The 139,575-nt window shown below is 46.2% G+C and overlaps 7 protein-coding genes and 1 non-coding gene across 14 annotated transcripts in view; 4 read left to right on the top strand and 4 right to left on the bottom strand.

Moving 5' to 3' along the window:
* The window catches only part of LOC112604480, a 32,085-nt gene extending 20,858 nt beyond the window's left edge, over nucleotides 1-11,227 (bottom strand). The window contains exon 1 of the mRNA XM_025353514.1: nucleotides 11,041-11,227. Coding sequence (XP_025209299.1) covers nucleotides 11,041-11,184 — 144 coding nt within the window. The 5' untranslated portion in view covers nucleotides 11,185-11,227. The remainder of the gene's footprint in view (nucleotides 1-11,040) is intronic.
* Nucleotides 11,228-18,807: 7,580 nt separating this feature from the next.
* GCKR (glucokinase regulator) lies at nucleotides 18,808-41,437 on the bottom strand. 2 transcript variants are annotated; one of them, XM_025354351.1, is made up of 19 exons: nucleotides 41,318-41,437; nucleotides 40,883-41,038; nucleotides 40,652-40,720; nucleotides 39,963-40,031; nucleotides 39,492-39,565; nucleotides 39,079-39,145; nucleotides 38,843-38,896; nucleotides 37,111-37,205; nucleotides 34,723-34,828; nucleotides 32,178-32,296; nucleotides 31,439-31,537; nucleotides 31,146-31,243; nucleotides 30,720-30,796; nucleotides 30,253-30,349; nucleotides 29,961-30,058; nucleotides 29,784-29,867; nucleotides 23,981-24,130; nucleotides 20,005-20,139; nucleotides 18,808-19,221 (listed from the first exon to the last, which is right to left on the bottom strand). In XM_025354351.1, the coding sequence occupies exons 1-19, from the start codon at nucleotides 41,375-41,377 to the stop codon at nucleotides 19,051-19,053; spliced, it is 1,878 nt and encodes a 625-aa protein (XP_025210136.1). In that variant the 5' UTR covers nucleotides 41,378-41,437; the 3' UTR covers nucleotides 18,808-19,050. The 2 variants fall into 2 exon arrangements, with proteins under 2 accessions (XP_025210136.1, XP_025210137.1); XM_025354352.1 differs by having other exon boundaries at nucleotides 31,152-31,243.
* Nucleotides 41,438-42,808: 1,371 nt separating this feature from the next.
* FNDC4 (fibronectin type III domain containing 4) lies at nucleotides 42,809-46,433 on the top strand. The gene is made up of 7 exons (XM_025354016.1): nucleotides 42,809-43,431; nucleotides 43,611-43,757; nucleotides 43,837-43,952; nucleotides 44,168-44,372; nucleotides 44,824-44,913; nucleotides 45,525-45,649; nucleotides 45,829-46,433. The coding sequence occupies exons 2-7, from the start codon at nucleotides 43,673-43,675 to the stop codon at nucleotides 45,862-45,864; spliced, it is 657 nt and encodes a 218-aa protein (XP_025209801.1). The 5' UTR covers nucleotides 42,809-43,431; nucleotides 43,611-43,672; the 3' UTR covers nucleotides 45,865-46,433.
* A 2,085-nt stretch (nucleotides 46,434-48,518) lies between these two features.
* IFT172 (intraflagellar transport 172) lies at nucleotides 48,519-93,578 on the top strand. Its single transcript, XM_025353539.1, has 48 exons — nucleotides 48,519-48,709; nucleotides 52,777-52,920; nucleotides 53,154-53,266; nucleotides 53,706-53,745; nucleotides 54,036-54,101; nucleotides 54,313-54,392; nucleotides 54,596-54,683; nucleotides 56,751-56,965; nucleotides 57,867-57,990; nucleotides 58,412-58,507; nucleotides 60,493-60,654; nucleotides 61,023-61,076; nucleotides 61,310-61,413; nucleotides 62,222-62,307; nucleotides 67,347-67,459; nucleotides 68,607-68,774; nucleotides 73,564-73,700; nucleotides 73,928-74,035; nucleotides 76,248-76,332; nucleotides 76,636-76,728; nucleotides 77,598-77,675; nucleotides 77,917-78,165; nucleotides 78,342-78,420; nucleotides 78,633-78,753; nucleotides 78,940-79,084; nucleotides 79,616-79,705; nucleotides 80,275-80,372; nucleotides 80,523-80,658; nucleotides 80,744-80,860; nucleotides 82,160-82,302; nucleotides 83,844-83,937; nucleotides 84,086-84,150; nucleotides 84,342-84,522; nucleotides 84,766-84,875; nucleotides 84,994-85,123; nucleotides 88,456-88,554; nucleotides 88,752-88,861; nucleotides 88,990-89,053; nucleotides 89,172-89,258; nucleotides 89,521-89,637; nucleotides 90,291-90,401; nucleotides 90,594-90,713; nucleotides 91,606-91,701; nucleotides 91,973-92,032; nucleotides 92,118-92,216; nucleotides 92,506-92,659; nucleotides 92,850-92,941; nucleotides 93,430-93,578. Exons 1-48 carry the CDS (start codon nucleotides 48,671-48,673, stop codon nucleotides 93,517-93,519), a joined length of 5,250 nt encoding a protein of 1,749 aa, XP_025209324.1. The 5' UTR covers nucleotides 48,519-48,670; the 3' UTR covers nucleotides 93,520-93,578.
* Nucleotides 63,318-63,419, top strand: LOC112605427. The gene has a single exon (XR_003115421.1). It is a non-coding gene; the product is annotated as a U6 spliceosomal RNA (small nuclear RNA).
* Nucleotides 91,486-95,579, bottom strand: KRTCAP3 (keratinocyte associated protein 3). 4 transcript variants are annotated; one of them, XM_025353546.1, is made up of 7 exons: nucleotides 95,505-95,579; nucleotides 95,182-95,366; nucleotides 95,044-95,103; nucleotides 94,670-94,876; nucleotides 94,421-94,555; nucleotides 93,892-94,004; nucleotides 91,486-91,660 (listed from the first exon to the last, which is right to left on the bottom strand). In XM_025353546.1, the coding sequence occupies exons 1-6, from the start codon at nucleotides 95,530-95,532 to the stop codon at nucleotides 93,897-93,899; spliced, it is 723 nt and encodes a 240-aa protein (XP_025209331.1). In that variant the 5' UTR covers nucleotides 95,533-95,579; the 3' UTR covers nucleotides 91,486-91,660; nucleotides 93,892-93,896. The 4 variants fall into 4 exon arrangements, with proteins under 4 accessions (XP_025209331.1, XP_025209329.1, XP_025209330.1 ...); XM_025353544.1 differs by lacking the exon at nucleotides 91,486-91,660 and adding an exon at nucleotides 93,654-93,766; XM_025353545.1 differs by lacking the exon at nucleotides 91,486-91,660 and adding an exon at nucleotides 93,654-93,763.
* Nucleotides 95,580-95,684: 105 nt separating this feature from the next.
* On the bottom strand, nucleotides 95,685-109,657 carry NRBP1 (nuclear receptor binding protein 1). 3 transcript variants are annotated; one of them, XM_025353540.1, is made up of 19 exons: nucleotides 109,520-109,657; nucleotides 104,177-104,406; nucleotides 103,867-103,989; nucleotides 103,571-103,672; nucleotides 103,098-103,187; nucleotides 102,567-102,607; nucleotides 102,102-102,196; nucleotides 101,586-101,609; nucleotides 100,494-100,577; nucleotides 100,226-100,284; nucleotides 99,972-100,070; nucleotides 98,024-98,156; nucleotides 97,432-97,537; nucleotides 97,238-97,288; nucleotides 96,999-97,134; nucleotides 96,759-96,812; nucleotides 96,609-96,672; nucleotides 96,321-96,376; nucleotides 95,685-96,235 (listed from the first exon to the last, which is right to left on the bottom strand). In XM_025353540.1, the coding sequence occupies exons 2-19, from the start codon at nucleotides 104,384-104,386 to the stop codon at nucleotides 96,131-96,133; spliced, it is 1,632 nt and encodes a 543-aa protein (XP_025209325.1). In that variant the 5' UTR covers nucleotides 104,387-104,406; nucleotides 109,520-109,657; the 3' UTR covers nucleotides 95,685-96,130. The 3 variants fall into 3 exon arrangements, with proteins under 3 accessions (XP_025209325.1, XP_025209326.1, XP_025209328.1); XM_025353541.1 differs by lacking the exon at nucleotides 101,586-101,609; XM_025353543.1 differs by lacking the exon at nucleotides 101,586-101,609 and having other exon boundaries at nucleotides 100,226-100,281.
* A 19,379-nt stretch (nucleotides 109,658-129,036) lies between these two features.
* The window catches only part of PPM1G (protein phosphatase, Mg2+/Mn2+ dependent 1G), a 26,632-nt gene continuing 16,093 nt past the window's right edge, over nucleotides 129,037-139,575 (top strand). Inside the window, exon 1 of the mRNA XM_025405703.1 lies at nucleotides 129,037-129,438. Within this exon, the coding sequence (XP_025261488.1) occupies nucleotides 129,319-129,438 (120 nt within the window). The 5' untranslated portion in view covers nucleotides 129,037-129,318. The remainder of the gene's footprint in view (nucleotides 129,439-139,575) is intronic.

Genomic DNA, 139,575 nt, shown 5'->3' with positions numbered 1-139,575 from the left:
AAAAAAATTAACACCCATTCATACTAAAACTATTTGCAGACTGGAAATAAAAGGGAACTTCCTGAATTTGTTAGAGTATTTGCAAAAACCATATAGCAAACATTATACATAAATGATGAATTATTGCAAACTATCCTCTACATAAAAAAAAAAGAATCCCCACTATACCATCTCCATTGAACATTGTAGAGGAAGTCCTAATCAATGCAATAAAACAAGAAAAAGAAAAGGTGTAAGAATCAGAAAGAAATAAATAAAATTATTATTTGCAGACAATATAGCTGTGTAGAATATCCAAAACATCTATAGATAAATAATTAGAATTGATAAGCAAATTTAGCAAAGTCTCTAGGTAGAAAGTCAATATATAAAAATCTATTGTGTTTTCAAGTATCAGGATCATTTAGAAAATGATATTTAAGGCTGGGTATGGTTGCTCACACCTGTAATCCCAGCACTTTGGGAGACCAAGATGAGAGGATTGCTTGAAGCCAGGAATTAAAGACCAGCCTGGGCAATATAGTGAGACCCCATCTCCACAAAAAAAAATTTTTTTATTTTTATTTTTATTTTTTGAGGCGGAGTCTTGCTCTGTCACCCAGGTTGGAGTGCAGTGGCGCGATCTTAGCTCACTGCAACCTCCACCTCCCAAGCTCAAGTGATTCTCCTACCTCAGTCTCCCAAGTAGCTGAGACTACAGGCACACTATCATGCCAGACTAATTTTTTGTACTTTTAGTAGAGATGGGGTTTCACCATGTTGGCTAGGCTGGTCTTAAACTCCTGACCTCAGGTGATCCCACCTGGCTAAGTTTCCCAAAGTGCTGGGATTACAGGTGTGAGCCACCGCGCCTGGCCTCCACAGAGGAAATTTTAAAAATTAGCCAGGTGTGGTGGCACATTCCTTTAGTCGTAACTACTCAGGAGGCTGAGGTGGTAGGATCACTTAAGCCCAAAAGTTCAAGGCTGCAGTGACTATGATTGTGCCACTGCACTTCAGCCTGGGCAACACAAAGAGATCCTATCTCTTAAAAAAAAAAAAAGTAAGTAAAAGAAAATGACATTTAAAATACCACACCAAACCAGACATTATGTGCCTCTTGATGATTATCATCACCTATGAAATATCTTCTTCCCCTCCTCAAAAGATATTAATTCTGATAAGTCTTAGATCCAACTTCCCCATTTACAAAACATACAGGAGATAAGGGAACATGTTAAATGAAAATATGGACATTTAATAAGCAAAATGTTAACTGCAAAATCTAGAGGACAAATAACTTATTTCTTTTCTTTTCTTTTTTATTCCTTTTTTTTTTTTTTTGAGACAGAGTCTCACTCTGTCGCTCAGGCTGGAGTGCAGTGGCACGATCTCAGCTCACTGCAACCTCTGCCTCCTGGGTTCAAGCAATTCTCCTGCCTCAGCCTCCCCAGTAGCTGGGATTACAGGCACACGCCACCATGCCTGGTGAATTTTTTGTATTTTTAGTAGAGGTGGAGTTTCACCACGTTGGCCAGGCTGGTCTTGAACTCCTGACCTCAAGTGATCCACCTGCCTCGGCCTCCCAAAGTGCTGGAATTACATGCGTGAGCCACCGCACCCGGCCCCATTTCTTCAAAACATAAATGGATAGAATAAAAGAGAGAAATGAAGATGGAGAATTTACAGATTAGAAGACACTTAAGAGACACACAAATCCATTTCAATCAGTGAACTTGAATCAAATAAACAGACTATAAATAATAATTTATATTACTTAGGAGACAATTGGAATTTTGCTTTGTGTTTTGTTTTTGTTTTTGTTTTTGTTTTTTTGTTTTTTTGTTTTTGAAGCAGGGCCTGGCTCCATCACCCAAGGTGGAGTACTGTGGAGCAATCTTGGCTCACTGCAACCTCCTCCCCCAAGGCTCAAGTGATCCTCCCACCTCAGCCTCCTGAGTAGCTGGGACCACAGGCGCATACCACCACACCAGCTAATTTTTATATTGTTAGTAGAGACAGGGTTTCACTATGTTGCCCAGGCTGATCTCCAACTCCTGAGCTCAAGCAGTCCTCCTGCCTCAGTCTCCCAAAGTGCTGGAATTACAGACGTGAGCCACCCCACCCAGCCCATAATTGGAATTTGAATGCTGAAGGGTATTTGATGGTATTAAGAAATTATTGTCAAATTTTTTGGCATGATAATCGTATTGTGTTTAACTATTTTTAAAGAGTTCTTATGTTTTAGATATCTATACTAAAATATTTACAAATGAAATTCTATCATCTGAGATTTGCTTCAAAATAATGAGGTAAGAGAGTTGAAGCTGGGTGATGGATCCATGAAGATTCATGACACATTTCCATATATTTTCAATTTGTTTAAAATTTCCTTAATAAAAATGAAAAAGTATTACTATAGCTTCAAACAACCCCTCTATATTGAAAACTAAATATTATTGAGATAAATTAAGAAGGTCTAAATAAACAAGACAGGAACACATTCATGGATCAGAAGACTTATTATTTTGAGGATGTCAGTTATCTCCAATCTCAACTATAAATCCAATACTTTCTCAATCAAAACCCTGCGTGTTTTTTGTGACAATTAACAAGATGATTCACAGATATATATGGAAATGTCAATGACCTAGAATAGTGTAAGACAACTTCAAAGGTCAAAGTTGGGACCAGGCCTGGTGGCTCACACCCGCAATCCCAGCACATTGGGAGGCCAAGGTGAGCAGATCATCTGAGGTCAAGAGTTCAAGACCAGTCTAGCCAACATAGTGAAACCCTATCTCTACTAAAAAATACAAAAATTAAGGCCGGGCGCAGTGGCTCAAGCCTGTAATCCCAGCACTTTGGGAGGCCGAGATGGGCGGATCACGAGGTCAGGAGATCAAGACTGTCCTGGCTAACCCGGTGAAACCCTGTCTCTACTAAAAAATACAAAAAATTAGCCGGGCGAGGTGGCGGGCGCCTGTAGTTCCAGCTACTCGGGAGGCTGAGGCAGGGGAATGGCGTGAACCCGGGAGGCGGAGCTTGCAGTGAGCTGAGATCCGGCCACTGCACTCCAGCCTGGGCGGCAGAGCAAGACTCCATCTCAAAAAAAAAAAAAAATTAGCTGGGCATGGTGGTGTGCACCTGTAATCCCAGCTACTCGGGAGGCTGAGGCAGGAGAATCACTTGAACCTGGGAGGCAGAGGTTGCAGTGAGCCGAGACCACCTCAGTGCCCTCTATCCTGGGTGACAGAGTGAGACTCCGTCTCAAAAAAAAAAAATCAAAGTTGGAAGACTTACACTACCAAATTTTACAACACTACAAAGTTACATTATTGAAGATAGCAAGATATTGGTGTGAGGATAGGCAGACCAATGTAACAAAACACAGAGTCCTGAAATAGACCCACACATATACATTTACCTGATTTATGACAGGGTCACCAATAAAATTCATTGATAATAGGATGGTCTTTTCAATAAATGGTGCTGGAGGAAAGGACAGGGATTACAGTGAAGTGGTGAGAAAGAGTCGTGAAAGTGTAGGATCAGATTTTAAATTCTGATATTTTGTTCATCATGGAATTTTTGCATTAATTTTTATTTTTTAATAACATTGCATTAGGCCAGGCATGGTGGCTTATGCCTGTAATCCTACACATTGGGAGGCCAAGGCAGGCAAATTACTTGAACTCAGGAGTTCAAGACCAGACTGGGCAACATGGCAAAACCCCATCTCCACAAAAAAAACACAAAAATTAGCCAGGTTTGGTGAAGCACGTCTCTGGTCCCAGCTACTTGGGAGGTCGAGGTGGGAGTATCACTTGAGCCCAAGAGGTTGAGGCTGCAGTAAGCTGTAATCACACGACTGTACTTCAGCCTGGGCAACAGAACAAAACCTAGTCTCAGTAAGAAAAAGAGTAAGAATGTTTCATTAAATATCTCGATTATTAAGTTTTTTGGTGCTCCTTACATTTTGTGTTCAAGGTGAGTACCTCACTCATTTTTACCCTAGTTCCTGCCCTACTGGAAGAATTAGATATCTATATGGGGAGGAGGGGAGTGTTGACCTCTATCTCACACCATACACAAAAAGTAATTTGAGATGGATCATAGAGCTAAATGTGAAAGAAAAAAAAATAAGGCTTCTAGAAGAAATATAGAAGGGTAACTTCACGGCCTAGTGGTAAGCAACGGTTTCTTGCACTGGGGGTAGGGGTAGGGAGGGGAATACTAATCTTAAGAACATAACTTCATAAATTGGATTTCATTAAAATTTAGAACTTTTGGTCATTAAGACACCATTGTAAATGAAAAAGTGAGTCACAGAGTGGTAGAATTTATTTTAAATACCTGTATGTGACAAAGGACTCATGTCCATAGTATTCAAAGAATTCCTACAAATCAGTTAAGTAAAAGAAACACTGGTAACCCAATTATTAAAAACACACAAAAGATTCAAACAGACAGTTCACAAAAGAGAATTTCCAAATGGCCAATAAACATGAGAAGTTGTACATTATCTTTAGCCATTAGGGAAGTGCACATTAAAACCACAATACAATACCACACAGACTTACCAGGTGACTAAAATGAGAAAGATGGACTGGGCACAATGGCTCACACCTGTAATCTCAGTACTTTGGGAGGCCGAGGGGGGCAGATCACCTGAGGTCAGGAGTTCAAGACCAGCCTGGCCAACACGGTGAAACACCATCTAAAAAATCAGCCAGGTGGCCGGGCGCGGTGGCTCAAGCCTGTAATCCCAGCACTTTGGGAGGCCGAGGCGGGTGGATCACGAGGTCAGGAGATCGAGACTATCCTGGCTAACATGGTGAAACCCCGTCTCTACTAAAAATACAAAAAACTAGCCGGGCGTGGTGGCGGGCGCCTGTAGTCCCAGCTACTTGGGAGGCTGAGGCGGGAGAATGGCATGAACCCGGGAGGCGGAGCTTGCAGTGAACCGAGATCACGCCACTGCACTCCAGCCTGGGAGACACAGCGAGACTCCGTCTCAAAAAAAAAAAAAAAAAAAAAAAAAAAAAAAAATCAGCCAGGCATGGTGGTGCAGGAGAATCACTTGATCTCCATGAGGCAAGAGAATCACTTGATCTCAGGAGGCAGAGGTTACAGTGAACCAAGACAGCACCACTGCATTTTAGGCTGGGCGACAGAGCAAGACTCTGTCTCAAAAAAAAAAAAAAAAAAAAAAAGAAAGAGAAAAAGAAAGAAAAAAGAAAAAGATGGACAATGCCAAGTGTTGGCAAGAAGGTGGAGCAACTAGAATTCTCAGATGCTATTCTTGGTATAATCACTTTAGAAAACTGGTATCATCTACTAAAGTTAAACATATATACCACATGACCAAGCAATTCCTCTCCTATTGGAGGTAAGAAACCCACCAACAATGCGTTATGTGTAATTAAAATCCTGAAACCTTTTTTTTATCATATAGACATAACTTTTTTAACTACAAAAAATAAACAGGCCAGGTGCAGTGACTCACGCCTGTAATCCCAGCACTTTGGGAGGCCAAGGCAGGCAGATCACCTGAGGTCAGGAGTTCAAAACTAGTCTGGCCAACATGGCAAAATCCCATCTCTACTAAAACTACAAAAATTAACCAGGCATGGTGGTGCATGCCTGTAGTCCCAGCTACTTGGGAGGCTGAGACAGCAGAATCACTTGAACCCAGGAGATGGAGGGTGCAGTGAGCTGAGATCGAGCTACTGCACTCCAACCTGGGCAACAGAGTAAGATTCTGTCTCGAAAAAAAAATTGACTTTGAAATGCAATGTGCAAGAATTCCAAATATAGGATCACAGAGCCTTTTCTTGGCTATTTTTAATGCCATAATAGGTCGTTAAATTTCATTCTACATTTCAATATACCCTGGGTCCCCAAATTAACAAGCACAATATGGTATAATGTCACTTTGAAATTTGTTGTTGTCGACCGGACAAGACGGCTCACGCCTGTAATCCCAGCACTTTGGGTGGCCGAGGCGGGCAGATGACGAGGTCAGGAGATCAAGACCATCCTGGCGAACACGGTGAAACCCCGTCTCTACTAAAAATACAAAAAAATTAGCCAGGCGTGGTCGCAGGCACCTGTAGTCCCAGCTACTTGGGAGGCTGAGGTAGGAGAATGGCGTGAACCCAGGAGGCGACGGAGCTTGCAGTGAGCCGAGATCATGCCACTGCACTCCGGCCTGAGAGACAGAGCGAGACTCCGTCTCAAAAAAAAAAAAAAAAAAAAAAAATACAGAAGTTAGCCGGGCATGGTGGCACACACCTGTAATCCCAGCTACTTGGCAGGCTGAGCCAGGAGAATCGCTTGAATCTGGGAAGCAGAGGCTGCAGCGAACCAGGATTGCACCACCGTACTCCAGCCTGGGTGACAGAGCAAGACTCCGTCTCAGACAAAAAAAAAAATTGTTGCCAACAACATGAATCTCAAACACATAATGCTTAGCAAAAGAAGTCAGATACACAAGAATATATACTGTATGATTCTATTTTTTGCAAGGTTCAAGAATAGGCAAAACTAATCCATGACAATAGAAATCAGAATAGAGGTTGTGTCTGAGCAGAGAGGAGGGCAGAGACTACAAACTAACATGAGGGAACTATTCAGGGTTTATGGCTATGCCTTATCTTTATTAGGGCTTTAGATACATAGATATATAAATTTCTCAAAACTCATCACCCTATACATTTGATATCTGTGCATTTTATGGTATTCAATTGTACCTTAATAAAAATGTATTTGTTAACATAAAAGCTCTTTATTACATAAATATGTAGTAAGAAATTGTATTGGTTGTTTTATGAAGCAGAGTGACTTCCTGAGTAATTTACACTGTATTTTTATTGCTGCGTCTTTCTGAGAAAGGAAGTAGATTCATGTTTTCCCATACCAAAGAAGGTAGCCAGGCCTTTGTTCACAGGGTTTTAGAACTCCTAATGCACAGCAGGGACTTAGTTTTTCAGGACTTAAAAAATTGTCAGGAACCTAAAACACAACCGTCAAATAAGTCTAGATCTGCGAAAATTTTAAATTGAAATGTGCCAGAGGGTTGAGACAGGAGGAAAGCTGGCCTCTTGAAATGGAAACAATGCTGAAGCCGCAGGTGCAGTAGACAGGAAGACCCTCAGTAGGGGGTCCCGGAGCCCTTCTGGTGTTAAGAGCCCAGGTGCAGCAGTTTAGGGACCTTAACAAAGACCCCTGAGACTGGCAGAGAGGGGTTGAGACACAGTTTTTTGACTTCAGATGGCTAAGAAGAAAAGCAAGAGCTATCCCTGTGGCTTAAGGCCCTGACTCACTTCTACTCTGGATAAACTGCAGACACTCTGGAGTTCTTACACAACACAAAGGTTGGAGAGGAAAAATGATACTGGACTTTTTTTTTTTTTTTTTTTGCCAACCTAGTTAAAGCGAGACTTAAGCCAGATTATATTTGATATAGACAAAAAAAAAAAAAAAGAAAGAAAAAAGCCCTTGCCATTTCTCATACCCAATTGTTGTGAAAATTCTCATACCTAATATAAAATCAATTAAATGTCATGCATCACTGGTTACAGAAGAAAAAGTAGACATACATCTTTTACTCTTAAAGATGATGTTAAAAATAACTTTGCAATTATAAAAAGATATTGTTTTAAAATAAAATTTATTTAAATAACTCATGAAAAATGGACAAAATGCTTTTTAAGTTCCTAAGGAGGTTAACAAAATTATGAGAATGAAAGAAGTTTGAGAGTCAAAAAAGTTTTGGAAATGCTGCTGCAGGCAATAGAGTACACAGAAATTTTGTGTGCTTAGTTACCTTTAGCAGAGCGACACAATTAGCTTTGGGGGTTTTGTGTGTGTTGTCTTTGTTTGTTTGTTTGTTTGTTTTGAGACAGTGTCTTGCTCCGTCATCCAGGCTGGAGTGCAGTGCAGTGGGACGATCTTGGCTCACTGCAATCTCCGCCTCCCAGGTTCAAACCATTGAACCTGGGAGCCTCTGGAGTAGCTGGGACTCCCTAGTAGCGGGGACTACAGGTGCACGCCACCATACCCAGCTGTATTTTCAGTAGAGACAGGGTGGTCTCGAACTCCTGACCTCAGGTGATCCGCCTACCTCAGCCTCCCAAAGTGCTGGGATTACAGGGACGAGCCACCATGCCCAACCTGTGTGTTGTCTTTTTGTTTTGTAGAGGCAAGGTCTGTGCTCCAGGCTGGAAAAGTAGGAGACCAGTTGCAAGACTGTAAATACTTCAAGAGATGAAGTTTTAGTTAAGACGATCTAGATCTCGATTGCTGAATTTGAGAGATGTTTCTGATAAAATAAATGGAAAGGACCTTGTGACCCCCACATAACTATAGCCACATCTGTCTTCAAGATCTAGGTCTAGGTTGGCACTACCCAATAGAATTTTCTATGATGATGGAAATATTCTACATCTGTCCTATCCAATATGAGAGCCTCTAGTTACATGTGAGCACTTGAAATATAGCTACTGCAATAGAGGAACTGAATTTTATTTATTTTTATTTTTATTTTTTGGAGACAGAGTCTTGCTCTGTTGCCCAGGCTGGAGTGCAGTGGTGCAGTATCGACTCACAGCAACTTCTGCCTCCCAGGTTCAAGCGGTTCTCCTGCCTCAGCCTCCTGAGTAGCTGGGACTACAGGCATGCGCTACCACGCCCGGCTAATTTTTGTATTTTTAGTAGAGATGGGTTTCACCATGTTTGCCAGGCTGGTCTCAAACTCCTGACCTCAAGTGATCCACCTGCCTCGGCCTCCCAAAGTGCCGGAATTATAGGCATGAGCCACCATGCCCAGCCAGAAACTGAATTTTAAATTTTATTTAATTTTAATTAACTTAAGGTCGGGTATGGTGACTCATGCCTGTAGTCCCAGCACTTTGGAAGGCTGAGGTGTGTGGATCGCTTGAGCCCAGGAGTTTAAGATCAGCTGGGCACCATGGCGATACCCTCTCTCTACCAAAAAATACAAAAATTAGCTAGGCATGGTGGCATGGGCCGGTAGTCTCAGCTAATCGGAAGACTGTGGTAGGAGAATCACTTCAGCTTGGGAGGTTGAGGTTGCAGTGAGCCGTGAGTTGCACTCCAGCCTGGGTGACAGAGTGAGACCTTGTCTCAAAAATAAATAATTTAAATGGTCACATATGACTAGCGGATACCATATTGAACATCACAAGTCTCGGCCATTAATTTGAGCTGCTTGATGAGTATCTCCACATAAATTTTACAAGCACTTCCAACACGATAGTTCATATTCTGCCTCCCACCACATTCACAGCATTTCCTGTCTAATGTTGCCTATGTCGTTTAAAGCACCATCATCCTGTGAGTCATTCAGGGTTAAAACCGAGAAGTCGTTCGTTCATTTCACAAACAACTACGGAGTACTTACTATATGCCAGCCAGTATATAAGGCACTGGAAATACCATGATGAATATAGTCCTCATAGAAAATGATGATAATGTTTATAATTAACTCTGCATCAGGAAAAATAGACTCAGCCTCTTATCCCTCCTTTGCAAGGGAGTCTTGCAACACCTTCCACATCCAAACATTCACCCCAATACCTTCTCCACTTTCACATCCCTGATAGCAGATGTTTTTGTCTCTTCCACTTACTGCTGTATCAATAGTGCACAGAGGAGTTGAAATGGGGGTAGGAGTGGGTGATAAATACTTGGGGAATTAATTTATGTTCTCTTTTCCTTTTTTTTTTTTTTTTGAGACAGAGTATTGCTCTGTCACCCAGGCTGGAGTGCAATGGTGTGGTCTCAGCTCATTGCCACCTCCACCTCCCGGGTTCAAGCGTTTCTCCTGCCTCAGCCTCCCCGGTAGCTAAGACTACAGGTACATGCCACCACACCCAGCTAATTTAGTATTTTTAGTAGACACGGGGTTCCACCATGCTGGCCAGGCTGGTCTCGAACTCCTGACCTCAAGTGATCTGCCCACCTCTGCCTCCCAAAGTGCTGGGATTACAGGCATGAGCCACTGTACCCAGCTATGTTCTCTTTTTAACCGTACCGCTCTGATTTTTTTGTTTCCTCCCTTCTTCCCACTAAACCATGAAAATAGCCTAGCTATGCCAGAGAACTATCATATAAGCTTACTGGAAGTATTTAAAACCTCACTCTTAGTGTGTGGTCCTCAGTCCAAGGGCAGCAGCATCATCTGGGAGCTTGTTAGAACTGTAGAAACTCAGTCCTGACCCCAGACTTACTACATCAGAATCTGCTTTTTAACAAGACCCGCCAGGTGATTCATATGCATGTTAAAGTTTGAGAAGCACTTCTCAAAGCACAGATCTAAGCACATTTTTATCGGGCTTTAAAATCTTTGATGTCTTTCAAACTGCACAGAGTCATATTTATGCAAAGTATTCAGCCTGGCGTTCAAAGCTCTACAATGTGACCTCTGTCAACTTGTCAACTTTTTATCTGAGTCCCTACAGTCCTATGCTCCATCCAGACTGCTGACATCTCTCCTCAAACACATCCAATACTCTTCCCATTCCCACACCTTTTTTCCAATGTATTCCCTCTTTTTTGAAATGTTTCCACTGCCTTCCTCTATTCACCCCAACCACCTTCAAAATCCCACTCTTCCTCTGAAGCACACTCAAACCTGAGCTCTCCCAGGTGGCATTTTATAGATCCCCTAGTTCAAAATAATGTCTACCTCCCATGTCTTTAGCAACATTTATACCTCTATTAACTCTTATCACATTCTCTTTTCAGTTATGTGTATATCCGTCTCCCCCACTTCATCTCGAGCTCCTAGAGAGTGGGGATAGTCTTTTATTCTCCCTCAATGTCTACTACACTGCCATATATAACAGGTGCCCAAGGTCTGTTGAAATGAATTGAAGGAAAAAGGATTTATAGTGACCTATAGGAAGACATCCATGGGCACTGTCTCAGCTCCCCTCTCCCTGCATCCAGTTCCTCCCATGGCCCAAAGTATGGCAGTTTCTATGGCCTCAGGAGTGGGACCAGTTCGTTTCAAGGGAGGGCTACATCACATACCTCTGAGTTTATCTTGGCTGCCACCTGCTTCCGGCTCCGATTCCCAGAAAACAGCATCCAAAGCCCCCAAATAAAAAAAACAAATAGTAATAGAAGGCTGATATATGATGGCAGTGGGATGTCCATCCCCCAAATTGGTGCCATTTCTCAACCCCATGCTCTTCTCAGCCAAAGAGTTTTCTGCCTCAAGGCTGTGACTCCATATGACATCACAATGGGCATCCCAAGGTAAATCTGATGGCATCCAGCCAATGTGCATGCTACTTAGGTCTCTTCTCTGAGCCATACCCAGAGTACCATCTGCTGCCCCTTCCTGCAGTTGTCCACAGACTCTGCTCTGACAGCCAAATCTCAGGGAAGAACTCCTTTATGACTCTTCTAGCATTGGGCTAGACAGCTTGTCGTTAAGTAGGGAGTATGGAGGCAAGGTTTTAAAGAAGCAGGCCTCCCAAGTGGCCCGTTCTGCCCTACAAGCATTTTCTCTGGAGCCAGTCACTCCCCGGAAGTCCAGGTATGGTGTTAAATGTCCCAAACCACAAACTAGAATATAAGGTCAAGTAATTTTTTTTTCTTTTTTTTTTTTGAGCTGGAGTCTCACTCTGTCTCCAGGCTGGAGTGCAGTGGCACAATCTCAGCTCACTGCAACCTCTGCCTCCCGGGTTCAAGCCATTCTCCTGCCTCAGCCTCCCAAGTAGCTGGTATTACAGGCGCCCGCCACCACACCTAGCTAATTTTTGTATTTTTAGTAGAGAAGGGGTTTTGCCATGTTGACCAGGCCGGTCTTGAACTTCTAACCTCAAGTGATCCACCTGCCTTGGCCTCCCAAAGTGCTGGGATTACAGGCGAGCCACCACGCCCAGCCTGTTTTGATTTTTAGATCCCACAAGTAAGTGAGAACACGCAACAATTGTTTTTCTGTACCTGGCTTATTTCACCTAACATAATAAGTGAAATAAGTTCTATCCATGTTGTTGCAAATGACAGAATCTTATTTTTTTATGGATGAATAGTACTCCATTGTGTATATGTACCACATTTTCTTTACCTGTTCATCTGTTGATGGACACTTAGGTTGCTTCCAAATTTTGGCTATTGTGAACAGTGCTGCAACAAACATGGGAGTGCAGACATCTCTTCAATATACTGATTTCCTTTCTTTTGTCTTTATATCCAGCAGTAGTATTGCTCTCCATAGCGGCTATACTAATTTACATTCCCAACAGTATACGAGGGTTCCCTTTTCTACACATTCTCTCCAGCATTTGTTACTGCCTGTCTTTTGTATAAAAGCCATTTTAATTGGAGTGAGATAATATCTCATTGTAGTTTTGATTTGCATTTCTCTGATGATCAGTGATGTTGAGCACTTTTTCATATAATTGTTTGCCGTTTGTATGTCTTCTTTTGAGAAATGTCTATTCAAATCTTTTTTTTTTTTTTTTTTTTTTTTTTGAGATAGAGTCTTGCTCTGTAGCCCAGGCTGGAGTGCAATGGTACAGTCTCGGCTCACTACAACCTCCACCTCCTGGGTCCTGGTTCAAGCAATTCTCCTGCCTTAACCTCCCTAGTAGCTGGGATTACAGGCACGTGCCACCATGCCCAGCTAATTTTTGTATTTTTAGTAGAGACGGGGTTTCACCATGTTGGCAAGGCTGTTCTTGAACTCCTGACCTCGTGATTCGCCCACCTCAGCCTCCCAAAGTACTGGGATTACAGGCATGAGCCATTGCACCCAGCCGTCTATTCGACTCTTTTGCCAATTTTTAAATTGGATTATTAGATTTATTCCTATAGAGTTGAGCTCCATATATACATATATATAGTTATTATCCCTTGTCATATGGGTAGTTTCTATACATTTTCTCCCATTCTGTGGATTGTCTCTTCACTTTGTTGATTATTTCCTTTGCTGTGCAAAAGCTTTTTAACTTAATGTGATCCCATTTGTCCATTTTTGCTTTGGTTTCCTGTGCTTATAGAAAATTACTCAAGAAACTTTTGCCCAAGGTACTGTCCTAGAGAGTTTCCCCCGATGTTTTCTGACAGTAGTTTCATAATTTGAGATTTAAGTCTCTAATCCATTTTGATTTGATTTTTGTATGTGGCAAGAGATAGGGGTCTAGTTTCATTCTTCTGCATATGGATACACTACCTGAGAGTGAGTAATTTATGAAGAAAGGAGGTTTAATTGACTCACAGTTTCACAGGCTTAACAGGAAATATGACTGGGAGGCCTTAGGAAACTTACAATCATGGTGGAAGGCGAAGCAGAAGCCAACACCTTCTTCACACAGCAGCAGGAAAGAGAGAAAGCACGAAGAGGAGAGTGCCACACACTTTTAAACCATAAGATCTTGTGATAACTCATTCACTATCATGAAAACAGAATGGGGGAACTCTACTCCCATTATCCAATCGCCTCCCAGCAGGTCCCTCCTGCAACATTGAGAATTATAATTCAACATGAGATTTGGGTGGCAACACAGAACCAAACCATATGAGAGATCCACTTTTCCCAGAATCATTTATTAAAGAAACTGTCTTTTCCCCAATGTATGTTCTTGGCACCTTTGTCAAAAATGAGTTCACTGTAGGTATATGAATTTGTTTTTGAGTTATCTATTCTGTTACGTTGGTCTATGTATCTGTTTTTATGCCAGTACCATGCTGCTTTGGTTACTATAACTCTGTAATGTAATTTGAAGTTAGGTAATGGATTTCTCTAGTTTTGTTCTTTTTGCTCAGGATAGCTGTGGTTATTCTAGGTCTTTTGTGGTTCCATATAAATTTTAGGACATTTTTTTCTATTTCTGTGAAGAATGTCATTGATATTTTGATAGGGATTGCATTGAAGCTGTAGATTGCTTTGGGTACTACGGACATTTTAACATTGATTCTTCCAATCCATGATTATGGAATATCTTTCCATTTTTCTGTGCCATCTTCAATTTCTCTCATCAGTGTTTTATAGTTTTCATTGTAGAGATTTTGCCGGGTGCAGTGGCTCACACCTGTAATCCCAACACTTTGGGAGGCTGAGGCAGGTGTATCACAAGGTCAGGAGTTCGAGACCAGCCTGGCCAACATGGTGAAACCCCGTCTCTACTAAAAAAATATATAAAAAATTAGCCAGGCATGGTGGCACGCACCTATAATCTCAGCTACTCAGGAGGCCGAGGCAGGAGAATCGACTGGACCCGGGAGGCGGAGGTTGCAGTGAGCCGAGATTGTGCCACTGCACCTCAGCCTGGGCGACAGAGCGAGACTGTGTCTCAAAAACAATAATAATAATTATTAAATAAATAAATAAATAATCACATCATCTTCAAATAAGGATAACTTGACTTCTTCCTTTCCAATTTGGATATCCTTTATTTCTTTCTCTTGTCTGATTGCTCTAGCTAGGACTTCCAGTACTACGTTGAATAACAGTAGTGAAAGTGGGGATCTTTGTCATGTTCCAGATCTAAGAGGAAAGGTTTTCAGTTTATTTTTTGAATAAACTTTTTTGTTTTCGAAAAATTTCAGGTTTACAGAAAAGTTACAAAGATAGTATATCCCATATATTCTTCACCTAGTTTCACCTAACATTAACATCTTATATAACTTTGGTACATTTGTCAAAACTATGAGATTAACATTGGTATATTTACTATTAACTAAACTCCAGATTTCATGTGATTTCACCAGTTTTGCCACTAAAGTCCTTTATCTTTCCAGGATCCAACCGAGGGTAGCACCCTGTACATGAGTCATGCCTCCTAAGCCTCTTCTGGTCTATGACAGTTTCTCAGTCTTTCCTTGTTTTCCACGACTGAAAATTTTCAGGTATTTTGTAATATGAACAGGTATTTTGTAATATGTCCCTAAAGCTGGGTTACTGTGATGTTTTCTTTATGCTTAGACTGAGGTTATGTGTTTGGGGGAAGAATACCACAGAGGTGACATGCCCTTCTCGTATATCATATCAGGAGGTACGTGATACCAGCTGGTGATGCTCATTTTGATTACTTGATTAGGGTAGTGCTTGCCTGGTTTTTCCACTGTAAAATCCATTCCCTTTCCCATACTCTGTTTTTTTGTAAGAGAGCCCCTAGGCCGGGCGCGGTGGCTCAAGCCTGTAATCCCAGCACTTTGGGAGGCCGAGACTGGCGGATCACGAGGTCAGGAAATCGAGACCATCCTGGCTAACAACAGTGAAACCGTGTCTCTACTAAAAAATACAAAAAAACTAGCCGGGCGAGGTGGCGGGCGCCTGTAGTCCCGGCTACTCGGGAGGCTGAGGCAGGAGAATGGCATGAACCCGGGAGGCGGAGCTTGCAGTGAGCTGAGATCCAGCCACTGCACTCCAGCCTGGGCGATAGAGCTAGACTCCGTCTCAAAAAAAAAAAAAAAAAAAAAAAAAAGAGAGCCCCTAAATCTAACCCACATTGGAGGAGAGGTGGTGTGGGGTGATTAAGCTCCATTTCCTAAAGGAGTGTGTGTGTGTGTGCGCGCGTGTGTGTTTATTATTTAGAATTCTTTAGGAAAAATTGGTACTTTCCCACACTTTATTTATTCAATCATTTGCTTATAATGATATGAATTCACGTGTATTTATGTATTTTTTAAACCAAGTGTTATTTTATTTTATTTATTTATTTGAGACAGGGTCTCACTCTGTCGCCCAGGCTGGAGTGCAGTGCATGATCACAGCTCATTGCAGACTCGACCTCCTGGGCTTACGCAATCGATCCTCCCACCTCACTTCCCAAGTAGCTGGGACTACTGTCATCTACCACCATGCCCAGCTTGTGTATTTATTTTGTTGCTCAAATTGTTCCCACTTTAGGCACTAGCAGCTCTTTCACAATGGCTCCTGTATCCCTTTGACATATTCTCATCCATGTGGAGGTTTTGAGCAATTCTTTACTTTCTGTGACTACAAGATGCTCCAGGGATCCTCTTCTTGTCTTTTTCCTTATCTTTTTCACAGCACCCCAGTCACTAGCTTAAAAATGACCCACTTCTGTCTCCCAGGATGGGAGCATTTTGCATCACCTAGATACAGTACCTGTCCTCTCAACCCTAGGATTTGACCCACCTGTCCAATTGGGTCCAACCCTAAGTTTCCACTGGATCTTAGGCATTTTTGCTGTATTTGTAGAGCCCATCCCTGAAACCAAATGGAGGCCCCTCTGTCTCCTACCTGGTCCCAACATCCTCTTTCAATGTTACAGCCTATCTAATATTCAAGAGCTGGCTCCAGGCTGTGTAACATTCTGAACAATCTGAATGTTAGACCAGATGAATGTTGGCCAGGTGTGGCGATTTGCACATATGATCCCAGCACTTTGGGTGGCTAAAGCAGTAAGATCACTGGAGGCCAGGAATCAAGACCAGCCTGAGCAACGTAGCAAGGCCCTATCTCTACAAAAAAAAAAAAAAAATTTGAGCCGAATGTGGTGGTGCACATTTGCAGTCCTAGCTACTCAGGAGGCTGAGGCAGGAAGATTGCTTGAGCCAAGGAGTTCGAGGCTGCAGTGAGCTATGACCGCACCACTGCACTGCAGTCTGGACAACATAGTGAGACCCTTTCCTTAAAAAAAAAAAAAGGAGAGACAGACAGTCTAAATTATGAAAAGAATAGGTAGCTGATTTTGGAGGCGAGTTCATGAGTTCAGTTATATATATAAAAAATATCAGGCTTAGAGTATATGCAATATCCAAATATCTTTTGCCCCACCCCCTCTTGTTTTTTTTTTTCTTTTTTAGAGCCAGGGTCTTGTTATGTTGCCCAGCCTGGCCTTGAACTCCTGGACTCAAGTGATCTTCCCATCTCAGCCTCTCAAGTAGCTAGGATGGCACACCTGGCCTCCTTTTGCTTTTGATCCAGCAAATACATACGCTGGGAAATTGTTTTCTTCATCTTCCACAATCTAATCCAGTCTTCAGGCCCAGGCCCTTTAGTACTTTCTACATAATTACTGCCTTGTATTAATAATGGATTACTCTCTTGCTGTTTTTGCCCTCAGATGTTTACTTTCTCCAAATAACCGCAAAAGTTGTCACCCTATCATTTGTCTCTGAATAGTTCCAAAAAAATCTTTGAACTTGTTTAGCTCTGCCTAGAGCACAAATCCCATTGACAATGACCGGATTCTCTGCTATTAGATCCATATCCCACTGTGAGTCTTCAAACCTTCTTGGGTTTTCTTTGGCTGTTCCTTTACCCCACCCCAGCCTCCTTTCTTCCAAAACTTTCCTTGACTCTTGGCCTACCCTGTAATTTCAACAGCTCTCTGTACTTACCCTGCTGTTTAATCCACTTCAACTCTGTCTTGTATTCCAATTGCTATGTGCTTGTGAGTTTCTAAGGGGTAGGGATCAGATCTTAGTCATCTTGTCTCTGCCACAATGCCAGAGTGTGTCTAGCTTCTAATGTCCCCCAAGGCTGAACAGTCCTCCACCTTGTCCATAATACCTGAATATTGTGTCCAACTATGTAAGAATTGAATTCACTTGATGTCTTCATGCCATCCATGTACTTGGCAACTAAAAGAACTCAGGGCTTCTAGAGTTCTTCTGCATCCAGCCTTGAAGAAATCTAACCCTGTGCCCTAGCCCCTCCAAATATGGGAGGGGAGCTACTGTACAGGTTGGTATTATCAACAGGATCAAGGGGTGCTCTGACTTTTGGGGTCCCAGAATGCTAGGTATCTTCTCAGACTTGACAATGTTCATGACACCATGCTCAGAGATGAACTGACCCCATGAAAGAATGTGGTAGGGAGTTGTGGGTAAAGAGAAGCAGAGGGCCTTTGCAGGAGCCTTTCCTAACTTTAGCTATCTTGAATTTGGGAGAGGTGTTTGTGGAGGATGAAAGGGGTGGTACTCAGAAAGCACCGTGAGAGTAGTGGCTGGGGAAAGGGGGATTACTGATGATCCAAGGCATCAGTGTGAAGATGTGGAACAGGAAAACAGAGCTCAGATAGAGGCTGCAGGCCCGCAGATGCACAGAGGGGCCCATGGCCACCTTAAAAAGGTTGATTACCCTATCCCCATAAAACCAAAATCTGGCTCCTTTGCAGTCACCCTCCTGCCTAAAAGTTCCGGGGACCTTTCCAGCAAGTTTCATCCCCAGAGGAATGTTCCTGAGTGTCTATTACCTGGATATTTCTCAGGCACAAGGAGGAATCAGCTCTCTACTGTCAGGGCCATATATCACAGGCCCTAAGGAGCTGCCATGAATCTAGGATGAACAAGGGTCCTTTAATTTGTGAAAACATGGGGCAGCTGATGTCTAAAATGTACAGCCTGGGGTTTCTAGTGTTTGTTGGGTCCCACCACCAAGGGCTTTCAGCACCCCCAGAGTTCCTTATGTTCCTCTTACAAACACGGGCAGGGGATGTGACCCTCATTTCATGGTCTAATGCGTGGATGTAGCATTCATTCTAGATCTTGTCATGTCTGATGAAGACTGCCCTTTTTCTGGATTTCCTGTTAGGTACACAACTTCTTCCCTCTTCCCCTGGAATTATCTAAAAGTTCCCACCTCTCATTGTGTGTCTGTGTGGGATTGGAGTGTGTGTGCACGTATGTATACCTGGCTGCATGTTGGTAATGAAAATATAGGGATGTTAGTATAAGGCTTGTATTAGGGACCAATGAAATTGAGTTGGGGGCAGAATTAAAGAAACAAATCTGCTGTTAAGACCAACCCATGCCACCCATCCTGTCCCACCTCTAATCTACTATTTGATTTACTGACTTTGAAAGGTTAACTTTCCAAAATAAGACATTTCATTTTATTTCTCAAATCGGAATAAGTCGCTGAGAGTAGAAACCACTAGGTCAAGAGCAAGAACTCTCCCCCAAAATGGAGAGAATCTTTCTTCCTACCCTGGGCTGCTGGTGCCCCTGGAAACGGGACTTCTTCCTCCCACATATGCTGCTAGCACAAGTCCCCTTGGGCCGGCTGGGCTGAAGTGGGCAGGGTTGGGCCCCTTTCACCCACCCAGAAACACGGGTTCACTGACCGTCAGGCTCTAGGATCTCCAGGGGGTCCGCGGTGCGCTTCTGACCTGGCCCAGCAAGAGCACTCCTGACAGCCTCACAGACAGAAGGAGCTGCAGCCAGGTGTGCCTGAGCCTCAGTAATCGAGCACCGGAATAGGAGGCTCAGCAAGGCGATGGGGATCACCTGTGGGGAAGAGGCAGCGGACACTGAAGCCTGAGGGAATTAGGTCATTTGAGAAAGAACCCCGGGGGAAGGTCGGGCACAGTGGCTCACACCTGTAATCCCAGCACTTTGGGAGGCCGAGGCAGGCAGATCACTTAAGTTCAGGAGTTTGAGACAAGCCTGGCCAATATGGCAATACCCCATCTCTACTAAAAATACAAAAATTAGCCAGGCATTGGTGGCTGGCACCTGTAATCCCAGTTATTTGGGAGGATGAAGCAAGAGAATCTCTTGAACCCGGGAGCGCAGAGGTTGCAGTGAGCCGAGATCGCGCCACTGCACTCCAGCAGCCCAGGTGACAGAGCAAGACTCCCTCTCAAAAAAAAACAGAACCCTGCAGGAGTTAAAGCATTTGATATAGGAATCAGGAGCCACCAGGTTAGATGGAAATTGGATGTTATGAAGACTAGAAGGTGGTAACAAGGTGGATTCAGAGCAGAGAGAAACCTTCATTTTGACCAGGAAAACTCCTATTTGTCCTTCAAAACCCAGTCCAAATACCCTTTCTGCCTCTTTTTCCTGACTCCCTTCCTAGGCAGAATAGAAGATCCCTTTTCTGTGCCCCTGTAGTACCTTTTTCACACCTCCATGACCACTTATCACAGTCATGTCTCCCCCATGAATGTGGAAGTCCTTGTGAGCAGAATGCCACTGAGCTTTGTAAACCCAGTGCCAAACAAACTTCTTGGCACATTGAAAGTACTCAAGAAGTATTTGTTGAATGACCAGCAGTGGGCAGGATACCTGTTCCTTCTCATGTGCAACCTGGACATGGCAGGAGATGGGAGCAGCCCGAATATCATCTGACAGTGGCTGGGGAAAGTGGATCGCTCGGAGGAGGCTCTCGATGCATCGAGCCTTGGACTGTCCAGAGAACCGCTAAGGAAAAAGTGGTAAGATCAGCGTCAGGCTAAAGGCCAGAGGAACTAAGAATGGAGTCACGGGAGACAAAGCTGTGAGAGTGGGAGGCTGGGATCCCAAAGCCTGGCTGTAGAGGCTGTAGATGATTTGTCCATGTTGGCAATCCTAAACTCATAATTTCCAGGTGTAAAGAAAAACTAGGTTAGCCGGGCGTGGTGGCTCAAGCCTGTAATCCCAGCACTTTGGGAGGCTGAGACGGGCGGATCACGAGGTCAGGAGATCAAAACCATCCTGGTTAATATGGTGAAACCCCGTCTCTACTAAAAAATACAAAAAAAAAAAACTAGCCGGGCGAGGTGGCGGGCACCTGTAGTCCCAGCTACTTGGGAGGCTGAGGCAGGAGAATGGCGTAAACCCGGGAGGCGGAGCTTGCAGTGAGCTGAGATCCAGCCACTGCACTCCAGCCCGGGCGACAGAGCAAGACTCCGTCTCAGAAAAAAAAAAAAAGAAAAGAAAAACTAGGTTAAGGGGGTTGGTGGTGGGCTGGATTGGCTGGGTTAAACTGGAGAATTAATGGCAAATTGGTCAAATTTGCATGCATGTCACACCAATCCTGTAGGTTGGTAATCTGGACTCCCTCTCTCTAGTTTCCTCTATAACCACATCCATCTTGCACACTAATGTAAGACTGTTCATCTGCAAACACTGCTTCCATTTTGTCACTACCCTCCTCTCTGTCTAGCTCAGCATTGTCCGGTAGAAATATAATGCAAGGCTGGGCATGGTGGCTCACACCTGTAATCCCAGCACTTTGGGAGGTCAAAACAGGAGGATCACTGGAGCCCAGGAGTTCAAGACCAGCCTAGGGAACATAGCAAGACCCCATCTCTACAAAAAATAAAATAAATTAGCTGGGTGTGGTGGCACCTGCCTATCGTCCCAGCTACTCAGGAGGCTGAGGTGGGAGGATTGCCTGAGCTCAGGAGTTTGAGCTGTAGGGAGCCATGATGGTGCCACTGCACTGCACTCCAGCTTGGGTAACAGCGTGAGACCCTGTCTCTAAAAAAATAAAAATAAAGAAAAAAAAATAATGCAAACCACACATGTGTTTTTAGTAGATGTATTAAAAAAAGAAATAGGTGAAATTGGCCGGGCACGGCGGCTCACGCCTGTAATCCCAGCACTTTGAGAGGCCAAGGCAGGCAGATCACAAGGTCAGGAGTTGGAGACCAGCCTGGCCAATATGGTGAAACCTCATCTCTACTAAAAATACAAAAAAAAAAAAATTAGCTGGGCGTGGTGGTGCATGCCTGTAATCCCAGCTACTCAGGAGGCTGAGGCAGGAGAATCATTTGAACCCAGGAGGCAGAGGTTGCAGTGAGCCAAGATCGTGCCACTGCACTCCAGCCTGGGTGACAGAGCAAGAATACATCTCAAAAAAAAAAAAAAAAAAATTGATTTCACCTATTTCTCCTGACCTTGTGATCTGCCCACCTTGTCCTCCCAAAGTGCTGGGATTATAGGCATGAGCCACCACGCCTGGCCTGAAATCAATTTTAATAATATATTTCATTTAACCCAGTATATAACCCAATGTAAACAACATTAAACATTATTAGTGAGATATTTTGCAATATTTTTCTATATTCATATTTTGTATTTTGAAATCCAGTGTGTATTTTACAACTAGAGCACACCTCAATTTGGTTTTTTGTGACACTTTTTGATTTTTTTTTTTTTTGAGAAAGAGTCTCATTCTGTCACCTAGGCTGGAGTGGAGTGGCACTATCTTGGCTCACTGAAACCTCCACCTCCCAGATTCAAGCAATTCTCCTGCCTCAGCCTCCCTAATAGATAGGACTATAGGCCTGTGCCAACATGCCCGGAATTTTTTTTTTTTTTTTTTTTTTTTTTTTAGTAGAGACAGGATTTCACCATGTTGGCCAGGCTGGTCTCGAACTCCTGACCTCAAGTGATCTACCCGCTTTGGCTTCCCAGAATGCTGGGATTACAGCATGAGCCACCATGCCCAGCCAGCCCACCTCAATTTGGGTGCTAGATTTGCAAAGCTAAAAAGCGAAATGTAGTCCTACCAAAACATTAAAGTTACATTTAATTTAAAAATTATACAGCTTTGGTTTTTACATAAAATTAAAAATTCAGTTCCTTAGTCACACTAGCCACATTTCAAGTGCTCAGTAGCCACATGCGACTAGTGGCCAGTGTTTTGGACAGCACAGGTCTAGCTGCATTTGGCAAGTCCAAATTCCTGCCTGACTTTAACCTTCCACATCCTCCCCTTCCTACTTCTTCACAATCTCTCACTGTGCTCTAAAGTGACTCGCCACCCTGGTCAGACCTGTGTCCCTCACATATCATGCCCAGTCCCCCTTCTGGGACTTGGTGAATGACCTAACAGGAATGCCCTTCTGTCCATCTGTCCAAGCCATAACCACCAGGCCTAGCTCAAACACCACCTCTTCCATGAGGCCTTCTTTTTGCTATAATGCATACTGACCCCCACCTTCTTTGTACCTCCACTGGACTTCAGTAAGAACCATAGTTTATTTTGGGGACCTGGTGGGTGCTCACTAAATGTTCATTGATTGATTCCTTTCACATAGGGTTGCCAGATTTTGTGAACAAAAATACAGGACATCCAAATATATAATGAAAAAAATTTTAAAATCTCAAATATTACATAGAGCATACTTAATGAAAAAATTATTCCATATTTATCTGAAATTCAAATTTAACTGGGCGTCCTGTATTTTTATTTGCTGAATCTGGCGACCCCATTTTCATGACCATCTGTTGTGCCGTCTGCTCAGCATCCACTCCTCCTTCTGGTATCAGCACCTTGGTTTTCCTCTGAGGATCTATCGCTCCCCCATGCTCAGGTAATGAGGTTGGATTGAGGCTCACCTCTCAGCCCTTTTTCCACCACCATCCTGAAGGGAGAGCACATGAACCAGACTGGGCAGAGCACCCCTTGCCCTGGAAAACAGTGATTGCTTCAGGGACATGCATGTGTCCCAAGCAAGAGCCTCCGACCAGGCATTTGCAAGAACCACAGGACAGGCAAGTTCTTTGCCCACTAGTATTGCCAACTAAGTTGTCAGGCTGGCACTACTGGTGGCCAGTTTGCCACCTAATGGAGAAAACTTGCCTAAGAATGAGAACAAAGACTGGGCGCAGTGACTTACGCCTGTAATCCCAGCACTTAGGGAGGCTGAGGCGGGTGGATCACCTGAGGTCAGGAGTTCCAGACCAGCCTGGCCAACATGGCGAAACCCTGTCTCTGCTAAAAAATACAAAATTAGCTGGGCATGGTGGTGGGTGCCTGTAATCCCAGATACTCAGGAGACTGAGGCAGGAGAATCACTGGAACCTCAGAGGCGGAGGTTGCACTGAGCTGAAATAGCGCTGCTATACTCCAGCCTGGGTGATAGCGCAAGACCTCATCTCAAAAAAAAAAAAAAAAAAAAAAGAATGAGAGCAACACAGAGGAAAGCAGAGTTAAGGGTGGAAAGTTCTGGAACACATTAGATTTAGCTGCCCTAAGATTGTTCAGTTATATCAGTTGTCATTTTCTTTGTTTAGCTTAAACCAGTATAAACTCGTTTTCCGTCACATTTGTAACTGAAACAGTCTTGCCTAATAATTACAATTTCACAAACACACCCAAGTATGCTCACACACTCCTTAAGGAGAAGATGCACCTAATCGGAGGAGCAGAAGCACATAGAAAAGGCAGCCTGTACTCTTACACATTTCCATACCTCTGCAAAATGCCCTTCTCTGACAGCCTAAGCATTGAGGCCAGGCCCCACCCAGCCCTGCCCCATCATATCCCTACCTGCAGCATGGCCAGTGCCCGCCAGAAGAGCTTGGAGTTGCTAATTCGAAGGTCCAACATGTGGTTTTGTAGGATCTTCCCAAGAAGCACATGAGCACCTGTACTCACTGTATTCAGCACCCATTTGGTGCTTAGCTCACGCTGGAACTTCTGAAAAGGGCAGACACACGGGGGTGTCAAAAATTAGAGGACAGAAGAGCAGCAGAGTGAACAGGGCCCTATTATCAGACGGGAAACCAACTGTCAAGAACCAGGGACCAAAATGCAGACAGGATTTGTTTGAGCAGCCCAGGGATTAAATGTCAGGGCAGTAGATGTAAACCAGAACTGTCTCAGGCAAACCTGGTAGCTTCACCCATTTGTGTTTTTGACCCCTAGGTAGACAGACATGTTCTCTGAGTCCTTCCACATTAGGATTTTGATCCTGCTGAATCGTTCCTTTTTCTCCCCGGGTATCTGACAGCAGGAGTGGGATTCATTCCACTAAACCACAGGCTTCTTGAGAGGGCAGAGATGGTGACTTACTCTGCTCCAGGGCCCCAGTTTTTTAGACCATGACTGACATGTTTGCTGATCAATACATTTGTTAAGGCCAGGCACAGTGGCTCACTCCTGTAATCCCACCACTTTGGGAGGCCAAGGTGGGCAGATCACCTGAAGTCAGGAGTTCTTGACAAACCTAGCCAACACGATGAAACACTGTCTCTACTAAAAATACAAACATTAGCCAGGAGTGCTGGCATACACCTGTAATCCCAGCTACGCGGGGAGCTGAGGCACAAGAATCACTTGAATCCGGGAGGTGGAGGTTGCAGTGAGCCTAGATTGTGCCACTGCACTCCAGCCTGGGCAACAGAGTCAGACTATGTCTCAGGGGAAAAAAAATGTTTGTTGAAAAATGAATTCTATTTAATTTTCATAACAACCCTACACAATAAGTTTATCTATCCTCATTTTTACATATAGGGCAACTAGAGGTCAGAAGTAAATTAACTTGGAGCAGCTCATATGATAACGAGACGCAGAATGAGGACCTAAATCCAGGTCTTCTGATTCAATGATGAGGGCATTTCCTACTTTGCCGCAAATATTTCCTGGATGAATGAGAGAACCTATGTGAAGGCATGTCAAAAACTAAAAAGTTGTACAAATGTGGTATCGCGAGTATAAAACTGCCACTTGTTTTTGGCCCTTATATTTTGTCCACTTTGGGGCACTTATAACACCTATTGGCACATTAGCAGGGAAACTGGGGCCCAGTAAAGGTGTTGAGGGGATTAATTAATTGGTGATATGGTTAGGCGGCTTTGTGTCCTCACCCAAATCTCATCTTGAATTGTAATCCCCACAGTCCCCATGTGTCAAGGGAGAGACCAGGGGGAGGTAATTGAATCATAGTGGCGGGGGGGTTCCCCCATGCTATTCTTGGGATAGTGAGTGAGTTCTCATGAGATCTGATGGTTTTATAAGGGGCTCTTCCCCCTTCACTTGGCACTTCTTTCTGCCACCTTGGGAAGAAGATACCTTGCTTTCCCTTTACCTTCCACCGTGATTGTAAGTTTCCTGAGGCCTCCCCAGCCATACTGAACTGTGGATCAATTAAACCTCTTTCCTTTATAAATCACCTAGTCTCAGGCAGTTCTTTAGAGCAGTATGAAAATGTACTGGCCAAGGTGGGCGGATCATGAGGTCAGGAGACTGAGACCATCCTGGCTAACATGGTGAAATCCCATCTCTACTAAAAATACAAAAATTAGCCAGGTATGGTAGCAAGCACCTGTAAGTCAGAGCTACTCAGGAGGCTGAGGCAGGAGAATTGCTTCAACCCAGGAGGCAGAGGTTGTAGTGAGCTGAGATCGCACCACTGCACTCCAGCCTGATGACAGAATGAGACTCTATATCATCAAAAAAAAAAAAAGTACTAATATACGTGGTCCTAGCCAGGCTGAGGAAACAGGCTACTGCTACTTTTACTTCTTTATTCTGGAATTCTAGAAATAGCTGTTCACACAAAACCCTGGAAGAGGGTATATTGAAAACATTTTAACAAATGAATGACCAGGACACTAAGTATAAGAACAGATATCTGACCAATTTCAGCATGAAACTGGCCAGTAAGTATGCAGTACTGATGCTATAGGGTGTATGTCAGACTGCACTTTGGGAGAAAGGTCAGTTAAATTTGGGTTATAACACTAACCATTTATACCACTAACATGAACACCATTAACACAAAAATATTTTAAATTTTATATAATTTGGAGTAAGACACGTTCATTTTAAAGTACACATGGAAAAATCGGCCTGGTTATAGCCAGGAAAATCCTTAAAAAGAAGAATAGGCTGGGTGCAGTGGCTCACGCCTATAATCCCAGCACTTTGGGAGGCTGAGGTGAGCAGATCACTTGAGGTCAGCCTGGCCAACAGGGTGAAACCTGATCTCTACTAAAAACACAAAAGAAAATTTGCCTGGCGTGCTGGCACCTGCCTGTAATCCCAGCTACTTGGGAGACTGAGGCAAGATAATCACTTGAACCTGGGGAGTGGAGGTTGCAGTGAGCCGAGATCATGCCATTGAACTCCAATTTGGGCAACAGAATGAGACTCCATCTCCAAAAAAAAAAAAAAAAAGAAGAAGAAGAATGAAGAACAAACCCTATTGGCACTAAACATACCATAACGCCTCTATAATTAAAACATATGGTACCAGCACATCAATAGACAAACCAGTGGAACAGAATAGAAAGTCCTTAAATAGACCAATGCACATAGAAACTGAGTATGTGACACAGGTAGCATCCTAAATCATTCAGGGAAAGATGAACTTAAAAAAATGATATTGGAGCCAGGCATGGTGGCTCACCCCTGTAATCCCAGCTCTTTGGGTGGTCAGGGCAGGAGGATTGCTTGAGGCCAGGGATTTGAGACCAGCCTGTACAACACAGCAAAATCCTGTCTCTACAAAAAAAAAAAAAATTAATTAGCCAGGCATGGTGGTGTGTGCCTGTAGTCCCAGCTACTTGGGAGGCTGAGGTGACATGATTGCTTCAGCCCAGGAGTTTGAGGTTGCTGTGAAATCTGATCACATCACTGCACTCCAGCCTGGGTGGCAGAGTGAGATTCTGTCTCAAAAAAATAAAAAATATATACATATATATGGACAATTCGATAATCACTTAGAAAAATATATAATTGGATTCATGCCTTACCCCATACACAAGAATAAACTCCCAATAAATTAAAGATCTAAGTGTTTAAAAAAGAAAAAAAGAAACCATCTTTACCAGCAGAAAACATGGATGAAATTCCTTTACAATTTAGGTGTTAGAAAAAGCTTTCTGGACCACGCCTACAATCCCAGTGCTTTGGGAAGCAGAGGTGGGTGGATCACTTGAGGTCAGGAGTTCAAGACCAGCCTGGCCAACATGGTGAAACCCCTGGCCAACATGGTGAAACAAAATTAGCACAACACTGAAATGCCCTTTTGTTGCTTTGCTAATTAGCAAAGATTTTTTTATAAGGATGCTATCCAGTATTTATAAGGGTGTAAGGGAACAAGCAACTTCACACTTTATTTATAAACCTCTTTGGAGGGCAATTTGACTATATGTATCAAAAAGCTTCAAAATTTTACATCCCCTTTGACCCAATGATTTCGCTTTTGAGGTTTATCCTGGTGAAATAGTCAAATTCCCAAAAAATGTGTGTATAAGGATGTTCAGTGCAGCACTTTAATAAAAACCCTAATATTGAAGCTGTCTCTGTGTCTAATAGTTGGAGTTAGAGTAAACAATTTATGGTACATCCATACAGCGGATACAATATTACATTGACATTAAAAATGATAGCAGTGATCTATCAGATGAGAACATGTCCTGGCATGATAAAAACATAATAATAATAACAATTTTTGACAATGATAGTGATCTGTTAGTACAGAAAGATGTTCGTAATTTTAAATGAAAAAAAGCAACTTTAAAACAGCATATCAAGTATGGTCTTACTTTTGTACAAATATATTTATATATGCATATAATAGAAATTTAGAAGGACATTCTCCAAAATCTATCAGAGTCTCTTTTTTTTTTTTTTTTTTTTTTTTTGAAGATGGTGGATTTGGAGTGATTTTTTCCTTTTTGCATTTCTGTAATTTGTAATGTTTTTACTACAAAAAAATGTATTGCTATTAAAAGGAACATTTTTCTTTAAAAATACAGTGTTTTAGCTAGGCGTGGTGGCTCATGCCTGTAATCCCAGCACTTTGGGAGGCCAAGGTGGGTGGATCACTTGAGTCTACGAGTTGGCAACCAGCCTGGGCAACATGGAGAAATCTCGTCTCTACAAAAAATACAAAAATTAGCCAGTCATGGTGGTGAGTGCCTGTGGTCCTACTTACTTCAGAAGCTGAGGTGGGAGGATCAGTTGAGCAGGGGAGGCGGAGGTTGCAGTGAGCTGAGATGGCACCACTGCACTCTAGCCTGGGCCAAAGAGTGAAACCTTGTCAAAAAAAGAAAAAAGAAAAGAGAAAAGAAAAGAAAAGAAAAGAGGGAGGGAAGGAGGGAAGGAAGGAATGAAGGAAAGAAGGAAGGAAGGAAGGAAGGAAGGAAGGAAGGAAGGAAGGAAGGAAGGAAGGAAGGAAGGAAGGAAGGAAGGAAGGAAGGAAGGAGAGAGAAAGAGAGAGAGAAAGAAAAGAAAAGAAAATGAAACGAAATGAAATGAAACTGGAAGGAGGTGGATTCCCTGTTCAGGGGCAGAGAAACTTCCTCTTCTTGTTATAAGAGCTCTAAGTCCAGGTAAGTCAGTGTTTCAGCTGTGTCTGGTCAAACCAGGAAACTTCCTGACAGACGTGGTTTGAATAACGAATAAGAGACCACACCTCTCCAGAGCAACCCTTCAGGGCCCTGATTCTGCCCGTGGAGGGTGGGCCGGTGGTGTACGAGAAAACGGAGAACCACAGATGCAAAATTGCTTGCTTTCTTAGGCCACAGAGCAGAGCTAGACTGGCATCCAGAGTTCCCAAAGGCCACACAAAGCTCTAAATTGCAAAGAGTACACACACTGATTATTATTTCTGTAATTATTATCAGTACTTGTGCTGGATTATAATTCATTGGCAAGCAGGGACTATATGCATGTAAAGTTATCTGCAATGAATTCAGCATAGTAAATTTGCAAAAAATAAAAGGTGCTGTAAAAGCTTTTGAATAATGATGATGACTTTGGTATCAAGAATTAACATGTCCCAGCCAGGCACAATGGCTCATACCTGTAATCCCAGCACTTTGGGAGGTCGAGGCAGGCAGATCACTTGAGGTCAGGAGTTTGAGACCAGCCTGGCCAACATGAGGAAACCCTATCCCTTCTAAAAATACAAAAGTTAGCTGGGCATGGTGGCACGCACCTGTAGTGCCAGCTACTTGAGGCACGAGAATCACTTGAACCCAAGAGGCGGAAGTTGCAGTGAGCCGAGATCGCGCCACTGCACTCCAACCTGGGCAACAGAGTGAGACTCCGTCTCAAATTAAAAAGAATTAACCTGCCCAAAGGACAAATGAACATCTGTCAGGTGACTGGTGGCTTATCCCGCACTTTTTGCATATTCCTAGAGACAGCTGAGCCCAGTAAATCATTGCCTTGGGAATTCTGACTAGTGGCCTGGTAACCCATGACCTTGCCCAGCTGGCTTTGTGAAGATCAGAGAGGTCTCCAAGCTTTCTACCCTTCAGCCTCGGGTTTTTTGATTCCTGGAATCCCTCTCCCTCTGAGCCCCTTACTGCAGATAGGACCTTCTCATTCCCCATACCTGGACGAAGTTTCCTTCATATTCAAAGAAAAGCAGTGGCCATGTGATGCTGATGATGGAGGGAAAGAGCTTCTTCAGAGGGATCTGGAGAGAGAGAAAGAGGAGCAGGAGAGCCATCTCCAGGAAGGCCTGGCCACAACTGCCACCTGGGTCCCCTCGTCACAGCTGGACTCTCACCGGCAAGGTCTGCCCCACGGTGCTGTGTGTCAGGGCCTGGATGTGGCTGGTTTTCTCTTTCACCTGCTCCACTATAGTCTGCACCTCCGTGAGGTTGTCTAGGAGAAGGGGAGGATATTAGAGTCGAAAGGCTGGCTATGCAGCTGTTCCTCCTGCTCCCCTGGCTGGGTCAGGATATTCACCCATTCCCTCCCTCTAAGCAGGTACCCTAAGACTGAGAAAAATGACAGCTCCTCTAAGTCATTCTACTTCCCCACTCCCCAGCCCTCACCGCTCCCATCTTCCCTCTCACCATCCAGGGTGAAAATGAAGACCACAGTGTCAATTTCCGTGAGGGAGGGCAGGATGGAAGTCAAGAAGTCCTCCTGGGAGAAGGTGAACTGGGGACCCTGGGGCAGAAGAAGATGGGAGGGTCCCTCCCATGCAAACACTCTAAAACACAGACTTGAGGACTAAAGCGGGCCGTGGAGGAGATCTAACACTTTTGTCTACAGGTGAGAGAGCTGAGGTTCAAAAAGGTACAGTGTTTTGCCCAAGACGATGTAACAAGTCAGTGGACTAGCGCCAGGTTTGGGGACTGGATCTAGAGCCTTCCACACTGCCCATGCTGTGCCAGAGCCTCATGACTTGTGACCCATATTCTCTTCTCTGGACCACCTATTCCAATGAACTCCTCAACTAGCTTCACCTTCCCCTTTTCTTCCACCCTCAGCACACCAGTGTTCTCCCCAACTTCCCCAAGTCCTGTTCTTCTCCGACCTGGTTGGTGAGCTCAGCCTTCTGATTAAACATGTCACTGTGATCACCAATGAGAAAGCCACGGACATCTCGGAAATCTGTGAAGTTTAAGGACAAGGAGAGATGAGTGATTGGCTATATAGAAAAGGAAGGTTCTAGACTTCAGGGTAAGAAAATGGGACTGGGAGGAAAAGTAGCAAGTGGGGCATCGAGTGAGGAGTAGCCCATGTGGGAGGCAATAGTTAAGCACAGGGGTGGGAGCTGAGAAGGAATCAAGGACCGAGTTGGGGTTCAAAGGAAGAAGAATTTGACTGAAGTGCCTATTTAGACAGGGAAGGAGGGACACTGAGGAACACCCATGGGTTGGGAGTAGGACAGTGTCTGGACAGCAGCCCAACTGGTTGGGATCAGGAGGAAGCAGGAAGAACGTCTGGACTGGGGTCCCACCAGCGCCAAAGGTGTGGATGCACTCTACTCCATCCATGATGGCGATGATGCCCAGGGTCTGCCAGCCAACCAGGTACACGTGGCCTTTCTTCTCCAGACTGAGAATGGGTCAGAGGTCAGGACATGAGAGATCACAGTGAAAAGAGGCCAGAGATGTCCACAGAAGAGCACAGGAGTCAACAAACCATGCAATCCCGTCGCCCATACCATGCTAACAAGTCTCATAGAGTCTCCCTGCTCTCGGTAGTCTCCATCCAGGCCACATCCCCACCTCTAAACACATATCCACACACCTGGTGCTGACGCTTTTCATCAGGGTGGCAATCTTGGGGCTTTGGCTGTAGGTCACCTGATGAGCTCGCTCGAATGTCCGCAAGATTTCCAGGAGGCATCTGGGAGAAAAGCCACCAGCTCCCAAGAAGGGCCCAATGCCCCCTCAGAAAGCTTAGGTACCTCCCTGAGCAGGGAGGTGAAGGCACAGCTCCCTTAGAACTAAGTTCTGCTGGTCCCTGGAGAGGTGCAGAGAGTAGGCCCAGACTGCATTCGGGAGGGGCAGCAAGGGCTTCAATGGGCAGAAAACAAAAGAGCAGAAAGAGGGAGGAGTGCATCAGGAAAGCACCTGGAGGAGCAGGATCTGAGAGCCACTGGGAAGGGGAGTGAGCAGCCTGGGAGTGAGGCTAGAGACCCTGGAGAGGGAGGCAAGCCCTGAGTAGGATAGCTCTACCTGCATGACCTGGACCACCCCCAAATCAAAGGACCCTAGGGAGCCAGGCTAGCTTTGGGGGCCCCAGGCTGGCTCAGGGATTAGGTCTGGACCTGAGGAATCCAGGATCCACTGGAAACAATTCGGACTCTGCGACCATGTGGTGGGAGCAACAGCATGTTCCAGCCAGCTCCCTTCCCAGGGGAGGCGTGGTGGGCTGCAGTCTTATTGCCAACAGACCAGTCCTGGGATCTAGACCTGCCAATCCCCATCCACACCATCTCACGCTTGCCTGACTCTGAGCTCTCTCTTGTCCAGATCCTCCCTACCTTTGAGATGCTGCAATGCCCTGGTCCACAGTCTTATGGGCTGCTAATAACAGGGTTTCCAGCAGGATCTTGGTGGCACTTCCACCTTTCATCCGGGAGGAGCCGCTGAGACCCTCGGGCTGAGGAGGTGAAGACACCCAGGAGGAATTGGGAGAAGATGAAGACCCCAGAGACCACTTGTTAGTAACCCCCGGGCATGCATGTGATAGCACTGGTGGCCCCCAGTATGCTTGTGAGGAAGGGTGCTGGGGTGGGCTTGACCAAGAGGAAGATTAGAAAGAGGGGAAGGGCCTCCTCTGGTCACTCCTAGGTATATTCAGGACTTTCTGGAGAGGAAGTCACAGTGATTGGGTCTCTGGTCAGCTGGGTCAAGGGTTTTTCATAGAGTGCTTTTCTTTTCTTTCTTTCCTTTTTTTTTTTTTGAGATGGAGTCTCGCTCTGTCACCCTGTCACCCAGGCTGGAGTGCAGTGGCAGGATCTCAGCTCACTGCAAGCTCTGCCTCCTGGGTTCACACCATTCTCCTGCCTCAGCCTCCTCAATAGCTGGGACTATAGGCGCCTGCCACCACACCCGGCTAATTTTTTGTATTTTTAGTAGAGACAGGGTTTCACCATGGTAGCCAGGATGGTCTCCATCTCCTGACCTCGTGATTCGCAATCCTCGGCCTCCCAAAGTGCTTTTATTTATTTATTTATTTATTTATTTATTTATTTATTTTTGAGATGGAGTCTCGCTCTGCCACCCAGGCTGGAGTGTAGTGGTGCAATCTTGGATCACTGCAACCTCTACCTCCCAAATTCAAGTGATTCACCTGCCTCAGCCTCCCAAGTAGCTGAGATTACAGGCACCTGCCACCATGCCTGGCTAATTTTTGTATTTTGTGTTTTTTTTTTTTGAGACGGAGTCTCACTCTGTTGCCCAGGCTAGAGTGCAGTGGTGTGATCTCGGCTCACTGCAAGCTCCGCCTCCTGCGTTCACGCCATTCTCCTGCCTCAGCCTCCCGAGTAGCTGGGACTACAGGTGCCCGCCACCACGTCCAGCTAATTTTTTGCATTTTTAATAGAGACGGGGTTTCACCATGTTTGCCAGGATGGTCTTGATCTCCTGACCTCGTGATCCGCCTGCCTCGGCCTCCCAAAGTGCTGGGATTACAGGCGTAAGCCACTGCGCCCGGCCTAATTTTTGTATTTTTAGTAGAGACGTGGTTTCACCATGTTAGCCAAGCCGGTCTTGAACTCCTGACCTCAAGTGATCTGCCCACCTTGGCCTCCCAAAGTGCTGAGATTACAAGCATGAGCCACCACACCCAGACCAGAGAGCACTTTTCTTTCCAAGAAATTTCTCCCCCACCTCCCCAACCTCCACCATTTTCTGTGGTAGTTTATCAATCCAAATACCACATGTCATATGCTTTTCAGAGACCAATGAAGCAGTGATTGCAGCAGTCCAGATGTGGAACACAGCACACCAGACAGACAAAGAGGCTACAGCAAACAGAATGATAACAGTAGTGGCTGAGGCTGGGTGCAGTGGCTCATGCCTATAATCCCAGCACTTTGGGAGGCCGAGGCGGGCACATCACCTGAGGTCAGGAGTTTGAGACCAGCCTGGCCAACAGGCTGTCTATTAAAAATACAAAAATTAGCCAGACATGGTGGCACGTGCCTACAATCCCAGCTACTCCACAGGCTGAGGCAGGAGAATTGCTTGAACTAGGGAAGCAGAGGTTGCAGTGAGCCAAGATTGCGCCATTGCACTCCAGCCTGGGTGACAAGAGCAAGACTTCGTTTCAAAAAAAAAAAAAAAACAAAACAGTAGTGACTGAGAAAAGAAGATTGAAAGTCAACATTTGCATAGAGGAGGAAAGAAAGATGAGGATTTGGGAGGTGAAAGCTGTGGAATTCTTATGTCATGGGGAATTCTACCTTCCTATTTCACAAAAGGAAGATGGAGGAGAATGTCGCGGATGGCGTGCGCATCACTGGTAGAAGGAGGCACGGGCTGGAATTTGGCTAAGGCCCTCATAAGGCCCAAGCAAGGAGAAATGGTGCTAGTGAAAGGTATCCGCAATCCAGATGAGAAAAAAGGAACAGGAGAAAACAGCTTTCAAGCTAAGAAGGGCCACCAAATTTTAGAGAGGATTTACAAAGGCAGAAGAATAAAACAAAACTGCACCCCATTTTTTAAAGTCCATACTTAAAATGTAAATATGTGAGAGAGACAGACTGAGACATAACAATAGCTATTCAACGCTGTCTATACATAGATGGCAAAGAGCTTCTTTAAACAGAAACTGTCCCAGACCACTGAAGTGTTTAAGGCTTACCAATTTGAGAGACAGGGTTGGAATGAAGATGAAATATCTTAAGGTGAAAACGTAAATGGGAAAATAGGATTTGGTTTATAACATTTTAGCTGACTCACAATGCCTCAGGAATTTAAACAAGATGTAACAGAACCTAAAATCAGAGGCCCCAAGGAAGTGGCAAGCAGTTCCCAGGTGTTGGGGGGTGGTGGAGAACATAGAAAAAGGAGAGGCCCTACCCCGATGGCAGGATTGAGCACAAAAGCTTTCTGTTTCTCCTGCATTTTCTGCATCCGCTCTGCTACTTGTCGGAATGTTGAACTCCAGTCTTCAATGGGGTCATTTCTGAGATCCAGAGAGACACAAGGTGGGGAGATTGTCTATGAGGATCTCATAGAAGGGTCTCAGCTGGGAGTCATGATCAAAGACTGCATCGGGATTGAGGTCAGAGGTCAACAACTTCATACAGACATATGCTTTGGAGCTTTTAGAGGCACTGTGTCCCTGAACCCCGAGGACGGGGGTTCATAAAACATTCAGCACCTCAAGCCCAGAGCAAAGTCAACACTCAAGTTTAAAGTCCCAGCCTAAGACCAAAACCGTCTTGTGTCCTGCTCCTTGCATAAGCCCCAATGCCATGGCTACACTCATCTCGCCCTCTGCAGGTCCTTTAGGGAATGTCTGTCATTCAAATGCCAAATTGCCACCTCATGTTCCATCTTAGGGTCCATCAGAAGCCCTTCCCATTCATGGGAATACATTCTGGAAATCCCTCCAAAGAGTGAACTCTCAGTACCAGAGGGAGGAATAACAGTGAAGGAACCAAGCTGCCAGGTAGCACCTCACAGTTGTCAAACATTCCTTGAGTAAATTAATTGGGAACAAATCAATGTGTTCATGAGACGAGAGCTACAGACTTGTTATCTGCTTAGTTACAAATCATGGAATCTCAAAGAATTACGATCTTCTTTAGTTGATTTTTAATGGCTTTGCTAGGGGATAATTTGTGAATCGCCCATTGTGGCAGGACCTCAAAGAGACAGTTACTTCTGTACATGGCACCCCTAATTTCGCCTTATCATCCCATCATGCAAAGGTTCCCTCCCTTCTTGAACTATTTTTGTATTTTTTTCTTCTGTATTACTTCTAGGGCAGACAAGTTTCACATATTTCATGCCCGTTGTATAAAATGTCTCCTGTCATTTTTCCTCAAACTATTTCTGAAACTTCTAGAGTCCTAAGAAAGAGGAGACTAAAGCAGAGAGGGTTCATATTGTACGGTTTAACGTCGAGTTTCCTAAACACAACTGGGCATCCAAATCATCTGGGGAGTTTTATTTTTTGATAACTGCCCATTTCTGGGTACCACATCCACCCTAAGATTCAGATTCAGTAGTTCGGGAGTGGAGCCCAAAAATCTGTATTTTAAAAAAGCTTCCCAGATGACTCTGAAAATCAGCCAAGTTTGGGAGCCACTGATTTAAGGAACAACTGGAAGATCTCCACGCCTACGTTGTTTGAAATTCTTCATTTCACTTAGTCATAGGGCCTGAAATTAGCATCCACTGCAGCAGATACATTTTTGGTGAAGGAGAGCCCTCCATGAAAAGGATCAGGGTTAGGAGTATTTCAGATTCATCTATACCTTCGCATAAATTATACTACAGCCTAGAGAATCTGGGAGGTGAAAAAGCACCTTGGAAAAACCCATTTGTCCCCCTTCCCAAGACCACCGCTAAATACAAAAAGCTGCTCTAAAATAATCAACAAGCCTTTGCCGCATCCCTGTGGTGTCAGGAAGCCCTCAGCTTTGTCAGGTGGCCCACTCCAATGGTTTATTTAGCAGAGTTCCCCAAACCTGGCTGTGCATCAGAATCTCCAGGGTTGCTTTCAAAAAATAGATATTCCAGGGCCTTACTCCAAACCTACAAAATCAGACCTCTTACACAAGGAACTAAGAATCTTCTTTATTTTTTTGTAACATTCCCCAGGCAGCTCATGCACAGAACCACATCTGAGCACTACTGGTTTAATATGTTGACTTATTCTGAGATCAGAGTGACCACTGACATAGAGAATAAGAGGGAGGTGATTTGGTAATGAGGGGCTCTCAGGAAAGGGAAAAGGGTGAGAGATCTGAGGAGCCTCAGGGGAGGAAAGGGGTGCCTGGAATGATGAGAGAGAATGGGCACTAAATAAAGGAACTGGACAAAGAGGAGTAGCAGGCCTTCTGGCACCCACTGCTACTACTTTGAAAAGGTGCTTGGGGCTCATCCCTCTATGAAAGCAAAGATATTTGTGGTATGCATCTTCCTGACCCCATTTTATCCTCCATTTTATCCCTTGTTTTTCTTGCCTCTTCAATCTCTGTTTCAAATGTATGCTATCTTGTATTTTATGCATCCTTTATAAGCTGCCTTTAATGCTTTGCGAAACAAGGAGAGAATAATTCAACCAACCAACAAACAAAAAAACCTTATAAGCTTAGGGGCACCCCATATTTACTTTCATATTCTGAGATTTGGCGAACAAGACTATCTGTTCTCTCCCTTGTGGTTGTACTATAGACTTTGACATGTTCCCTTCCAGCCTGCCCCAGGACTGCCCAGTCATTCCAGAAGGCTCACCTGGCCATGCTCACTGGATTGAAGCCAACCAAGACTGGCAAGAAGACAGCTGTGTTGTTCATGCAGTAGTCCATCTGGCCTGCCACAAAGGGAGCCTGATGGTGAAGAGAGAGAAGGGCATGATGAGGGGGTCATTACTCTGACTGGTGCCCGAGGCTCAAGTGCATCAGAATCCTTCAGAATGCTTGTTCAAAATGCAGATTCATAGGTATAGTTACAATCTACTGGATCCACATTTGAAGGGGGAGCACATTTTTCACAAGTACCTCAAGGGCACTACATTTTTAACAAGTTCCCCAAGGAAATCTTCTGCATGGTAAAGTTGGAATACTATTGAACTAAATCATAAGCTCTTTGAAGTCAATATCCTCTTCTCTTTGTGTGCTTCCTTCCATATATAACACTGGTGGGATCTGGTTTCTGCTCAGTGAATTCTTAGAGCCAGAGAGCTGCAGAATTGAGAGGAAACTTGGAGTTATCTGGTTCAGTGCTTCTCAAACTACCTGGAAATCTTGTTAAAATGCTCAGTAGGTCTGGAGTAGGGCCTGAGATTTTGTGTTTCTAACAAGTCCCAGGTGACACTGATGTTGCTGGTGCAGGCACCATATTTTAAGTAGCAAGGGATTAGTCCAGGGGCCATATTTTTCTGTAAAAGGCCAGATAGTAAATACTTTAGGGTTTGTGGGCCCTATGGTCTCTGTCCAACTGCTCAACCCTATGGCTATAGCATGAAAGAGTCCCTGGGCCATATGTAAACAAAAATGGCTGTGTTCCAATAAAACTTTATTTTAGGGGCTGGAAATGGTGACTCACACCTGTAATCCTAGCACTTTGGGAAGCCAAGGTGGGCAGATCACTTGAGGTCAGGAGTTCAAGACTAGCCTGGCCAACATGGTGAAACCCTGTCTCTACTAAAAATACAAAATTAGCCGGGCATCATGGCATGTGCCACTTACTGGGGAGACTGAGGCAGGAGAATCGCTTGAACCTGGGAGGAGGAGGCTGCAGTGAGCCGAGATTATGCCACCGCACTCCAGCCTGGGAGACAGAGGGAGACTCCGCCTCAAAAAACAACAACAACAAAAACAAAACAAAACAAAACAAAACTAACCTTTATTTTAGGGCCCGTTGGGTGGCTCATGCCTGTAATCCCAGCACTTTGAGAGGCCGAGTGAGGCGGGTGGATCACCTGGTGTCAGGAGTTCGAGACCAGCCTGGCCAACATGGTGAAACCCTGTCTCTGCTACAAATGCAAAAATTAGGCAGACATGGTGGTGGGCACTTGTAATCCCAGCTTTTTGGGAGGCTGAGCCAGGAGAATTGCTTGAACCCAGGAGGCGGAAGTTACAGTGAGCCGAAATCATGCCATTGCACTCCAGCCCGGGTGACAGAGAGAGACTCCATCTCAAAAACAAATAAACAAACAAACAAATAAACTTTAAAAACAGGCAGCTGGCTGCATTGGCCAGCCAGTATAGTTTGCTCAGCCCTGGACTAGTCCACCTATCTTGGTTGCTGATTGATTGATACACAGTTATTCTGAAATAGAATCCCTTCCCCATCTTCCCACATTCACATGACTCGATCCAAGTTAGTGAAACTAAAACCAAAATTCCTTGAGCAAACTTCCTGCTTTCTAGCACCCATCTCATTGATCTATCTTCCATGCTATTCCATTCCCACTCACTTCCTCTCTCTAAAATTGATCTGCTCAACCCATCTTTCTACTCACAGAGAGTCCCACAGAAATGCCGATAACAATCACCCTCTTCTTCCCAGCAGCCACCTAGGAGACGAGGATGGACAAGGCAGCGTAACTGGGAGGATTCCAGGGCACAAACCTACTGTGTGAGGATATCAGGGCCAGGAACAGGGGAGGGAGGAAATAGGCTTTGGCTGAATGCTGGGGCTTTTATGTCCCCATGAGAAGATAGAGGTCTCTGGTCAATATCAGTGAAAAGCACAGACCTTCTTCAGTTCCTCAATCCCGTGTAAGGCACTATCTTCTGTCCCCTCCCTAGAGGCCACCACAGACCTAAGAAGATAGACTTAAGGTCAGTGGCACTGGTTGGGAAGCAGAAGCCTATGGTTTATTAGGGCAGGCTACATTAAGAGATGGGAATAAAGGGAAAACTATCGTTGAATGAGCACCCACAGTTTGTTGGGCACCATGATAGACACTCTGCAGAGTTGAAAAACCCAAATACCTACAACAGCCAGTCAGGCAACATGAGTATGTGAAGTGGGCCAAGTGTGAGGGAATAAGGAATGGTGGGGACTAAGGCAAGCTGGACACAATCTCTGTCTAAAGGCATTCAAACTCAGTTTCTAAGAAATACTATTTAGGTCAAACAAAATATTCATAGGCTAACTTGACTTACCTGTCACCCCCTGCAATGAGGTAGGTGTAAAGAGATTTCTGTCCCAGACCTTTCATCAGCTGATTAAAGGACACCTGTAAGGGGGAGAGGATGTAAAGAGGTAATGACAGAGAAGAAACAATTATCTTGGATTTTCAACTCCTAGAGGGCACAGACTACGTAATGATTCTCTTAGACCAGTGCTTAACCCAGTCCTACATGGAATCTGGCACTTAAAGCTGCTACTTGGAGATGATTACTTGGTGGTGCATGGGATGTAGAGACATTGACAACATACTAGCGGGACTCAGATGGGCCCAGAAGAAATGGGACTTCATGGTGCCATCTAGCTTTTGGAAGAGAGACAGAGCCAGGCTTGGAGTCCAAGTCTAGTGAGGGGCCATCTGGGAGCTTAGTTATGATGATCTTTATGCTTCTGAGGGTCACCTCCAGAAGTGGAGGGGGAAGAAAACTGGGGACCAGGGTGCTCACCGACATGAGGAATGCCATCCGGCCAGAGGTACCCCCTCCACTCAGCACAACCAGCCCCCCATCTGGCTCCTAAAGAAGGAAAGAGGCATATATCACCAGGGCCTGGCTCAGGTTGGAGGAAGAATATTCTTTTTTTTGTCAGTAATGCAAGAGGAATTGGAAAGACTCCTTATCCCTCCTCTCATCACAAAACTGAACAAATACATGCAGTGTAATGTAGCAAAAAGAACACTGGATTAGAGAAACCAGTTTCACTCCCACGTCTTGCTCCACTAGTTGTTCAAATCCTTACTTATTCCAGAAAGAACCGAAAGCAGCTTTGTCATCTAAATAAAAGTAAATAACAAAAGCAGCATTATCCAGCAATTATTAGCTGAGTGTATTTGAGCAAGCTAGTGATCATCCTTTCTAAATCTTTGTTTTTCCATCTGACAAAAACAAACAGAAGTCATATCAACTTCACAGGCTTTTGTGAGGGTAATAGGTGTGAAAGTAGACTGTCAATTATAAAGTATTAAGCAGATGAGTAATTATTATTTATTCATAAGATGAAAATAAGCATCCAAAAGGGAGGATTTCCAAAAGGGAGAAAGGAGAATGAGATCTATCAAAGTGAGAAATAGAGACAATAAAAAAAGAAAGACGGAAACAGGAAAGTTTAGGCAGGGAACAGAAGGAAGGGTTAGTACCTTCAGCACTTCCTGAACTTTCCCAGCCACCTGTACCATGGTGGTCAGAATGGATTCGCTGTAGAGTCTCTGTAGGGAACAGGCAGGAATGAGAAGCCAAGAAAAGGAGGACGATGGATGGCGGAGGGGGTCTCAGGGTTTCTGATATTAGGAGCCATGGTCAGGGAGAGCAGAGGTGGGGTTGGGGTTGGCATGTTTATGTGCAGGGTCCAGGTCTTGGGTCTTGGTTACCTGGTATGTGGGCAGGGCTTGCCCCTCCTCCTGGAAGATCTCAGCATCACATTGTCCCAGCAGTCGAACAATTTCCTCAGCATCTGCTTTGTCTAGGTCCTGGGTCAGTGGGTTTGACTTCTCTGTGATTGGCACAGCTGCCTCGTACCCAGACAACTAGAAGGAAGAGGGGACAAGGACGGAGCAGGAAGCCAAAGCTTCATTCACACCTGCTAAGCTGGAGGTGGGAGTGGCAGCAGGCACAGTGTTGGGACTCACACACACGCACACACATACCACACTAGAAACTCAGCTTGCACTTGGTACTCTGGGCATATTAGGGAAAGAACATCAGGAAAGAAGAAGAGGTGAGCAGAAACCAGGGTGGAGGGAAGACTGGATGAAAAATAATTCTAGGAATCAGCACAGAAAGCCAACATGAAGAAGGGGTCTCACCTCCCACTTGCCAGGCTCCGGGGTCTCAATGACATGTTGAAACCGTTTTGTGCCTGGCATGGTCCCGTGCTGTGGATACACTGTTCCACCTGCCTCTTCAGCCACACAAACCCCTCTGGTCACAATGACTCTGCTTCTAGTTGGCAGGGCCTTATCTGAGCCACAGTGATGATTAACTCAAGCACCCTAGGCTCTCAGAGCACCACCCCCTGTACCACTGCCTGTACCACCCTTTCCTGGTCACTAGGCCCCCAGCCCTCTGGTAACCCCAGGGAAACTCCTGGGGTTCCTCTTTGCATGCATCCTGACTCGCCAAGTCTCTGCTTTGGCCCTTGAAGATGAAGACCTGAGGCTCAGGACTTTTGCCCTACAGGGACAATGCCCTCTTCTCCGGAGGACCTGGAGTCTGGGAGTGCAGGACAACACCCATGGCAGTGAGAATCCCTGGGCAAGTGTCCTCCGAGGCCAGAGATCAGGGTCGCCAGGTCAGCAGAAGTCAGAGGACCCGGCCCATGGCTTGATCACATGCTTAGCACGCACAGTCCTGCTGGTCCCATTTTATCCTCTCCTCTCAGAAAGGAAAGTAGCAGAAGCTTCCGAGCCCCAAGTGTGCACACACTGTACTGGATATTACAGCGGGAAAAATCTCACAGAAACAGAAATACTGCATTGAGAATTAGAAACCAAAGGATCTGCCCTAAATACAGTGTTAGCCAACATTTATTTACACTGAACAACACACTTTTCACAGACAGTATTTCACTGGATACACCAACACTAACATGTTGGTCAATACTGACACCCTCATTTTTCAGGTGATGAAACAGGCTCAGAGTAGTTGAGTTGGTTGCTTAAGATCACACAACTGGACAAATTGGGACTCATACACAGGTTCTCAATTCAGATTTCAGACTCAACCAAAGCATGAAATAATGTAAGGGCTTACATGTTATTTGAACAAAGAAGTAACTAACAGATTGGTGGAAATTAATCATCATCATCCAGTCACATAGTGTTGTGAGATTTATAAAGATCCTTCCCCCACATTGTCTCATTTGAGCCTCACAACAACCCTGTGAGATTTCACACGCTTTGCTTTACAGGTGGGAAACCTGAGGCACAAATAAGCCAGTTTCTCCAAAATCACACCGTAAGTGGCAGAGCTTTAGAAAAACAAAAAAAGAAAAGAAAGGAACAATAATTCTTTTTAAAAAGCCGGGGTCTTTGCGCTTTGATTCTCCCTAGAAGCCCAACACTCTTAACAATCGCTGTATCTCCAGGTTTTAACATAATGCCAGACACATAGGAGATGTTCAATAAATATTTGCTGAATAAATGAAAGAATGAATGAGAAAGTGAACGGAATTAAATCAGATTATGAATGGGAAAGAGACTTAAATGCTGACGCAGTCTGCAAGTAAGGGATCGTTAAAGCAATTATTATCTCCCTCCCTCTCTCCCCTCTCCTCTTAGCCCCTCGGGCACTGGAGGTGGAATTCCTCCTCTCAACTTGGCTCGTCCACGCGGGGAGGAAGGGGATCTCCCAGGTGCCGGAGACCCTAGCACCTGCGCCTCCCCGCACGCCCCCACCGGCTCGTCCGCTTGAGCTGGGAGAGAGAAGGGATAAGGGATGGGGGCCCCGGAGGCGCCATTGGGAGGGTCATGGGAGGAGCCCCGAGAGGACGGGGGGTGAGGGGGCGGGAGGGGAATGACGGCGGCGAGAACCCCGGCTGGGCGGGGCGGGCCCGCGCGTCCCGGCCGGGCTGCGGCGGAGCGAGCGGGGCCAGCGCTGCAGAAGGCGGCGGCTGGCTCTCCGGGACGGTCACATCCCGCTGCAGGGGCGGGCGGAGGCCGCCGCACTGCCTCCCGCACCGGGGACCCAGGCCAGCGTCCGGGCAACGCCCCCTGCTCCCGGACAGACTCCGCGGCCCGCCCGAGCCCTGGGGGTTCCGCAGACCCGCGCCCGCTCGGCCCGCAGCTCGGCCCCGCGCTACCCGCCTCGCCGGGCCCGCGCCGGGATGGGGTAGGGGCAGCGCCACCGAGTCGGGCGATGGGCCGCCCTCTGGGCACCGAGCAGCCCCCGGAGGCCTGACCAACCGCGAGGACCGGCGGAGGTGGGTGTGGGCAGGGCTGACCGCACTCTGGGGGCGCCCGGGCAATGCGGGGGTGGGAGGGCGCGGAGAAAATAGGGTTGTTGTGAGCTGTGAGGAGCCTAGGAGAGCTGCTGCCCGACCCCCCCCCCGCCGTGCGTTGTGGGCAGTCCTTGACCCCCCACAACTCCTGCCACCTCCAGGAGCCCCGCCTGGATGTCAAGCGGATGCCACAGTGCCCCCCCCCAGCGGACTCGGTGGGGACATGGCTTCGCTGATGCCCCTTTCCCCATATCTAAGCCCCACGGTCCTCCTGCTGGTCAGCTGTGACCTGGGCTTCCTGCGAGCAGGTAAGTAAAGGGGAACGGGGCGGAGGGTCAACCAGAGCTAGTCAGTGGGTGAAACCTGTTAACACCCTGGCTCCCACAGACCGGCCTCCCTCTCCTGTGAATGTGACGGTCACTCACCTCAGAGCCAACTCGGCCACTGTGTCCTGGGACGTCCCAGAAGGCAACATCGTCATTGGCTACTCCATTTCCCAGCAAGTATGAATCACCCTTCTGCTCCCCCAACCTGTGTCCTTAGATTTCTGCACATTTCTTCACTTAGGTGGGGGGATCTGGAAGCTGCCGTATCCTGGCTCAGGCTGCCCTTTTCACGCTACTCCCCCGGAGTGCTTGGATGTTGAAGAGTCTCTGGTTGAGCCTTGTAGCCTGGCACTGGGGTGAGGCTGTCCTCCTCTCCCCTCATCTCCCTGCAGCGGCAGAATGGCCCCGGGCAGCGTGTGATTCGGGAGGTGAACACCACCACCCGGGCCTGTGCCCTCTGGGGCCTGGCTGAAGACAGTGACTACACAGTGCAGGTCAGGAGCATCGGCCTTCGGGGAGAGAGCCCCCCAGGGCCCCGGGTGCACTTCCGAACTCTCAAGGGTTCTGACCGGCTACCTTCAAACAGCTCAAGCCCAGGTGAGGGTCTGTGCTATTGGATTCTCTGGCTGCTCACCTGGCTTGCAGCCTCTTACTTACTTCTCTAAGACAAGCAACAGACTAGCTGAGTTGAATAGGATGATTTAATTCATTGTACTGCCAGGAAAGGAAGGAAAAGCAGGTGGGAAGGGGACTGGGTATAGACAGGCTGGTATTGAGTTTTTCGGGGGAAGGGCTTTTAAGCTTCCTGTTACCCAACTTCACATCAGCTGCAGCCTGCATGAGTGCGTAATAAACCTGCAGCCATCCTGCTTTTTGGTCGCTAACCACCTGTCCACCAATGGCTTCCTCCCAGGGAGGGGCTACCCTACACTCCAAGGGCAATATTATGATGAGTCTACCCTCTCTAATCCCCAGCATCTCCATCCTGCATATGTCTACATAGATAGCTATTCCCCAGTAACCCGGAGTCTGCCTTCTTCTTTCTCAGGTGACATCACAGTGGAGGGTCTGGATGGAGAGCGGCCACTGCAGACTGGGGAAGTGGTCATCATTGTGGTGGTGTTGCTCATGTGGGCTGGTGAGTAAGCAGCTAGACAGGGGACTAGGGACTCAGTAAAGGTGTGAGGTGGCAAAGGTTGTCAGGAGAAAAAGAAGTGAGAGATGGGCCAGTCGCAGTGGCTCACGCCTATAATCCCAGCACTTTGGGAGGCCAAGGCAGGCAGATCACCTGAGGTCAGGAGTTCAAGACCAGCCTGGCCAACATAGTGAAACCTGTCTCTACTAAAAATACAAAAATTAGCGGAGTGTGTTGGAGGGTGCCTGTAATCCCAGCTACTCGGGAGGCTGAGGCAGAAGAATCGCTTGAACTCAGGAGGTGGAAGTTGCAGTGAGTGAGCCGAGATTGTGCCACTGCACTCCAGCCTGAGCAACAGAGCGAGACCCTGTCTCAAAAAAAAAAAAAAAAAAAAGAAGCGAGAGAAATGAGAAATGGAGTGGGGAGATAATTAGTTGAGGAGGGATGATTTGAACTTTGAAGAGAGGGAGAGGAGGCTGTTGAGAGCCCAGAGAGGAGGACTGCATGGGCACCAGGAGTTCAGGATGTTCTTCATGGATTTTCTAGAAGCTATGTGGGTATCTCCCTGTGAGGAGGGAGGTGGAGATGAAGGCTCAGACTGTATTGTGTTTCAGCTGTAATTGGGCTGTTCTGCCGTCAGTATGACATCATCAAGGACAATGACTCCAACAACAATCCCAAGGAGAAGGGAAAGGGGCCGGAACAGAGTCCTCAGGGAAGGCCAGTGGGGACAAGACAGGTGATGTGGGGGCCAGTGAGGGCGGAAAGGGTGATTCTGCCCCTGACAGGGAAAGGAAGAAGGCCAAAGAGGGGCAGAAAAAGATGGAAAATGGAAGACCTGAGATGGGGGAGGCTGGAGAGAAAGGGTGGCACCTATTACCTTCCTGAAATTGAGACACAGGCCATTTTCTTTCACAGAAAAAATCACCATCTATCAACACCATCGACGTTTGAGTGAAGAAACACACCCAGAAGAGAGATGCACTAACAACTGGGGATGGGGATGGGGTCAGGGAGAGCCCAAGATGGTGATCTGCCTGAGACTCCCAGAGGGTAATGACACTCCCACAATCTCAGGCCTGGTACCCATCCTCTTTCCACTGTGAGCAGAGCCAGAAGGTAGGTCTGTTAAGAGTCTGTGCCCCTGGACCTGGGGAGTGGATATCAGATGGGATATCTCCTTCCATCCCCCGGTCCAGGGGAGAGTCACTTGTTGTATCCTACTCCATTAGGTCCCAAATGGGGGCCCCATTTCACCTGTATCAGGACTCTCAGCATCCCCAGCTGCCCCCACATCTTGCCTCTGGGCCTCAGAGAGGGACTGGTCGCATTTTCTGTGGGTACTCCTCTTACCCCAACAAATAAAAGGAATTGTCTGAGCCTAGAGGCAGATGCTGCACTGCACTACTCCAATGTCTTCCATGGAGCCTCAGGTGCTCCCCCTCTCACCTGGCAGCCCCGTCAGCTGCTAGTGATCTCACTCCTTGGACATTTTTCCAATAAAGGTTCTTGGACAAACTGGAGCTGACTGTATAGTATGCTGAAAACATTTCTTCACCTTGTCTCTCTCCCGACCCTCCAAGGGCCCCTTACACCACCACCTACTTGACAGGAGCATTGCAAGATGTGATAATACCCCACCCTAGGATAGGGCCAGGAAGAAGAGGTGTAGAAAACTAGAACCCCAGATTATTTTGCTTTGTTGGGTGAGAAGGGGAAAAAAGAGAAGAGAAAGATATAAGTTCCTGTACCACTGAAAACGAAGGCATATCATATGAAAGAGCACCAGCCTTTTTATCTTCACTGCTTGCATTGACAGCACAGCTCCTCAGCACTTATTCTTCTGACTCCTCCATCAACCCTGGGCTAATGGTCAGAAAAGGACTAAGCAGTGTCTTGGGGACTAATGAAAGGACAGCTACACTCATGGATTCCTTGGCGCCACATGCTCCTATCCTATGTGTTCCTGTGTCTGTTCTTCCCTCCTTCGTGTTCATCTCTGTCTCTGTTTAGTCAAATTCAATAATAACTGTAAATCATAAATGAGTTTATATTCATGCTCTGCCACCATATCCAGAGGAAGATCCTGAAAATAAAACTGAGGGGTTGGGACTCCCCTGTCAAAAGAATTATCATTTGAGCTCTGAGGCCTACTTGTTTCCTGTGAAAATACGGGCTGTCCTCTGCTCTTTCCTATTTTCTAAGGGTTGGTTGGTAGCCATGAGACAAACACCTGTTGACATTTGCAACCACTGTTGGGGAAGGCTTCTGGACCCACAGTCTGTCTGGAGAGCATATGCTACACTTTCTGGAGAGTTACAGATCTTCCCAACTTTGGATCATTTCAGAGCAGGCTTATGAATAATTCCTTTCTGCATTTCAATCTCTCTGGTATGTTAGAAGATAGGCCAAAAAGTCTGAAAGGGACTCCAATCCAAACAAAGATCAACAGGTCAGTCCCTTTTCTACTTAACCAACTTCTAACCCCAGGTATCACAAGACAACCTGTCGGGTGAGCCAAGTCAGGTCTGCCCTCAAAACTGAACCATAGGCCAGGAACCATGGTTTACGCCTGTAATCCCAGCATTTTGGGAGGCTGAGGCAAGTGAATCACATGAGGTTGGGAGCTCAAGACCAGCCTGACCAACATGGAGAAACCCAGTCCCTACTAAAATACAAAATTAGTCGGGCATGGTGGCGCATGCCTGTAATCCCAGCTACTTGGGAGGCTGAGGCAGGAAAATCGCTTGAACCTGGGAGGCAGAGGTTGCAGTGAGCCAAGACTGCGCTATTGCACTCCAGCCTGGGCAACAAGAGCGAAATTCACTCTCAAAACAACAACTACAACAACAACAAACTGAACCATAAAAGCATTCCAATATAAACAGCAGTCTTTAACTCACCATTACCTGATTTGGAAGTAGTGTACCTTACGTTTCTTTGGCAGCTGGTTCCAAAACACTCATCTCTCAGATTCTGAGAATAAATGTCATTTATTGGGATGGGAGTGTCACAGATTTTATAGTATCGTGGCATGCAGAGAGCGAGCTTGGAGTTGAGAAGGAACATAAAAGCTGTTTAAAGCTACTAACTCTGGGTTGAATCCCAGTTCCAAGTCCTTCGCTGGCTGTGTTAGTTTGAGCAAGTGCCTTGAGTCTCCTGTTATGTAAAATGCGACTAATAATAACGCTATCCTCTTCAAAAGGCGGTTTTGGGATTAAATGACATAAATGCACGTACAATACTTTACACAGTATCTGGCAGACACATAGTATTCATCGTTAGCTATCGTTATCAGCCTTGCGATTCCGTGCAAGTCATGTAACCTATTTGGGTACAATTCCGCCAACTGCAAAAGGCCTATCATGGCAACCGCCCTGCTTCCCTCCAGGGTTGTGAGGATTGAAAGAGAGTGCACTCAGCAACAGCCAGGTACATCAAAGAGCGAGACGGACCGCTATGACGTAGGACCCAGGGCTGGCCGAAGACTTGTGGGCGGGGCTTGGTCTTGAGTTTGCATGCGGCGACGGGATTGGTCAAGGGGAGCATTCATCAAGCCTTCTCAAGGGCCCGCCCTAGGTCTCACGGCGCTTGCGCACGTTCTGTTTGCTTCGCCGCAAAGCTACGTGTAACCTTGCGACGCGTGTTGCGCTCCGGTCGCATAAGCGTCAGCGGCTGTCGCTGCGACTGCGTGGCGGGTTGTCCAGGTAACCACGGGAGTTGTCGCTGTCTGGTAGCATCTGAGAGACAAGTGTGCGTCATGCAGTTGAAGCACCTGAGGACCCTGCTGAGCCCTCAGGTGAGGAGTTGCCTGCCAGTCCCTCCCCCTTCCGCTTTATGTTCCAAGAAAAGTGGGGGAACTGAAGTTTAATGATATTGAGCTCCTACTGTGTGCAGAAGGCTATAAAGGATATAGCGATGATCTGGACCCTGTCCTGTCGATACAGTGTTCAGGAGGCGAGATGCAGCGCTAAGGACTTGTAGCTTTCCTTACATTTCATTCACATCAGTTGTGTACAGGCCCCGTGCTGGGACTCGAAGGATACCCAAACCACCCGACTTATTCCCCTGCCTTCAGGAGGCTCGTATTAGAGGGAGAGGTGCACATGTAAGCAGCGAGTATGAATCTGCCCATAATTAAATAAACGCCTTAGGTGCAAGCCCTGAAGGGGGAGTGCAAAGACCGAACCGTGTATTCTGATTCAGGAGAGGCTGGGCACCAGGTGAGGAGCCCTGAAACATGGTGAAGAAAGGGTGGACTTTGGAGTTAGCACAGCAGAATTTAAGTCCTAGCTCCACCACTTCTTTCTTACTTTCTTTCTAAAATTTCTTACCTTGTCCTTATTTCAGATCCACCACTATTTATTTATTTAACTATTTGAGTCAGAGTCTTGCTCTGTCGCCCAGGCTGGAGTGCAGTGGCGTGATCTCACTGCAACCTCCGCCTCCCGGGTTCAAGCGATTTTCCTGCCATAGCCTCCCAAGTAGCACGCCCGGTTAATTTTTGTTTGTTTGTTTGCTTGCTTTTGTTTTTGTTTTTTTGTGGAGACGAGGTTTTCCCATGTTGACCAGGCTGGCCACCACTACTTTAAACAAATGACCTGATATTTCTAACTTTAGCCTTTATCATACGGTGTCTCGGAGCACTCACAAACTTCTTCATTTGAAAAACATGAGTACTAATGGCAACTTTGGGGGACTTGGGGAAGAGTTATATAGAGTAATATAAACAAAAGAGCATTGTAAACTGAAAAGCAGTGTGAAAAATTGATAGACAAGAGGAAAGGACATTCAAAAATCAAAGGACAGAATAATACAAAGCTAATAAGAATAAGATGTCTGGCCAGGCACTGTGGCTCACACCTGTAATCCCAGCAATTTGGGAGGCCAAGGTGGGAGGATCACTTGGGCCCAGGAGTCCAGGACCTCTACAAAAAAATTTTGACCAGATGCAGTGGCTCACGCCTGTAATCCCAGCACTTTGGGAGGCCAAGGCGGGCGGATCACCTGAGGTCAGGAGTTCGAGTCCAGCCTGGTCAACATGGTGAAACCCATCTCTACTAAAAATACAAAAATTAGCCAGGTGTGGTGGCAGCTGCCTGTAATCCCAGCTGCTCAGGAGGCTGAGGAAGGAGAATCGCTTGAACCTGGGAAGCAGAGGTTGCAGTGAGCCGAGATCGTGGGGGACAGGAGTGACACTATGTCAAAAAAAAAAAAAAAAAAATTAGCCACGTGTGGTGGCAAGCACCTGTAGGCCCAGCTGCTGGGGTCACTGAGGTGGGAGGATCTCCTGAGCCCAGGAGGTCAAGGCTGCAGTGAGACGTGATCACACCACTGCACTCCAGCCTGGGTGACAGAGCGAGACTCTGTCTCAAAAATAAATAAGATGTTCCATAACTGAATGTGTAATATGTACTAGGGCATCTTAATAAAGAAATTGGGATTGTGGTTTATGGATTTAAATCATGATTCTAGGCCAGGTGCAGTGGTTCATGCCTGTAAACCAAGCACTTTGGGAGGCCGAGGCAGGCGGATCACCAGAGGTCAGGGGTTCGAGACCAGCCTGGCCAACATGGTGAAACCCCACCTCTACTAAAAATACAAAAATTAGCTAGGTGTGGTGGTGCATGCCTGTAATCCTAGCTACTTGGGAGGCTGAGATGGGAGAATCACTTGAACTCAGGAGGCAGAGATTGCAGTGAGCTGAGATCGCACCACTGCACTCCAGCCTGGGTGACAGAGCGAGACTCTGCCTCAAAAAGTAAATTAATTAATTAAATAAATCATGGTCCTACCACTTACAAACGGTGTATGTGAACTTGGGCAAATTACTTAATCTTTTTGCGCTTCCATTCCTCCATCTGTAAAAGGGGGATAATAGCATCTACCTCAGTGTTATGAGGTAAAATGAGATTATGCTTGTCAGGCACTTATCAAAATGCCTATTCTATGGTAAGTACTTGTTAAAGGCAAGCTCTTATTATTTTATTCCCTACCTCACTTAATAAAACAATCTAGTGAGGTACATATTGTAGAGAAAGCAGAATTGATTATGGAAATCAGGAAGGCTTCACAGAGGGTGTGGCATTTGGACAATAGAAGGAAATTAGAACACAGGCCGGGCATGATGGCTCACATCTGTAATCCCAGCACTTCGGGAGGCCAAGGCAAGTGGATCACTTGAGGTCAGGAGTTCAAGACCAGCCTGGGCAATACGGTGAAACCCTGTCTCTACCAAAAATACAAAAAAATTAGCCGGGCACGATAGCGCACGCCTATGGCCTCAGCTACTTGGGAGGCTGAGGCAGGAGAATCCTTGAGCCTAAGAAACAGAGGTTGCAGTGAGCTGAGATTGTGACACTGCACTCCAGCCTGGGGGACAGAGTGAGACTCCATCAAAAAAAAAAAGAAAAAAACAGAAGGAAATTAGAACAGAAAATAGTTGTGCTCTCTCCGCAGTTGGAGAAGACAAAAAAAAAAGAAAGAGATTTGTGCTCATTGCTCAGCAAGCTGTCTCTTGAATATGTAATTTAAACATTTCTTTGCCCTAACGGAAAAATTGGAAATGAAATCCTCCTTCAGTCTCTCAAAATAAGATGATGTCATGATGCAGGTAGGGCTGCATGCCCAGGATTGGGCAAAGTGATAAAGCAGGAGGATCAGCAACGGTTGATGAGGAGCCCTCAGCCCTTCTAACCTAATATAATGAAGAGTTAGAGGATCATAGTGATGGTGGTGTGGCTATTTTCTGGCTTGAGGATTTGGAGGAAAAGAGCCTTTTTATTTCTGACTTTGGAGATAGGTGAGTTTGGAGTGAAAAGTGTCAATGTTTTAAGCCAGAACTCTAGTATCCAAATAATTAATCAAACAATTGGAGCAGAAGAAAAGCAGAATAAATGTTTTGTTTTCAAGGAAGGAAACCCTTCATAACAGAACTAGTCCCTTAGGACCAGAGCTAGTGTTGGAAGGGTCAGATCCAAGTCAGAATAATTCACCTGGGTAACTTCTAACTTGAGTTTCTGTGAAGTGGGTAGTTAAGAAGAAAAGAAAGTGGGATTGTTCATCCTGAGTCTCAACTCGTACTCCCCCTATCTTGAACTCTCACTGTCTCTCCCCTTCCTGCCAAATAAGCCCAAACTCCTTTGCCTGGCTTCAAAGACTTCCTGAGCTGGCCGTTTTTCCTGCCCTACCCCTTCTATTCTACTATTTATAAGGTATAATAGTTTCAAATAAACTAAATTACTGTTTCTTGTCCAGAACTTGCCTTTGCTCATTGCCATTCCTTCCATCTCAGATAACTTCCTACTCAACTGCATTCATTCTTCAAAGCTTAATTTTGATAATTTAAGCATAAAATTCTCTCAGGCTTCTCCAAACTATTGCAGTATTTTATACATACTTTAATAGGACTTTTCCTATTTTACACCATCTTATTAGACCTGGAGGCAGGATCTATGGTTTGTTTTTTGTCTCTCAGCCCCTGGCCATGTGCCTTGATCAATAAGGTGCTCAAAAACTATTAATTGAATGAATGGCTAACGACCAAAACTTACCAGACTAATTGAATTTATTTCAGTCGTAGACCTGGGAACAAGGAGGCCATTGCAGAGATTCATTCATACAGTTGACTTAGCACACTGCCTCTTAGTGCATTTGCATATGAGTCTCTGGAAACACATTGTTCTCACAGTCCAGGATCTGAAGGCCTTGGAGACCAGGATGGGCTACAGGCATCTCTTTGTTTTGAGGATAGAATCATGACAGAAAGAAAATTGACCAGAATTACACTAGAATTAATAGAACTAGAAATGCTTTTGGTATTCTAGACCAGCACACGGGTTTGTTTTTACCCCTTTGCCTCTGCAGGATGGAGCTGCAAAGGTGACTTGCATGGCTTGGTCCCAGAACAATGCCAAATTTGCTGTCTGCACAGTGGACCGAGTAGTCTTGCTGTATGATGAACATGGAGAACGGAGAGATAAATTCTCCACCAAACCAGCTGACATGAAGGTAAACAGTGTATTCACGTGTACCTTAACCTGTTGGTGGGGTCTCACAACCCTGGAAGACCCAGTCTGCCTCCTAGCCGTCGGCATAGGAAATGGTGCACCCCACCTTTTTCTCAGTATAAATCCTCAAGCTCCCTTAGGAGCACACATATACCTTTTTTTTTCTCTTTTTTCTTTCATGTGTGCTCATTACTTCTTTTTCTTTTTCTTTCTTTCTTTTTTTTTTTTTGTTAGTATGGCAGGAAGAGCTATATGGTGAAGGGCATGGCTTTTTCTCCTGATTCCACTAAAATTGCCATAGGACAGACTGACAACATCATCTATGTCTACAAGATTGGAGAAGATTGGTGAGGATAGAGATTGGGAGATGCGATTGCCCGGGAAAGAAGGGGAAGGCAAGAGAAATGCCTCACTTGGGAGGGGAAATAAAGAGGATGAGAAGCCAAGCTTGACCGTTGAAGGCAGAGACTTTCTGGAGTCTGTTGTTGCTTTTCTGCCTTCGCCTGTGCCTCGTGTTCTGCAGTCCCATCCCTGGAGGAAACAGTCCAAGATCAACAGCAGGCCCTGTGAGATCCTGGAAGCCCAGAGTGATGTCGCATCTTTGTTATTGTTCTGAAACTTCTTAGGCTGCCTTATATGCCTCCCTTCAGGGCTCCTACAGAGTAGTCAGAAACACTAGTGGGCCAGGGAAGAAATCTGCTCTTTCTTCTCTTCCCTCAGCATCATTTTTGGCAATTTGTTTATGGAAGTGGTTTTTAATATGTTTCCCCTCCTTTTGTTTGGCAGGGGTGACAAGAAAGTCATCTGCAACAAGTTCATCCAGACGGTAAAGTTCAGACCAGTCACTGGAAGCTTAGGATGAACAAACATATATCAATATATCTACTTATAAATACAGCCAGGAGTTGCATTTCTAACATCTGAATGTGACTTTTCCTACTGCAAGGATGGTGCTTCGTGGCTGTACACGGTCATCTGCTGTCTTCCTTAGAGCCCTGTTGTGTCCCTTCCATATAGGAGATTGACGTGGTGGTGTGTGGTGGGGTGTTGAAGTTGTTATAAATGTGTTGGCCCACACAGATGGGGTTATCCTTTTTATCATTTCCTTTCACACAGAGTGCTGTCACTTGTCTGCAGTGGCCCGCAGAGTACATCATTGTCTTTGGGCTGGCTGAAGGGAAGGTAAAAGAGGGAAGGGAAACACAAGAGAGGGGGTGGTAGGGATAATGGTTCTGGAGAGAGGAATATGGTTCACCCTCTTTCTTAGGATCAAGTTGTATGCTGGGGAGAATGCATAGGGACCAGTTTTGTGGGATAGTTTTTCCTTTTTTTCTTAAGGCCTAGTTAAATTTAAAATAGCCTAACCATACTTCTGTCATTTTTCCATTTTCAGGTTCGTTTAGCAAACACCAAAACTAATAAATCATCTACCATCTATGGGACAGAGTCTTACGTGGTGTCCCTGACAACAAAGTGAGTGAAGAGGAGTAGTATCACAAGAGTCTGGAAGTGTTAGAAAAACGCTGTGGGGAAATATGGACTGCAAGACCATAGTATGAAAGGCAGGAGAACTGGTAGCAGGAACCACAGACAGGGTTGTGTTTGACAGAGAAAGGGGCTTTCTTGGTGAGATAAAATAATCTCTTCCTATATTTCTCTCCTTTCTCCTTTTTTAGTTGCTCTGGGAAAGGAATTCTCTCTGGTCATGCAGATGGTACCATTGTTAGGTATTTCTTTGATGATGAAGGCTCTGGAGAGTCACAGGTATGAATAAAGAATGTTGTGGGAGGCTGACGTGGGTGGATTGCTTGAGTCTAGGAGTTTGAAACCAGCCTGGGCAACACAGTGAAACCCTGTCTCTACCCAAAAAAAAAAAAAAAAAAATACAAAAATTAGTTGGGCATGGTGGCGTGGGCCTGTAATCCCAGCTACTCAGGAAGCTGAAGTGGGAGGATCACTTGAGCCCAGGAGGCTGAGGCTGCAGTGAGCTGAAATAGCACCACTGCACTACAGCCTGGGTGACAGAACAAGACCCTGTCTCAGAAAAAAAAAAAAAAAAAAAAAAAAAAGGATGCTGTGGGATAGGGGATAAGGAAATTCCAGGAACCCTCCTAGAGGAGGTTGGACTTCTAAGGCATTTGGATTGAGGTACTAAGGGAGGAAGCTAGAGGAGTGAGACCTCAGGGACAGAGACAAAGTTGGATGTGGCCACTGAAAGGATTTGTGTTTAGGAGCCTGGAGCTTACTACTTATAAGAAGGGATGACTCAGGTGGAAGGGACTTTGAGACAAAGGGAAATAAAAACTCTTAGGGTAATGAAAAGTGAAAATTATTCCTATTTGTGTAAAATATATATATAATATATATTTATGTATGTGGTTTCATAGAAACAAGAGTTAACAGTTTACTCTGGAGAGGGGAAAGGAAAAAGATGGGGAATAAAAAGGAAACTTTCATGTTACTCTATATAATTCTGTATTGTTTGAATCATTTACATTAAGAATTACTTGTGGGCTGTGCACAGTTGTGCATGCCTGTAATCCCAGCACTTTGGGAGGCCAAGGCGGGTGGATCACCTGAGGTCAGGAATTCGAGACCAGCCTGACGAACAAGGTGAAACCCCGTCTCTAATAGATACAAAAAAATTAGCTGGGCCTGGTGGCACATGCCTATAATCCCAGCTATTTGGGAGGCTGAGGCAGGAGAATCGCTTGAACCTGGGAGGCAGAGGTTGCAGTAAGCCAAGATCGCATGCCATTGTACTCCAGACTGGGCAACAAGAGGGAAACGCCGTCTTAAAAAAAAAAAAAAAAAAAAGAATTACTTGTATAAGCCGGGCACAGTGGCTCACTCCTGTAATTCCAGCACTTTGGGAGGCTGAGGCGGGTGGATCACCTGAGGTCAGGAGTTCGAGACCAGCCTGGCCAACATGGTGAAACCCCATCTCTACTAAAAATACAAAAATTAGCCAGGTGTGGTGGCATGTGCCTGGAATCCCAGCTACTCGGGAGACTGAGGCAGGAGAATCGGTTGAACCCAGGAGGCGAAGGTTGCAGTGAGGTGGAATGCACCACTGCACTCTAGCCCAGGTGACAGAGTGAGACTCCATCTCAAAAAAAAAAAAAGAGAGAGAATTACTTGTATAATAATTAAATTTAACCCTCCTTAAAAAAAGAAGCCCTATGCTCTTTGTGGGCCTAGATGCTGTTGGTTAATGTGTAGGATGTCTCCGTTTTGGAGGAGCTTTACCAGGTATATATTAAAAATTTCCAATACGTGCCGGGCACGGTGGCTCATGCCTGTAATCCCAGCACTTTGAGAGGCCGAGAATCACAAGGTCAGGAGTTCAAGACCAGCCTGACCAACATGGTGAAACCCCATCTCTACTAAAAATACAAAAATTAGCCTGGTGTGGTGGCACACACCTGTAATCCCAGCTACTCAGGAGGCTGAGGCAGGAGAATCACTTGAACCCAGGAGGCAGAGGTTGCAGCAAGCCAAGATTGCGCCACTGCATTCCAACCTGGGCAACAGAGTGAGACTCTGTCTCAAAAAAAAAAAAAAAGAAAATTCCAATATACAAGCATTTTGAGGTTTTTCTAGAGCACAAGGTCAACAAGTGTTTGTACAGGGATGTGTGTGTGTGTGTGTGTGTGTGTGTATGTGACAATTTGTGAAGAGTTCAGGATTAGGTTGTGTTGGGATAGGAAAATGTTGGAAGAGACTTCTGCAGGGTATTATGGTCAGAGTGAAGGTACCAGGTGTTGAGAATGAGGAATTTTTTGGGTGGAGTCTTCGGAGAGTGATTGAAACCCTCTACTTCTGTCTTAGGGGAAGTTGGTTAACCACCCGTGTCCACCCTATGCCTTGGCATGGGCAACCAATAGCATTGTGGCTGCAGGCTGTGATCGGAAGATTGTAGCCTATGGAAAAGAAGGCCACGTGCTACAAACTTTTGATTATAGCCGTGACCCTCAGGAGCGGGAGTTCACCACAGCTGTAGCAAGTCCTGGGGGCCAGTCTGTTGTGCTAGGAAGTTATGACAGGTGAGTCCCCTTTCCAGTTTTATCTTCTGCCTGCTTTCTCTGTGAACACTCTCTGCTTTAGCCAAATTATTCTGAGCCAGAGTGGGAGACTGGAGCAGAATCAAATGTATGTATGTAATTCATGCGCTTTCCTCTTCCTGCTCCCTCCATCCATTGGTGTGCTGGCAGTTCCAAAACGTCCTGGGCTCTTGTTTTGTCTCTGTGCCTCTCCCTGCACTTCCATAGCAAAATTCATCTCTATTTTCTGTTTCCATTGCCCTCTTTGAGACCGCTTAGAGTTTCTCACATTATATTACAGTTTGTTGTTTGCAAACTGTTGTTGTGTAGCCAGATAGATGGCTGAATCAGAGTCCTTAAGAAGGGGCCTTATTATTCATCTTTTTATCTCCAGTGCCTAGATTAGCATCTACATGCTTTATATCTAAGATATGCTCAGATGTTTGGCGAATGAATGAATGAATGATGGAACAGCAGATAAACAGCCATGTTCCAGGTCTCGTCATTTCTCTGGCATGTGTTTAACCCCAGCTTTGTCAGTCCTGTGTTTCTACCCCCTTCAATCTTATGTCTCCTTGTGTTCTCTTCTTTCTTCACTGACTCCTACCATTTATCTCCTTGTTGCATATTTTTTTTGCTTCTAGTAGCTTATTTTTCTCACCTGCCCTGGTCTTTTTGTTTTCTCTGCTCCCCTCACACTTATTCTATTTTAGTTTTGCCTTGATTTTCCCAGCTTATTTCCTGTGCACCTTTATATCCTCTCCTGCTAGACTGCCTAGCTTGTCTGTTCTTTTTATTTCCTTTCTTTTCTGATATAGCAAGACTAATTTCCTTTGCTCATAAGCCCATTTGCACTCTTTAGCTCAGCCTTGATCTCTTCTAAAAGCCACATACTTTATTTCAGGCTTCGGGTGTTCAACTGGAGCCCTCAAAGAAGCATCTGGGAAGAGGCAAAGCCCAAGGAGATTGCCAATTTATACACCATCACTGCCTTGGCCTGGAAGCGGGATGGCTCACGGCTCTGTGTGGTGTGTTACTAGTAATCCCTTTCTGGATTGGTGACTTTCACCAAACTAGAAAAAAATCCTGCCTTATCCTAAAGCACTCTTCCCTGACACTAGAAAATCTCCTCTTTCCTTTTGACCCTAACCTAAAATTCTGGCGTTAAAGGCAGGAAAGAGAAATTCATACTTTATTGGAGGTCACAAAAGGGACAAAAAATTGTGTGTAAGCAGGGCTAGTTTCTCCCTTTTATCCCATTAATATGTTGTGCCCTTGAGTCCAATGATTGTAGCCTCTTTCCTTATGGTAATTCCAAAAACTGCCAGGTCTTTCACTGCCAACTCTTCTCTAGACTCTAGAGCCTAGGTTTTGAGGATGTCTCTAGATACTCTCCCCATGCCAGTGTACTATGTGTGTGACCTTTTATGCTGTCACTTTCCCTTCTAGGGCACACTATGTGGTGGGGTGGAACAGTTTGACTGCTGTCTCCGAAGGAGTATTTACAAGAACAAGTTTGAGCTGACGTATGTGGGACCTAGCCAGGTAAGCAGGATGGTAGCCTACTGCACTGAGACTTTGCGTGGCTCATTCATCCTTATAACATTTCCCTGCCTCTGGCCACAGCCGTAGTTCAAATTTCATCTTCATCCCTCTGGAAGAGCTGTTCTGGGCAACAGAATATGTCAGGGCAACACCTTGGTAACTTTCCTGCTGTAGTTCTTGCAGCTTATTATAAGAGAAGTTTTGGCGGGGCGCGGTGGCTCATGCCTGTAATCCCAGCGCTTTGGGGGGCCGAGGTGGGCAGCTCACCAGGTCAGGAGATCGAGACCATCCTGGCTAACATGGTGAAACCCCGTCTTTACTAAAAATACAAAGAAATTAGCCAGGCGTGGTGGCGGGCGCCTGTAGTCCCAGCTACTTGGAAGGCTGAGGCAGGAGAATGGCGTGAACCTGGGAGGTGGAGGTTGCAATGAGCCAAGATCCTGCCACTGCACTCCAGCCTGGGTGACAGAGCAAGACTCTGTCTCAAAAAAAGAAAAAGAAAAGTTTTAAGCACCAGGCGTAAGGTGTGCAGATTGCCACTTAAGCCTTCCTGGCTTAAAACTTTACTGTCGGCCGGGCGCGGTGGCTCAAGCCTGTAATCCCAGCACTTTGGGAGGCCGAGACGGGTGGATCATGAGGTCAGGAGATCGAGACCATCCTGGCTAACACGGTGAAACCCCGTCTCTACTAAAAAAATACAAAAAAAACTAGCCGGGTGAGGTGGCGGGCGCCTGTAGTCCCAGCTACTCGGGAGGCTGAGGCAGGAGAATGGCGTGGACCCGGGAGGCGGAGCTTGCAGTGAGCTGAGATCCGGCCACTGCACTCCAGCCTGGGAGACAGAGCGAGACTCCGTCTCAAAAAAAAAAAAAAAAAAAAAAAAAACTTTACTGTCTACACTGGCATTTGGGCAATTGGATAAATAGGATTATAAATGTGAACTCTGTTGTTTTAAGGCCTCTGAGCTCACTGTGTATGATGTTGCAAGCTAAAAATTTCTCAGTTCCTGGGCCCACTTTTCTCTTTTTTCTACCTCTGTCCTTCCATTTATTATACATTGGTTTCTTCATTCTTTTATTCTTTCCAGAAACATTTATTCATTCTCTACTTTGTGTCAGCAGTGTTAGGCATTGGGAATACACAGATAATTATCTGTAAGACATTGTCCCTTGATCGAGGAGATCATTATAACAGGGGACACAGACATATCAAAAAATAATATTAGCCAGATGCAGTGGCACATGCCTGTAGTCTCAGCTACTCAGGAGGCTGAGACAGGAGGATTGCTTGAACCCAGGAGTTCAAGGCCAGCCTAAGCAACATACTGAGACCCTGTCAGTCATTCAGTCAACCAATCAATACGTACACTGTGATCAGTGATATATAAGGTTTGTACAAGGCCGGGCGCGGTGGCTCAAGCCTGTAATCCCAGCACTTTGGGAGGCCGAGACGGGCGGATCACGAGGTCAGGAGATCGAGACCGTCCTGGCTAACAGGGTGAAACCCCGTCTCTATTAAGAAATACAAAAAACTAGCCGGGCGAGGTGGCGGGCGCCTGTAGTCCCAGCTACTCGGGAGGCTGAGGCCGGAGAATGGCGTGAACCCGGGAGGCGGAGCTTGCAGTGAGCTGAGATCCGGCCACTGCACTCCAGCCTGGGCGACAGAGCGAGACTCCGTCTCAAAAAAAAAAAAAAAAAAAAAGGTTTGTACAAAGACTATGAGAACATAGAATGATTGGTTTTACCCAGTGGAACTTTCAGAATTATATAAATTGTGAGCGTCAAAAGAGATAATATAGGAAAGCATTTCATAAATAGTAAATCCCCATATAAACGTAAGATATCATTACTATCAACAATATCCTAGACCCAGGGAGGAAACAAGGTATTAGCTTTGTTTAGCACTGTGGAGGTAGGCAAAGGGCATCGTTGTTCACCCTTCTTTTGGGCTGGGGAAGCCTAAGGGGCTCAGACTTGTCCTTTACCAAGGTGATTGTGAAGAACCTGTCATCAGGAACCCGAGTGGTGCTCAAGTCACACTATGGCTATGAGGTGGAAGAGGTGAAAATCCTAGGAAAGGAACGTTACTTGGTGGCCCACACATCAGACACACTGCTGCTGGGGGACCTGAACACTAATCGGCTTAGTGAGGTAGGAACCAAAATTGATGGTAGGGTGGGGAATAGGGCATCTTGGCTTAATACTTGTGGGGACCCAAAATCCCTTCTGTCTGTGAGAAGTTCTAACATTCTGGTGTAGGGGACCTGGTTTCAGGGAAGGAGACCCAGGAGGTTATAATCTCAGAGTATGAATCACCATATTTGGACTGTTTTTATGCCATCTCTCAGAAACATCTCTCTGGTTTCTCTCAGTGACCAGAGCAAATTCTGATATAGCACCTCCTTTGTGTAGTGCCAAAGCCTATGTAAATATGATCTTTCCGCTTCCCAACCTGTCATTCTTTCGGCATTATCTTGGGTATTTATCCACATTGCTTCTTAAGTCTTCTCTCATTGCAGATAGCCTGGCAAGGATCTGGTGGCAATGAGAAGTATTTCTTTGAAAATGAGAATGTGAGTAGAACTTGATTCACTATCACCATCTCGATCAGCCTCCTTCTAGCTTCTGTGTCATAAAGATGGCAAGTTGCAAGGGATAGGGAAACAGCAGATAAACGGGAGGATGAAATTGGCAGGGTAAGAGAGCAAGGAGAAAAGTGGTAGTCACCTGGAACTGACAGTACATCTCCCACTACTGTTTTTCTTCATGTAGCCTTTCCACCGTATAACAACTCCATTTTTCCCAGGTATGCATGATCTTCAATGCCGGAGAGCTAACCCTGGTGGAATATGGGAATAATGACACCTTGGGTTCCGTACGCACTGAATTCATGAACCCCCACCTCATCAGGTACCCTCACAAGATTCTCTAAATCCCTGAAACCCAAAATAATTCCTCTTGGACTCCTAAATTCTGCGTCCTCCAGTTAATCTAAAAGATTCAGCCAGGCGTGATGGCTCACGCCTATAATCCCAGCACTTTGGGAGGCAGAGGCAAGCAGATTACTTGAGTCAAGGAGTTCAAGAGCAGCCTGGGCAACATGGTGAAACCCCCTCTCTACTAAAAATACAAAAAATTATCCAGGCATGGTGGCACACCCGTGTAGTCCCAGTTACTCAGGAGGCTGAGGTGGGAGAATCACCTGGAACTTAGGAAGTCGAAGTTGTAGTGAGCCGTGATCACACCACTGCACTACAGCTTTGGCAACCAGAGTGAGACCCTGTCTCAAAATAAATAAATAAATAAAAGCTTCATCCCATATGGTACTTCAGAGCCTTTAATAAACATCCCAGTGGCCGGGCGCGGTGGCTCACGCCTGTAATCCCAGCACTTTGGGAGGCCGAGACGGGCGGATCACGAGGTCAGGAGATCGAGACCATCCTGGCTAACACGGTGAAACCCCGTCTCTACTAAAAAATACAAAAAACTAGCCGGGCGAGGTGGCGGGCGCCTATAGTCCCAGCTACTCGGGAGGCTGAGGCAGGAGAATGGCGTGAACCCGGGAGGTGGAGCTTGCAGTGAGCTGAGATCCGGCCACTGCACTCCAGCCTGGGTGACAGAGCGAGACTCCGTCTCAAAAAAAATAAAAAAAAATAAAAAAAATAAACATCCCAGCTACCTCAGCCCATTTTGCCTTACCTCGCCCTTCATGTTTCAGTGTTCGTATTAATGAGAGGTGTCAGCGAGGAAAAGAAGATAATAAGAAATTGGCTTATCTTATTGATATTAAGACTATTGCTATAGGTGAGTAAGACTCTCTCATAATTTTAATAACAAAATAGATGTTTATATCACACTTCCATACCACAGGATTGTGTTCAGTGGGGAATGCAGGAATCTGAGAAGCACCAGGTAAATAGTAACCCCACATGTACACTGGATATATATGAAATGTTTAAGTCAATATGTGTGCATCTATACCTGGATATCTAGATATAAAAACAAAGGTGCAGGCCAGGCACAGTTACTCATGCTTGTAATCCCAGCACTTTGCAAGAAGGGCAAGGCAGGAGGATCATTTGAGCCCAGTAGTTCAAGGCTGCAGTGAGCCATGATTGTGCCACTGCACTCCAGCCTAGATGATGGAGTAAGACCCCATCTCTTAAAACAAAAACAAAAACAAATCCCAAAGGTCCATATAATTATTCATGTTCTCTAGACATATATCTTAGGGTTGGCAAATTGTGAGTGGTAGAGAAGGCCCATTAAATTTATGAATTTTCCTGTTTAGGCTTCATAGAATCATAGACTGTTAGAACTGGAAGAGGTCTTATTTTTTGTATAGTTTATCATTGGTAACTAATAATGACAGAAACTTTTTTGCATTTCACAATTATCATGAAATGTTTCAAGCACAAAAAATAGTATAGATTGCATTACCTATACAATGTAGCTGTTAAAAATGGGGCTCTGGGCCAGGCACAGTGGCTCACACCTGTAATCCCACCACTTTGGGAGGCTGAGGCGGGCGGGTTGCTTGAGCTCAGGAGTTTGAGATCAGCCTAGGCAACGTGGTGAGACTCTGTCTCTATGAAAAAAGAAATTAATTAAATTTAAAAAAAAAAAAAAGAATGGGGCTCTGGAGTCAAACCGTCTCACTTCTCTACCTGTGTGATCTTAGGAAGTTACTTCATCTTTCTAATATCTCAGTTTCCTACAAAATAGGGATAAAAATAGTACCTACTTTATATGAAATACACTTATCCCTGGTACATAGTAATAAATGTTAGCTATTAATAATAATGATATTTTTCTTGCTTTGGCAGTACATATATTAAAATTGGAATGATAAAGAGAAGATTAGCATGGCCCCATGCAAGGATAACACACAAATTTATGAAGCTTTCCACTTTAAACCAATTTTTTTGAAAGAAGATATTATCACTTGTTTATTCATACCCATACAAAAATCCTGATATTTTGTTATATTTACGTTGAATCATTTTATATCCTCCCTCTTATTGATGGGCATTTAAGTTGCTGATTTTTCACTATTACAGTGATTTGGTTCTCTGAGTTCCACGCCTAGAATGGAACTGCTAAATCATAGAGGACCTGTGTCTTCAACTTCACTAAATATTTCCAAATTGTTCTCTAAAAAAGTTATACCAATTTCTATTCCCACCAGCAGTTAGAGTTTCTATTGTCCGACATCTTCTGTAATACTTGAAATTGCCTGACTTCATAATTTGGCTTAAACATGATCTATATAAAATTATATCTCTATATTAATTTCATATATAATAATTATTGACCATTTATATTTCTTCTTCTGTGAATTGCTAGTTCCTATCTCTTATCCATTTTTAAAATCAGAGTGTCTCGGCCGGGCGCCAGTGGCTCAAGCCTGTAATCCCAGCACTTTGGGAGGCCGAGACGGGCAGATCATGAGGTCAGGAGATCGAGACCATCCTGGCTAACATGGTGAAACCCCGTCTCTACTAAAAAAATACAAAAAACTAGCCGGGCGCGGTGGCGGGCGCCTGTAGTCCCAGCTACTCGGCACGCTGAGGCAGGAGAATGGCGTGAACCTGGGAGGCGGAGCTTGCAGTGAGCCGAGATCTGGCCACTGCACTCCAGCCTGGGCAACAGAGCGAGACTCTGTCTCAAAAAAAAAAAAAAAAAATCAGTGTCTCTTCCTCATTGATTGGAAGTCTTTGCATATGCTTGTATAGACTTTGGTGGTTATTTGCATTGCAGATATTTTTGCCTTAGCCTGTGGCTTGTCTTTTCTCTTCTTTTGGGAGTCTTTCACTGTTCAGACATTTTCACTTTAAAATAGTCCATTTTTTTCACTTAAAACAAATTAGTTTGAGGCCGGACACAGTGGCTTACGCCTGTAATCCCAGCACTTTGGGAGGCCAAGGCAGGCGGATCACTTGAGGTCAGGAGTTCGAGAATAGCCTGGCCAATATGGTGAAACCCCATCTCTACTAAAAATGCAAAAATTAGCCGGGCATGGTGGAGGGCACCATGTATATAGTTTGTGATGCTTTAGGTCTTATTTAAGAAATCCTCCATCCTGGCTAACACGGTGAAACCCCGTCTCTACTAAAAATACAAAAAACTATCCGGGCGTGGTGGCGGCGCCTGTAGTCCCAGCTACTCGGGAGGCTGAGGCAGGAGAATGGCGTGAACCCGGGAGGCGGAGCTTACAGTGAGCTGAGATCTGGCCACTGCACTCCAGCCTGGGCGACAGAGCGAGACTCCGTCTCAAAAAAAAAAAAAAAAAAAAGAAAAGAAATCCTTTTCTATTCCCTCCTATATTTTAACATTTTTAAATTTTGCTTTTCACCTGGAATTTGTTTTATGTATAATGTGGGTAGGGATCTAATTTTATTTTATTTTTCCATATGTTTAACCATTTGTTGAAAGTCCATTCTTCACCCTCTAATTTGTAATGCAATCTGTCATAAATCAAGTTTCCATATACATATGAGTCTATTCTTAAAGTAGTTGCACATTTCATGAGTATTATATTTCACATGAGGTTTCTGCACTCAGAAATGTAGGTATCTATAATAGAAACAATAATGTAGACCAAGAGGCCTAAGATTCCAGCAGCAAAAATGAGTTGTGAGAACTTGGACAAGCAATTTCACTCTGTAGGTCTCATTTTCAATGTATGTAAAATGACAGAGTTCAAGTCCAGGTATGGTGGCTCATGTCTGTAATCCCAGTACTTTGAGAGGCCGAGGCGGGTGGATCACCTGAGGTCAGGAGTTCGAGACCAGCCTGACCAATGTGGTGAAACCCTATCTCTACTAAAAATACAAAAATTAACTGGGCATGGTGGCGGGTACCTTTAATCCCAGCTACTCAGGAGGCTGAGGCAGGAGAATCGCCTGAATCTGAGAGGCGGAGGTTACAGTGAGCCAAGATGGTGCCACTGCATTCCAGCTGGGTAAGAAGAGTGAAACTCTGTCTTGGGGGAAAAAAAAAAGAGTTCCTCTCTTTTTTTTTTTTTTTTTTTTTGAGACAGAGTCTCACTCTGCCGCCCAGGCTGGAGTGCAGTGGCGTGATCTTGGCTCACTGCAAGCTCCGCCTCCCGGGTTCATGCCATTCTCCTGCCTCAGCCTCCCGAGTAGCTGGGACTACAGGCGCCCGCCACCTCGCCCGGCTAGTTTTTTTGTATTTTTTAGTAGAGACGGGGTTTCACCGTGTCAGCCAGGACGGTCTCGATCTCCTGACCTCGTGATCCGCCCATCTCGGCCTCCCAAAGTGCTGGGATTACAGGCTTGAGCCACCGCGCCCGGCCAAGAGTTCCTCTCTTAACTTTTTTGGGCTGTCAACCCTTTGGAGTACCTAAAATCGTAGACCTTCTCAGAGAAAAATATATACTATACACACATAATTTTATGTATAATTTCAGGGTTCTCAGGAGTTAGGGTCCTTGCCACTCTAGAACTCTGATTCTTCTTATAATTGGGGCATTAAAATATGGCTTTATCATTTTCCTTTTTTTTTTTTTTTTGAGACTGTCTTGCTCTGTCGTCCAGGCTGGAGTGCAGTGGCGTGATATTGGCTTACTGCAGCCTCTGCCTCCTAGGTTCAAGCGATTCTCTTGCCTCAGCCTCCCAAGTAGCTGGGACTACAGGCGCCCACCACCACACCCAGCTAATTTTTTTTTGTATTTTTAGTAGAGACAGGGTTTCACCACATTGGCCAGGCTGGTCTCCAAATCCTAACTTCAGGTGATCTGCCCACCTCGGCCTCCCAAAGTGCTGAGATTGCAGGCGTGAGCCACCATGCCCAGCCAATTTTACTTTTTAATTAAAGGAAGATTGTTTTTTTTTTTTTTTTTTTTTGTGAGACGGAGTCTCGCTCTGTCGCCCAGGCTGGAGTGCAGTGGCCGGATCTCAGCTCACTGCAAGCTCCGCCTCCCGGGTTCCCGCCATTCTCCTGCCTCAGCCTCCCGAGTAGCTGGGACTACAGGCGCCCACAACCGCGCCCGGCTAATTTTTTTGTATTTTTAGTAGAGACGAGGTTTCACCGTGGTCTCGATCTCCTGACCTTGTGATCCGCCCGCCTCGGCCTCCCAAAGTGCTGGGATTACAGGCGTGAGCCACCGCGCCCGGCCTAGGAAGATTGTTTTTTAAATTGGTCTTCACAATTATAGACAGCAGCGGACATTTGGTCCTTAGCTTAAGCATATATAACAAAGTGAGGCACATTGTTCATTAATAATGGATATCACTAAAACTTATAAGTAGGCTTTGATCAAGAGACTCCCTGAAAGCATCCCAGCCAACCCTAATTGGTCTGCTCTAAATGTGATAGTTTCTGATATTGTCTACAAGATTCAAATCAAACTAAAATATTCATCCTCTGCAGTGACCAGCCTAACTTTAGTCAGAGGTTTGTCTGCGTGCCTTCCCCACCATCTACCCTTGCAGTGCTCTTACACAGTAGGCATTCAAATTTGCAGGTAACTTCTTAGAGCATATGACCATCAAGGTCATTTATTCATCAGCCTTGTCTCACTGCTGTGTTGTATCAGGCTTATCTTTAATGTGCTCAGTGCTGCCTTCGAGGGGATTCGATGAGTAGGAGAAGCCTCTTGCTCAATAGTTCTAGTCTGCTCTGAGGTAACTCCGTAAGTCCCAAAGTGACGACATTTCTGTGGGTCTGGACCTTTTGAGTTAACAACATAGTTAAACAAAACTTCTACAATTCTAAAAGAGACCCAGCTTCCTAGACTTCCTGTCAAAATTATGTGTGTTGGCCACACTATGTACATGTGTGGAATCTCTCTTCTTAACCCTGTCTCCTTTATTCTATAGTGGATCTGATTGGTGGCTACAACATTGGCACCATGAGCCATGAGAGCCGTGTGGATTGGCTGGAACTTAATGAGACTGGACACAAGCTCCTCTTCAGGGACCGGAAACTTCGTGTGAGAAGAGCTACTAAGGCCTTAGGCATTGGCTGGACCACAGAGGGTGTGAGACAAGCTGCTACCAGGGACTGAGGGAGGCAGGATGGAGCATGTTGTCTTTGCTGTGTCATCAGCATAGCAGAAGGCACAGAAGAATCAACATTCTCTGTAGCTGATACCGAAATCCATCCTTTATTACCTCTTTTTTTTTTTTTTTTGGAGACAGAGTCTCACTCTGTCACCCAGGCTGGAGTGCAGTGGTATGATCTCGGCTCACTGCAACCCCTGCCTCCCAGGTTCAAGCGATTCTCCTGCCTCAGCCTCCCATCTGCCTCAGATGGTGTAGCAGGGACTATAGGCACATGCCACCACACCTAGATAATTTTTGTATTTTTAGTAGAGATGGGTTTTCACCATGTTGGTCAGGCTGGTCTCAAACTCCTGACCTCAGGTGATCTGCCCGCCTCAGCCTCCCAAAGTGCTGGGATTACAGGTGTGAGCCACCACGCCCAGCAATCCTATATTACCTCAGAGGTGATTGTATTATGGCAACAAAGTCAAGAAGGGAGCTTGGAAGTTGGTGTCTCTTACTGTTCACAGTCTGTGCCCTCAGGAAACTTCCTTAACCCTGCATTCCTCCTTCTCATGCCTAGCTGACCTTCACCTAGACCTGCTGTCCAGTGCTTTTCAGCCACACTTATCTGATGGCACGAACTGGCTGGAGGACAGCCTCTTCGTCCCTCATTGATTCTCATCCCAATATGGTAGCACCAGAGTGTTCAACCTCAGATCAAAGAGACAACCTGATGATTTTAATTTCAGTGAAAGCCACATCACAACTTTCCAGATAATTTAATTTTTCTAGTGGCCTGCCATTTGTAATCCAAGCTGGTAACTCTGGCCCAGAGTTATTTCAAGAAGGAAAGTCTGACCTTCACCTAACTTAAAATTCCTGGGATGTAGATCTTTGTTCTGTGGGCCATCTCTTACTTGACCAGAGTTAGGATATACCAGCTCAGCAGAAAGCAGATCAGTAAGCTTTGAAATGCAGCATGAACCTGAGTGGTGGGTTAGCTCACCACATCTCACCATTAAGGAAATAGTCAAAAGCAGGAGACAACCCACATCCCCTTCTAATTGTGTTATCTGCTGCTTCTTTCTTCAGTTGCATCTATATGATATTGAAAGCTGCTCTAAGACGATGATCCTCAACTTCTGCTCCTACGTGCAGTGGGTCCCAGGAAGTGATGTGCTGGTAGCTCAGAACCGAAACAGCCTGTGTGTGTGGTACAACATTGAGGCACCTGAGAGAGTCACCATGTTCACTATTAGGGTATGTTGGACACTAGGGGCCCTCAGATGTGATATTGAGCTGATTAATTAGAGCCATGAGGAGACTCTGAAGGCTACTTGGTTTTCTGTGTCCACCACCCTTAATCTCTGTGATAGAATTGGCAAATGAAGCTTAGACTTATGGACTAACACCCAGAACCATCCTTTTTCAGATTCCTGACATTATATTAGACCCTTGGAGTATGGGTTCATTACAGTGGCCCTGGGAAGTCACCAGGTCATAATATGGAGATCCCTCTAGGCTGGAAATCCCTGATAGGAGAGGCAGTTCTAATGTCATCTCCTTCTGTGCTGATTCTCCGTTACAAGCCATGCAAACTGCCTTTTTTTCTTAAATTACAGATCAGATCTTCTCTCCTATCCTACCACAACATCACACATAGCCGGTAGTCTTCCAAAATCTGGGGGGAGCCAGAGAAAACAAGAGAGGCAGGCTCCTATGCTAGGCTAGGATGACTGGTGTGTGTATGGGTAGAGCGCTTGATGCTTTCTTTTTGTCCTTTTCCATACCTTTTTTTATCTCCTTTTTGCCTCATTTTAAACTGATTAGGGTCTAAAATTTATTTGTTTAGTTCTTTCTTTCTTTTTATCTCTCTCTCTCTTTCTCTCCTTCTCTCTTTTACTCTCTCTTCTCTGTTTTCTTTTTTTCTCTCTCTCTCTCTTCTTTCTTTCTGAGACAGGGTCTCACACTATCTCCCAGGCTGGAGTGCAGTGATACAGTCATAGCTCATAGCAACCTCAACCTCCTGGGCTCAACCAATCCTCCTGCCTCAGCCTTCTGTATAGCTAGGACTACAGGTGCATGCCACCATGTCTGGCTAATTCTGTCCTTTCTTTAAACACCTTTTTTTTTTTTTTTTTTTTTTACATTTTGGGTTTGAAAGTTATATATCCTATTTCTGTAGAGGCTACCTTGAAAGTTTTAACATGTACTTAAATGAACAAAGTCTAAAGTTAATCAGCATCTAACCACCCCCTCCCCTGCAAACAATACAAGGACTTTAAAAGACTTTAACTTTCATCTCCTCCCCTTTGTCATTTTTGTCCAGTATTTTAGTTCTAATCTTATTTTGTCCCCAAAGATAGGCATGATTATTTTATTTTATTTGAGACAGAGTCTCTCTGTCACCTGGGCTGGGGTGCAGTGGCGCGATCTTGGCTCACTGCAACCTCCGTCTCCTGGGTTCAAGAGAGTCCTCTGCGTCAGCCTCCCAGGTAGCTGGGATTACAGGAACCCATCATCACGCCCAGCTAATTTTTGTACTTTTAGTAGAGATGAGGTTTTGCCATGTTGGCCAGGCTGGTCTCGAACTCCTGACCTTAGGAGATCCACTCGCCTCGGCCTCCCAAAGTGCTGGGATTACAGGCATGAGCCACCACGCCCTGCCTGATTATTTTATCAGACAGGATTCATTTAGATTTACCATCAAAGTACCAGTTCCTTTGTTTACCTTTTCTTGCAATGCCAGTCTTCTCTCTGGAATGACTTTTCTTCTTCCTGAAGAATATTATTTAGAAGTTTTTTTGTTTCTGTTTCTTTGTTTTTTGAGACAGGGTCTCACTCTGTTGCCCAGGCTGGAGTGCAGTGGCATGATCTTGGCTCATTGCAGCCTCCACCTCCCAAGTTCAGGTGATTCTCCCACCTCAGCCTCCCGAGTAGCTGGGATTACAGGCATGTGCCACCTCACCCAGCTAATTTTTATACTTTTAGTAGAGATGGGTTTCACCATGTTGGCCAGGCTGGTCTCAAACTCCTGACCTCAAGTGATCTGCCTCCGTCGGGCTCCCAAAGTGCTGGGTTTACAGACATGAGCCACTGTGCCCAGCCTTATTTAGAAATTTCTTTAGTGAAAGATGATAAATTTTCAGTTTTTCATTATCTGAACATGTTTCTATTTAGCCTTTGTTCTGAAAAGATGCTTGGACTCAGTACCCAGTTCCAGATTGACAGTTAATTTTTCTTAATTTATAAATGTTGTCTCATTGATTGACTTCCATTGCTGTTCTGAAAAATTTATCAGCAGCCATTTCTGTACAGGTGATCTGTCTTTTCTCTTTGGTTTCTTTTTTTTTTTTTCCTTTTTTTTTTTGAGACGGAGTCTTGCTGTGTTGCCCAGGCTGGAGTGCAGTGGTGCGATCTGTCGCCCACGCTGGTGTGCAGTGGCGTGATCTTGACTCACTGCAAGGTCCACCTCCCAGGTTCATGCCATTCTCCTGCCTCAACCTCCCGAGTAGCTGGGACTACAGGTGCCTGCCACCATGCCTGGCTAATTTTTTGTATTTTTAATAGAGATGGGGTTTCACTGTTAGCCAGGATGGTCTCGATCTCCTGACCTCGGGATCTGCCTGCCTCGGCCTCCTAAAGTGCTGGGATTACAGGCGTGATCCACTGTGCCTGGCCTCTCTTTGGTTTCTTTTAAAGTCTTCTTTCTTAGGGCTGGGTACAGTGGCTCACGCCTGTAATTCTAGCACTTTGGGAGGCTGAGATAGGCAGATCACTTGAGGCCAGGAGTTCAAGACCAGCCTGGCCAACGTGACGAAACCCCATCTCTACTAAAAAGAATAAAAATTAGCCGGGCATGGTGGCACTTTCCTGTAATCCTGCCTACTTGAGAGGCGAGGCATGAGAATCGCTTGAACCTGGGAGGCAAAGGTTGCAGTGAACCGAGGTTGTACCACTGCTCTCTAGCCTGAACGACAGAGTGAGACTCTGTCTCAGAAAAAAAAAAAAAAAATCTTCTCTTTTTCTTAGGTGTTTTGAAGTTTCACTACAATGTGTCTAGATTTTTTTTTTTTTTTTTGAGACGGAGTCTTTCTCTGTCACGCAGGCTGGAGTGCAGTGGCACGATCTTGGTTTACTGCAACCTCTACCTCCCAGGTTCAAGCGATTCTCCTGCCTCAACCTCCTAAGTAGCTGGGACTATAGGCGCGTGCCACCACACCTGGCTAATTTTTTGTATTTTTAGTAGAGATGGAGTTTCACCGTGTTGGCCAGGGTGGTCTCAGTCTCCTGACCTTGTGATCTGCCTGCCTTAGCCTCCCAAAGTGCTGGGATTATAAGCATGAGCCACTGCACCCAGCCATAAATTTTTAAAATTTATCCTGCTTAGTATAGATCGTGTTTCTTATATTTATGAATACACGTATTTTCATCACTCTTGGAAGTTTCTTAGTTATTATCTCTTCGAACATTGCTTCTCCTTAGCTATTCTCTAGTCTCTTCATCAGAACTCTAGTTAGGCAAATGTTAGATTTCTTGTTTTGCATTTTTAATTTATCTTTCATAGTTTCTTTCTTCCTGCTTCATGCTCCATGCCCAGGTTTTTTGTTTTGTTTTGTTTTGTTTTTTTTCAATTTTCTGTAAAGACAAGTTCTCATTGTGTTTCCCAGGCTGGTCTCAAACTCCTGGTCTCAAGCAATCCTCCTGCCTCAGCCTCCAAAAGTGCTGGGATTACAGGCATGAGCCACTGCATCTGGCCTCTGGATAATTTCTTTAGATCTGTTTCGATTCATTAGTTTGCTAATCTGCTACTAATCATTGTCTAATCTGCTATTTAAACTGTACATTGAGGTTTTTACTTCAAACATTAAATATTTCTTTAAGTTTTATTTGATTATTTCTCCAGTCTGCCTGGTCATATTGATAATTTCTTGTTCCTTGCTTAATTTTTCATTTCATCTTTTAAGGTATTTAGGTGCTTCATAAATAATCATTTTATATTCCATAACTGGGCTTAAAAACAAAAACAAAACAAAACAAAACAAAAAACAGGGTCTCACTTTGTCACCCAGGCTGTGCGGCGGCATGATCACGGCTCACTGCGTGCGCAAACTCCCAGGCTCAAATGATCCTCTCACCTTAGCCTCCTGAATAGCTGGGGCTACAGGCACATGCAACCACACCCAGATATTTTAATGTCTGAAATTCTTGAAGGTCTAAAACTGTTGTTTGTAGTTGTTATTTACTGTTTCATAGTGGTTGGTTTCCTTGGGGTTTTTTGTTTTTTTTTTATTGTGAGCTCATGTTGCTTTGAATGTATTCTTTTGGAATCCTGAGGGCCTAAAATGGATATGTTTTCCTCCAGTGATGATTCGGTCTTGTTTCTGCAGGAATCAGGCATATTAATGATCTGTAACCATTTATTTTGTTCCCTTTACTGAAGAGTGGATCCCAGGTTTAATTAAGGATTTTCAAATTCAGCCTCCCCATCCTGTTGGGGGGCCTGAGGTTTATTCTCCTGACACTGCATTTGCTTTCAGGACAACTGTACCTTCTCCGTTTGCTCACTTTCCTTTTTTTCTTGCTCAGGATTTTAGCTTATTGACCTTTTTCTTTCTGTCTGTCTTTTTTTGAGAGAGAAGGGTAGGATATGGGTAGGGAATTCTTCAAGTAAGTGAAGCAATGCATTAAAAGTGATTTCTTCAAGTAAGCCCAAGCAATGCATTAAAAAGTATGTTCCAGGTTCAAGTCATATTTTAACGAGAGAACCCTTAAGAATATCTACTCTCATGGTACTGCTGGAAGCAGAAGTGAATGCCACACTTTGTACCTCCAGGAGTTGGCGCTGTCATAGTTAGCAGTATACTTTAACCCAAGGATATTGCTATAAATGAAGTATTTTTTTATGCTTGAGAGAAACTAAAATGTTAGGAAAATCAGGGCCGCTGTGACTCTCTTGACCACTGATTGGGTTGGATGAGGGTGGGTCTTTTCTACAATTGATTCAGTGGAAACTAATCTGAAATTGGGGTGGGGTGAACTTTTACAGGGTGATGTTATAGGTCTGGAGCGGGGCGGAGGAAAGACCGAGGTGATGGTGATGGAAGGTGTGACTACTGTTGCCTACACACTGGATGAGGGCCTCATCGAGTTTGGAACAGCCATTGATGATGGCAACTACATCCGGTGAGAGGCTGGCCAATAACCTGGGAGGTGGTGGGAGAGTCTGGTTCTGAGAGGGGAGGACCTGGGGTGGGGTGTAAAACTGGCCAGCACTGATAAGGATCCAGTGATCCTGGGAGGCGATGAGACAAAGATGGCTCTTCTCCCTCCCCTTGCCCCATCACCGGTATTCTGCTGTGTCTTCCTAGCCCATTCCTTATTCATTATGCTTTGCTTCCTTCCCTTTCCAGGGCAACAGCCTTCTTAGAGACTCTGGAAATGACCCCAGAAACAGAGGCAATGTGGAAAACCTTGAGTAAACTGGCACTAGAGGCAAGGCAACTACACATTGCGGAGAGGTGAGCTAGACGTGTAGAACAGAGGTGCCAGGTAGCTAGGAGGGATGACCACATGAGTATTTTCCCTGTGGGCTGCTCCAATCCAGTGTTAAGGTACTCCCTACCTTCCCAATGCCAGCAAATAACATAGAGCCCTTCTGCAGTACAATATTCCAAACACTCTCCCATCCTAGATTATAAGAGTATGCCTTGACCGGGTGTGGTGGCTCACGCCTATAATCCCAGCACTTTGGGAGGCCGAGGCGGGCAGATCACAAGGTCAGGAGTTTGAGACCAGCCTGGCCAACATGGTGAAACCCCATCTCTACTAAAAATACAAAAATTAGCCAGGCGTATTGGCGGGCGCCTGTAATCCCAGCTACTGAGCAAGCTGAGGCAGGAGAATTGCTTGAACCCAGGAGGCAGAGGTTGCAGTGAGCTGAGATGGCACCACTGCACTCCAGCCTAGGCAACAGAGCAAGACTCCATCTTAAAAATAAGAGTATGTCTTGGCTGGGCACAGTGGCTCGTGCCTATAATCCTAGCACTTTGGGAGGGTGAAGCAGGCAGATCACTTAAAGCCAGGAGTTTGAGAGCAGCCTGGCCAACATGGCGAAACCCCAGCTCTACTAAAAATACAAAAATTAGCCGGGCATGGTGGTGCACACCTGTGGTCCCAGCTATTCAGGAGGCTGAGGCACAGGAATCACTTGAACCCGGGAGGCAAAGGTTGCAGTGAGCTGAGATCATGCAACTGCACTCCAGCCTGGCTGACAAGTGAGACCGTATCTCGAAAAAAGAAAAAGTGAAAAAACAAGAGTATGTCTTTTATTATTTTTACTGCCCCTTCTTGTAACTAGGTTCCCCTTAACATTTTTTTACTATTCTTACCCTTCAATCCATGCCTATGTGTATAATCGAGGTTTGGTATAAGAGTGTAGTTCACAGGACAAACTTGGGACTCCAGACTCCTTTAGTTCAAATCTTGGTTCCAATTACCAACTTGTATAACCATAGAGAGGTTATTTGACCTTCCCAAACCTTGGCTTCTTGATTTTCTCCATGTAGACTAGGATAATAATAGTATTTGCCTCATATGATGATAAAGAAGATGGTAAGGATATTGGTAGTGAAGGAGTGATGAAAGAATCTGTGCAAAGTGCTCAATAAATGTCATCTGCTGCCATTTTGGCTAGGAATCATCCTTGATCCCATTTTGTCCACACTTCCCACGTGTAGATTATTAGCAAGTCCTAACGATTCTGTCTTCAAAACACATCCTGATGTCTCCATCCTCGTGCAGACCACTGCCATCTCCCACCTGCAGTATTGCATAGCCTCTTAGTCTCACTGATACTATTTCTTGTACCCCTACCATCTATTCATCCCAGAGCAGCTGAGGTCATTTTTTAAACATAGATTGTGTCATTTTCACGACTGGAACCTTCCATTAGCTTACTGTTTTACTTACTATAAAACCCAAACTCCTTGTATGGCCTTACCCCTGAAGTTTTTTGACCTCTGCTTCTTTCTCATGCCAGTCTCCTACTTGGCCATTAGTCTCCAACCACACTGGCATCCTTCTGGCTCTGTGAGCGTGCCAAGCTCACACCTGCTATAGGCCTTTACACTAGCTGTTCCCTCTCCAGGAATGACTTTTCCCCATCCTGCCATGACTGGCTTTTTCTTGTATTCAGGTCTCAGCTCAAATGTCAATTCATCAGAGAGACCTTCTCCAACTACCAAGTTAAGTGGCCCCTTCAGTCACTATCTATAACAGGGGTGTCCAATCTTTTGGCTTCCCTGAGCCACATCGGAAGAATTATTATCTTGGGGCCACACATAAAATATACTAACACTAATGATAGCTGATGGGCTTAAAAAAAAAAAAAAAAGAATCACAAAAAAAATCTCATAATGTTTTAAGAAAGTTTATGAATTTGTGTTGGGCCACATTCAAAGCCATCTTGGGCCATGGGTTGAACAAGTTTGATCTATAATATTACATTATTTTATTTTTTATTATCTCCAATTTTACTAATTATTTGTCTCCACCAGAATGGAAGTTCTCAGAGAGCAAAGCCCTCATCTTCCTTAGTCTCTGTATGTCTCCAGTGACAAGCACATTGCCTGGCACATCATAGATGCACATCAATTTGTATTTGCTGAACCAATGAATTAATGATGATTCTATAATAATATTACTATCAATGTCATTGCTTCCATGCCATAGGTGCTTTTCTGCTTTGGGCCAAGTAGCAAAAGCTCGATTCCTGCATGAGACCAATGAGATTGCAGATCAAGTGTCCCGGGAATATGCAAGTATTATGCTCCTGATTCATTCTGTCTGTCTCCCAAGCTGATTTCTCTTAGTATTCAGCCCCATGATTTCTAGCTTTCCAGCCATCCCTAGTTTCCTTTACCCTGCCCACCCTACCTCTACCCTCAAGTCAGACCATTTCAGAATTGCTTTTGCTAAACCTCAAACCTTTAAGCTCCATGAAGTGTTTTACCTTCCCAAGTCTTTTGTTTTCTCCATCCTTCTGGCCTTCCAAATTCAGCCCTCACAGACAGAACAGCAGCACCTACAGAAAAACCAGAACCTCCTTTTTCCCCCACAGGGCGGAGAAGGAACAGACTTTTATCAGGTCCGAGCACGTCTAGCCATGCTGGAAAAGAACTACAAACTGGCCGAAATGATCTTTTTGGAACAGGTAATAGGTAAAGAGAGACAGGTTGGAAGAGGGGATACGAGGGAAAAAGAAGGAAAAGGGGATGCAAACTCAAGGGAGGAAAGCATGCTGGTAAGCTAGGCTTCCAAAGGTTTGGTGACAACTTTCGAAGAGGTTTATATAGTTAATTTCACCCCTTCCTTAACTTCCTCCTCTTGTGTTAGTCCTTACTTTTCTAGACAAACTTCCTTCTTTGGCCTTTGATTACTACTTTCTTTCATACGCAGTCTACTACCTCCCCTCTAGTCCAGAGCCTGTCTTTGCAGTTCTTGTGCATAGGGGTAGATCCAGGTTTTGTGGGCCGGAAGCTTATACAATTTGAGGAGCTCTCTTTAAGAACAGTTGCCTTAGGCCGGGTGTGGTGGCTCACGCCAGTAATCCCAGCGCTTTGGGAGGCTGAGGCAGGTGGATCACATGAGGTCATGAGTTCAAGACCAGCCTGGCCAACATAGTGAAACCCCATCTCTACTAAAAATACAAAAAATTAGCCAGGCATGGTGGTGCATGCATGTAATCCCAGCTACTTGGGAGGCTGAGGCGGGAGAATTGCTTGAGCCAAGGAAGCGGAGGTTGCAGTGAGCCGAGATCGCACCACTGCACTTCAGCCTCAGCAACAGAGTGAGACTCCATCTCAAAAAAAAGAACAGTTGCCTTGGAAAGGGCCTGTGCAAATAAGGAGGCCTGAAGCTTAAGCTTCTTTTAGTTTCCCAATATTTCTGCTGGTATAGTAGTTAAAAGGTAAGGCTTTTGGTCCTCATGTGCTGGCATCATAGCCAGGCTGAGGAGAGCTTGCTGCTTTCTGATCCTCATATCTTTCTGGCATCCCTCTCCGCTCTGCCTTTTTCCCCTAGAACGCTGTGGAGGAGGCCATGGGCATGTACCAGGAGCTACACCGTTGGGATGAGTGTATCGCTGTGGCTGAAGCCAAGGTACCTGTTTTGTCTTCTCCACAGTTGTTGAGAATTTGGTTCTGCCAATTTCAAAAACCTTCTTTTGTCAAGGAGGCCATAGAAACCAGAACAGGGTTGGGGCTTGGACTTGACATTGTGAGGAGTTAGGATACTACTGACCCAGGAGCATTCCCCTTGTTATAGAGGGATTGGAGAAGCATGGGAGGCAGAGGAGTAGGAAGGGGGATGTGACTTCTAGTTCTCCTCTGTGTGTGTCCAGGGGCACCCAGCCCTAGAGAAGCTACGCCGTAGTTACTACCAGTGGCTTATGGACACACAGCAGGAGGAGCGAGCAGGTGAACTACAGGAGAGCCAAGGGGATGGGCTAGCAGCCATCAGCCTCTACCTCAAAGCTGGGCTCCCTGCCAAAGCTGCTCGGCTGGTGCTGACCCGAGAGGAACTGCTAGCCAACACAGAGCTGGTAGAACACATCACTGCAGCCCTTATCAAGGGGGAACTCTACGAAAGGGTATGCTGGCTTCCTTTTCCTAGCCCTTATGTCCAGGAGCTCAGGACCCTTCCCTCACCCAGAGGAGTCTTGGGGTGCAGAGTACTTCCTGACTGCTGGTGTTCCCTTGTTTTTGGAGCTAATACTTAGTTCTTTGTGTTGTAGGGGTATCATAGTAATGTGCTATGTGTTAACAGGCAGGTGATCTCTTTGAGAAGATTCACAATCCACAGAAGGCCCTGGAGTGCTACCGTAAAGGCAACGCATTCATGAAAGGTACTAGCCACCTATGAGCCATCCTTTACTGTTGTGGACTCTTGCCCCTCTGATTCCCCGGCACCCCTTGGTGTGTGTGTTCAGGTTGCCTGGCTCCAGTTCTCCATTCCTCCCCTTCTTACCCATTCTCCATGCTTCATCTCCCTGTCCTACCTTTTTCCTGAGGCCTGTCCCTGGAAGTCTGGGCTGAGCACCTTTTCTCTCCCTGGCAGCGGTAGAGCTGGCTCGATTGGCCTTCCCAGTGGAGGTGGTGAAACTGGAGGAGGCATGGGGGGACCACCTGGTGCAGCAGAAGCAGCTTGATGCAGCCATTAATCACTACATCGAAGCCAGGTATGGGAGTATGGGAATGTAAAGGAGATTTAGGTGTGAAGTGAGGGGCAGTGGAGCAAGTAAGGACACCAAGGCTTAAAAGAAGGTATCTCAAAATGTAGGTTGATGTGTGCTTAAGGGGTCCTTTTACCTCCATTCATTTTCATCTTTCATCCTACATATTTATATCTTTCTCAACTTTGCCAGGTGCTCCATTAAGGCAATTGAGGCCGCCCTGGGTGCCCGCCAGTGGAAGAAGGCAATTTATATATTAGATCTACAGGACCGGAACACTGCGTCCAAATACTATCCTCTCGTGGCCCAACACTATGCATCCCTGCAGGAGTATGAGGTGAGGAAGAGTCCCTTTTCGCAGCATGAGGCGATGCAGTAGAGGATAACAATGAGAGAACCCAAAACAGGAAGTGTGGAGGCAAGCTCACCAGATGCTTCTTTCTGGGCCCCAAACAGCATCACAACCTTGAATGGGAAGAGAACAGTTTACTTTCCCAATTTCATTCCAGTGTGACACTGATACCTTCCTTCACCCCAGATACATAAAGTGAGTCTCTAGCTCTGTCCCAGCCAGCATGAGTGATTCTTCATGAATAACGCTAACATAGTTACAATATAAAATTGCTTTACATCGCAGAAATGTGAGGCCCTTTTGAATTCCACTGTATTGTCCTCATACTGCTTGGGGCTGGTCTTTCTTTTTAAATGGTAGAATATACGAGACACCCATACTCATCATTTCTTCTCTATCATTACAAGGTTGTATTGCAGGCTCTCCACCATCTTAGCCGAGGTTTGTTCTTTCCTCGTTCAAGCTGCTTTAAGTCTGTTGCTCTGACCTTTTGTATCTACCTCCCATCAACTACAGATTGCTGAGGAGCTCTATACTAAGGGAGACCGGACAAAAGATGCTATAGACATGTACACCCAGGCTGGCCGTTGGGAACAAGCCCACAAGGTAGGGATGAGTGGAGTTCATGATAAGAGAACTCTGCCTTAGTGGAAGTGTGGCCTCATTCCTCGGTCTCTGTTTCTCCTCTTCGCTTGACTCCCTGAAAGCTGACAAAGAGTACCAAAAAACAGTCTGAGCCACTTTGATCCCTAGCCATAGGGAAAGGAAGGGATGAAGAGAGGCCCTTGTTTCCAGACCTATCTATCATTCTGAAGGAGCAAATGGGCTTGGGAGCTGGGGAATCTGAACTACCACTCCTGACGCCTCTGGTCACATTGATGTCTTTGTTCTCACCCCTACACTTCAGAGCCCAGTGGTTACAGCAGTAATGGGAGTGTATGCCCCAGCACAAGGCATCACAGACCCAGACCCTCCCACCTTAGCGGAATATAGTTCTTCCTCTGCTTCTTATGGACTTGGAATTCCCCGACCTCACTAGTGACCTCAGGAGTGGCAATAACCAAACTCCTGTGATTGTTGGGAGAGTTCAGAGCTTCTGAACAAGCAGGTTTCCTTGAAGCCCTGCTTCCCTGGGGAATTGGACCTGAGGCTACCCTGCCTCTGTGCCTCCACAGCTGGCGATGAAATGCATGAGACCAGAAGATGTATCAGTGTTATACATCACTCAGGCCCAGGAAATGGAGAAGCAGGGCAAGTACCGTGAGGCTGAAAGGTGAGCCGTGGCCTCAGAGGAGGTGTAGTGGGAGATGAGATTTCAAGGCTGGGAGGAGGGATGGGGCCTGAGGATGTGTACCTTCTGCCCAGAAGGCAGTGACAGCAGGGATCGGGTCTAGGAGGCCCCAGATGTATCTCCCTTCCCCAGGCTATATGTGACAGTAGAAGAGCCTGATCTTGCCATCACCATGTACAAAAAGCACAAGTTGTATGATGACATGATCCGCCTGGTAGGGAAGCACCATCCAGATCTCCTCAGTGACACACACCTACATCTGGGCAAGGTGAGCCCTTCTCCTGGCTCTACCTATCTCTTCCCCAACCAGGCTCCATCTCCCCATCTCTCCATCCTGACTCACCTTCCTGCAGGAGCTGGAGGCTGAAGGCCGACTACAGGAGGCCGAGTACCACTACCTCGAGGCCCAGGAATGGAAGGCAACAGTGAACATGTACCGGGCCAGTGGGCTTTGGGAAGAGGCCTACCGGGTAAGGAGTTCAGGCCATGCTGAGAGATACATCCATCCTTCTTTCCCACGTTTTTTCCTTTTCAGAAAGGGTCTCACTCTGTCACCCAGGCTGGAGTGCAGTGGTGCAATTACGGCTCACTGCAGCCTTGACCTCCTGGGCTTAAGCAATCGATCCTCCCACTTCAACCTCCTGAGTAGCTGGGACTACAGGTGTGCACCACCACAGCTGGCTAATTTTTTAATTTTTTTGTAGAGACAGGTTTTCACCATGTTGCCCAAGCTGGTCTTGAACTCCTGGGCTCAAGTGAGCCACCTGCCTTGGCCTCCCAAAGTGTTGGGATTACAGCTATGAGCCACCATGCCCAGCCCTTCTTTTCCACTTTAAGTGACTAATTCACAATTGGTCAGAGCATCTTTGAAAATGTAGTGAAGATCAGAGTCTCTCTTGCCAGAACCATGTCCACATCTGTATACAGAAAATTTCACTTACAATTTTACGGGTCTGTGGACCAGGTGAAGCCTATCCTTGGACCCTAAGTACTTCAACCTAAGTTAAGAAACCCTGAAATTTAGCCCTTTTCCTGTTAACTTTTTATTTTATTTCATTTTTTGAGACAGAGTCTTGCTCTGTCACCCAGGCTGAAGTGTGGTGGCACAGTCTTGGCTTACTGCAACCTCCACCTTTTGGGTTCAAGCAATTTTTCTGCCTCAGCCTCCCAAGTAGCTGGGATTACAGGCAGTCACCACCGTGCCCAGCTAATTTTTGTATTTTTAGTAGAGATGGGGTTTCACTATGTTGGCCAGGCTGGTCTCGAACTCCTGACCTCAAGTGATCCTTCCTGCCTCGGCCTCCAAAAATGCTGGGATTATAGGTATGAGCCATCGCGCCCAGCCTCTTCCTCTTCAATTTAGAACAGTTATTGGATCCTTGTCAAAGCCAAGGTCAGGCCGGGCGCGGTGGCTCAAGCCTGTAATCCCAGCACTTTGGGAGGCCGAGACGGGCGGATCACGAGGTCAGGAGATCGAGACCATCCTGGCTAACACAGTGAAACCCCGTCTCTACTAAAAAATACAAAAAACTAGCCGGGTGAGGTGGTGGGCGCCTGTAGTCCCAGCTACTCGGGAGGCTGAGGCAGGAGAATGGCGTAAACCCGGGAGGCGGAGCTTGCAGTGAGCTGAGATCTGGCCACTGCACTCCAGCCTGGGCGACAGAGCGAGACTCCGTCTCAAAAAAAAAAAAAAAAAAAAAAAGCCAAGGTCAGAGATAAGAAGGGAGCAGCTCTGTATTGAAGGATTATTGAGTGACTTTGCTTTATAGGTGGCCAGGACTCAAGGAGGGACTAATGCCCACAAACACGTGGCCTATCTGTGGGCAAAGAGCCTGGGAGGAGAGGCTGCAGTTAGACTGCTTAACAAGCTGGGACTCCTGGAAGCTGCTGTTGACCACGCTGCGGACAATTGGTGAGGCCCCAAGCTTTCTCTCCATGGGCCCCATCGCAGGCAGAGCCACTATCTAGAGAAAGAAAATTGATGTATAACTGAAAGATCCTTGGAAGGACATGATAGAGTGGCATGAATAAATTAACTGCTCCTATTCCCTAGAGACTCAGAACAGTGTTTAACCTTTGGCTGTTCTAAGAAGGGTGGACAGGAAACAGATTGTAAAGCTAGGACTACAGATTGCACTAAACCAATAACTTACTCCTGGGTAATGGAAGTGTGATTCTGTCAAATGCAGAGTGAACTTTTTTTTTTTTTTTTTTTTTGAGACAGGGTCTCACTCTGTTGCCAGGCTGGAGAGCAGTGGCATGATATTGGCTCACTGCAACCTCCGCCTCCTGGTTCAAATGATTCTCCTGCCTCAGCCTCCCAAGTAGCTGGGACTACAGGCACGTGCCACCACGCTCAGCTAATTTTTGTATTTTTAGTAGGGATGGGGTTTCACCATGTTTGCCAGGATGGTCTTGATCTCTTGACCTAGTGATCCGCCCACCTTGGCCTCCCAAATTGCTGGGATTACAGGCGTGAGCCACTGCACCCGGCTGAACTTTTCTTTTTTTTGGAAGCACCAGAGTCCATGAGGCATTTTATTTGTAAATATGTATTACATCTCTAGAAAAAGAATCACAGGATTTTCCCTCGTATGTGTTGTCTTGCTTCTTCATGGTCCATGATGCCAGCTGAGGTTGTCAGTACAATAAAACCAAACTGGCAGGATGGGAGCAGATTATTCTGCCATTTTTGTAGATCTCTGAGTTGCACGTCAAATCTGGGGCTGATCACTGTACACTTGTTTGGCCTGCCTGTGAGGTTCACAGCAGTTTTCCTAGCTGTGATCATTAATGATTTCAAAATCACCAATTTACGATACTTCAGCATCACAATTAGAAACCAGACGATAACTTTGGAGCACAGCCTAATAAGGACCTGGCGTTTGCCTCTCTTTCCAGCATTGTTGATGCTCTTGAGCACATCAGCCAGGACATTCATGCACACCATTGTGGCGGCACAGAAAGATAGCCAAAAGAGCAAAGTGAACTTTTCTTAAGCTACTGTTATAGATGCCAATCATGGAGTCTGATGCTGAGGGTGGTCTTGCTCATATTTTGGAGAGACTATATTTCTGCTAATGTAGCTGGAGCTCAGGAGGAGGTGGTGAGCACCAGGAGTCCACCTAGCCCTGTCAGCGTAGGGCTGCGAGGCTCACTCCTCCCTTACCCTTTGCAGGCCCAGACTCCCTCCTCAGGAGCAGCTGGCCGCAGGGAAGGCATAGGCTTTTCCAGACATCTCTTGATCCACACTGACAGTGACATGGTCTTCACAGGGCTGCCTGCCTGTCTTCCTTTTTATCTCTCTATGCTCTTCTGTCACTTCATATCCATTATCCTTAAATCTGTCACTTTTTCTCCCCTCAACTCTGTCCTTTCTGTTTTGTCTTATCTTGTTCCCTTTTTGAATGGAAGCATGAAGAAAGAAAACCTTATCTGCACTTTCTGTTTCAGCTCCTTTGAATTTGCGTTTGAACTCTCTCGGCTGGCCCTCAAGCACAAAACCCCCGAGGTTCATCTCAAATATGCTATGTTCCTAGAGGATGAGGTATGGGTGTGACTTGGACCCTGACCGCAGAGCCCTCTTACTTCATCCCCTAGTGCACTGCTCCTGGGTGTGCATACCCCCAGGCTCATGCCTGCCTGTGATGCCAGTCTCCTTCTCACCATGCACGGCTGCCTTGCTCTCCCTGTAGGGGAAATTCGAAGAGGCTGAAGCTGAATTCATCAGAGCTGGTAAACCCAAGGAAGCAGTCCTCATGTGAGTTACCCCATACATTCCTTAATCCTATTTCCCCAGTCACAGTCCCAGGATCTTTCATGATTATCTTGATCTTCACTCAAACCCAGAACAAATCAGTGTTACACCCCTCAGTGACATGGCTGTTTGTCTCCCACTACTGGGGCCTCAGTCCTATACTCAGTCTCTCCTCTGTCCCCATCCGGAGGCAGGTTTGTCCATAACCAGGATTGGGAGGCAGCTCAGCGTGTGGCTGAGGCCCACGACCCTGACAGTGTCGCCGAGGTGCTTGTGGGACAGGCCCGGGGGGCCTTGGAGGAGAAGGACTTTCAGAAAGCAGAAGGGCTGCTGCTCCGGGCCCAGAGACCAGGCCTGGCCCTCAATTATTATAAGGTGGGGCACTGGATGCAGGGCCATGAGGGGAGGGGAAGAGGTTCTGAGAGCCCACAGAGAGCCACACTGACCCCTGGTATGAAGAAGGATCAGGGAGGTTAGTATTGGGGAGTGGGAAAGACAGGAAAGAGGAAGGAGAAGAGAGGTCCAAGGACCCAGGAGTCTGTGGGCCAGAGCACCTGTGTGGCAGTGGGAAGCTGTCATGCCTGCCTCTGCCCTCTTGATACCTGGAAATCTGAGCAGGAGGCTGGATTATGGAGTGACGCTCTACGGATCTGCAAGGACTATGTGCCCAGCCAGCTGGAGGCTCTGCAGGAAGAGTATGAGCGGGAAGCTACTAAGAAGGGGGCCAGGTATGAGGCTAGAGGTCCAGGCAGCATTGGCAGGGCTGGGAGGGTCATGAGGCATGCACAGGATAGAGCACGCTGCTCCCCACCCCCATGCCAAGTCCCAGCGTTCTCATCTCCACAGGGGTGTGGAGGGACTCGTGGAACAAGCTCGACACTGGGAGCAGGCTGGAGAGTACAGCCGTGCTGTGGACTGCTACCTCAAAGTGCGAGACTCTGGGAACAGCGGACTGGCGGAGAAGTGCTGGATGAAGGTGAGGGCAGCAGGCCCTTTCTGGTGTTCCTTCTCCCTAGGCCTGTATTCACACTCAGCTCCACTTCTCACATCTGCAGCTCTTTCCTCTTGTGTCTTTTTCTTTTCAGTCAGGTAGCAGGAATCTGTGGAGTGCCTGCTGGATGATAGAGCCAGAACCTCTGAAGGCTGTAAAAGCAGATATAAGACAGACCCTGACAGCCAAAAGTTAGGGGAGTTAGACCAACACATGGCTCAATTAATATCATATCTGAGTAAAGACTAAAGTGCATGATTTAGAGTAGAGTTCAGAGAACAGTGAGATCTCTGTGGGCTAGAGGGGTCAGGAAGCCTCTGTGAAGAAGGAGGGAGGACTTGGATAGGAGTTGGAAGGGCAACTCCATGCACAGGAACTGGCCAGACAGGGAACATGAAAAAAGCATGGGCTCCATCTCCCCCACCCAACATTTCCTGAAAAGAAGCCTCCAGCAAATTAAGCCAGGCCAGTATGTGTCACAAATAATAAGACACACTATATTGGAGAAACCAGCAGGATATATACAGTCATATGCCATATAACAACGTTTTGGTCAACAGTAGACCACATGGGTGGGCGTGGTGGCTCACGCCTATAATTGTAGCACTTTGGAAGCCGAGGTGGGTGGATCACTTGAGATGATCCCACGCCTGGCCTTAGATAGGTTTCAGTATACAAATACTTACCATTGTGTTATGGTTGCCTACAGTAGTCAGTACAGAAGTGTGCTGTACAGGTTTGTAGCCTAGGAGCAATAAGTTCTACGCAACCTCTACCTTGATGTATAGTAGACTATACCATCTAGGTTTGTGCTGTGATGTTTACATGACGATGAAATCCCCTAAGGACATATTTCTCAGACCATACCCATCATTAGACAATGCATGACTGTAGGTATATGTGTGTACATGTACATAAAGAGATTTATTAAAAGGAAGTGGCTCATGCAGTTATGAAGATAGACAAGGCCCAAGATCTGCAGGTGAACTGGCAAACTGAAAACCCAGGAGAACTGATGGTGTAGTTCCTGTTTGAAGGCCAGCAAGCTTGAGTCCCAGGAAGAGCTGATGTTTCAGTTCAAATCTGAAGGCAGGAAGAAGCCAGTGTCCCAGTTTAAAGGCAGTCAAACAGGAAGAATTCTCTCTAACTTGGGAAGGAGCCAGCCTGTATGTTCTGTTCACGCCTTGAAATGATCAGATGAGGTCTATCTACAGTAGAGAGGGCAATTTGCTTTACTCAGTCTACCAATTTAAATGTTAACGTCATCCAAAAACACTTACAGAAACACCCAGAATAATGTCTGACCAAATACCTGGATACCCTGTAGCCCAGTCAAATTGATACATAAAGTTAACAGTGGCATATATGTATAATTATATTTTAATATCTTTAAAATTGGGATGCACGTATAGTTTTTTTTATACTTTAAGTTCTAGGGTACATGTACACAACATGCAGGTTTGTTACGTATGTATACATGTGCCATGTTGGTGGATGCACATATAGTTTAAGTGCACCTTAGATACAGTGAAATCTGGTGGGTGGGGGTCATGAAGAGGGTGAAATTGGCCGTCTAAATGACATGTTTGTATGGTGATGGCCCTGCAAAATTTCCCTTAGGTTTTTGAGTTTTTGTTTGTTTGTTTGTTTGTTTTTTGAGACAGAGTCTTGCTCTGTCGCCCAGGCTGTAGTGCAGTGGTGTGATCTCAGCTCACTGCAAGCTCCGCCTCCCGGGTTCACGCCATACTCCTGCCACAGCCTCCTGAGTAGCTGGGACTACAGGCACCCGCCACCACACCCAGCTGATTTTGTTGTATTTTTTTTAGTAGAGACGGGGTTTCACTGTGTTAGCCAGGATGGTCTCAATCTCCTGACCTCGTGATCCACCCTCCTCGGCCTCCCAAAGTGCTGGGATTACAGGCGTGAGCCACTGTGCCCGGCCTTTTGAGGTCTTATAATTGAATAACCCCTAGAAGTTAGAGGGAGAGAAGTAGAAAGAGGGGCTGATGATTGGTTTTGAGGTTCTAGCAGATTTTAATTGGCAGTATTGAGTATCTGATATGTGTAACTTGGGAGCACGGCATGACTGTACCTTCTTCATATTAGTCAGAAGATGGCTTCCTGATGCGGACAGGGCAGATTAAGCTTTGAAGGGCTTAGCAGTAAGAAAGGGAGGCAAGAACAGGTGAGGGAAAGACCAGAGGGGATTAGCATAAACTACAGCTAAATTGGATTGTGTGGAAATTGAAATCTGGTGAAGATGTCAGCGTCCTAATGGAAACAGTATGATCTCATAGAACACTTGGTTTTGTAGAATTTCTGAGTTTTAAGTGTTGAAAGGTATCATCAAGATCATCTATTCCAGCACTGGCACTAGAAATATAATGCAGGCCACAAATGTAAGCCATACATGTCATTTAAATTTTCTAGTAGCCATGTTTAAAAAGAGTAAAAAGAAACGTGAAAATAATTGTAATATATTTTGTTTAACACAGTATATCTAAAATACCACCATTTCGTCTGGGCACAGTGGTTCATGCCTGTAATCCCAGAACTTTGGGAGGCCAAGGCGGGCAGATCACTTGAGGTCAGGAGTTTGAGACCAGCCTGGCCAAAGGTGAAACCCCGTCTCTACCAAAAATACAAAACTTACCTGGGCATGGTGGCAGGGGGCGGGGCCTGTAATCCGAGCTACTCAGGAGGCTGAGGCAAGAGAATTGCTTGAACCTGGGAGGCAGAGGTTGCAGTGAGCTGAGATTATGCCACCTCACTCCAGCCTGGGCGACATAGTGAGACTCTGTCTCAAAAAAATTAAATAAATACTACCATTTCAACATGTACTCACACACATTATTTAGATGTTTTCCATTCTTTTTTTATACTAAGTCTTCAAAATCCAGTGTGTATGAATGAAGAAACCAAAGCTCATAAAAGCCCAACACAAATAGTTACAGAATGCCCTGGACTCCTCATTTTAGGAGTCCTTTCTCTGTACTCTGCTACAAAGATTTTACTTGTGACAAAGACCTTGAAAATGATTTTGTCAAAGGTGGAAGGTTCAAATGCAGTGACCTCAGGCAGCACAGGAAGTGTCTGAAAGAGTTAATGAACTGAGAGGAAAGATAGGTCCACTGATGGCTAATTAAAGGATTTAATGGACCGTGGGTCAGGCTCTGCCCAGGAGGGTACAAGGTTGAAGGAGACAGTAAGAGAAAAAGTTGGCATCTGGAGGAGAAAAATGTATGAAATGGATCAGGCTGAGGACTCAGCGATATTTGTCTCTCCTACCCATTTCCATCTTCTCTTCAACCACTCAGGCAGCCGAACTCTCCATCAAGTTTCTGCCTCCTCAACGTAATATGGAGGTCGTTCTGGCTGTAGGACCCCAGCTGATTGGAATTGGAAAGCACAGTGCAGTAAGCAGGGTGATGGGATGGAACAGAAATAGATTTCACAGAGATGGGTGCAAGGGTGACATCTGCACCCAGGAAGGTGTATGAAGTGGGCCTCCTGGTGGGCAAGGCTTGCAGTCCTGGGGAAACAGATGGGAGAGCTCATAGCGGGAAGACTGGGAGCAAGGAGAAAGTCTCCATGCTGATTTCCCGTTGTGCAGGCTGCAGAGCTGTATCTGAATCTGGACCTTGTCAAGGAAGCAATTGATGCTTTCATCGAGGGTGAGGAGTGGAACAAGGCTAAGCGTGTAGCTAAGGAGTTAGATCCCAGGTAAGCTTGTAACCCCTTCTTACCGGGAAATTCTCTTTTACTTCCTTTTGTAAAGACTGGGAGAAAGTCTTATGGGGAGGGTTGGTATTCTGGAATATGAAGATGGAACTCTCTGAACATCTTCACAGGTACGAAGACTATGTGGACCAGCATTATAAAGAGTTCCTCAAGAACCAGGGCAAAGTGGACTCGGTGAGACTTGCAGAATTAGCAGGAGGCAGAATGCAGGGAGAGACTCACAAGATTCTCTCCCTCTTCTTTCCCTCATGTCATCTCTTTTCTCTTGTAACTCTGTCTTCCATTGACCCAGCTGGTGGGTGTGGATGTGATAGCTGCTTTGGACCTGTATGTGGAGCAGGGCCAGTGGGACAAGTGCATTGAAACAGCTACCAAGCAGGTACTGCTGTCTTCCCATTCCCAGTTTTCCTTTACATTTTCCCTTGATTCCCCACCTGCTTCAAAGCTGCATCTCTCCTACCTCCACAAAAACCCAAAGCCCAAAGATTTCTAATGGGCATCAGATAAGCTCAATCTGAAACTGGGGTCAGAGGTTTGCATACGCCCTTTGTCTCCTCAGCAAATACATGGCCTCAAGTCACCTCACTGCTTGGTCTTGCTGATCCCAACTTCACGCATGCTTTTCCTCCACCCCTGTACAGAACTACAAGATTCTGCACAAGTACGTGGCTTTGTATGCAACTCACTTGATCCGGGAGGGTAACTCTGCCCAGGCATTGGCCCTATATGTACAGCACGGAGCCCCTGCTAACCCACAGGTACCAGCCTTCTCCTTGGATTGAATGTTTCCACAAGGAAACTCTTTTCACTTCTAGAACCACCTATTTTCTCAGGAACTATCTTCTCAGAGGATTCTATCCTTAGAGAACATCATGCCCAGAGCCCCCAGTACATCTCCAGAAAGGTACAGCCTCTCTGGAGGCTGTGTATTTGCTAAGAGCAAGGGGAGAAGTTTGCAGAAACTTTCAACTTCTGTTTGAAGAAACACCCATGGAGCTCCCCATGCTGTTAGCAAATACACAGGCACCTGTCTTTCAGAGCTGAATCCTGCACATACCTCTAGGGCCTTTACTGACTTCCTCCAGAGAATGAACACTGCTGCCTGATTGAGAGTCACAGCCCATTAATGTTGTGACTCTGCATTTACATTTGTACAGTTGCCCACACTCACACAGCACCAGCTAAGAAAGTTTCTTCCTCTTTTCATAAAAAATAATCAGCACTTAAAAATAATTCATTTCATTAAAAATAATCAGCACTTAATAATCTGCCACTGTCTCCCAGCTCTTGCACACACACACATACCCATTTCTACACACAGAGCCTGTTTCTCCTCCCTTTGGCCCCACTCCCACTGACTTTCTCTTCTAGCTGTGCCCTTCTCAGATGCCCTTCTCCCCTCTACCTCTAGAACTTCAATATCTACAAAAGGATCTTCACTGACATGGTGAGCTCTCCTGGAACCAACTGTGCCGAGGCCTATCATAGCTGGGCTGATCTTCGAGATGTCCTCTTCAACCTGGTGAGGAAGTTGTGTCGACAGGAGTGAAGGGGCTGCTCTGTCTGTCCTTGTCCTCATCTCTTCTTTCATGCACATAAACCTTTATTCTCAGATGTATTTTACCTTCCTCTGCCAGGTGGCCATCAGAGACCACTCTGTGGCCCTGGCACTCCTCTGATCCCTGAGCCAGGCTGTGCTGTCTCCCTCCTCTAGTGTGAAAACCTGGTGAAGTCCAGTGAGGCAAACTCTCCAGCCCATGAGGAGTTCAAGACGATGCTGCTGATTGCTCATTACTATGCCACGCGCTCTGCGGCCCAGAGTGTCAAACAGCTGGTGAGATGTAGGAGGGCAGAGGAGCACTCAGTCAGAAGGGCTCATCTGCAAATGTATAAAGCTGAATTGATTCACATTCTGGATTCTTCAGCTTGGGCTCTTGAATCTCCCCACCTCTCTTTCAGCTTCTCTTCTGTCTAAACAAATCTTTAGCCCTTGCTGAGGTTTTCTTCTTCTGACCTTCTTAGGGCTCTGTGCCCACACAGCCTCAGCCTCATTATGTTTAAACATCCAAATCCCATGATTTATTTATTCACCTCTTATAATGTACACATATTTTGGGCTTATTTGTGATTGTTCACTGTATATTTATTTAATGTATTTGGACAATAGAATTCTACAAGTGGAAAGAACCTTAGAAATAATCTAGGTGGCCGGGCACGGTGGCTCACCCCTGTAATCCCAGCACTTTGGGAGGCCGAGGCGGGTGGATCACTTGTGGCCAAGAGTTAGAGACCAGCCTGGCCAACGTGGTGAAACCCCATCTGTACTAAAAATATAAAAATTAGCCAGGTGTGCTAGTGTGCGCTTGTAGTCCTAGCTACTCAGGAGGCTGAGGCACGAGAATTGCTTGAATCCGGGAGGCAGAGGTTGCAATGAGCTGAGATGGCACCACTGCACTCCAGCCTGGGTGACAGAGTGAGACACTGTCCTAAAAAAAAAAAAAAAGAATTGAACTTAGGCCCAGGTCTGTTGTTCAGAGAAAAGAAAAAAGAAAAGGAAAGAAAGAAAAAAAAAAAAAAAAACCAACCTAAGACCAGAACAGCTTGGGATCCAGAGCAGTTTAATAATAATTGTTGTTTTTCAGTTCTGTGGCTGCCTTACAGGATCATTGGTCTGGTAGCTCAGTCACTTTAGTGTCATATTCATAATGCTTTGACTTTAATCCCAGGAAACTGTGGCTGCCAGACTTTCTGTTTCACTCTTGCGTCACACCCAGCTACTACCTGTAGACAAAGCCTTCTATGAAGCAGGCATTGCTGCCAAGGTGAGCTGGGACAAGGAAGGGTGGGGCAGATAGGAGGAAGTCAAAAGTTGGAAAATAGAATATCCTTTCTGCTCTGGTAGAGGAAAGCTGAGTGTAGGGCTGATGTTATGGAGGATGTGGCCCTCCTATGTCTTCCTGGATTTTTCTCCCTGGATCCCAGAGAAGTAGCATTCAAGCCCAGCTTGTTCACTCCCATTTGCATCTGGATCCCAGAGAAGTAGCATTCAAACCCAGCTTGTTCACTCCCATTTGCAACTCTTCTCTGCTGCAGGCAGTTGGCTGGGAGAACATGGCATTCATCTTCCTCAATCGCTTTTTGGACCTGACCGACGTGCGTAGGGAAGCTGTGCCCCGAGGGTGGGGGTTTTTGCTGGTCGCAAGCTGTGCCTAGCTCATGGTTGCCTACTCTACTGCAGGCAATCGAGGAGGGGACTCTGGATGGCCTTGACCACTCTGATTTTCAGGATACAGACATTCCCTTTGAGGTGCCACTCCCAGCCAAGCAGCATGTACCGGTAAGGGCACAGGGTTGGAAAATGGGAAGGCCTCACCAGTGTAAGTGCCTTGAGGAGGGAGAACATCTTTGTGCTGCCATCTTTGGAAGGACCTCAGCCCTCACTACTCTTTCACTGAAAGTAGAAGCAAAGTAGAAAGAAAAAGCTGTGACTGTATCCCCCAATCCAAGGAGGATTTGTGGCTGAAAGCTGGTATACAGGATGAGGGCTTAGCAAACCCCCTCTTCACCCATCTACCCCAACTTGCCCTGCCCTGTGTGAAGCTACCATTCCCTCTTGTTCTTTCCAGGAGGCTGAGAGAGAAGAGGTTCGAGACTGGGTGCTTACAGTCTCCATGGACCAGCGGCTGGAGCAGGTTCTGCCTCGGGATGAGCGTGGTGCCTACGAGGCCTCCTTAGTGGCAGCAAGCACTGGGGTTCAAGCCCTGCCCTGCCTTATTACAGGTATAGAAGCCTACAGCACCCCAGATCCTGTGGTGGGTGGAAAGCAGCAGGATCAATAAACTTAATTTTACTAGGATTCAGTAAAGGGTACAAAAGACAGGACCATGCTTTCTACCCCCAGGCTGCTCCTCATTTTTCCATCCTCAATCTCTCTCAAATCCCAGTTCACCATTTTTTTCTTCCTCCACAGGATACCCCATTCTGAGGAACAAAATTGAATTTAAGCGGCCAGGGAAGGCTGCTAACAAGGACAACTGGAATAAATTCCTTATGGCCATCAAGGTTAGAGAGGGGGACTTGAAGAATGAAGGCAGAGAGGGCAGCACTAAAAAAGAAAAAAAAACAAGTCCAGGCGTGGTGGCTCACGCCTGTAATCCCAGCACTTTAGGAGGCCAAGGCAGGCAGATCACCTGAGGTCAGGAGTTTGAGACCACCCTGGCCAACATGGTTACAAACCTCGTCTCTACTAAAAATACAAAAATTAGCCGGGCGTGGTGGCATGCACCTATAATCCCAGCTACTCAGGAGGCTGAGGCAGGAGAATCGCTTAAACCCAGGAGGTAGAGGTTGCAGTGAGCTGAGATAGTGCCACTGCACTCCAGCCTGGATGACAAAGCAAGACTCCATCTCAAAACAAACAACCCACATACACACTAGAAAGGTGGGTGGGATTGCAGGAAGGCAGGTGCAGACCCTGAAGCCTGCGATGGAGCTGATTTTCTATTTCGAGCATTAACAAGTTCCTCTCATGTTCTTCCATTTGCTTACAGACCTCCCACAGCCCAGTGTGCCAGGACGTGCTGAAATTCATCAGTCAGTGGTGTGGAGGGCTCCCCAGCACCAGCTTTTCCTTTCAGTAGTCGGTAGAGCTGAGGAAGAGTTAGGGCCTCTCCCTCATTAAAGTTTTATAAATAACTGAGACCACTGTATTCTTTGATCAGAGTCACTCCCAACATCACACAGTGCCTTTTCCCCAAAAGGAATCATAATCAAGTAGAAGAAAAGAGAAGTTACTTTATTACAATTTATTATCTCATCCCGAGGTCAGGGCCCCTTGCTTAGTGGGAAAAAAACACCCTTTAGGACTGAGTCTTGGAACAGCACCTGCTGGACAGAGGGGAGAACCAACCCAGGTCAGAGGGGGAAAGCAGCATGGCAAGACCTAGACCCAGTTCTAAGTGCACTTCCCTGCCCCGACTCTTACCCAGGCCACCACCTTCAAGGCCCATTACCTGTCCTAAACCCAACTTCTCTGTGATGCCTGGATTTCTTGACTTTGATCCAGTAGCTGCTCATTTTCCTGCCTTTTATGTTTAGGAGATTCAAGCTCTATCATTTCCTCTAGCTGCAGAAAAAGGTGGAGTTAGACACCCTTGCCCTGAATGATAGGTCAGCATCTTTTTTTTTTTTTTTTGAGATGGAGTCTGGCTCTGTTGCCCAGGCTGGAGTGCAGTGGCACGATCTCGGCTCACTGCAACCTCCACCTCCCGGGTTCAAGCGATTCTTCTGCCTCAGCCTTCCAAATAGCTGGGATTACAGGTGCCCGCCACCCCACCTGACTAATTTTTTGTATTTTTAGTAGAGATGAGGTTTCACCACGTTGGCCAGGCTGGTTTCAAACTCCTGACCTCAAGTGATCTGCCTGCCTCAGGCTCCCAAAGTGCTGGGATTACAGGTGTGAGCCACTGCACCTGGCCAGTCAGCATCTTTTCAACACAGCCAATCTCTGTGGAATAAACCCTTCCTGTTCACCTTCCTTACCTGCCCCTGAAGTCCCTCCTTCCTGCAGGGCCCAACTCCACGTAGAGTGAGTGCAGCCACACAGCAGTAACCAGATAGAGCAGCCTCCCCTGCAGACATGAGCAAAGAAGGGATCCAGAGAGCCAAGGCTGTATCCTGAAAAGCAAGGATGGGGAGTAGGAGGGAGTAGGGCAAGTGCAGCAAAGAAGGGAAATTAAAAGGGCAGGACCAAGGCTTTGTAGACCACAAGAAGGAAGAGAATGTGCTCACATAGATTCTTGTGGGGTCAAAGGGGCAGTCGGTATGTCCCGGCCCCTCATCCAGTGGTACCAGAGGATCCAGCAGTCCTGGGTGGCAGTCAGCAATAAGGCGGCGGCCACCATTGGCCACAGTGAGTGACACGGCAAGGAGGAGGCCCAGAGAGCAGGCAGCGGACAAGAGCAGGTTCACCAGAGCTAGTACCAGCAGGGCCCAGTGCTGGCAGGGACAGATCAGGGTGAGCAGCCTGGGCCTGGCTAACTCCCAGTGACTAGACACCCAGTTTCTCTATTTGAGGCTCCTCCAATCTATTGAAAGACCAATCTCAGCCCCCATTTCCCTGACTCAAGCCTACTCATTAAAAGCTCCAGGAAGTCCCTTCTCACCAGTGGAGGGCGAAGAAGGTTCCTGGACGCCAGGAGAGCCACAAGTCCCACGGAAACGCTCTGTGGAAGACACAAAGCCTTTGGCTTGCTGGGCTCTCCGGGCGCCCGGCCCCACCCCGGGCCACCTGCCGCGCTCACCAGCAGCCCCGAGCCGACGGAGATGACATTGGCCGTGGTGTACTCTGGCGTGACAGCGCCGCGGGGATTGGCCACGTGCCGCAGGACAGTGCCGTGCAGCACGGCCCCCAGCAGCAGGTTCACGTGGCCCACCAGGATCAGCGCGAGGCCCACGCGCATCAGCCGCCGGGGCCCCCGGGCGGCGTCTGCAAAGCACGGGTGAGGGCAGGGTTGAGTCGGGCGGGGTGGGGAGAGATGGCTCCTGGCGGGTTAACCGCGCGCAGTAGGACGGGCCAAGGGTGGCCCCAAGGTTAGGAGACAAGACGCCAGGTCCCGGAAGTTACCGAAAGCGCAGAGACTGCAGCGCCTCATCCCGTCCGCCGCGCCGGCCGCTGGGCCGCTCTACCTGGGCCCAGCCCCGCCCCAACCTGGGCACCGCCTCCGTCCCGGGTTCCCCTCCCATCTGGGCCCCGCCTCCGCCCCGGGCCGCTCCCCCTGGCGGGAAAGGCGCGAACACACGACGCTTTTAGCAAAAAGTAGACTTTTATTACAGCAGCAACTGAGGCGAATCGAATGGCCCCCCAGGGCCACCACTGCAGCACCACCTTTCTCTCCCGCCCCGGCCGCCCCAGCGGGATTGTAGAATTCGGCTCCCCTAGTGCCCGTGGGCCTTCTTTCCACACAGGCTGGGCGGGAGCCGGCAGATCAGCGACTAGCCCCCAACTAGAAGGCGGCTGCTGAGAAGGCCCAGGCCCACGTCTGTGCAAAACAAGTAAACAAAGTGCAGAGGGGAGGAAGAAAAGGGAGGGGGAGGATGATGCTCAGAACCAGGGAGCCCCCCCAGCCCTCCTGAATAATAAAGGAAGGAAGGGGCTTCACAGGGTAATACTGACTGGGGGGAAGGGATAGGAGGGCTGCAGCACGTCCAGGGACAGCCACAGCGCAGATCAGGGCCTGGCTCGAGTGAGCTCTAAGAGGAGACGGTGACAGCGGCTGAGTTGAGGGTACTGTTCCTGGCAAAATTGAACTTGTTCAAGGTCTCTTCTAGCAGAGAAGTCAGCCGGCTTTGGTCAGCCTGGGGAAGAAGAGCTCAGTGACATGGGGGCTGAGAGAAGAGAAGGCATGGGGGCAGCCAGGGCAGATGAAGGCAGAAACCTCACCTCACTAATGAAGCCCAGCTGCACCAGCTCAGCTGCCAACTCGGGGATGTTCTCATCTGACAGAGAAACAGGAGCGGGTGAGTACAGTATGGGACTGAGGGACCTGGGGCCCTTCAGACAGCCCCACCGGGGCTAAACTGTCAGATCCACCCACTGCTTTAGGGGCTAAGATAGTCATTCTATGTGAGTCAATGTGTTACTGCCTTGTCACCTTTCCCACCCCTGAATATGTCCCTAAAAGATAAGGCTCATAGACTCTCCATCCTCTGAGGGAAGGGAGAGACTCACTTGGCATCAGGTCACAGCTCAGGTGCCGGTTCAGTTTGTCCTCCAGCTTCAGCAGAAGCGTCAGCTGGAGAATAGGACAGTCAGAAAATGAGACTCTTCTTCCCTACCCTCTGGCCACCAGCCCTGCGCAACCCTAGCCCTGAGCCTTACATGGTGTTTGACTCCCTCCTCCACCGACTCAATGTTGCACTGCATCAGCACCACCTAGGGAAGGAAGAGAGGGTCACTCTAGAGACCTGTCCATAAAAAACCCAATACCTAGACGTCTTTCCAGCCCATAGGGCATGGCTGCTAGGGAGCATTTTCTCTAAAGAATAGAGCCTTATTTGAGATGTTCTCTCTCCCTTCCACCACAGCCATGGAGACAATCCACACCCACACAGCCCCCACCTTGCGAGTCTCCACCTCAGCTGGTTCAGGTGTCGGAGTCTTGACAGAGGGAGGCACAACAGGTGATGTCACCTCCTCCTGCTGTGGCTGCTGGGGCCGAGGCAGCCCAAAGGCTGTCAGAGGATAGATCCCATTCCTGGAGGAAGATGAAGACAGGTCACATGGGCTCTGTGAATGCCTTAGGATACCCAACCCTGCTTGCTTCCTCAAGAAAGCCTGCCTTCTCACTCTGCTCTCACCTGACATCTTCAAGGAATTTATCTAATTCCAGAGCTGGTGACTGAGAGTACCTGGAGGAGAAAAGAGAAAGGAGATGGAAGGAAGGAAACAAGCAAAATAGCAAATTCAACCATTCCCAGAGAATGGGCAGTTTACAGAGCCTCAAGAGTGGTAGTGACCAATTTGCCCCTTTTAGACCCTCTCAGTTACTCACAAAGTCTGAACTGGTTCTCTTCCTGGTCCTGCAGGGATTTCAGCCAGTACAGCACTGGTATCCATGTTTTTGGTAATCTCCTCCAGAGCGTTCTCTGGGATCATGTCTGGATGGAGCGGGATGTTATGAAGGGATAGTCAGATTAAATGTCATAGAAGGCATGCAGGCAAAGGGGTAAAGAATCCCTTTGGAGGCCTGGCGCAGTGGCTCATGCCTGTAATCCCAGCACTTTGGGAAGCCGAGGTGGACAGATCACTTGACGCCAGGAGTTCAAGACCAGCCTGGCCAACATGGCGAAACTCCATCTCTACTAAAAGTACAGAAATTAGCCAGGCATGGTGGCACATGCCTGTAATCCCAGCTATTCGGGAGGCTGAGGCACAAGAATCGCTTGACCCCAGGAGCTGGAAGTTGCAATGAGCTGAGATCAAGCCATTGCACTCCAGCCTGGGAGACAGAGTGAGACTCTGTCTCAAAAACAACAACAACAAAAAGAATCCCTTTGGAAATAGAAGAGGAAAGCAAGCATGCCAGTGATAGTTACAGGGTTCCAGATTGGAAGACTATTCCCCATAGGGCCAAGAGGACTCACGTTGGTGTCCCACAATGCAGTGGGCAGCAAGGAGTTTGAGCGAGGGCACTTCAAACAATGCTGGGTGGAACAGAAGTTCTCTGGCTGTTGGTCTGCGAGCAGGTTCAGACTGCAGGCACTTTTGAATGAATTCCTAGAAAAGAAAACAAGGAACTGGAGCAGGCATCTGGAAAGCCCCTCAATGTGTTCATCTTTATAACTCTCATTCTACTTAGCACAAGGCTTTGTACATAGTAGAGGCTCAGCACTTGCTGAGAAAACAATATATTGACAAATGCACCTGAAAGGGCTTCAAAAACTGTAAGATATTATATGAAAGACACCATCCACTGCCTTTCTGGGTTTAATTATTTTTCTGCTCTCCAACCACAAGCTTGCTTTTTTCTTTAATGTTCACACTTTCTTTTTCCTTAGTTTCTACCTCTGCTTTATTAGCCAATGCACTGCCTATCTTCTATTCTAAATCTTGCCAAATTTAGCTTCTCTCTTCCCAAACTTACCCAATGTGATCAATATTCACCATCTTTTTTATTTCACAAGCCTAGTATCACAATTTCCTTTGCCCACAATCATTGAATTCACTCAATTTCCCAGGATTCCTCTACCCATTCTGCCTTTTTTTTCTCTCTCTCTCTCTCTCTTTTTCCTGAGACAGGGTCTTGCTGTGTCACCCAGGCTGGAGTATAGTGGCACAATCACAGCTCACTGCTGCTTCAACCTCCTGGGCTCAAGCAATTCTCCCACTTCAGCTTCCAGAGTAGCTGGGACCACACGCATGTGCCACCACACCCAGCTAATGTTTATATTTTTTTCACAGAGATAGGTTTTTGCTATGTTGCCCAGGCTAGTCTCGAACTCCTGAGCTCGAGTGATCCTCCCACCTCAGCCTCCAAAAGTGCTGGGATTAAAAGTATGAGCCACCGTGCTCCACCGCCTCCTTTTCTACCTCCTGCACGTCCCATGACAATTAACCTGCTTTCCTGCTTTTAACCTTGAAGGCTAACAAGGTCACACACCTAATCTTTCACTTGAATACTCCACCTCAGTGTTGAAGTAGAAACTTACTCCACACTATCCTCCTGACTTCCCACTAGTCTTCTTTTCTCTTCTGTTCCCTATTATACTTAACTAACGAGTTACAAACTGTTTTTGTTTGGACCTTCCTGTCCAAGCTCTACTTACTATAGTCTATCAACTGATTCATAACCTTATGTCTTTTAAATCTTGGCTCATTATTTCAGGGCACCATTAACTAAAACTGTATAAATATAAAATCCCAAACAACTGGTTTAATTTAAATTGACTGATGTGCTTAAAAATATAAAAATGGCTGTCTGAGAGTATACAGCAATTGCCTGAAGTAACCATCAAATTAATTTACCTCCATGTAGGCATATTTAAATTCACACACATTGTTTTTCTTTCTTTTTTTTTTTTTTTGAGACAGTCTCGCTCTGTTGCCCAGACTGGAGTGCAGTAGCCCAATCTCGGTTTACTGCAACCTCCGCCTCCCAGGTTCAAGCGTTTCTCTTGCCTCAGCCTCCCGAGTAGGTGGGACTATAGGCACACACCACCACGCCCACCTAGTTTTTGTATTTTTAGTAGAGACAGGGTTTCACCACGTTGGCCAGGCTGGTCTCAAACTCCTGACCTCAAGTGATCCGCCCACCTCCACCTCTCAAAGTGCTGGGATTATAGGTGTGAGCCACTGCGCCCAGCCAACACACAACTTTGAACCCCAGTATCATCCATCTTAACCCCTTAACCTATGTGTATGTATGCAAAAACATGGTAGGCACCTCCTAAGAAAATGTTTACAGATTTTGTGTGTCCTTTCTGTTTTATGTTCCCTAGATCTTAGGAGCATACGCCCAGTGGATACAAAGGAAGAAAAACCAGAAGACATTTGAAGGTCAGTTGAGGAGGGAGTGATCCTGAAGATCCTTACCCTCTGTAATGGGTCTTCTAGAAGCTGGATGGCACTGCTGATGGCTTCCTGTGGCACATATGAGGACTCCCCATTGCCCTGAATCTCCAGCACTGCCATCTTCAGTGAGGAGGAATAAAAAAAAAGGAGACACCTAAGAATGTCAGTGCTCACACAATCACTCCTTCCAAGCCAGCGCCTTACTTGTCCTCCCTCCATTCCCCCTTCCATCTTCTCATTTGACCCCTTGCCCCCCTCCTCTCCAGTCTCCTCACCTCCAGTGCACACATGCCGAAGGAGTAGATGTCCACTGCTGTTGTCACATTAGTGACTTCTAGGAAAAACCGAGAAGGCTTTGGTTAATCAGAGGATTGGGGTCTAGGGTTGGCAGGAATGCCTTAGGAAAAAAAAAGAAAAGAAAAAAATATTTTGTATGCTGGTAGAGAAGGCCTAGAAGTTTCAGTTATATTGCCTCTGTACCTCAAGTTATAAGGTGCAAAAGCAGGGGGATGAGGACAGGGCAGAGAAAGTAGGAAGGCTCACCTCCATACTCTGGTGCAAAGAAGTGTAGATTCTTCTGCTCTTCTCGACAAGTCTTCACATGATTGTTGATAGTGTCAGGAGCCACTGGGAGTAGGGAAGACATACACAATCTGACCACCATCAACAAAGAATAGTCTCACTCTAGAGAGAGGCCCCAAAAGCCAAATTCTCTCCTGAAGTCTCCTTTCTGATGACCCTCAACAGGCACAAACATATCCCCTTTCCCGTCCTGAACTATAGACCACACATGGACACCACCAACCTCCCCTTTCTTAGGCCTGCTGCTTCTTATCTAATGTCCCTAAATCAGGAGCAACAAAAGCACCAGACTAAATTAACAGATACACAGGGACTTCTGGCTGGTCTAGAAGCAATGCAGTTTAAGGAAAAACTTTCACTTGTGCCCCGTTCACCTTCCCTAAATCCCAGGTACATCTAATCCCTACTCACATGAAAATATTTGGTTTTAGTTTTTTCATCCACCCTGCAAATAACATAAAAACACAGGCAGCCCCTCCTAATCTGGGACAATTGGAGACCTCAGGAACTTGGATAAATAAGGATAAGAAGTATTAACATACAACTCAGGAGGTAGCCTCCTTCTTACCCACCTTTGCTGAGTGAAACGCAAAAAGAGCTCAGAATTGAGCTAATACCCTTGAATCAGTTCCACTTTCAATCCACCAAAACTTTTTAGACTCCTATTCTACCCCCTTATTCCTCAACACTGCCTGCCACAGGGCTGAATGAGGAACCAGGACCAGGCCCAATTTGGACTCACTCAGATCATCAACAATGACTACAAGTCACAGAGAATCTGGGAGCACAGTATGATCTGGGAAACTAGCCTGATGATGAGGGGGAACATGAATCCAGGAGGTAAGTGGCCAGCCAGGCAGAATCCACAGGAAACAAGCAGGTTATGGAGGGGCAAGCAGGCGGAGGGCTGGCAGGGCAGAAGCTAAGCAGGCATAATTAGGCAGGGAAGATAGGGGAAGAGGGTTTGCTCCCACGACTGCATGCACTGGGCAGCCGCCAAGGGAGCAGAGGGAGCACAAACAGAGCCCCAAGTGGGGCAGAGGGAGCTCTCACCATTAGCAAAAATCCTATGAAAGACTGTTGGGAACAGAGCAGCCCGTAAGCGGGAGGGAGGAAAACAGAGAAAAGTTGTGAGCCATGGAGCAGCCAAGCCCCAGACAAATGGACACACAAATACCACACAGACACAGCACACAGAAATGTTGTACACTGCACACAAATACACAGCAAATGAAAGCACTCACAGCAGGCACAGCCTGGAACCTCCTCTGGCAGGGTCTGGCCCCAGGGCTCAAATCAAACCTCAAACCTGTATCTCTTGCCCTTTCCCAACCTCCTATCAGTATCTCTGTATTGACCCTAATTTCCTTTCAAAAAGGTGTAAGATTATATATCCTATCCCCTCTCCACTAATTAACTGGCCTCTCCTATGAATTACTCCTAGCAAGGTCCTTTCTCTTCTCACCGGCCCACACCTCAGAATTTTGCTCTGTTATCCCCCATTCATCTTACCCCCATGGGTCCCAAATTCCCGAGGCTCCCCTGCCCAGAACCTCTCCCTCCCCTCACCAGAGCCAATCTTGATGAGTCCGTTGTGCTGGATGAAGATGGTGTCACAGGTCAGGTTCCCATGGATGATGGGGGGGTCACAGGAGTGCAGGTAGCTGTGGGGGCACTGGGCTGTTAGAGGGGCCACTGGGAAATTAAGGGCAAGGGGAACCCAAGGGTTAAGAGGAGCAAGGGCCAGGTCTCCTGCTGGTCACCATAAAGATAATCCCCACACTCTGAATCTCCATTATGCCTGATGATTTAAATAGCTGGATAAGCACTAGGAGAAAGAGGTAGGAGGTAAGTGTTGTGGTTAGGGCATTAGGATGCACCCTTTAAAAGACCCGTAGGGGGCCTAATCTTGACAGTATATGATTCAAAGAAAGTGGGAAGAGGCAGAATAGAACAGAAGAGTAGTGCCCTGAAATCTGTTTGGAGGAACTAAATCAGGAAATATGGGTAAGAAACTAACCAGGTACTACTTACCTTAGGGCAGAGAGGATTTGTGTGCACCAGCGCTTCCATGCCTGGAACAAAGTTTGATCCAAGGGTCAGCAGTAATTCCCTCTCTTAACTCTCTCCCACTAGCTCCTTCCATCCCTTCCTGATCAGCTTCATTATTTTTTTTTTTTTTTTTTTTTTTTTTTTTTTGAGACAGAGTCTCGCTTAGTCGCCCAGGCTGGAGTGCAGTGGCGCGATCTCGGCTCACTGCAAGCTCCGCCTCCCGGGTTCACGCCATTCTCCTGCCTCAGCCTCCCGAGTAGCTGGGACTACAGGCGCCCGCTGCTTCGCCCGGCTAATTTTTTGCATTTTTAGTAGAGACAGGGTTTCACCATGTTAGCCAGGATGGTCTCGATCTCCTGACCTCGTGATCCGCCCGCCTCGGCCTCCCAAAGTGCTGGGATTACAGGCGTGAGCCACCGCGCCCGGCCCAGCTTCATTATTAACACAGTAATTTTTAAGGCCCCCGCCCTGCCCCACCCCGAGCCTAAAACTTTGTCTGCTCTCCTTCTATACCTTTTCATTCATGGTCTTGTGGTTCTTCTTGGTCTTCTTCAGAAATTGCTTCAGACTGCCAGATGACATGTATTCTGTGATAAAAATGACCTGGGGAGGCAAAGCATTTACTAAAAGGTCTTATAGTAGAAATGATCCCTTCCCTTGTAACAGATTTTAAATTTGAAAGTTTGTTAAAATTTCTCTCCTTTTGTTCTTAGCTTTACTTACTTAGACTAAATAGGGCAATGAAAACTACTAAGCAATAAAAGTTATGGGAAGAAGGAAGCAAAAGTTCACTCATTTTCTGCCCAATCTATAGCCATATAAAAGGCATAGGTGACAACTGAAGCCCTACTCTTATCGCCATTGCAGCTGATTCCAGTTCTGTTTCAAAACTACCTTGTTTTAATCTCTGAGTGTAAAACGAACAATAATAAATGTAGCTAGTCTCTTTGCAGTAAGTTCAGGAAATATGGGGAAAAAATTCTTACCCTGGCCTTGTTCTCTTTAATGTCAGCCCAATATTTGTGAAACTTAACAATGTTAAGATGCTCCAATTGAATCAGATTATCAAACACAGCACGAACCTTTTCCTGAGAGCAAGGGAGACAGTGGAATAACAGAGTTCATAAATCACTATAATAATCCTGAGAAGCCATTCCCTGTCCCTCCCCAGAAATGAACTGACCCCAACATACTCTCCTCATGGGCAGCTTCCCAATACCAATTCCTCTCTAACATCAGTGCTCCAACATTCCCCAGGCTTCACCTTTTCAGCATTACCTACCTCCTGCAGCTTGTAGTTCTTGCGCTCAGAGAACTGTACCTCATTCCACACAACCTCTACACCTTCCTCTGTATCCATGGCCAGGTATGCACTGTCAATACCTGGTACATTCCGTTGATTCACCTGAGAAGAAATTCATATGAAAGACAATTAAAGTTATCTCGCAAATCCTCCATCTTAACACTCCATATGATCATCTCCTCCTAGCCCCCAACCTATTGAAGTTTGGTCGGCCTCTTTTAAGACTTCGCTCTTCCAGTTCTCACCTTTCCAGAATTCACTCCCAAGAGTGACTGTACCATCACCTTACCTCTTCTCGCCTCTTCTGCCAGCGCCCACAGGGCGACTCTTCCAAAATCTCAGACTCATCTTCACTTTCTTCTTCTTCCTCTGGGGAAGCAGCTGAGGTTGTGGAGGTCACAGGAGGTGACACTGATGTCAGGCCAGGAGCTGAAGATGAGGATTCTACCTTTGGGTCTGAGCCACTGCTGAGTACTGTCTGGGACTCCCCCTCCGACATGCTGGAAGGAACACTCAGGCCTGCATTGGTTGGGGCAAGTACAGAGGGAGAAGGCAGAGAGAGTCAGGATACATCTGTAAAGATTTAGTAACCCAGGCTGGACGCAGTGGCTCACGCCCGTAATCCCTTTGGGAGGCCGAGGTGGGCAGATCACCTGAGGTCAGGAGTTCAACATGGTGAAACCCCATCTCTACTAAAAATACAAAATTAGCTGGGTGTGGTGGCATGTGCCTGTAGTCCCAGCTACTCAGGAGACTGAGGCAGGAGAATTTTTTCTTTTTTTTTTTTGAGACGGAGTCTCACTCTGTTGCCCAGGCTGGAGTGCAGTGGCGCAATCTCTGCTTACTGCAAGCTCCGCCTCCTGGGTTCACACCATTCTCCCACCTCAGCCTTCCAAGCAGCTGGGACTACAGGCGCCCACCACACGCCCGGCTAATTTTTTGTATTTTTAGTAGAGACGGGGTTTCACCGTGTTAGCCAGGATGGTCTCGATCTCCTGACCTCGTGATCCACCCGCCACGGCCTCCCAAAGTGCTGGGATTACAGGCGTGAGCCACTGCGCCCGGCCGAGAATTTTTTGAACCAGGGAGGTGGAGGTTGCAGTAAGCCGAGATCGTGCCACTGCACTCCAGTCTGGGTGACAGAGCAAGCACCCCATCTCAAAAAAAAAAAAAAAAGAAAAATTTAGTAATCCAGTTGAGCACAGTGGCTCACCCCTGTAATCCTAGCAATTTGAGAAGCCAAGGCAAGAGGTTCACTTGAGGCCAGGAGTTTGAGACCCAGCCTGGGCAACAGAGTGAGAGCCCATCTTTACAAAAAAAATTTAAAAATTAGCAGGGTGAGGCGGTACACAGCTATAGTCCCAGCTACCCGGGAGGCTGAAGGGAGAATCACTTGATTGTCCAGGAGTTTGAGGCTGCAGTGAGCTATGATCATGCCATTGGCTGGGCAACAGAGGGAGACCCTGTCTCAAAAAAATAAATAAATAAAAAGATTTAATAATCCTAATAACTTCATCTGCAAATTCAAAAGAAAACAGGCCAGGCACTTGAGACCAGCCTGGACAACATAACAAGACCCCAGTCTCTACACAAAATTTTTAAAAATTAAAAATAGGAAACACACACCACCTTTGTTTCCTTTAAATCCAAAATCAGAATCAGTCCTAAATACTGCAACATTAACTATTCTCCTAACTCAAGTCTAGAGAAGGTGAGCTATCATAGTTGAAGATGACCCACCTAGGAATGACAAACACAAGATTTACGGCAGTCCAACCTCACTTAGAGTCAGGTTCAAATCAACAGCAAAATCAGGTGCTCCATTCCTTCTTGGCAAATATTCATCCAACATGCTTCCCTTTGAATCCACAAGTACACCCTATTTGTACTGTGCTCAAGAATTAAGCTATGTGTGGCCAGGCATGGTGGCTCACGCCTGTAATCCCAACACTTTGGGAGACTGAGGTAGGTGGATTACCTGAGGTCAAGAGTTCAGGACCAGCCTAACCAACATGGCAAAACCCTGTCTCTACTAAAAATAAAAAAATTAGCCGGGTGTGGTGGCACGTACCTGTAGTCCCAGCTACTCAGGAGGCTGAAGCAGGAGAATCACTTAAACCAGGGAGGCAGAGGTTTCAGTGAGCTGAGATTGTGCCACTACTCCAGCTTGGGCAACAGAGTGAGACTCCATCTCAAGAATTAAAAACAAAAAAGCTGTATGGGTGCTATTCAGAACAGATGACTCCAGACTCCAAAATGTTGCACTGAGACAGCCTTAAGGCTGGACCTGTAGCACCCTCAGCCAACTTATCCAGCTGAAAGAAACCCTTGGCTAATTTATCCAGCTAGAACTGACTTTGGCATTCACTATCCATCCCTTCTCTACACAGAACAAGCCTGCCAGTCCATGGTGAGGCTACCCTTGGGGCAGGTAACTGGCAGTTGTTAGTGACTTCATCCCTGATGACCTCACCTTTCCTGTGATGTGACTGTGACAAATGAGTATTGGTTAACAACATTTTTTTTTCATTCACTCATTTGACAGATTTTTTTTAAGCACTTATTGTGGGCCAACCATTGGGCTAAGTCTTTGAGATACAATAACAAACAAAATAAATACCCACATTCAAGCAGCCACAAATTCAAGTCAGAGCTAAGACTTTAAGCTTCCAGCTTTCATTTCATTCACATTGCTCAAAGGCTCTGAAGTTTCCATTCTCTGGGGCACTAGATCTGATATAGGTTATTTCCTTTTTGGCGGAGGGGATGGAATCTCACTCTGTTGCCCAGGCTGGAGTGCAGTGGTGTGATCTTGGCTCACTGCAACCTCTGCCTCCCAGGTTCAAGCGATTCTCCTGCCTCAGCCTCCTGAGTAGCTGGGACTATAGGCATGTGCCACCACATCGGGCTAATTTTTTGTATTTTTAGTAGAGATGGTGTTTCACCGTGTTAGCCAGGATGGTCTCGATCTCCTGACCTCATGATCCGCCTGCCTCAGCCTCCCGAAGTGCTGGGATCACAGGATTACCGCACTGGCCTAGGTTATTTCTTACAAATACAAATAACTCGGCCGGGCGCGGTGGCTCAAGCCTGTAATCCCAGCACTTTGGGAGGCCGAGACGGGCGGATCACGAGGTCAGGAGACCAAGACCATCCTAGCTAACATGGTGAAACCCTGTCTCTACTAAAAAATGCAAAAAATTAGCCGGGCGTGGTGGCGGGCGCCTGTAGTCCCAGTCACTTAGGAGGCTGAGGCAGGAGAATGGCGTAAACCCGGAAGGCAGAGGTTGCAGTAAGCTGAGATCTGGCCATTGCACTCCAGCCCGGGCGACAGAGCAAGACTCCATCTCAAAAAACAAAAACAAAAAAAAACAAATACAAATAACTCAATGTACAACTTTTATAGAAAAAAGTATTATACAGCATAACATTTTTTTCAGGGTCATGGGTACTTGAAGAAAAATAATTCTCAAGAGCTAAATGCCATTAACTTGTACAAAAAGTCGCAAGACAACCACTTAATGTTATTCTGTATCTCTAAGAACAAAGACTGTGAAGGACTTGGAACCTGTGTGTGCTTGGCTCAAGAGAGTGCTCTACAGTATGAAAGAGATACCCTGGGCGGGGCAAGCTGGCCCATGCCTGTAATCCCAGCACTTTGGGAGATGGTGGAGGCGGACTGCTTGAGCTCAAGAGTTCAAGACCAGCCTGGGCAACAAAAATATACAAAAATTAGCAGGGTGTGTTGGCACATGTCTGTAATCCCAGATTATTCAAGAGGCTGAACACGAGAATCACTTGAACTCAGGAGGCGGAGGTTGCACCGAGCCTAAATGGTGCCACTGCACCACAGCCTGGGTGAGAGAGTGAGACTATGACTCAAAAAAAAAAAAAAAAAAAGAAAAGACAAGACAAAGAAGGTGATACCCTGGAAAGTAAATGTGCTCCTCTAAGTTCAGAAGTCTCCAGTCAACACACCAATCTTTTAAAAAGTCCACATGTATTTTTAGAACTCTCTGATGCCCATTTGTGCCCATCTCTGCCCCCAATCTACACTACGTTTAACTCAACTCAGGAGATTTTTATTAGAGACAGTCTAGTGAATACCAAAGAGCAATAGGCAGTACAGAGGAAATCTGGCAAGATATTCTTTCCGTATGTTATTTTCTAGATCCTGGCTTATTCTAGAGAGATTTGCCAGGCGCGCTGGCTCATGCCTGTAATCCCAGCTACTTAGGAGGCTGAAGTGGGAGGATCGCTGGAGAGGGATTTAACTCAGCCAGCCAGGAAAGCTACTATCTGCCTGTTTTAGTAATCTACCAGAAAACTTCTGTTAGAGATCATGTTCCTTCATCCGAAAAGTAGCTAAGAAAATGGTAAGACACTATCAGTTACTTCCTTGAGCAGCTACATTCACTGAATGCATCTAGAATCTGAACTAAGTAAAATACCCAGCCAGATTACAATAGGAAATAACAGTAGAATTCTAATACAGGAAAGCTGTAGCCAATGGACTCCAAAGAAACTTCTGGACCCAGGACACAAACAACTAATCCACAGTAGGGCACCACAGGAGACACCAAACCTTCATCAGAGATGTGCCCTTGGAATTTGCTTACCCCCCACCCCACCACCTTCCTAATTTTTGTGACTTTTTGTCCCTTCCTAATTTTTCCTTCGCAGGCAAAATGAGGGCAGTGCCCGAGATCCTCCAGCACTCCTCTTATTGATGAAGAAACCTCTGCGACACTGGGAGTTTTGCCTCGGAGCCGCTGAGAGGTTTAAAAGAGATCACACACGGAAAAGCTCATATGCGCCCATAAGGGGATTCTCCTTGCCGCCTCCAGCCACCCTGAGACATGCAGTGTTCACTTTGGAGTAATGCAGATCGCCTTGCAAAGTTTTTCCCCGAGACTTTCGTTTATTGGACAGCAGCCCCTCTGCGTGTCAGCTCCTCTGCAAGAGCTCGCGGGCCCGGGCCTCTCAGCGTCCTCACCCTGAGCGGACAAGAGGGCCTCTGAGACCCGCAGCACTGTCCAGTGGGAAATAAAACCGCTCGGGAGAAGAACCTGGCCCCTAGAATTTCACACTCCAACAGGTCGCATGCCCTGCGCCTGGAAGGCAGCGACGGCCCGCGCAGGCACCAGGCTGGGGCCCAGGGAGCCAGCGGCGGCCACCTCATCAAAGGCCGGCCCGGCAGCGCAGTCAGGGGCGCAGGCCACGCCCCCGCGCAGTCGGCGCACCGCCCCGCGAGCAGGCCTGGCCAGGCCGCCGCGCTTCCGCAGGCCGCCGGGCCGCGACCGCCGCCCCCGCCCCCGCCCCCGCCCGCCGGGCCCCGCCTCTCGCAGCCGGAGTTCCAAGCGAACGCCAGGGCCTCCCGACCCGCGCCCGCAGAATTCCGGGGCGCCGCCGCCAAGCCAGAGAGGCCGGGGAGGGACAGGCAGGGACTGCGGGGCCGAAGCGGCCCCTCGGCTCCAGCAGGCAGGGCCCGATCGGGCCTGGGCTACTGAGTGAGCAGGGCCGCCTTCAGCACCCGCCTGGCGGGTCCCACCGTCCCGGGCCTCGGAGGCCGATCCTTCCGTCCTCTCGCGAACCGCCTCCTCCCGGGGCCCTCTTTTCCCTGGGCGCTCACCTCCCGACTCCGCGCCCCGCAGCCTGCGCTTCAGCTCCAGCTCGGGTTCCGGGGCCCCGGATCACAGCGACTCCCTCACAGCTGCGCTCCGCAGCGCAACCGAACTGCGGGCCCCGCCCTCGCGGCGTCCCGACCAACAGATGGGCGGTGCCGCACCGCCGGCAGGTTTCCATTGGGCGACGTTCTCGATGGGCGGGGCCCGGCCGCCGGGAGCTCGCTGGGGTAGGCTTCCACCCGCTCTCCTCCCCTTGCGCCGGTCCGGCCGAGACCTCTCAGAGGGGTTGGTGTTTTCGGTCCCAGCTGGGGCTTGTCTCTCTGTCCACCCCACCGCCCGGTCCAGGTGCCCCAGATGGTTCCGCTGGACGCAGGGAAGGCCTCCTCCCTCTTCTTGAAGGCGCCATGACAGTTCTAATGCCCCGAAAAGACAAAAGGAGCGAAAGACGTAGCCTCGGTCCGAGAGGAGCTCTCCCACCCCAGTCCCCGCCTGCATTATTTTGGAACGAGACTGTTGTGCAGGACGCCAGTTCTCTGGAAAGCTTTTAAAAATTACCTAACACTGAAATTAGTAGTTAACTCTTTGTGATTGCATAGCACTATTTGCTTAAACTTTGTGAGAGGTTTTCACAGATGTTATTTCATTTGATCCTCATAAGAACGAACTCATTAAAATTGTCATTCAATGGTAGTTGACAAATGCAAAAACCTGAATCAGAGTTATTAAGCTATTGACCGAAAGTTAAGTTGGTAAGAGCCAAGTCTAGAAGCCGAAACAGTAAACTTCCTCAAAGGAGACTACGTTGAGAAGATGTTTGGAAAGAATTTAGATTGGTTTCGAGTTAGTGGAAAGAAAAGATGATAAATTCTGGACGAGCTATTGATCTGTGAAAACTAAGCGCGGAGCCTTCAGGATGGAAGTTCACTCTGCCCTTCGACGTGTATGATGGAGGGAAGACGATGAATCAATCAACAGAACTTGGGAATGTCACAATCACCAAATTTTACTGTCCTTAAAGGGAATCTCTAATCCTGTTTCACTGGGAGAAAGGACATCTGGCAGAAACCCTCTCGTTTTCTCATCACCTCAAAATATTCATTTTTAAAACCAATCTTTCGGTTGGGCGCGGTGGCTCACGCCCAGCACTTTGGGAGGCCTAGGTGGGCGGATCACTTGAGGTCAGGAGTTCGAGACCAGCTTGGTCAACGTAGTGAAACTCCGTCTCTACTAAAAATACAAAAATTAGCCGGGCGAGGTAGCACATGTCTGTTCTCTCAAGCTACTTGGGAGGCTGAAGTGGGAAGATCACTTGAGTCCAGGAGGCAAGAGGTTGCGGTAAGCCAAGATTGCACCACTACGCTCCAGCCTGGGCAACAGAGTGTGAGAATCCGTCTCAAAAAAAAAAAAAATATATATATATATATGTGTGTATATATGTGTGTATATGTGTGTATATGTATATATGTGTGTGTGTGTGTATATGTGTGTGTATATATATATATTGCCCTTCTTTCCTTGATTCTTTTATCTTTGGAAGAGGGGGGCTCAAAAAACACCCTTTTTAAAATCTGATGTAACTTATGGGCCTTCTCTTGTATTTTAAAAAATGCATTCACCCAACAAATTTAGGATACAATTTCAGGAAATTGAGGTTAAGAATCTTTGCTCTGGGCTGGGCGCGATGGCTCACACCTGTAATCCCAGCACTTTGGGAGACTGAGGCAGGCCGATCATTTGAGGTCAGGAGTTCAAAACCAGCCTGGCCAGCATGGTGAAACCTCGTCTCTACTAAAAATACAAAAATTAGCCAGGCGTGCTGGTGGGCTCCTGTAATCCCAGCTGCTCAGTAGGCTGAGGCAGGAGAATCACTTGAACCCAGGAGGCAGAGGTTGCTGTGAGCTGAGATCAGGCCACTGCACTCCAGCCTGGGTGACAAGAGCAACACTCCATCTAAAAAAAAAAAAACTCTTGGTTCTAATCTCAAAGGAAAAGATTAACCTTTCCTCCCTGTGGGCTCAAAAGCAATTGGAACACCTGGTCCAGGGTAAACATTCATTAAATATCAGTTCATGTTATCATTAGAGTTTCCCATTCTCTTCTGCCTAGGGCCTTATCATTATCAACTGTCCCCTTTCAACTAGGTCCTTTCAAGTATGCATAGAGGACCCTTTGGCATCCTCTAGCTCTCATTTTTAACCCTTCATTACATTTAAAATGATCAAATACTGCCTGCATTTTCACCACCTCATGTATTTATTTTTTCCTACTTATAAAAATAATACATGCTCATTGCCAAAAAACAACCTGAAAATATTCCCAAAACTATTTTAGTATAATGTAATATTTATATAGTAGTTTCTATGTATTAGGCACTTTTAATTGCTTTATGACAACAGTAATATGAGTATTAACAATTTCTGTAGAAAGTGAAATCTCTTATAATCCTACTTCCCCCAATAATTAAGACTTTGGTGTATTTTATTTTTATTTTTATTTATTTATTTATTTTTGAGACTGAGTCTCGCTCCGTTGCCCAGGCTAGAGTTCAGTGTTGCGATATTGGCTCACTGCAACCTCCACCTCCCAAGTTCCAGATACTCTCCTAGCCTCAGCCTCCCAAGTAGCTGGGACTACAGGCGCGTGCCACCATGCCTGGCTAATTTTTTGTATATTTAGTAGAGACGAGGTTTCACCGTGTTAGCCAGGATGGTCTCGATCTTCTGACCTCGTGATCCACCCAACCTCGGCCTCCCAAAGTGCTGGGATTACAGGCATGAGCCACTGTGCCCGGCCTTTTATTTTTATTTTTCTAAGTATATATTCACATATGTATATATAATTTTAAATGAAAACAAGTTTATACTACATAACCTTTTTCACTTTTTTCTATAGGGGTGCACATGGCACTATTTTAATTTTTTAACCACTACTTTAATTTTTTACTTTACTAGGTTTTTTCTTTGTTTGTTTGTTTGTTTGTTTTTGTTTTGTTTTTTTGAGACGGAGTCTCGCTTTGTCACCAGGCTGGAGTGCAGTGGCATGGTCTTGGCTCACTGCAACCTCCGCCTCCTGGGTTCAAGAGATTCTCCTGCCTCAGCCTCCCAAGTAGCTGGGATTACAGGCAAGCGCCACCATGCCCAGCTAATTTTTGTATTTTTAGTAGAGATGGGTTTTCACCATGTTGATCAGGCTGGTCTTGAACTCCTGACCTCGTGATCCGCCCACCTCGCCCTCCCAAAGTGCTGGGATTACAGGTGTGAGCCTGAGCCACCACACCCGGCCTTTTTGTTTGTTTGTTTGAAGACAGGAGTCTCACTCTGTCACCCAGTCTGGAGTGCAGTGACTCAATCTCAGCTAACTGCCACCTCCACCTCCCAGGTTCAAGCGATTCTCATGCCTCAGCTTCCCAAGTAGGTGGGACTATAGGTGTGTGCCACCATGCCCGACTAATTTTTATATTTTTAGTAGAGAAAGAGTTTTACCGTGTTGCCCGGGCTCGTCTCGAACTTCTGAACTCAGGCAATCCACCCGCCTCGGCCTCCCAAAGTGCTAGGATTACAGGCGTGAACCACTGTGCCCGACCCTTTACTGGTTAATTTTTAACCAGCAGAATATTCCACTGTCCAAATGTGCCAGCATTTACTTAGTAACTACCTGTGGACATTGGGATAACATTCGTTATTTATTATCATAAATAAAGCAGCAATGAACATTTAACTACATATATCTTTTTTTTTCTTTTTTTTTTTTGAGATGGAGTCTCGCTCTGTCACCCAGGCTAGAGTTCAGTGGCATGATCTTGGTTCACTGCAACCTCTGCCTCCCAGGTTCAGGCGATTCTCCTACCTCAGCCTTCTGAGTAGCTGGGATTACAGGCATGTGCCACCATCCCCAGCTAATTTTTTGTGTTTTTAGTAGAGATGGGGTTTCTCCATGTTGGTCAGGCTGGCTTCAAACTCCTGACCTCAGATGATCCGCCCACCTTGGCCTCCCAAAGTGCTGGGATTACAGGCGTGAGCCACCGCACCCGGCCGATTTTTATACATTCTTAAAACTGGAATTGCTGAGTCAAAAGCTAAGAACATGCATATTAGAATGGACAAATTCCAGAACACTGACCACACCATATGCTGGTGAGGATGTGGAGCAACAGGAACTCTCATTAATTGCTGATAGGAATGCAAATAGAACAGCCACTTTGGAAGACAGTTTGACGGTTTCTTACAAAACTAAACATAATCTTACTATATGATCCAGCAATTGCACTCCTTGGTATTTTATTTACCCAGAGGAGCTGAAAACTTATGTCCACACAAAAATCTGCACATGAATGTTTATGGCAGCTTTATTCGTAATTGCCAAAAGTTAGATGCAACCAAGATGTCCTTCAGTAGATGAATGGATAAATTGCGGTACATCCAGACAATGGAATATTAATCAATGCTAAAAAGAAATGGCTGGGAGCAGTGGCTCACGCCTGTAATCCCAGCACTTTGGGAGGCCGAGGCGGGTGGGTCACGAGGTCAGGAGATCCAGGTCATCCTGGCTAACACGCTGAAACCCCATCTCTACTAAAAATACAAAAAATTAGCCGGGCGTTGTGGCGGGCACCTGTAGTCCCAGCAACTCAGGAGGCTGAGGCAGGAGAATGGCGTGAACCCGGGATGCGGAGCTTGCAGTGAGCTGAGATTGCACCACTGCACTCCAGTCTGGGCGACAGAACAAGACTCCGTCTCAAAAAATAAATAAATAAATAAAATAAGTAGTGGAAAAAAAAAAAAAAAAGGCACCTGGCTATGGCGGTTCATGCCTGTAATCCCAGCATTTTGGGAGGCCAAGGTGGGATGATCAGTTGAACCCAGGAGTTTGAGATCAGCCTGGGCAACATAGTGAGACCCTGTCTCTATAAAAGAATGTTTTTGGCTGAGTGCGGTGGCTCACGCCTGTAATCCCAGCACTTTGGAAGGCCGAGGGGGGCAGATCACAAGGTCAGGAGATCGAGACCATCCTGGCTAATATGGTGAAACCCCGTCTCTACTAAAATTACAAAAAAATTAGCTGGGCGTGGTGGCAGGCGCCTGTAGTCCCAGCTACTTGGGAGGCTGAGGCAGGAGAATGGCGTAAGCCAGGGAGGCGGAGCTTGCAGTGAGCCGAGATCGCACCACTGCACTCCAGCCTGGGTGACAGAGCGAGACTCCGTCTCAAAAAAAAAAAAAAAAAAAAAATTTTTTTTCATAATTAGCCAGGCATGGTGACATGCTCCTACAGTTCCAGCTACTTAGTAGGTTGAGGCAGGAGGATCGCTTTAGCCTAGGAGGTCAAGGTTGTGGTGAGCCGTGATCGTGCCACTACACTCCAGCCTCCATAACAGAGCAAGAAACTCTGGTATAGAGAGAACAATGAATATAACTTTGGGTACATTAATAGGAAGAGGAATAGAAAGTAAAGATAGGGCCGGGCGCGGTGGCTCAAGCCTGTAATCCCAGCACTTTGGGAGACCGAGACGGGTGGATCACGAGGTCAGGAGATCGAGACCATCCTACCTAACACGGTGAAACCCCGTCTCTACTAAAAAAATACAAAAGGCCGGGCGCGGTGGCTCAAGCCTGTAATCCCAGCACTTTGGGAGGCCGAGGCGGGTGGATCACGAGGTCAGGAGATCGAGACTATCCTGGCTAACATGGTGAAACCCCGTCTCTACTGAAAATACAAAAAACTAGCCGGGCGTGGTGGCGGGCGCCTGTAGTCTCAGCTACTCAGGAGGCTGAGGCGGGAGAATGGCGTGAACCTGGGAGGCGGAGCTTGCAGTGAACTGAGATCACGCCACTGCACTCCAGCCTGGGAGCACAGCGAGACTCCGTCTCAAAAAAAAAAAAAAAAAAAAAAAAAAAAAATACAAAAAACTAGCCGGGCGATGTGGCGGACGCCTGTAGTCCCAACTACTCGGGAGGCTGAGGCAGGAGAATGGCGTGAACCCGGGAGGCGGAGCTTGCAGTGAGCTGAGATCCGGCCACTGCACTCCAGCCTCGGCGACAGAGCGAGACTCCGTCTCAAAAAAAAAGAAAGAAAGTAAAGATAGAGGAGAAAAATTAAGAAACAGAGAGAAATGAAATAAATCAATATTATGAAAAGGAAGTGAGTAAAAAGTTTTAAGAAAGAGCTGTTCAGTAATCCCGAATGCTGAAGTGATCATGGAGAATTCAGAATGAAAAAGAGCTAAGCCTGGCGCGGTGGCTCACGCCTGTAATCCCAGCACTTTGGGAGGCCGAGGCAGGCGGATCAGGAGGTCAGGAGATTGAGACCAGCCTGGCTAACACGGTGAAACCCTGTCTCTACTAAACAAATACAAAAAATTAGCTGGGTGTGGTGGCGGGCGCCTGTAATCCCAGCTACTCAGGAGGCTGAGGCAGGAGAATGGCGTGAACCCGGGAGGCGGAGCTTGCAGTGAGTCAAGATTGCGCCACTGCACTCTAGCCTGGACAACAGAGCCAGACTCCGTCTCAAATAAATAAAGAAATAATGAATGAATGAATGAATGAATGAAAAAGAGCTTTGCAGTAGAAACTTGTAATAAATTGAGAGTAAAATTCCAGTAGCCAGAGGATGAAATTAACATTGTAGGAGATTGGGAAGACAATAGAATTTTTCCGATGTACAAAGAGCCCTTACAAGCCAGAAAGAAAAAAAATGATCAACGCAGTAAAGAAATAAACAAAAAAACTTGAATAGGCAAGAAATTGAAGAGGAAATACAACTGGGCAATAAACATATGAAAAGATGTTTATCTTCACTTATAATTAAATGCAAATTAAAACAGGATATCTTTTTTTAATTAATGTATCATCAAAGTTACAAAGATTGATGTTACTCGGGTGGGCACAGTGGCTCACGCCTGTAATCCCAGCACTTTGGGAGGCCGAGACAGGCAGATCACGAGGTCAGGAGATTGAGACCATCCTGGCTAACACAGTGAAACCCCGTCTCTACTAAAAATACAAAAATTAGCTGAGCGTGGTGAAACACGCCTGTAGTCCCAGCTACTCTCGGGAGGCTGAGGCAGGAGAATCACTTAAACCTGGCAAACCTGGGAGGCAGAGGTTGCAGCGAGCCAAGATCGTGCCATTGCCCTTCAGCCTGGGCGACAGAGTGAGAGTCTATCTCAAAAAAAAACAAAAAAAGATTGGTATCACTCAGTGTTGGTAAGGATGCAGGGGAATAGGAACTCTAACATTATCTGGATGGTATATTTTTGAAAAGCAACTTGGCAATTTCTATTCAAATTTAAGATGTTCTTAGCCTTTTAAGTTTTTTTTTTATTTATTTTTGAGAATTCTCCATACTGTTGTCCATAATGGTAGTACCAATTTACATTCCCACCAATAGTGTATGAGAAGAGTTCTCTTTTCTCTTTTCCCCACATCCTCACCAATACTTGTCATCTTTTGTCTTTTTTTATAACAGCCATTATAACAGGTGTGAGGTGATATCTTACTGTGATTTTGATTTGCATTTCCCTGATTATTAGAGCACTTTTTTCATATATCTGTTAGCCATTTGTATATCTTCTTTTGAGAAATGTCTATTCAGGTACTTTGTCCTCCTTTTTTTTTTTTTTTTTTGAGACGGAGTCTCGCTCTGTCGCCAAGGCTGGAGTGCAATGTAATGATCTCGGCTCACTGCAACCTCTGCCTCCTGGGTTCAAGCGATTCTCCTGCCTCAGCCTCCTAAGTAGCTGGGATTACAGGCATGCACTGCCACATTAGGCAAATTTTTTTTTTTTTTTTTTTAAGACAGTCTCACTCTGTCACCCTGGCTGGAGTGCAGTGGTGTGATCTCAGCTCACTGCAAGCTCCCCTCCCAGGTTCACACCATTCTCCTGCCTCAGCCTCCCAAGTAGCTGGGACTACAGGCACCTGCCGCAATGCCCGGCTAATTTTTTTGTGTTTTTAGTAGAGACGGGGTTTCACTGTATTAGCCAGAATGGTCTCAATCTACTGACTTCGTGATCTGTCCTCCTCGGCCTCCCAAAGTGCTGGGATTACAGGCATGAGCCACTGCGCCCAGTCACACCAGGCTAATTTTTGTATTTGTGGTAGAGACGGGGTTTCTCCATGTTGGTCAGGCTGGTCTCAAACTCCCCACCTCAGGTGATCCTCCCGCCTAAGCCTCCCAAAGTGCTGTGACTACAGGCCTGAGCCACTGCGTCCAGCCATATTTTTTGTATTTTTAGTAGAAGCAGAGTTTCACCATGTTGGCTAGGCTGGTCTCAAACTCTTGACCTCAGGTGATGCACCCGCCTTGGCCTCTCAAAGTGCTGGGATTACAGGTGTGAGCCACCGTGCCCAGCCTGTTTTTCTTGCTATTGAGTTGTTTGAGTTTCTTATATATTTTGGATATTAACATTAGCCTTTTATCAGATACATAGTTTGCAAATATATTCTCCCATTCCATAGTCTGTCTCTTCACTCTGTCAATAGTTTCCATTGTTGTTGTTGTTTGATGCAATCTCACTTGTCTATTTTTAAGACTACTCATTTCTATTTGTTCTGATTCTAAGCTTCCCTGGTGACCTGCTAACCTAATTTCCCATGTGGACTATAACTTGCATTGTGACATACCAGTTGCAGACCTCTGTTAATTTACTGAAAGTCATTAAATTCACAATAAGTAAGTTCTTTTTTTTTTTCTTTAGAGACAGGGTCTTGCTCTGTTGCCCAGGCTGAAGTGCAGTGGTGTGATCATAGCTCATTCCAGCCTCAAACTCCTGGGCTCAGGCAATCCTTCCACCTCAGCCTCCCAAAAGTGCTAGGATTACAGGTTTGAGTTGCCGCACCCATACTGCAATAAAACTGTCTAGAATCTTTCAAGGTCTTAGTTCCCACAATCAGGGCAACAAACCTACTGGGTTTCTGCTCTAAGTTTGTTTGTTTGTTTGTTTCTCAGTGTGAGACTTGCAAGCCATGCCTTCAATCTAATCATTTCTCTAGGGATGTGGTGTGGATCCTTTCTTCCAAAAGAGCCTCTTTTCAAACTGAAGGCCAAATAAAAATAGCATTTACATTTCTGTATGACTTCAAACTAAATAAGAGAAGCCTACATTTCTTGATAATTGTGAATTATCTGAGGTGTTTTAAAACACACATTCCCAGGACCCTCCCTGGATCAGCTGAATATGAATCTTGGGGTCAGGGAGACTTGAGTTTCTACGTGTCTAAGAATTTTTCCAGGTGATTCTGATAAAGCTAGCCTGTCATTAGGCTGAAGGGTAGTAACCATCACCCTAGCTCACACCTTATCCTTGTCTTAGAATGATGCCTTGGGGCATTGCCTCATACCTTAGGCCTCTAAGCTTCATTTTAAAAGTTACTAAATGGGAACATTATTTGGCTGTATACCTGTAAGTCATATCATAAGGAACTGAGTCAACTTCTAAGATAAATAAATAGGGCCACTAAGAAATAAAAAGACAAACATAGTCCATTTAAATCTTAATTCACCTGAGATTATTTTATTTCCACAATTGTGTTCAATTATGTTCAAATCAAATTCATGTATTATTTATTTTGCACTTTTTTTGTTTGTTTGTTTTTGAGATATTCTCACCCTGTTGCCCAGGCTGAAGAGCAGTGGCCCAATCTTGGCTCACTGCAACCTCTGCCTCCTAGTTCAAGCTATTCTTGTGCCTCAGCCTCCTGAGTAGCTTCAACTACAGGTGCGTGCCATAATGCCTGGCTAATTTTTGTATTTTCAGTGGAGATTGGGTTTCACCATGTCGGCCAGGCTGGCCTCGAACTTCTGGCCTCAAGGGATCCACCCCTGTCGGCTTCCCAAAGTGCTGGGATTAGAGGTGTTAGCCACCTCGCCTGGCCGTTTGTTGTTGTTGTTGTTGTTGTTGTTGCTGTTGTTGTTGTTGCTGTTGTTGTTGAGATGCATTCTTATTCTGTCACCCAGGTTGGAGTGCAGTGACGCGATCTTGGCTCACTGCAACCTCCGCCTCCCAGGTTCCAGCAATTCTTCTGCCTCAGCCTCCCGAGTAGCTGGGATTACAGGCACCCACCAGCATGCCCGGCTAATTTTTGTATTTTTACAAAATTACAGGCATGAGCTACTGCACCGGGACTTAAATTAAAATTTATTCTGGATTTTCCTGGATAAATTTTAAAAGATTATCCTGGATTATCAGGGTTGACTCTAAATGTAATCACAAGTATCCATGTAAGAGGAAGGCAGAGGGAGGGTATGAATACAGAAAAGGAAATATGACCACAGAAGCAGGGTGGAGTGATGGCAACAAATGCAGGCAGCCTCTAGAAGCTAGAAAAGGCAAGGAGCCAGACATGGTGGCTCATGCCTGCAATCCCAGCACTTAGGGAGGCTGAGGCGGGTGGATCACATGAAGTCGGGAGTTCGAGACCAGTCTGACCAACATGGTGAAACCCCGTCTCTACTAAAAATACGAAACTTAGCTGGGTATGGTGGCAGGCACCTGTAATCCCAGCTACTTGGATAGCTGAGGCAGGAGAATCGCTTGAACCCGGGAGGCAGAGGTTGCAGTGAGCTGAGATCACACGCCACTGTACTCAGCCTGGGCGACAGAGTAAGACTCAGTCTCAAAAAAAGAAAAGGCAAGGAAACAGATTCTCCCCTAGATCCCCTAGAAGGCACTAGTGCTGCCAACACCTTAACTTTACACCAGTGAAACTAATTTCAGATACCTGTCCTCTGAAATTGTAAAATAATAAACGTGTGGTGCTTTATGTCACCAAGTTTATGGTAATGCATTACAACAGTCATAGGAAACTAATACATATGGTTTCCCAAAGAACAAAGTTGATCTGTCTGACCTGCGTTTTAAAGGATAAATAGGAATTCAACAAGTAGTTAAGGAAGTGAAGAAAAGTCCAGGGAAGACCCTCCAGTATTGGAAGTCAGGAACTTGGACCATAAAACCTATGGTTTTCCACTAAAAGTTTTGTGAAGATGTCTCACCTTTTAGCAGTAATAGTTGAAAATTTCCAACGTGGCTGTGGGTTTCCTTTCTTTTGCCTTACCTCCGGTTTTGCAGTCTGAAATTTAATCTTTTTTTAAAAATAAAATTTATTGTCTAGGCACGGTGGCTCATGCCTGTAATCCCAGCACTTTGGGAGGCCAAGGCAGGTGAATCACTTGAGGTCAGAAATTTGAGACCAGCCTGGCCAAGATGGTAAAACTCCATCTCTACTAAACATACAAAAATTAGCCAGGTGTGATGGCATGCGTCTATACTCCCAGCTGCTTGGGAGGCTAAAGTAGTAGAATCACTTGAACCCAGGAGGTGGAGATTGTAGTGAGCTGAGATCGTGCCACTGCCCTCCAGCCTGGGCGACAGAGTGAGACTCTGTCTCAAACAAACAAATAAACAAATAAATAAAATTCATTATGTCTTGGAGAGAAGAGAGGAGACTTTCTATAGAGAACATTCTTCTTTTTTTCTTTTTTTTCCTCAGACCTCTCAGGGATGAAAAGGAGAACATTCTTCAGAAAATAAATGAGAAAACTAGAGAGATAATCAGATCTCTGACACTTGTTTATGGTTGGAGCAGGTTTGGAGAGAGAGTGACAAAGTCCTCGCTTAAAACAAGTAAAGAAATTCCTTGCCTGATTTGTTTGGGATTAAGAGAAACAAAATAGGCCGGGCGCGGTGGCTCAAGCCTGTAATCCCAGCACTTTGGGAGGCCGAGACGGGCGGATCACGAGGTCAGGAGATCGAGACCATGCTGGCTAACACGGTGAAACCCCGTCTCTACTAAAAAATACAAAAAATTAGCCGGGCGAGGTGGCGGGCGCCTGTGGTCCCAGCTACTCGGGAGGCTGAGGCGGGAGAATGGCGTGAACCCAGGAGGCGGAGCTTGCAGTGAGCTGAGATCCGGCCACTGCACTCCAGCCTGGGCGACAGAGCGAGACTCCGTCTCAAAAAAAAAAAAAAAAAAAGAAACAAAATAATAAAAAGAGCTCTAAGTTTGGTATAACTAACAAGAGAATAAGTTAATTCACACAGAATGCGGCACAAAAACTCGGGGTACTACAGTTAAAAGACGAGGAGGCCAGGCACGGTGGCTCACTCCTGTAAACCTAACACTTTGCGAGGCTCAGGCAGGCAATTGCCTGAGCTCAGGAGTTCGAGACCAGCCTGGGCAACACGGTAAAAACCCCATCTCTACTAAAAATACAAAAATTAGCTGGGCATGGTGGCACGCACCTGTAGTCCCAGCTGCTTGGGAGGCTAAGACAGAAGAATCACTTGAATCTGGGAGGCGGCGGTTGCAGTGAGCCAAGATTGTGCCATTGCACTCCAGCCTGGGTGACAGAGTGAGACTCCATCTCAAAAAATAAATAAATAAAATCAAATTAAAAAAAAAAACATACATAGATCTCCTAAAAACAAAGATTTTTTTTTTTTTTTTGAGAAGGGAGTCTTGTTCTGTCGCCCAGGCTGGTGTGCAGTGGTGCAATCTCGGCTCACTGCAAGCTCCACCTCCCAGGTTCACACCATTATCCTGCCTCAGCCTCCCCAGCAGCTGGGACTACAGGCGCCTGCCACCACGCTGGCTAATTTTTGTGTTTTTAGTAGAGATGGGGTTTCACTGTGTTAGCCAGGATGGTCTCGATCTCCTGACCCTGTGATCCGCCCACCTCGGCCTCCCAAAGTGCTGGGATTACAGGCGTGAGCCACCGCACCTGGCAGAACAAATAAGGATTTTAAGAGACAGTTCACTCTATATCCTTATTTAAAAGAAAAAAATGATCTCTCCCTGCTCCCCTACCCCCCACTAGAAGGACACAATCCTGCTAAAGACACAATTATTATTATTATTACTGTTATTATTATTATTATTATTTTGAGACAGGGTCTTGCTCTGTCACCCAGGTTGAAGTGCACTGGTGCAACCACACCTCACTGCAGCCTCAACCTCCCAGGCTCAAGCAATCCTCCTACCTCAGCCTCCCACAGTGCTGGGATTACAAGCATGAGCCACCAAACCCAGTCACAATATATTTTATTTTATTTTTTGAGACAGAGTCTCACTCTGTCACACAGGCTGGAGTGTAGTGGCACGATCTTGGCTCACTGCAACCTCTGCCTTCCCGGTTCAAGAGATTCTCCTGCCTCGGCCTCCGAAGTAGCTGGGATTATAGGTGCTCACCATCATGCCTAGCTAATTTTTTTGTATTTTTAGTAGAGATGGTTTTCGCCACATTGCCCAGGCTGGTCTCAAGCTCCTAAACTCAGGCAATCAGCCCGTCTCAGCCTCCCAAAGTGTTAAGATTATAGGAGTGAGCCACCATACCCGACCCACAATTTATATTATTAATAAAAAGATAAACCCCAGCATATCAGTCTGAAAGATCTGAATTTTGGTTGATGGTCCTTTTGTGATTTTTTTTAGGATAAAGATAGGTATTTCTTTTGTATGTGTCTAGAGGGCCCATTCTAGTGATTTCCATGAGTATGGGCAGATTGCTTCAAGATTAATTCATGTCTTGCCTTCTAGAAATAGAAAAGTACAACTGTAAAACATAACACTTTTCTGACTTAAAAAAATAGTTTCATTTATTGGGCACTTGTTCTGTGTTCCTTTAGGTGACAGTCAGTCAGGTGTGGCCACAAGAGGAGACACGGGAGTGGCACAATAAAACAGTTTATTACACTTACAGGTTTTAGAAAGAGGGTCATTATATGCCACACAAGGTCACAGGGGAAATGCCAAGTTTTGGTCAGGTGGCAGAAGACAGTAACAGGAAGAAAGTATAGACCAGAACTTTTTTTTTTTTTTCTTTTTTTTTTGAGACAGAGTTTCACTTTTGTAGCCCAAGCTGGAGTGCAATGGCACGATCTTGGCTCACTGCAACCTCCGCCTCCCAGGTTCAAGTGATTCTCCTGCCTCAGACCCCTAAGTAATTGGGATTACAGGCATGTGCTACCACACCTGTCTTATTTTTCTGTATTTAGTAGAGACAGGGTTTCACCATGTTTGTCAGGCTGGTCTCAAACTCCTGATCTCAAGTGATCCACCTGCTTCAGCCTCCCACAGTGGTGTTGGGATTACAAAGATGAGCCACTGCGCCCAACCTAGGCCAGAATTTTTTTTTTTTTTTGAGGCAGAGTCTCACTGTGCTGCCCAGGCTGGAGTGCAGTGGCACGATCTTGGCTCGCTACAACCTCAGCCTCCCAGGTTCAAGCAATTCTCCTGCCTCAGCCTCCTAAAGACCTGGGATTACAGGTACGCGCCACCATGACTGGCTAATTTTTTGTATTTTTAGTAGAGACAGGGTTTTGCCATGTTGGCCAGGCTGGTCTCGAACTCTTGACCTTGTGATCCGCCCGCCTAGGCCTCCCAAAGTGCTAGGATTACAGGTGTGAGCCACTACTCCAGGCCTAGGCCAGAACTTTTATTAGGGTTTCTAAGGGTAAGGCAAGGCAGGGCAAAGAGTTTAGGGTTGGCTAGTTTGAATAACTCCTGCAGGCTCTAAACTTTGGGGATGGTCCCTAATTGCCTGCGATGATTAAGGCAAAAGAATGTTGCTTCTTGGGATGTATGGGCCAGATAGGGAAGGTATAGCTCTGGACTGGTCAGTTTATGTATCAAAGGAATGTTTTGGCTGGGCGTGGTGGCTCACACCTGTAATCCCAGCATTTTGGGAGACCTAGGCAGGCGGATCACTTGAGGTCAGGAGTTGGAGACCAGCCTGGCCAACATAGTGAAACTCCAGTCTCTACTAAAATTATAAAAATTAGCTGGGTGGGCCGGGCGTGGTGGCTCAAGCCTGTAATCCCAGCACTTTGGGAGGCCGAGACGGGCGGATCACGAGGTCAGGAGATCGAGACCATCCTGGCTAACACGGTGAAACCGTCTCTACTAAAAAATACAAAAAACTAGCCGGGCGAGGTGGCGGGCGCCTGTAGTCCCAGCTACTCGGGAGGCTGAGGCAGGAGAATGGCCTAAACCCGGGAGGCGGAGCTTGCAGTGAGCTGAGATCCGGCCACTGCACTCCAGCCTGGGCGACAGAGCGAGACTCCGTCTCAAAAAAAAAAAAAAAAAAAAAAAAAAAAGATGTCAAAATATGGCCCGAGTGCAGTGGCTCACTCCTGTAATCCCAGCTCTTTGGGAGGCCGAGGCAGGCAGATCACCTGAGGTCAGGAGTTCAAGACCAGCCTGGCCAACATGGTGAAACCATGTCTGTACTAAAAAATACAAAAATTAGCTGGGTGTGTTAGTGGGAGCCTATAATTCCAGCTTCTCAGGAGGCTGAGGCAGGGAAAATTGCTTGAACCCAGAGGAGGAGGTTGCAGTGAGCCAAGATCGTGCCATTACACTCCAGCCTCAGTGACAGAGCGAGACTCCATCTCAAAAAAACAAAACAAAAAAAGATATCAAAATATGGCCGGGCACGGTGGCTCACGCCTGTAATCCCAGCACTTCGGGAGGCCAAGGAGGGCAGATCACGAGGTCAGAAGAACCAGACTATCCTGGCTAACATGATGAAACCCTGTCTCTACTAAAAATGCACACACACACACACACACAAAAGATGGGCGTGGTGGCACACGCTTGTAGTCACAGCTACTTGGGAGGCTGAGGCAGGAGAATCACTTGAACCTGGGAGGGTTGCAATGAGCCGAGATCGTGCCACTGCACTCCAGCCTGGATGACAGAGTGAGACTTTGTCTCAAAAAAAAAAAAAAGTCAAATATATATTTGAGTACAGAATATATATATATATAAATTAATGAGTATAAAGAGAAATAAGAACTAGCCCAGAATCCCAGAAATAGACTCTCCCTCTTCTTTTTCAGTAACTTCAAAATATTTAAATTCCTTCTTTCTTAGCCCTAAATCTTGTTCCTGAGATTTTTTTTCCCTCTCTGGATCAATCTTTCACCTTTAATCACAACCAAGAAGGAATACAATATCAAAACTGCTGAGCTTTTAAAGGTATCATTTTATGAATAGTATAATATAAAGATGTATATGCATCACATGTATATGAAGAAAGGGTCAAAAACAATTAGATCCAGGCACAGCAGTGTGCGCCTACTCAGGAGGCTGAGGCGGGAGGATTGCTTGAGCCCAGGAGTTTGAGGCCAGCCTGGGTAACATAGGAAGACAATATAAATTTATAATATGCAATATAAATATGAGCATATTGGCATATTTTGGATGATTTGGATTAACACTTTTTTGAGTGATCTTCAGTTCACATGCAAATTTACAATTGAACTGGTGTCACATTATACTCTAAAGTTAAAGCATTTAACCTTTTTTTTTTTTTGAGATGGAGTCTTGCTCTGTCACCCAGGCTGGAGTGCAATGGCATGATCTCAGCTCACTGCAACCTCCGCCTCCCAGGTTCAAGCAATTCTCCTGCCTCAGCCTCCCGAGTAGCTGGGATTACAGGTGCCTGCCTCCACACCTGGCTAATTTTTGTATTTTTAGTAGAGACAGGGTTTCACCATATTGGCCAGGCTGGTGTCGAACTCCTCAGGTGATCCAGCTGCCTCGGCCTTCCAAAGTGCTGGGATTACAGGTGTGAGTCACCACGCCCATCCACATTTAACCTTTAAGGCAATGTTGCCGAGGCTGGCAACATTTCCAGAGATCTATAATTACATGCCTCAGGGTTCATAATTTCCTTTTTTTTTTTTTTTTTTGAGGCAGAGTTTCGTACTGTCACCCAGACTGGAGTGCAATGGCACAATCTTGGCTCACTGCAACCTCTGCCTCACAGGTTCAACTGATTCTCCTGCCTCAGCCTCCCAAGTAGCTGGGATTACAGGCATATGCCACCATGCCCTGCTAATTTTGTAGTTTCAGTAGAAACGGGGTTTCTTTTTTTTTTTTTCCGAGACAAAGTCTTGCTCTGTTGCCCAGGCTGGAGTGCAGTGGCACGATCTTGGCTCACTGCAACCTCTGCCTCTTGGATTTAAGCGATACTCCTGCCCCAGCCTCCCAAGTAGCTGGGATTACAGGTGCGCACAACCATGCCCGGCTAATTTTTCTATTTTTAGTAGAGACAGGGTTTCACCATGTTGGTCAGGCTGATCTCGAACTCCTGACCTCGTGATCCACCCGCCTTGGCCTCCCAACATAGCAAGACTTCATTTCTTAGAAGAAGGAGGAGGAGCAAAAGGAGAAGAAAGAAGAGGCTGAGTAATTTTTGTTGTTGTTGTTTTGTTCATTTGTTTGTTTTTTGAGACAGGGTCACTCTGTCGCCCAGGCTGGGGTGCAGTGACACTGTCTCAGCTCACTGTAACCAAGACCGAGTGATTTTATATGCTCCCTCTACCCTGCTTTGGTCAGAGATCTCATCTAGGTTCCTGGCAACCTGCAAGCCTAATTAACATCTTTTCCACTCTCATGGCTCAACTCTAATATTTTCAATGTTTTCATATTTAGTTGTCACCCTAAACTGAACCACTGTTTTCCCCCCAAAACTAGCATCCCCTCAAACTTCACCTTTTTCTCTTAATGGCTCCACCACATTTTGTTATGCAGAGTCAAAATCTTGGTGTTATTCATTAATTTAATAAATATTTAAATATTATTCAGCACATACAACTGTGCAAGGGATGCCAGAGAACACAATGGTAAGTTTAATGGAAACTCTGCCGTCATAAAGGCTTATATGCTATCAGGAAAGACAACTAAGTGTGCACCCAAACTAGTATAGTGACAGTAGAGAAGACTTCCTGGAGAAAGTGATGGTCAAGAGGGGTGTGGAGAGGTGTGCTCCATGGGTAAAAGTGCAAGATAAAGCATGGCTTTAGACGCACCCAAAGACATCACCGAAGCAGAGTTGTAGGAGAAATGGAGAGTGAGAGAGGCATATGTGAATCTGGATGATTCGCATGAAGCGTCTTGTAAGTTATAAGGAATTTGGACTATCTGAAGAATATGAGGAAGTCATGATTAGTTTTATGTTTTTAAAGAATCTTTTTTTTTTTTTTTGAGTCGGAGTTGCTCTGTCACCCAGGCTGGAGTGCAGTGACACGATCTCTCCTCACTGCAACCTCTGCCTCCGGGGTTCAAGCGATTCTCCTGCCTTAGCCTCCTAAGTAGCTGGGATTACAGGAGCGCGCCACTACGCCTGGCTAACTTTTGTGTTTTTAGTAGAGACGGGTTTCACATGTTGGCCAGGCTGGTCTTGAACTTATGGTCTCAAGTGATTCACCCCTGCTTGGCCTCCCAAAGTGCTGCGATTACAGGTGTGAGCCACCGTGCCCGGGCGAAAAGAATCAATATTGCCATAGTTTGGAGAATTTCTCCTTTTCTCTCCATCCCTTGAATCCAATTTATTACCAAATCTGTCTTGTTATTGTCTAATTTGTCCTTTCATCTGGATTCCCATTGCCACCCTGCCTGGTACCACCTTACACCCAGCTCTTCTCATCTCCTGCTTAGAGCGCTTCAGCCAGTAGCAGTGCCCCAGGCCGAGTGCAGCGGCTCACGCCTGTAATCCCTGCACTTTGGAAGGCTGAGGCGGGTGGATCACGAGGTCAGGAGTTCGAGATCAGCCTGGCCAAGATGGTGAAACCCCGTCTCTACTAAAAATACAAAAATTAGCTAGGCGTGGAATCCTAGCTAGTTGGGAGGCTGAGGCAGGAGAATCGCTTGAACCCGGGAGGCGGAGGTTGGAGTGAGCGGAGATAGCGCCATTGCACTGCAGCCTGGGCAACAACAGCGAAACTCCATCTTAAGAAAAGCCAACAGTGCCCCAGACTCTCTCTCTCTCCAATGTACACTGCGTACAAAGACTAGACCAACGATGCCAAAGGTTACACCAGGATGACAATGAAGTCCAAGTCATTCATCTTGGCGCTTCTTTTTATCAAGCTAGCTAGCTAATATTACAACTTAGAATCATTCTCCGAGGCCAGCCAGCTTCCTCAAAAATCTCCCCAAATGCAGTTCACATTCTTCCCTCACTCCTCCAAACCTTATAACATTATTCCCCTTTCCCGTGGCATAATGCAATCCAGAAGCATCCTGAGAGTCTACATCCTTTCAATCCTCCAAGACACAGCTTCTCCTCCCATCCTTTGAGCTTTTCTCACCCAGAATAGGCTGTACCAAACATTTCTACATTGTATTAACTCGAATTATGTCACAGATCGAGGTCTTCGCTTTCCTTTGTCAGAAAAGACTCACATTCTTCTCATATAGGCCTCGCAGGGCCTGGCCAAGTGCTTCCTAAGCTCAGAACAAATACTAGTCAACTTTAATTGAACCAAATCGGGCGGGGTTTGCGGAGTCTGAGGGTGCGACATTGGGGAGAGGGGGATGAAAACACTGGAGGACGGGCCGGAAGCGTCGAGTCCAACACAAAAGAGGCGTCAGACAAAACGCCAAGAGGCTGGGGACTGGGAACGAAGAAGGAGTACACGGAAAGGCCACCCGCCACCTGCTCGAGGCAGCGGAGGAGTACCGCGGCCGTTGGTGGGCGTGGTCGCGCCAGTCTCGCGGGAGCGGCCGTTGGGCGGGCCGTTGTCCCTGCGGGCGGGGCGAGTTGCTAAGGAAATGACTGCCCGCAGCGCCTGGCCCCGCCGAGCCGGCCGGGCGGGGTCTGGAGCAGCGCCGTTTCCGCTTCCGCTCGCTCTCAGCTCCCGTCCCGTTACCGCCTCCTGGCCGGCCTCGCGCCTTTCACCGGCACCTTGCGTCGGTCGCGCCGCGGGGCCTGCTCCTGCCGCGCGCACCCCCGGGGCTTCGGCTCCGGCACGGGTCGCGCCCAGCTTTCCTGCCCCTGAGGCCGCCGGCCAGCCGTCGCCATGGGTGCCTATCTCTCCCAGCCCAACACGGTGAAGTGCTCCGGGGACGGGGTCGGCGCCCCGCGCCTGCCGCTGCCCTACGGCTTCTCCGCCATGCAAGGCTGGCGCGTCTCCATGGAGGTGAGGCAGGGGCCCATAGGCTGGCCGCTGCGGGGCGGGAATCTGACGGAGAAAGGGAGCGGGGGATGGGGTCCTCCCCTGGGAAGGGTCCCAATCGGGAGCCTGCGGCCACAGCGGCCGTCTGTGAGGCGACAGAGACCGCGGGGTCGGGGCCGAGAGGGAGCTCCCGATGCTTGGGGACCGTATGCCGGTGGCCAGTGGCGGCGAGGGCTCGGCCATGTGGGAAGAGGCACCTTCCGCCCACTGGCCGCCCTCTCCCCGAGCTTTGGCGCCATCCTCTCGTGCCAACCTAGCCCTCCAGGCTCATCAAGGGTGTGAGGTTTAGTGTGGGAGTAAATACGGAAAGAGGGACTATTTGTTCATTTGTTTTTCGAGGGAGAGGTGAATAGATGTGAATAACTTTTTAAATTTTAATATTTAAAATATGTGATGTGGGAAGCTTCTTTTGGCTAGGGTTTGACAGTGAAAGGAAACCCGGGCAGAGTCTGTTTCACATTCTGGTTGCCTGGCCTTGGGCTCTTGTATGTTAATTTCAGAGGCTGGACCCGACCTCCAGGGGTTGTCACTCATTTACACTCTTTTCAGGGCCTTTTACTAACTTTGGAAAACTTGAATTATGTCGGTCCCTAGATTTTCCTTCTTATTATGCTTGGTTTTCTTTCTCTCTTAGGATTTCTCTAAAACTTAATCAGTAATTGTCGTTTGCCTATAATTGTTGTATAGTTTCTTTGATTTTAAGTCATTTCATCAATTTTTTTCATCACAACCTACATACAAAGAGCTTTTCTAGAAAATTTTACTCTGAACAAAAGGGGAAAAGAAAACTCTGGGGGGAAGAGTAGTATTAGGTAAAACTTGATGTGAAACTACAAAAGAGAAGAGGGAAAACTGTGGTAGGGAGGAAAGGGAGGAAGACAGGTTAACTGTGTCTTTGTGAAGAGCATTCTGAAGTCTAGGCAAAAGGGCCAGGGAAATATTCTGTCTGGGATTGAGGGTTTATCCACCTACCGGGTGGGCTTCAGGTAACAGCGAAATACTGTCTCCCTTGGGAATCGTTTCAAATCCCTCGCTCCTCCCTGTGGTTAGCTCTGGAATGACAGTATGAACTTAAATGTTTTGTTTTCCAATTCAAATTTGATACTCATAACTGACCTTAATAACAATTTTATAATTAGGTATAAAATTTCAAGATTGGAGTGGATCCTATAGTTCATCTTATCTGCTTTGGCTCCCACTTTTTTTTTTTTGTGAGACGGAGGTTCGCTCTTGTTGCCCAGGCTGGAATGCAATGGCGCGATCTCGGCTCACCACAACCTCCACCTCCCAAGTTCAAGCGATTCTCCTGCCTCAGCCTCCCCAGTAGTTGGGATTACAGGCATGTGCCACCACGCCCGGCTTATTTTGTATTTTTAGTAGAGACAGGATTTCTTCATGTGTCTGGTCTCGAACTGACTCGGGCTGACTCAGGTGATCCGCCCGCCTTGGCCTTCCAAAGTACTGGGATTACAGGCGTGAGCCACCACACCCGGTGGCTCCCACATTTTATAGCTAAGAAATTGAGGTGCAGAAAGGTTAGGACACTGCTTTGGTGGAAAGAATCTGTAGGATCAGATTGTTGAAGACACTAGACATTGTTAAGCATCTATGTCAAACTGAAGCATAGCATTCATATTTCACCACCATACACAGTATAACTATTTGGTAGATGTAATTGTCTATTAGAAATATCTAGGCCGGGCACAGTGGCTCACATCTGTAATCTCAGCATTTTGGGAGGCCGAGGCAGGCAGATCACCTGAGCTCAGGAGTTAAAGACCAGCCTGGGCAACATGGCGAAACCCTGTGTCTACAAAAAATACAAAAAAATTAGCAGGGTGTGGTGGTGCCCACCTGTAGTCCCAGTTACTTGGGAGGCTGAGATGGAAAATCACCTTGAGCCCAAGAGGCAGAGGCTTCATTGAGCCGAGATCGCCCCGCTGCACTCCAATCTGGGCGACAGAGCGAGATGCTGTCTCAAAACATGAATGAATAGGCCAGGCGCAGTGGCTTATGCCTGTAATCCTAGCACTTTGGGAGGCTGAGATGGGCGGATTGCCTGAGCTCAGGAGTTCGAGACCAGCCTGGACAACATGACGAAACCCCGTCTTTACTAAAAATACAAAAAATTAGCCAAATGTGGTGGTGCGTGCCTATAATCCTAGCCACTTGGAAGGCTGAGGCAGGAGAATCGCTTGAACTCTGGAGGCAGAGGTTGCAGTGAGCCAAGATCGTGCCACTGTACTCCAGCCTGGGCGACAGAGTGAGACTCTGTCTCAAAAAAAAAAAAAAGAAGGCCGGGCGCGGTGGCTCAAGCCTGTAATCCCAGCACTTTGGGAGGCCGAGACGGGCGGATCACGAGGTCGGGAGATCGAGACCATCCTGGCTAACACGGTGAAACCCCGTCTCTACTAAAAAAAATACAAAAAACTAGCCGGGCGAGGTGGCGGGCGCCTGTAGTCCCAGCTACTCGGGAGGCTGAGGCAGGAGAATGGCGTGAACCCGGGAGGCGGAGCTTGCAGTGAGCTGAGATCAGGCCACTGCACTCCAGCCTGGGCGACAGAGCGAGACTCCGTCTCAAAAAAAAAAAAAAAAAAAGAAAAAGAATGAGTAAATAAATCTGGATATAGTTTCAGAAGGAAAGTAGGTAGTTGAGAAGTTCCATTTCCGTGGCATTCTGTTAATGTTGTGAGATTTGAGGTGAATATTCCATCTCGCAGTAAAATGTTTCTTCCAGGTTTCTCATTTAATATTTTTCACTTCTCTGCTGTTTTTCCATTTATTTGGTGCCCTTTTTCTAGTTTTCTTTATGGATTGAGTTGCTTGGCTACTCAGTGTTTCATGTTGGTTTGCCCAGTGATTTCATACTGTTTGCTGCTTCTCTGTAGGGCATTTCCCTTTATTTTTGGTTTCTCCTCAATTAGAAAATGATTTTTTTGTCAGGGACATTTTAGTGTATAGAGATCTTACTAGACTATTCCTTACATCCTAATCTTCCTCCTGAGAGATAACTGCTTAGGGTATTAAAATCTTGCTAATGTGCTGTTTCTGAAGTTGCCCTTGTTTGAATAAATATGCCTAACCAATAATTAAATATGCCTAATCAAATCCTCTTGAAGAGTATTGTTTGGGATCCTATTCTGCTTCATTGATACTTTTCCTTCTGGCTTTTGTTCTCCTCAAAGTATAGCATAGTTTCTTTGCTATTGCAAGAAAATAACTGAGTTCTAGCCTCTTCCCTGAACCTTATCTTTCCAGAAAATATAAAGTACTCCCATTCCTCTGAAGCTTTAGGGCTTAATCCAACAATTAATAAAGTTTATGTACCCTATTTGCTTGGTCCTAATGCTTCATTTGAGGTGAGGTTATCATACCACTAAAGGTCGTTGAAATCCTGACTGATGGGTAGATTCAGCCATAGGGAGGACTCTTGAGACAAAAATGGCAACCATCAATAGCTGGCATTTTTACTTTTTGCCTCTTTCCAACTTCTCTTCCTGTGTGACCAGGGTGGTGGTGGTGGTGTTTTGAGATGGAGTTTCTATCTTGTTGTCCAGGCTGGGGTACAATGGTGTGATCTTGGCTCACTGCAACCTCCGCCTCCCAGGTTCAAGCGATTCTCCTGCCTCAGCCTCCTGAGTAGCTGGGATTACAGGCATGTGCCACCATGCCTGGCTAATTTTGTATTTTTAGTAGAGAAGGGGTTTCCCCACATTGGTCAGGCTGGTCTGGAACTTCTGACCTCAGGTGATCCACCCGCCTCTACCTCCCAAAGCGCTGGGATTACAGGTGTGAGCCACCACGCCCAGCAGCCAGGGTGTTTTGAGAAGAGGTAATCAAAATACCACAGGCCAGGCGAAGCGGCTCACGCCTGTAATCCCAGCACTTTGGGAGGCCAAGGGGGGCAGATCACCCGAGGTCAGTTCGAGACCAGCCTAGCCAACATGGTGAAACCCCATCTCTACTAAAAATACAAAAATTAGCCAGAGGCCAGAGAATCGCTTGAACAGGAAGGCCAGTGAGCTGAGATTGCACCGCTGCACTCCAGCCAGGGTGACAGACTCTGTCTCAAAAAAAAAAACAACAAACAAACCACAGATGATGTTCCCCTCCCTCCTTCTTTCTCCATGAAAAAAGTGGCTGAGGTATGTACTTTGGGATTAAGAGGTAGGGAGTGGGCACAGTGGCTCATACCTGTAATCCCAGCACTTTGGGAGGCTTAGGGGGGCATATCACAAGGTCGAGAGACCAAGATCATTCTGGCCAATATGATGAAACCCTGTCTCTAAAATACAAGAAGTAGCCTGGCATGGTGGCGCGTGCCTATAATCCCAGCCACTCAGGAGGCTGAGGCAGGAGAATCGCTTGAACCCAGGAGGCAGAGGTTGCAGTGAGCTGAGATCGCGCCACCATACTCCAGCCTGGGCGACAGGGCAAGACTCCATTTCAAAAAAAAAAAAAAGAGGTAGATTGTGGAGGGGTGCCTGAGAAATATATAAGATAAGGCCCTTGAGTTTTTGATGGCTAAATAAGAAATCAAATCTGAAAATAGATTCGGTTGATGTAGTCTTTTTTTTTTTTTTTTTTTTCCGAGACAGAGTCTCGCCCAGTCCAGGCTGCAGTGTAATGGCATGATCTCGGCTCACTGCAACCTCCGCCTCCTGAGTTCAAGCAATTCTCCTGCCTCAGCTTCCCGAGTAGCTGGGATTGCAGGCGCCTGCCACCATGCCCAGCTAATTTTTTGTGTTTTTAATAGAGACAGGGTTTCACTATGTTGGCCGGGCTGGTCTCCAACTCCTGACCTTGTGATCCGCCCGCCTCGGCCTCCCAAAGTGCTGGCATTACAGGCGTGAGCCACCATGCCTGGCCTATCAGTTGATGTAGTCTTAAAGGGACAAGAGTACATTTAACATTTGGTTGTGAGGTTCTCTGGAAGTGACAAAACTGCTTTCTATGGAGAGTTAGGAATTTTTTTTTTTTTTTGGCTCTATCTTGGCTCACTGAAACCTCCGCCTCCTGGGTTCAAGCGATTCTCCTGCCTCAGCCTCCCAAGTAGCTGGGATTACAGGCGTTTGCCACCAGGCCAGCTAATTTTTTTTGTATTTTTAGTGGAGATGGGATTTCACTATGTTGGCCAGACTCCTGACCTCGTGATCCTCCCGCCTCGGCCTCCCAAAGTGCTGGGATTACAGACTTGAGCCACCATGCCTGGCCGGGAATTTTCTGTCCTATGAATCATATTTTCCTTTTATTAAAGGCAGTGTCAATATCTATATTATAATTTTGAGTAGGCCAGCTGTTTATTGCTGTGTAGAAGCTGCCTTATTAATGGTCAAAAGGGGTCACCTAGAATTGACTATAGAGATAGTATTGAGCAGAAAATTCTTAAAATACCTGCATATTAGTTTCAGTCATTAAATTAATGGAAAAAATACAAAAAGAAACATCACAAGTATGCTATGGGGTTCTACCTTAGGGCATTGAAGGTTGAAAAGCATTTATTTTCTTATTCTCAGATTAACATCTCATATCAATAGCTTAAAGCACTTTTTACTTACTAAACCAGGTCAGAATTTCTCTGTTTTTTTTTTGAGACGGAGTCTCCCTGTCACCCAGGCTGGAGTGCAGTGGTGCGATCTCGGCTCCCTGGCCTTCCTGTTCAAGTGATTCTCTGGCCTCAGCCTTCTGAGTAGCTGAGATTACAGGCATGTGCCAGGACGCCTGGCTAATTTTTTGTATTTTTAGTAGAGACGGGGTTTCTCCATGTTGGTCAGGCTGGTCTCGAACTCCTGACCTCAGGTAATCCGCCCGCCTCTGCCTCTGAAAGTGCTGGGATTACAGGCACGAGCTACTGCGCCTGGCCAGAATTTCTTTGTCTAGAATGTAGTTAGGCAACTTTTGTAAAAACGCATTTTTTGCATTTGATTAGCATGCCGTACCCATTCACAGTTCAAAGCTAGTATAGGATTATATCACATGTATGCCCATGAGCATGGAGAAACTCTTTTCTTTTCTTTTCTTTTTTTGAGATGGAGTTTTGCTCTTGTTGCCCAGGCTGGAGTGCAGTGGTGCGATCTCGGCTCACTGCAGCTTCCGCCTCCTGGGTTCTAGCAGTTCTGCCCCAGCCTCCCAAGTAGCTGGGATTACAGACACGCGCCACCATGCCTGGCTAATTTTTTTGTATTTTTAGTAGAGAAGGGGTTTTGCCATGCTGGCCAGTCTGGGCTTAAACTCCTGGCCTCAAGTGATCTGCCTGCCTCAGCCTCCCAAAGTGCCGGGATTACAGACATGAGCCACCGTGACCAGCCTTTTTATTTTTAAAATTATTTATTTTGAGACAGGGTCTCACTCTTGCCCATGCTTGAGTGGTAAGGAGTACAGGATTTCTTGTGCCAGTTCCTTCACATCCTTGCTACCCTTATCTACCTTTACAGTGACTTGATCATAGCTCACTGCATAGCCTCCTGGGCTCAAGGGGTCTTCCAGCCTCAGCCTACTATAGGCACATGCCACCATGACTGGCTAATTTTTTATTTTTTTAAATTTCTTGTAGAGATGGGGCCTTGCAATGTTGCCCAGGCTGAGGACTTATTTACTTATTTATTTATTTATTTATTTATTTATTTATTTATGTATTTATTTGAGATGGAGTCTTGCTCTGTTGCCCAGACTCGAGTGCAGTGGCCTGATCTCCGCTCTCTGCAAGCTCCACCCCCCAGGTTCATGCCATTCTCCTGCCTCAGCCTCCCAAGTAGCTGGGACTACAGGCGCCCACCACCACGCCCGGCTAATTTTTTTGTATTTTTAGTAGAGATGGGGTTTCACCGTGTTAGCCAGGATGGTCTCAATCTCCTGACCTTGTGATCCACCCGTCTCGGCCTCCCAAAGTGTTGGGATTACAGGCGTGAGCCACCACACCTGGCCTATTTATGTTTCTTTGTTTATTTATTTATTTATTTATTTGAGACGGAGTCTCACACTGTCGCCCAGACTGGAGTGCAGTGGCACAATGTTGGCTCACTGCAAGCTCCGCCTCCTGGGTTCACACCATTCTCCTGCCTCAGCCTCCCGTGTAGCTGGGACTACAGGTGCCCACCACAACACCCGGCTAATTTTTTATTTTTTATTTTTAGTAGAGGCAGGGTTTCACCGTGTTAGCCAGGATGATCTCGATCCCCTGACCTCATGGTCTACCTGCCTTGGCCTCCCAAAGTGCTGGGATTACAGGCGTGAGCCACCGTGCCCGGCCTATATTTATTTATTTATTTTTTTAGGGTCAGGGTCTCCCTCTATTGCTCACGTTGGAGTGCAGTGGCACAATCCTAGCTCACTCGCAGTCTTGACCTCCTGGATTCAAGCAATCCTACCTCAGCTTCCTGAGTAACTAGGACTACAGGCACATGCTGCCAGGCCCAGCTAATTTTTTATTTTAGTAGAGACAGGGTCTCACTATGTTGCGCAGGCTGGTCTTGAACTCCCAGGCTCAAATGATTCTCCTGCCTTGACTCCCAAAGTGCTGGGATTACAGGTGTGAGCCACCATGCCTGGTCCAGAAATTATTTTATATTTTATTCCATTCCCTCATAAGTTCTCGAGCAACTGGAAAATACAATCAGAACTTATTCCTCAAGATTTCAAGGATATTTTACACAAGTTCTGTTGTCTGATTCCTTAGTTGTTACTACTGTTCCCCACCTCCAATCTTCTATTGGGTTATTAGTCTTAGAATTGGACTTTGAGAGGTAAGGGCTTGAATTTAAGCACAGAAATTTATACAGGTCTGATCAGTAGTTCTTGACATTGTACTGTCTGGAAACAAATCTTTAGAACTGAACTTAAGATGTTTAATGACATTTTGTAGACAGTATGATTTCAGTATAGTTGTTTTGTTTCTTTCTAGATCTAGTTCAGAGATGAAGTATATCAACTTTTTTTTCCTTTTTGACCCAATGCTAGCAGAAAAACAACACCTTTTAGTCATATTTAGTATTTGAAAATGTATATACAGATTCCTTTTTATTTTTTACAGGTTCCTTTTTAATCAGCTTTATTGAGATATATAGTTCATACACTGTATGGTATATGAACTCACTTTAAGAGTATAATTCAGTGGGTTTAAGGATATTATTCATTCATTTTAAGGGTGTAATTCAGTGGTTTTTAGTATATTCTCTTTTTTTTCTTTTTTTCTTTTTTCAAGACAGGGTCTTGCTCTGTAAACCAGGCTGGAGTGCAGTGACACAATCTCAGCTCACTGCAACCTCCCCCTCCCAGGTTCACGTGATTCTGCTGCCTCTGCCTCACAAATAGCTGGAACTTCAGGCGCGTGCCACCACACCCAGCTAATTTTTATATTTTCAGTAGAAACAGGGTTTCACCATGTTGCCCAGGCTGGTCTTGAACTCCTGGCCTCAAGTGATCCACCTGCCTCAGCCTCCCAAAGTGCTGGAATTACAGGCATGAGCCACTGTGCCTGGCTCTTTTGTAGTATATTCAAACAGAGTTATACATCTATCACCACAATCAGTTTTAGAACCCCAAAAAGAAACCCTGTACTCTTTACCAGTAACTCCGTACCTCCCTTCCACTAGCCTCTGGCATCCACTAATTTACATGACTTCTATGAATTTGCCTATTCTGAACATTTTATAAATGGAATTCTAAATACATTTCCTTTTATATCTGGATGCTTTTACTAAGCATATGTATTTTTGAAATTGACTTTGAAGCCTGTTGACCCCTGAGGAGTAAATTACTCCCCACCCCAAGCATTCCCTCTACCCTCAGCTTTACCTATAAGAATGAGGTTTTTTTTTTTTTTTTTTTTTTTAATCACACATACATTGTTGTAGTAGATTTAAGAATAAATATTTTGCTGACCCAGGGTTCTTTTGCTTATTTCTAGATCATTGCCTTGCAGATTTTATTTTACAGAGCTAAAGAGAATCAGAATTCTCTTTAAAACTCCAGTCTCATATCCAGTTATCACTCACCATCTCTTTGTTTCCAGCAATAGCCAGGCCTGGCCTAGAGGGACTTGATCTCCACTTTTGGTTTTTAGACTTTCTTTGGCTTTTACCACCTGCTGTGTATCCTTGACCTCATACTGCTGGACTCCTTTGGATGGATACCAGCAAGATGGTTCAGGCTCCAGTGGGCACTTTTTAAAATTCTCTCCTTCTCTTCAGATAGACATAGAGCTCGGGCAGATCACCAAGTCTGTTGCCTGTGTAACCAGGAAAGAGATGCTAGTTTTCTTTTAGGCACTCCCATTTGCTACAGTTGTTTCTGTTGGAACCTTCCTCACTTAGTTGATGGAATGGAAGCAAAAGACCCAGTACTCCATCCCAAATTAATGACTTAACAATTCTTGAATTTTCTCTTATCTCCTAGTTAACTCTTTTTCTTATCCCCAGGAGGTTGATTTTAATTATTGTTATTTATCCATTTATTTTCATAGAGGCAGGGTCTTAGTGTGTTGTCCAGGCTGGGGGTCTTGAACCCTTGGCCTCAAGGAATCTTTTCACCTCAGCCTCCCAAAGTGCTGGGATTACAGGCATGAGCCACCATACCCGGCCTGATATTTTTTAATTGATATATCATAGTTGTACCTAAGCATAATTTTTTTATTTTTATTTATTTATTTATTTATTTATTTTGGAGACAAGATCTCCCTCTATCACCCAGGCTGGAGTGCAGTGGCGTGATCTCGGCTCACTGCAGCCTCCACCTTCTGGGTTAAAGCGATTTTCATGCCTCAGCCTCCCGAGAAACCTGGGACTACAGGCAGCAACCATCATGCATGGCTAATTTTTTTGTGTGTATTTTAGTAGAGACGAGTTTCACCATGTTGCCCAGGGCAGTCTCGAACTCCTGAGCTCAGGCAATCCGCCCGCCTCAGCCTCCCAAAGTGCTGAGATTACAGATGTATGCCACCGCACCCAGCCAAGCATAATATTTTTTTTTTTTTTTTTTTTTTTTTTTTTTGAGACGGAGTCTCGCTGTGTCACCCAGGCTGGAGTGCAGTGGCGCGATCTCGGCTCACTGCAAGCTCCGCCTCCCGGGTTTATGCCATTCTCCTGCCTCAGCCTCCGAGTAGCT

This window comes from Theropithecus gelada, chromosome 13 (assembly GCF_003255815.1).
Source record: "Theropithecus gelada isolate Dixy chromosome 13, Tgel_1.0, whole genome shotgun sequence".
NCBI classification, from domain to species: domain Eukaryota; kingdom Metazoa; phylum Chordata; class Mammalia; order Primates; family Cercopithecidae; genus Theropithecus; species Theropithecus gelada.
Note: the sequence above shows the minus strand (reverse complement) of the source record. Positions and strands in the feature narration are given on the sequence as shown.

Excerpts from the sequence above, each read along its gene's own strand:
- GCKR (XM_025354351.1), bottom strand. The coding sequence starts at position 41,377 with ATGCCAGGCACAAAACGGTTTCAACATGTCATTGAGACCCCGGAGCCT. Across the intron at positions 40,032-40,651 it reads AAGTTCAGGAAGTGCTGAAG|GAGCCAGATGGGGGGCTGGT; the intron begins GTACTAACCCTT and ends TTCCTTCTTTAG. Across the intron at positions 30,797-31,145 it reads CATCCACACCTTTGGCGCTG|ATTTCCGAGATGTCCGTGGC; the intron begins GTGGGACCCCAG and ends TAAACTTCACAG.
- FNDC4 (XM_025354016.1), top strand. The coding sequence starts at position 43,673 with ATGGCTTCGCTGATGCCCCTTTCCCCATATCTAAGCCCCACGGTCCTC. Across the intron at positions 43,758-43,836 it reads CCTGGGCTTCCTGCGAGCAG|ACCGGCCTCCCTCTCCTGTG; the intron begins GTAAGTAAAGGG and ends TGGCTCCCACAG. Across the intron at positions 44,914-45,524 it reads GGTGTTGCTCATGTGGGCTG|CTGTAATTGGGCTGTTCTGC; the intron begins GTGAGTAAGCAG and ends ATTGTGTTTCAG.
- IFT172 (XM_025353539.1), top strand. The coding sequence starts at position 48,671 with ATGCAGTTGAAGCACCTGAGGACCCTGCTGAGCCCTCAG. Across the intron at positions 54,102-54,312 it reads TTGGGCTGGCTGAAGGGAAG|GTTCGTTTAGCAAACACCAA; the intron begins GTAAAAGAGGGA and ends TTCCATTTTCAG. Across the intron at positions 91,702-91,972 it reads AAGCAGGCATTGCTGCCAAG|GCAGTTGGCTGGGAGAACAT; the intron begins GTGAGCTGGGAC and ends TCTCTGCTGCAG.
- KRTCAP3 (XM_025353546.1), bottom strand. The coding sequence starts at position 95,532 with ATGAGGCGCTGCAGTCTCTGCGCTTTCG. Across the intron at positions 95,367-95,504 it reads CTGCAGTCTCTGCGCTTTCG|ACGCCGCCCGGGGGCCCCGG; the intron begins GTAACTTCCGGG and ends CGTGCTTTGCAG. Across the intron at positions 94,877-95,043 it reads ACCTTCTTCGCCCTCCACTG|CACTGGGCCCTGCTGGTACT; the intron begins GTGAGAAGGGAC and ends TGTCCCTGCCAG.
- NRBP1 (XM_025353540.1), bottom strand. The coding sequence starts at position 104,386 with ATGTCGGAGGGGGAGTCCCAGACAGTACTCAGCAGTGGCTCAGACCCA. Across the intron at positions 101,610-102,101 it reads ACTCATCAAGATTGGCTCTG|TCTTTCATAGGATTTTTGCT; the intron begins GTGAGGGGAGGG and ends TGTTCCCAACAG. Across the intron at positions 97,289-97,431 it reads AGAGAACCAGTTCAGACTTT|GTACTCTCAGTCACCAGCTC; the intron begins GTGAGTAACTGA and ends TTTCTCCTCCAG.